Source organism: Daucus carota, chromosome 7 (genome assembly GCF_001625215.2).
Source record: "Daucus carota subsp. sativus chromosome 7, DH1 v3.0, whole genome shotgun sequence".
Taxonomy (NCBI): domain Eukaryota; kingdom Viridiplantae; phylum Streptophyta; class Magnoliopsida; order Apiales; family Apiaceae; genus Daucus; species Daucus carota.
In genome coordinates, this window is record NC_030387.2 from 1,161,959 (window position 1) to 1,293,451 (window position 131,493).

At 34.2% G+C, this 131,493-nt stretch overlaps 16 protein-coding genes and 1 long non-coding RNA gene across 41 annotated transcripts; 8 read left to right on the forward strand and 9 right to left on the reverse strand.

Moving 5' to 3' along the window:
• The first annotated feature begins 4,602 nt into the window (after positions 1-4,602).
• Positions 4,603-8,022, forward strand: LOC108196544 (uncharacterized). 2 transcript variants are annotated; one of them, XM_017363866.2, is made up of 6 exons: positions 4,603-4,883; positions 4,988-5,084; positions 6,624-6,763; positions 6,838-7,200; positions 7,283-7,345; positions 7,506-8,022. In XM_017363866.2, the coding sequence occupies exons 1-6, from the start codon at positions 4,779-4,781 to the stop codon at positions 7,740-7,742; spliced, it is 1,005 nt and encodes a 334-aa protein (XP_017219355.1). In that variant the 5' UTR covers positions 4,603-4,778; the 3' UTR covers positions 7,743-8,022. The 2 variants fall into 2 exon arrangements, with proteins under 2 accessions (XP_017219355.1, XP_063937441.1); XM_064081371.1 differs by lacking the exons at positions 4,603-4,883; positions 4,988-5,084 and adding an exon at positions 6,070-6,445.
• Positions 8,023-8,458: 436 nt separating this feature from the next.
• LOC108196543 (protein TRIGALACTOSYLDIACYLGLYCEROL 4, chloroplastic) lies at positions 8,459-12,173 on the reverse strand. Its single transcript, XM_017363864.2, has 5 exons — positions 11,724-12,173; positions 11,032-11,278; positions 10,231-10,585; positions 9,420-9,757; positions 8,459-8,839 (listed from the first exon to the last, which is right to left on the reverse strand). The coding sequence occupies exons 1-5, from the start codon at positions 11,999-12,001 to the stop codon at positions 8,642-8,644; spliced, it is 1,416 nt and encodes a 471-aa protein (XP_017219353.1). The 5' UTR covers positions 12,002-12,173; the 3' UTR covers positions 8,459-8,641.
• A 1,515-nt stretch (positions 12,174-13,688) lies between these two features.
• Positions 13,689-20,922, reverse strand: LOC108194036 (uncharacterized). The gene is made up of 17 exons (XM_017360927.2): positions 20,616-20,922; positions 20,379-20,476; positions 19,048-19,167; positions 18,680-18,769; positions 18,464-18,579; positions 18,040-18,139; positions 17,490-17,561; positions 17,343-17,390; positions 17,196-17,273; positions 16,958-17,077; positions 16,443-16,548; positions 15,763-15,926; positions 15,279-15,413; positions 15,005-15,135; positions 14,777-14,839; positions 14,593-14,671; positions 13,689-13,941 (listed from the first exon to the last, which is right to left on the reverse strand). The coding sequence occupies exons 1-17, from the start codon at positions 20,779-20,781 to the stop codon at positions 13,852-13,854; spliced, it is 1,776 nt and encodes a 591-aa protein (XP_017216416.1). The 5' UTR covers positions 20,782-20,922; the 3' UTR covers positions 13,689-13,851.
• A 150-nt stretch (positions 20,923-21,072) lies between these two features.
• Positions 21,073-27,855, reverse strand: LOC108196581 (uncharacterized). 3 transcript variants are annotated; one of them, XM_064081178.1, is made up of 17 exons: positions 27,393-27,854; positions 27,095-27,192; positions 26,588-26,707; positions 26,152-26,241; positions 25,943-26,058; positions 25,557-25,656; positions 24,937-25,008; positions 24,793-24,840; positions 24,647-24,724; positions 24,409-24,528; positions 23,877-23,982; positions 23,170-23,333; positions 22,876-23,010; positions 22,581-22,711; positions 22,351-22,413; positions 22,166-22,244; positions 21,073-21,514 (listed from the first exon to the last, which is right to left on the reverse strand). In XM_064081178.1, the coding sequence occupies exons 1-17, from the start codon at positions 27,655-27,657 to the stop codon at positions 21,458-21,460; spliced, it is 1,842 nt and encodes a 613-aa protein (XP_063937248.1). In that variant the 5' UTR covers positions 27,658-27,854; the 3' UTR covers positions 21,073-21,457. The 3 variants fall into 3 exon arrangements, with proteins under 3 accessions (XP_063937248.1, XP_063937250.1, XP_063937249.1); XM_064081180.1 differs by lacking the exon at positions 21,073-21,514 and adding an exon at positions 21,553-21,885 and having other exon boundaries at positions 27,393-27,855; XM_064081179.1 differs by lacking the exon at positions 21,073-21,514 and adding an exon at positions 21,553-21,891 and having other exon boundaries at positions 27,393-27,855.
• Positions 27,856-34,339: 6,484 nt separating this feature from the next.
• LOC108194257 (uncharacterized) lies at positions 34,340-52,700 on the forward strand. 13 transcript variants are annotated; one of them, XM_064081716.1, is made up of 12 exons: positions 34,340-34,613; positions 34,705-34,785; positions 34,859-34,948; positions 35,038-35,127; positions 35,217-35,306; positions 35,408-35,485; positions 35,623-35,775; positions 35,848-35,939; positions 36,839-36,925; positions 49,177-49,254; positions 49,375-49,494; positions 51,223-52,700. In XM_064081716.1, the coding sequence occupies exons 1-12, from the start codon at positions 34,466-34,468 to the stop codon at positions 51,241-51,243; spliced, it is 1,128 nt and encodes a 375-aa protein (XP_063937786.1). In that variant the 5' UTR covers positions 34,340-34,465; the 3' UTR covers positions 51,244-52,700. The 13 variants fall into 13 exon arrangements, with proteins under 13 accessions (XP_063937786.1, XP_063937778.1, XP_063937782.1 ...); XM_064081708.1 differs by lacking the exon at positions 51,223-52,700 and having other exon boundaries at positions 49,375-49,735; XM_064081712.1 differs by lacking the exon at positions 51,223-52,700 and having other exon boundaries at positions 35,229-35,306; positions 49,375-49,735.
• Positions 52,407-55,903, forward strand: LOC108194386 (F-box protein At4g22280-like). 2 transcript variants are annotated; one of them, XM_064081707.1, is made up of 5 exons: positions 52,407-52,555; positions 52,641-52,700; positions 53,140-54,078; positions 54,260-54,406; positions 55,332-55,903. In XM_064081707.1, exons 2-5 carry the CDS (start codon positions 52,656-52,658, stop codon positions 55,644-55,646), a joined length of 1,446 nt encoding a protein of 481 aa, XP_063937777.1. In that variant the 5' UTR covers positions 52,407-52,555; positions 52,641-52,655; the 3' UTR covers positions 55,647-55,903. The 2 variants fall into 2 exon arrangements, with proteins under 2 accessions (XP_063937777.1, XP_017216825.2); XM_017361336.2 differs by having other exon boundaries at positions 52,410-52,700.
• Positions 55,904-56,413: 510 nt separating this feature from the next.
• LOC135147837 (uncharacterized) lies at positions 56,414-58,046 on the reverse strand. Its single transcript, XR_010285722.1, has 2 exons — positions 57,905-58,046; positions 56,414-56,774 (listed from the first exon to the last, which is right to left on the reverse strand). It is a non-coding gene; the product is annotated as an uncharacterized LOC135147837 (long non-coding RNA).
• A 596-nt stretch (positions 58,047-58,642) lies between these two features.
• On the forward strand, positions 58,643-61,439 carry LOC108195853 (uncharacterized). Of its 4 annotated transcripts, none has more exons than XR_010285721.1 (3): positions 58,643-58,730; positions 60,446-60,583; positions 61,031-61,439. XR_010285721.1 is itself a non-coding variant. In XM_017362848.2 (3 exons), the coding sequence occupies exons 1-3, from the start codon at positions 59,543-59,545 to the stop codon at positions 61,346-61,348; spliced, it is 465 nt and encodes a 154-aa protein (XP_017218337.1). In that variant the 5' UTR covers positions 59,198-59,542; the 3' UTR covers positions 61,349-61,439. The 4 variants fall into 4 exon arrangements, 1 of the variants encoding a protein (XP_017218337.1); XR_010285719.1 differs by lacking the exon at positions 58,643-58,730 and adding an exon at positions 59,113-59,525 and having other exon boundaries at positions 59,612-60,583; XR_010285720.1 differs by lacking the exon at positions 58,643-58,730 and adding an exon at positions 59,113-59,525.
• A 1,413-nt stretch (positions 61,440-62,852) lies between these two features.
• LOC108195852 (INCREASED PETAL GROWTH ANISOTROPY 1-like protein 1) lies at positions 62,853-66,515 on the forward strand. 4 transcript variants are annotated; one of them, XM_017362843.2, is made up of 9 exons: positions 62,853-63,058; positions 63,476-63,561; positions 63,708-64,377; positions 64,555-64,968; positions 65,052-65,183; positions 65,267-65,448; positions 65,535-65,646; positions 65,756-65,899; positions 66,123-66,515. In XM_017362843.2, exons 3-9 carry the CDS (start codon positions 63,769-63,771, stop codon positions 66,234-66,236), a joined length of 1,707 nt encoding a protein of 568 aa, XP_017218332.1. In that variant the 5' UTR covers positions 62,853-63,058; positions 63,476-63,561; positions 63,708-63,768; the 3' UTR covers positions 66,237-66,515. The 4 variants fall into 4 exon arrangements, with proteins under 4 accessions (XP_017218332.1, XP_017218335.1, XP_017218331.1 ...); XM_017362846.2 differs by lacking the exon at positions 62,853-63,058 and having other exon boundaries at positions 63,121-63,561; positions 64,558-64,968; XM_017362842.2 differs by lacking the exon at positions 62,853-63,058 and having other exon boundaries at positions 63,122-63,561.
• A 785-nt stretch (positions 66,516-67,300) lies between these two features.
• On the reverse strand, positions 67,301-69,994 carry LOC108195855 (1,4-dihydroxy-2-naphthoyl-CoA thioesterase 1-like). The gene is made up of 3 exons (XM_017362851.2): positions 68,671-69,994; positions 68,408-68,599; positions 67,301-67,564 (listed from the first exon to the last, which is right to left on the reverse strand). Exons 1-3 carry the CDS (start codon positions 68,800-68,802, stop codon positions 67,409-67,411), a joined length of 480 nt encoding a protein of 159 aa, XP_017218340.1. The 5' UTR covers positions 68,803-69,994; the 3' UTR covers positions 67,301-67,408.
• A 126-nt stretch (positions 69,995-70,120) lies between these two features.
• On the reverse strand, positions 70,121-71,996 carry LOC108195854 (1,4-dihydroxy-2-naphthoyl-CoA thioesterase 1-like). The gene is made up of 3 exons (XM_017362850.2): positions 71,667-71,996; positions 71,404-71,595; positions 70,121-70,480 (listed from the first exon to the last, which is right to left on the reverse strand). The coding sequence occupies exons 1-3, from the start codon at positions 71,796-71,798 to the stop codon at positions 70,325-70,327; spliced, it is 480 nt and encodes a 159-aa protein (XP_017218339.1). The 5' UTR covers positions 71,799-71,996; the 3' UTR covers positions 70,121-70,324.
• Positions 71,997-75,023: 3,027 nt separating this feature from the next.
• On the forward strand, positions 75,024-79,996 carry LOC108196869 (protein MOS2). 2 transcript variants are annotated; one of them, XM_017364344.2, is made up of 2 exons: positions 75,024-76,578; positions 79,628-79,996. In XM_017364344.2, the coding sequence occupies exon 1, from the start codon at positions 75,116-75,118 to the stop codon at positions 76,514-76,516; it is 1,401 nt and encodes a 466-aa protein (XP_017219833.1). In that variant the 5' UTR covers positions 75,024-75,115; the 3' UTR covers positions 76,517-76,578; positions 79,628-79,996. The 2 variants fall into 2 exon arrangements, with proteins under 2 accessions (XP_017219833.1, XP_017219834.1); XM_017364345.2 differs by lacking the exon at positions 79,628-79,996 and adding an exon at positions 78,756-79,225.
• A 24,013-nt stretch (positions 79,997-104,009) lies between these two features.
• On the forward strand, positions 104,010-106,367 carry LOC108194387 (protein NRT1/ PTR FAMILY 4.4). The gene is made up of 6 exons (XM_017361337.2): positions 104,010-104,137; positions 104,252-104,336; positions 104,409-104,626; positions 104,705-105,136; positions 105,197-105,309; positions 105,385-106,367. The coding sequence occupies exons 1-6, from the start codon at positions 104,108-104,110 to the stop codon at positions 106,247-106,249; spliced, it is 1,743 nt and encodes a 580-aa protein (XP_017216826.1). The 5' UTR covers positions 104,010-104,107; the 3' UTR covers positions 106,250-106,367.
• A 2,860-nt stretch (positions 106,368-109,227) lies between these two features.
• LOC108196041 (phenolic glucoside malonyltransferase 1-like) lies at positions 109,228-111,071 on the forward strand. The gene is made up of 2 exons (XM_017363112.2): positions 109,228-110,015; positions 110,246-111,071. Exons 1-2 carry the CDS (start codon positions 109,287-109,289, stop codon positions 110,912-110,914), a joined length of 1,398 nt encoding a protein of 465 aa, XP_017218601.1. The 5' UTR covers positions 109,228-109,286; the 3' UTR covers positions 110,915-111,071.
• A 300-nt stretch (positions 111,072-111,371) lies between these two features.
• On the reverse strand, positions 111,372-113,878 carry LOC135147642 (protein NRT1/ PTR FAMILY 4.5-like). Its single transcript, XM_064080810.1, has 6 exons — positions 113,720-113,878; positions 113,542-113,638; positions 113,234-113,451; positions 112,723-113,136; positions 112,496-112,608; positions 111,372-112,418 (listed from the first exon to the last, which is right to left on the reverse strand). The coding sequence occupies exons 1-6, from the start codon at positions 113,747-113,749 to the stop codon at positions 111,524-111,526; spliced, it is 1,767 nt and encodes a 588-aa protein (XP_063936880.1). The 5' UTR covers positions 113,750-113,878; the 3' UTR covers positions 111,372-111,523.
• Positions 113,879-115,619: 1,741 nt separating this feature from the next.
• Positions 115,620-124,565, reverse strand: LOC108196040 (uncharacterized). 2 transcript variants are annotated; one of them, XM_017363111.2, is made up of 11 exons: positions 124,405-124,565; positions 123,187-123,495; positions 122,080-122,307; positions 121,225-121,464; positions 120,593-120,778; positions 119,901-120,116; positions 119,238-119,453; positions 118,138-118,353; positions 117,468-117,683; positions 116,777-117,100; positions 115,620-116,158 (listed from the first exon to the last, which is right to left on the reverse strand). In XM_017363111.2, exons 1-11 carry the CDS (start codon positions 124,465-124,467, stop codon positions 115,745-115,747), a joined length of 2,628 nt encoding a protein of 875 aa, XP_017218600.2. In that variant the 5' UTR covers positions 124,468-124,565; the 3' UTR covers positions 115,620-115,744. The 2 variants fall into 2 exon arrangements, with proteins under 2 accessions (XP_017218600.2, XP_063936879.1); XM_064080809.1 differs by lacking the exon at positions 119,901-120,116.
• A 937-nt stretch (positions 124,566-125,502) lies between these two features.
• Positions 125,503-127,742, reverse strand: LOC108194019 (rhomboid-like protein 14, mitochondrial). Its single transcript, XM_017360907.2, has 2 exons — positions 127,405-127,742; positions 125,503-126,477 (listed from the first exon to the last, which is right to left on the reverse strand). The coding sequence occupies exons 1-2, from the start codon at positions 127,615-127,617 to the stop codon at positions 125,686-125,688; spliced, it is 1,005 nt and encodes a 334-aa protein (XP_017216396.1). The 5' UTR covers positions 127,618-127,742; the 3' UTR covers positions 125,503-125,685.
• Between the last annotated feature and the right edge of the window lie 3,751 nt (positions 127,743-131,493).

Consider the following 131,493-nt stretch of genomic DNA (forward strand, 5'->3'; position numbering starts at 1 on the left):
CAATGTTGGGATGAATATACATTGACCTTACGATGTTCTGCAATTGTTCACTACCGTTTATCACGCCTGAACCAATAAAGAATTAACAATTTAGAGTTCCTTAGGGTGTTCTCTACGAGATTCATAAAATATGGTGAAACAATGAGATCAAAAGCAAGAACGAAATCTTGGATCACCGGCAAATTCAACCATATGCGTGTTCACATAAGGAGTTGATGACCCCTCTATCAATACATTGCTAAACAAAACCATAAAGTTCACTTTGAACTGATTATCAGCAGCTTTGTTTTGAATAATAAAGTTGCAAAGTTCGGTAGCAGTGACTTGATAACATTGTTTTGCCGGCCCGAAGATTTGTGTCCAAGCTTTTTTAACACAGACATTGTTAACAAAGTTGACATCTACATGCCCTCGAGGTAAACCCATGATTTCATGTACATCTTCCTCACCTATCTCAAAGTTTTTTTCATTAATCCTTAAAACTGAAGGATTTGGTTCAAAAGATGATAACAAAAATTCAGAGAGCTTCATGGGGTACTCGTTAAGTTCGAAACTTAATATAGAATCAAATCCAGTTGAAGAAATCCATGATTTTTGATCATCAGACAGGGATGACAGCACCCGAACAAGCATACTAGGTTTGATCCTAACAATCGGCTTGTCGTGGCTGAGTAAAAAACATCAAGAACAGAAAATTATTGGTGTTCTAAGACATATCGTCAAAAAAAAATAACAATTATATACTAGTTGAATCTGAAAAAAGTTTAAGAAGAACAACTAACCTTGAGATATTAACTTCAGGATTAATTGACGTCGACCTTATTGTGTTCTGCAACTGTTCGATTCCGTTCTGATGCCTGAACCAGAAAAAGAATCTAGAATTAGAGTTCTTTATAGTGTTCTTAAAATTATGTATATGATTCTGATTCTGTATAATTTTCAGCGCTTCTGTTCTTGATTCTGATTTATATATGTATCATGTATTAAGTCTTACAAAAGCTTCCAAAAATTATGAAATCCTTGATTGAAGCTCCAAATCAGTAGCTTCTTGACGTTACCTTATAAGGGGTGTATACAGATCGTATAATTCCATATTGCATAACCGTATAAATCTTCTTTTTCCCAGTGTGCCCCTGTATTGGTTGAAAGGATACTGATGGAATCAACGGCTCTTGTTGCGTCTCTTTCGTCTCTTGATAAGCTGCGTCTCCACGGAACTTGACCCTATATATATATATATATATATATATATATATATATATATATATATATATATATATATATATATATATATATATTAATATCGGTTTTTCTATGGTGTGCCCAAGGGCACACACTAAACACTAAATTTTATGAGTTTGGTGCATTCTTATTGGTCATGTAATCATAAATATGGATGGCCCCCCTGCATTTACACCAAACTCCACCAATCAAAATCCACTAAACCCATCAAATTTAGTGCTTAATGTGTGCCCTTGGGCACACACTAGAAAGACCCTATTAATATATATTAATATTTTTAATTTAATTATTTAATTTAACACCGATCTCTCAAATTGCTGAGCCTTTCGGGTTTTAGAGGGCTTGGAGAAGTGCCTTCAACTAATTAAGTTAAAGTCACAAGTAGATTACCATAACTACACGTCTCAATTAGAGATATAAACGGACCAAGATTGTTAAATTTTTTTAGAAAGAACCAAGATGTTTATGACAGTATATGCGAATCTTAAAAAAATAAACGTTTATAAAATGTGATTAGTGAGTGGTTTAAGCAATAAGCAGTTAATGCTGATAAGCAAATCGTTGACATAAAACTGCTCAAGAAAGTGATGGAGTATACATCAGCTGGCTTGATCCTCACTGCAATCTGAGGGGTGACTTTGTTGGTTTCATCTAAAAGTCGGTTCTATTTTGGAATAGTTTATGGGTCCGTTTGGGTGAACTTAAAATAAGTGCTTCTTGTTTAAAATAAATAAGTGGAGCAGAAGTTAGAAGTAAAATAAGATTTATAAGTGATTAAAGTGTTTGGGAAATAAGTAGAAACCCTGAAACAAAATCTAGCATTCCTAGCTTTTTATAAGTACTTCTTGACTTATTACACAAACGGTACGAGCAAGTGCTCATAACTTATAATCCAGAAGCTGAACTTATAACTCCTAAACAAACACACACTATCTCTAAATTTAAATTATGTTTGTTCAATAAAATCTACTTCCTAATCGAAGGTTGGGAAAACTTACTTAAAAAAGCACAAGATCCGCGTAAGGGAGAAAGGGGAGAGAGAAAAAAAAAAAAATTTGCACAAAGACTACGGTAGACGCCAAAACAATGTTATCTAAAAATGACACAAATTCGTTAATTAATGGTAATGATAAAGTCGTCATGAATGATCAAAAGCCACCAAATATGACACTCAATCAAAAAACACATAAAATTAAATATTTTTTCTTGACAGAGCATATAATTAAACAGTTGATACACAATGATATTATTATAATAACAATATATAATTTTATGAATTAAGTCAATTTATTTTTCCAACTGAATCAGTAACAAATCTATCCACAAACAAAATTTTATATTTGAATTTTCTTAAACAAATCCTTGGAATAGATTTTAAATCAAATTAAAATTAGTGAAATATTAATTATCAAAAATTTGTTTATGAAGTACGAATATAACTCACACTTTTTTAAACTCCCTTCACATGATTCACAAGCCTATTTCATTTACATTTTATCGAAATATCTTAAACATACAATTTTTTTTTTAGTCTTAAGACTTAAATCAATCTGTTTTAATAATAATTGTTATTAAATTTATTTTTTCCAAAAGTAAAATTATATTTTATCAAACAACAAATATAAACTAACTCTTCACTATTTATTTAAAAATTAAATAATATAAAATTTTAATAAAAATTAAAATTCTATTTTGATAATAATTCCATAAACCACCTAAGCAGCTAAGCTTATACTCCCTCCTCAATTTATAAGTCTCTTTTGCTTTTCCAAAAGTCAAATTGATTAATTTTTTATCAATTATTAAAAATTATTTATTTGTTGTTTTAGAAAATAAAAAATTACATATTAAAATAGATTTGATTTATCTTTTGATGATATTTTTTTTAAATTTTTAATTATTTAATATCTATAAATTTCAATCAAAATATAATTTAATTAGTCAAAAGTAAAAGAAACTTATATATTAAGACGGAAGAAGTATTATTTGGAAGCATTGACCGGAGAGCAAAGGCCACATGCTTGAATAAATTGATGGGCATACGCAATAATTTTCATGTCTAATCATTCAAATTATTGGGACTGAATTTTACCTCCAGACTCAAGCTTCTTCCAACATCTACCAATGAAGTTGTTCATATTAATGATATTGGTCCACATAAATTTGTCTTCCAATTCCAGGTCATTTTCACATCCATCACTACATTGATAATTACACATTTTTGTATGCAATATGCATAGTCACTGCTACAATATTCTTACTTGTCCATGAAAAAAGGGATATACTTGCTTGCGTCGAACTCTAAATCAAGGAGTTAATGATGAAGATAATTTTTTTTTTTTTTTGCCGGAATGATGAAGATAATTTAATTATCTTGGACCATACTTAAAAATCTAACTATCTATAAGATATTATATTTATATAAAACTTATTATTTATGATATAAATATAACATAAAAAATTAGTAAAAAAGCATGCCAAACAGATAAAAAGCATGCCGCATGCCCAGTTTAACATGCCCATACTCTTGTGACATGAACCGGGTGGTAATTTCGGGTAATGAGTCGTATTCGTGTCAGCAATCAGGTCGATTTCGATTCAAGCTAAAATCACTTAAAATTAAATAAAACTGAAAATTGAATTTATTAGAAATGAAATTCTAATTTCGGGTCCATTTCGTGTCAATCAGAAGATTTTCAATTCACTTTCGGGTTTTGTCTCAGTAAATCGGGTTGTGGGTTCGGATCGTGTCTGATATTGCCACCCCTTTATTGAACCTTAGTCTGTATTGAACTGTACCAAATTAACCACCAATCTTGAAAATAATAAATGACCGAAGTTATGGGCCTATGATGTTATTGGGCCTGCTCTACTGATGCTTTGCCTAAAATCAATGTTCATGCTTAACCGTATATAGATGATCCACATTATATATACTAGCCTTTAACCCGTGCTTCGCACGGGCGAATATAGAATTCGTATTTTATTAATTATAATTTAAATTTTAACATCATCTTATTAGTATTTTAGTATTAATGAATTAGATTTTAACCAGATTATATTTACCAACTGATTACATTTTTTGGACGACTATGAATTATATCAATATCGGTTTATTATAATATAGTGTATAAATAATATATACATTATATTTAAAAGAATAATGGTGGAGTTTTTTTATCTTGTATTACATCACAAGTGTTTGTAATTTGAACGGTATAAAACTCTTTAATATTATAAGAGTAAGAGAAGTCTACATGTCACCCACTTGTAGTTATAAAAAAGAGGACTGAACCAAAATTTGTACGACTACAAATTAAACCTATGTTGCCTTATTATATTATAGTATATAGTATAGTATAGATGTTGGAAGGAGCAAACTGGCCTGTCTACTCCGATGCAACGAAAGAAAATAGAATCAAATTTATATTTTAACTTATAAATTTTTAAAGAAGTTTAAAATGAAAAATGACTTAAAAGCACTAAAAAGACAGTAACAGTGCAGTTGCGTAGTTGCATCGGATAAAGGAGGAGATATGGTAGTTTGTACGGCGGCGTCGGCGGTGGTTCCTCCGCTGACATCTCCCCTGAATAATAATAGCAACCCATCATCACTCCCTAACAATCTCACCTTCCAATCCGTAAGTCTCCTGCTTCACTTACTTATTTCCATTTCTTTCTGTCTTGCTTATAAGTATATATAAATATATAATATACAATTGGCTGGCTGCTTCATTATTATCAGAGCTCAGAAGATGAAAATGGGGGAAAACAACAACTGGGGGGTGGCTCTTCTTTCAAGTGGCGCTTGCTTATTGCTTATGATGGCACTCGCTTTTCGGGTTCGATTCTTCTCTATAACCTTGATTTTACTCATTTTTTACTTTGTTTATTTGATTTTTCACTTCAAATGCTGTTTTCTTGATTCATTTGACAACCCTCGAGTAGTTTGTTTTGCGGGATTTACGAGTTTCATTTCATTCTGTCCAAGTGAACGCAGAGTGAGAGAGTATTAGTACTTCACTCTTTTGGTTTTAGTCATGGAAATGGACTGAATGTGATGATATTTACCGCCTATTAAGATAGGTTTGGCATTAAATGTGGTGTGAAATTAGATTGGATCAATCTGTGGTATATTTGTTATTGGTCTTTGATGATTGTAAATGAGATGAATTTAAATTTGTTAGCATTGTTAGAGATTATGAAACCAGGTGAATCCGTCTTTTGATTCACTATGATTCTATGAAGCATTGCAGTAAACGAGCGAATGATGCATTTTTTATCAAGGGGTGGAGCATTACACGGGTTATACTTATCTTTGGAATATGTGGTTCTAAAATGGTGATAGGTTGGTTGGGTTATTCTATATTGGTTGCAGAAGAGCGGGGTTTTGAATATTAGGCATGAGATAAGTCTGCAGTCTGCACCCTACAAGCTAGTTTCTGGGGTTAAAGTAGGCATAGCCGCTAACAGTAGTATCAGAGCCTAGGTTGCAACAATCTCAACGCGGCTCCCAGCTCAATGGCTCCTACAACGGTTTTCAGGGATCACATGAGTCCAGTCACATTGTAAGGGGAGTTCTTGGGAGGCTTGTGTTTGAATAGGAGATTTTTGGCATGGTGAGAGGAGTGATTGGCAGGTATCGAACCTGTGTGTCAATGAAATATTTTGGGTTTTTTACACATTGGTTGTGAAAAGTGCAAGGGAAGCTCTCATTCTAAAACCTAGTTTTTGGGGCTGACCCATTTAGATAGATCCAATAGCAACCTACAAGGTTACAATCAAAATTGTAGTATGTTTTTTTGCTGGTTTGCTAAATGTGCAAAATTGTCAATGGGCAGGCAACAACATTGTGCCATCCTTGTTGTCTATTTTTATTTTTCCTGCTTAGTAGGCATTATATTACTATATTGGTGTGATGCAAGATATATATGTAGTTGCAGAATTTAATGATTAAGAAAGAAGACATAATATGGAGTGAATTGATGAATACTCAACAAATTTGTGTCTAGCAATTCTCTGCGGAGATGGGTTTTATCCCCTGTGTCTAACCTTGCCCTCCATCAACACAGGTAACATATTGGGAGGTGATGGGGATGGGGTGGGTACTTGTGTGAAAAATGGATGCAATGTTTTTTAGACTGTTTTAAATGCGATCCTACTTTCAGCTATCCTGCCAAGGGTGGTAGCCATATTAGAAGAGGTGCCTTATGTCTATTTTCTTTTTGTGTTAACTAGAAGTGCCTTTCTGTTTTAGTACTACTATAAAAAAAATACCATGATTAGCCATTGTACCATTAAATCAAATTGTTATGCTAGACCGCCTTTCATATTCTGGGATTGTATTGTTGTTTTTCATTGTTGCAGCCTTTTTTCTTTAGGTTGGCAGTATCAGAAGTCACCCCCAACGATACAATGCCTTATCGAGCAAGCCTTAACCCAAGTTACAAAATTAGAAAGGAAGGATCTATGTTTAGTCGGTGCAAGTAGGACTGATGCGGGAGTTCATGCTTGGGGTCAGGTGTGACTTCTTCTTGTTCACTGAACAACCATATGTTTACAATAAATATGTATTAAAGTAATTTCAGATTTTAGGTGGCACACTTTTATACACCTTTCAACTATGATAGCCTGGAAAGTGCTCATGCAGCAATGAATGGTCTTCTTCCTCCTGATGTCCGAGTTAGAGAATTTAGCGCCGCGTTGCCTGAATTTCATGCTCGGTTTTCAGTAAGGAGCAAGATTTATACCTACAAGATATATAATGATGCAACGATGGACCCATTTCAGCGGCATTATGCTTATCATAGTACTTATAAGCTTAACACAGCTGCCATAAAGAAAGCTGCACAGTTTTTTGTTGGGGAGCACAACTTCTCCGCTTTTGTGAATACATCACGCACTAGTTATTCACCAAATCCTGTGAAGAATATTCTCCGCTTTGATGTAATTGAAATGGTAACCATCTAGGGTTATACTTCTTCCTTGCTTTTGAATATGTATGTATATGCTGTTTACAATTTTGGTATATGTTGTTTAGGGACCTCTTTTGCAGCTTGAAGTTGAAGGCTCTGGTTTCCTTTACAGACAAGTTCGGAACATGGTATACAATCACCTTCTCTTTCAGCCATTTCACATTTGTACATTATTGTCCAATGTACTCTATAGCACTGCCTTAAAACTACTACGCTGTTTTTCACTAAAGCCAGCATTGACAAAGCCTAGGAATGTCTGTAACATTTTGCTATATTTTCCTATCCCAGGTTGCTCTGTTGCTTCAGATAGGACGGGAAGGAATTCCACCTGATATTGTTCCCAAGATTTTGGCTTCTTGTGATCGCAGAGAGCTTGCAAAGTATGCCCTGGCTGCTCCACCTCAAGGTCTCTGCCTTGTAAACATTAAATACAATGAAAAACATTTACAGCTTCCAGCAGGCTGTCCGCCTTCTAGTTTTGGTAGACATCATACTATAAGAAAATGTAAGTTGCCATGCTTTTGAAAAATCAGTCTGCAGCTGAACACAAAGTAGGTAAAATTCACCGGAATCATCGTGTACTTAGCTGTGCTAATTAAGGTAGATATCATGAATTTGGATATATGGAGCCGTGCAGCGCTTTTGACTCTTATGAGTTGATTGTGTTTGATCTTCTAAGAAACATTTATTTTGGTTAGCATTGGGATAGAACTCGGCAATGACAAGATTTTGAGAAAAGAAAGGCGTTGTGGATTGTTTCTGGAAAGTATAAAATTACGGAGCAATTATATTCTTGCATTTTAAACTTGTGTCGAAACGGATTGCCTGTTAGCAGTGCAAGCAATTCGCAGTACCTCATCAAACATGTCTTATCTGGGGAGGGTCATCGATAAGTGTAAGCTTCGCAGCAGAGTTCAAAGGTCGGAAATGTGTTCAGTTTGTTAAACAATTCGCGAACAAAGTAGCTCATTATCTACTGAGACAACGTTGTTATGACTTATGTTGCTAAACGTAGTTAACAAGTGAACGACATGTTATATTGCTAAACGTAGTTAGCAAGTGAACGACATGTTATATTGCTAAACGTATTTGGCGAGTGAACGACATGTCACATTTGTTATATTGCTGATCTTAATTTGGCAAGTGAATGTCTCAACAACAATGGTGATAATTTATTGTAATAAAGAAATGTTTTCACTATCATCTTGACCACTTCCTCCATTTTAATTGAATTCTTATAAAAAAAAAATTCAGAATTTTTTTTATAAGAATTGCCTACTTAAATTAAATACAGGCATTTCCCTCATAGCATAATAGCCCCAAGGATACCGATCTTTTAATTGCATTATGAACTTGCAAAGATATCTATTTCAACATAACAAAATTGAACTAGACAAGAGAAGGGTAAGGAACTACATATTGGTTTATTTCTCAAAAAAGCGAAGCTCTATCATAAATTCTTTCTGTTTCGGAGAATACCAAGCTGTAGCCTTTGCAGAACCAAGAACTTGCAATGCATATTCAGCAGCAAATACAGGGTCCTTCACACTCACAGGCCACTCCCTATTTTTCAGATCAATAGATACTCCTGAATCCACTCTAAAACTGATAGGGCCAGCAATCTGAACGAGCATAAAAAAAATATTATATTTGGTCCTCTAAAAAGATATCCAATAACATAAAGTACTTCAGAATAGGATGAACGGATATTAAAAAAAAAAAAAGAACTAATACATCAAAATGGACAAGGAAATTGGGATAATGAGAAAATCGTGGAGCCACTACATGAGGAGCTCGAATCTTAAATTTTAAAAAAAATCATGATGTTCCTCTTCAGGAAAAATGAACACCAAATTTAAACTAAAACATGTAGTGCTGTAATATTCTTGAATCTTAATGTGCCATGGAGAAGCCCGAGACTTTGAAAGTACAAAAACTAAAACTTTGTGCACTACTACAGTTCTGTAAGAGAAACTCCTAAAGAAGCATGTACGTTCACGTTCTCCCTTGACATAGAAGCAAAACGCATAAATATTAAAGTTAAACCGGAAAAATGATATAATTCATTGTTTAAAGAAATATTCAGAATAATATAGACATAAACAGATAGAAGTGAAGCAATAGTTATGTATTTTCACAAAACTATCTCATAGCAACTTTAGTTCATTTCAGTTAGCTTAGTTTCAGCATCACAAAAGATACCTGCTGCTGAAAAGAAAGAGTTGCACTTGGGCATATTGCCTGAATTGCATCCATATTTGGAGTTTGAGAACTGTAAAGATTATTTGCCAAATGAGATGCTCCTGAAATAAACTTTGAAGCAGAAGGAAAATCCATCCGGGCATAAAACCGAGTAAGATCTAGGAACAGCCTTTGAAAGTTTCCATGCTGCGCAGAAAGTGACACTGATGCAAATGCATCAGCTGAAATAGAAGAATTTGTTCCTCTTGCATGGAGGTTAAACTGCTTGAAATCCAGAGGGACATTTTTAACTTCTGCTTCTGCTAAATTATCTCCTAGAGAGGCACTAACAACAGCACCTACAAAAATATTGACATGAGTTGAGCAATAAATTTTGGTGTATAAAAAACCGATTGTACATTTAGTGCCTAGTGGCAAAATATGAATTATTACTTTGTCAATAGCTTATGTGATCTAGAGATTCTCCAAGAGAAACTTCGTAACCAGTGTTATCACATTCAAGGCTAGCTCTTTTCACCAACATACATACATAAATACATATAGGCCAAGTTCCACGTCTTTATACTTCACCCTATTATGCATTTATGCTTGGACAAGAGTAGATTGTTCTTAAATCTCTCAACTGTCTCAGTTAAGGGGATAGAATATGTGACTTGAACATTGTACCTTAACTTTGATTTAGTTTGAGTTGTTTCACATTTAGCTAGATAAAACTCCCATGCCCTGTGCAATTTTAGTTCCTAAAAAGCTTAAATTGACCATGGACTCTGGCAATTATAAGAATACGACGTCATTCTTGTCTATTTCTTACCAAGGATCCCTGATACTGAGATATGAGGGTTAGACAAAAATGCATCATATGGCTGGACCAACTTTATTTTTGGTGCTTTACTTCTCCATAGGTCAACATTTGTCTTGTAGGAGAGAGCACTTTTCGCATGCAAACCAGGCAGTATATTAGCAGCAACGTCGCTGTTTGGCTGACCTTCAAATATCTTCGGGTCCCCTACGTTTTGATTGATGCATAAATGGTAACTTGGACCAGCATCAGAAGCAACTGATGCCAAGTCAAGTGCCATTGTCAAAGGTACGTCCCAGTAAGTGCCACGGTGGTCAACAAAGAGTCCCGGGGAAGCTGCCTCCAGAGTAAGATTGTGGTTTGCAAACTGCAACCAACATTTGATGCTCATTAGGTATCATTTAGAAACAACAAAAGATAACCCATATTTCCAAACACAAAACTGTGTTTCTAAAGACTGAGGATAATGTTAACAGAAGACAACACCATACAGACAAATGGGTAAAGAAAGAAGAAGTGCTTGATTGATTATCAATATTCATATTAAAAAAAAATGATATTTTGAAATATACACAGCCAAGGAACAAAAACAACAAAATAAGAGAATCCAAACTTACATAAGAGAAATTCTTTTTAAGCTACCGGTTTCACGAGTTGCAATTTGGGCAAGACATCTCAAAGTTATAATAGATTTTCAAGAGAACATATAACAAAATCAATGTGTGCCAGCCTCTACTAAATACAAACAGGGCAGATATCCTGTACTCGACACAAGCAAAAAACTGAAATGGTCTTAAGGTCAAAAGCACTTGCCTTATGATGAAGAACTGCTTTCTTTCGAGGGATCTTGTGTTGTGCATTTGTCTCTACTCTAACCTGAAGGGTATCATCAGGTGACAACAAAATCTCTGAACACATATCAAGGGTATATAAAGATTTATCCTCAAGGCGATTTCGCATAGTATCCAGCAGTGAGAATTCATCGGATTGGTTTAATAGATCATCTTTAACAGAGGTCACAAACTTTTTCACATTAAACTGACCAAGCAATGTCGCAAACCTTCAAATCACAAAACAAGTAAATACCAACTCATATAACACAGTTAAAACTCGCTAGACACAATTACATAGAAAAGACTAATCAAACCAGCAACAACAAAACACTACCAAAATACCTAACTTACTAACAAATAGCACCCCCCCAATTAACATATCGACATGATTACAAGATACACAGAAAAATCGGAAACAGAATGAAACAAAGCATTCAACCTCGATATGATCAGAAACAAATCTTTATTCATAATTCCATTCCTTTATGCTCACACATTCATTTTTATCGATTTCAAATATATTTCATAACCCCCTCAAAAAATTCAAGACCCGCAACCTACATTCAAAAAATTTGAGTTCATACACTTAATTTTCTTCAAAACTATCATAAATACAAAATTGCATAAATTCAACATAATTACAAAAAATAAGTAAAAGATAGATAAAGTTACCAATTTTCACCAAATGGGAAAGCAAAGACACGCTGGAGAAACAGGCCACCACCGGAGCCGCCGCCGACGGCGCCGGAAAAAGAAGGAACAAAGGGCATATACATAAACTTCTGAAAAAAATCAACCTGTTTGGGCCTAGAGAGCCTGGAGCCTCTGGACAGGCCCAAAGGGATAGTTGGGTGACCAGGAACCGGCCGGGCAAGCCCATCAATAGTCACCGGAGTTGACATATCCACGTCCCAGAAGCCACCGTCCATGGCCCATCTCAGCTTGTTCATTTTTGAGCTCTTTTAGTTTGTATGTATAGGTTGTAAGTTGTGTGTATAGGTTTGTTTTAGAAGAAGACAAGGAGCATTTTAGTACGATGATTCTGCCGATTAACTGTAGTTGGAACTTGGAAGTAAGCCAACTCGATCCTGTTTATCTCTGCACTTAACAACAATACTGTGTGTGTTATTTATGTACATATACTTTGAGATAAATGTATATTTATTTTTGATTTTGTATTTTTTTAATTCTTTTTTGTGTTGTGTATGTTTTAAAAATAATATTTATTAAAATATGAGACAAAAGGTTCTGAATTTTACAATTCGAGCTGAAGTGTCCTAAATATCACATATTGAAATTACGATTTTAGTCTTTTAGATATCACGTCAGAACATTACACATTTGTAACCTAATGATTTGTACTCGTAAAATACTGCACGTAGCGTTCAAATTTTAGATGAGTTTTAGTTTTTTGGACTTTCAAAACTAGATTAAATAGCGTTGCTCTAACGTTAAGATTTGTAGGATTTGTATGTGTTTTGTAATGAGTTTCGGCTTAACATGATAGTAAACGCTACACGAGATTAGGGTTTAGTTTGGGTTTTAAAATGATGGTAAACGCTAGCATTTTTGTTTTTTGAAAAAAAAATTATAAAAGCTAAATAATGTAGTACGATACAGTGTTATAAATTAATATTTGGACTATATTTTTTAGATATGATTATTGGTACATTATTACTTGAATTTGTAATAAAGAGCGTCAACACTCCTCAGAATTGAGAGAAGAGGCCCCTCGTACCACAATTTTTATAAGTAATGTCCACACCAGAATTATGATAAATGACCAAAAAGATCATTATATGTCATTATTTTAAGATTGTTTTTTTATGATGTGTCATAAGCACAAAATGAGCACAAAATATGATAAATCTTCCTTATTTTGATTGACTTACACTCTCTAATAATGATATATTTACAACAACCATGATTTATGCTCCCTGGCATTCGAGGGCGGTTCAGATAATCGGATTATCGATGACAATGAGATGAAAAGTATGTGAGTCATAATTTCAAAGAATCGGAAGGGAATGATTTACCAGAGACCGATGTTCTCATTCCAAACAAATATATTTCCATATCCATTATTGGCATTTGGTAACTATATAGCAATTTCGTAAAAAACATGAATCGGACCTAATCGATTAAGTTGCTGGACAAAGATTAATTGGAGATTAATTGGTTATTAATTGGATTAATCAGGAATAAATCGAAAATTTAATCAGTTCGGTGAGCTACGGAAGATTGATTAATCAGTGATTAATCCCGATTAATCACCGACTTTTAGAACAGAGCTATATAGCACTCACACTCATGATCATGGTTATTACAAAAATGGGAATCAAAACCGAAACAATAGCATATGGTAACTATATATAGCAACGACACTCATGAGTCACGACACTCATATTAAAGGTGTGTTTGGTTTATTGATAGTAATCAGGATTAGTAATAAAGGGTTTGGTAACAAGGGTTCATAGGCTCCAATTCCAAACAGTCATTTATTTTTGGTTATTACATGGATGTAGATTCTTAATCTGTTACCATTTATAGGTTAACTAACTGTAGGAGACTTAAATTAGCTAAGACAATTGTAAGCAACCTTGTCTATAGCTCTGACAACATTTGTGCCATACGATAAAAGCGAAACCAATGTCTCATGCACCTATCTCATTCTGGTCCGGTAACATGTATAAACGAAACCAATGTCTAATAAAAGATACGATACATGTTCATAGATTATGCAGAGACTGTGGACTGCAGAGTCTTTTCTCAACAATCTCGACATGCACAATGGCTCTTGTTATCCTTGCCGATAATTAGAGTAACGAAGCTGTGATTGGTTGTTCTCTGGCACAGGGTGGTAAAATGAGTAGGAATCATGAGCAAGTGACTGCGTTAGAAACAACAAAAATGCGTCAGCTTAATGGCATATAGCCTAGTGCAAGAATTACAACAGAAACTAAACAACTATAAAACCTAATTAGAAGAAGAGAAGAGACTAGATCGCTGTAAGCCATATCAGGGTCAAGTTTAGAAAAGGTTTTTGACTTTAGCTATTCATAAAAACCGGATTTCAACTGAAAATCGTGAACACCTTTGTTTGGGACAAAACATTTATTTTGGGACAGCCTGACCATAAAAGGCTCTCTTCTTTTTCCATGTGAATCGCTTCAGTATTGACTCACACGACTCCTATACTCGGATGGATCAAGTCTATTTCACTATCTGTCAATGCTTTACACATTATTTGTTCTTCTCTGCTATTCAATATGGTTTTATTAACATTATTAGTAACCGCCATTTTCCGACAACCCGGTCAGTCCTCATCCCCAAGGAAAATGTCTATTATACTCCTTCTTTCTTCTATTTTCTTTTTACTCTAATCAGATGGTTCATTTTGTGAAGTCCTATATTTGAAATAAATTTATTGAATAACCAGCTCTATTCAAGGCTACAAACACACTCGCGGGGGTAGGGGGCCAACAAGCCAGAACTAATCAGACAAAACAAACAACAAAACTGAACAAATGTGATTGCATACCTTCTCCTGCAGAAGGAAATTCATATAAGGTGTATAATGGAGGAAATTTGAAACCCTTGATGTATATAAGTCGGCATACCTGCAGGATAAATTACCAATTTCCAAATGGATTTATACATGAACTTGCAAGCTTAAGATTCTTAACTACAAGACCTTGAACTACATATAATATATATGATCGTACTTTTCTATCTGTCGCGCCAGAAGGCTTTTGTCATATAGTCTAGCGCGCAAGAGATAACCCCACCTAAAATAGTTCAGAAAAATCAACATAGGTCTTCAGATGTTAAAGAGGACACTGACCAAATTGACTTGCCTGCCTACTGTACGTGTCGCATAATAGTTTACATTCTTAAATCAACAAAAAGATGCATAAAAGGTTACACCATAATTAATGTTCTCTAACACTAACCTTCTGTTAAAGTGCTCTCCATCTCTTTCCAGCAGTGGAGCAATTTTTGCATCCAGTCTCTGCATCACCACTAGTAGCCTCTGTATGCTTTCGTTGAGTTTGTGGTCCTCCATATGAGCGGCAGCAGGGCTCTATTTGGAAAACCCCATGGAACAAATAAACATAAGGTGAACAGAAGCATACTTATATCAGGTAAATCCATAGACGGCCTAAGCCGCTAAAGAAAATTCATCATATTTCAAATATGACTAGAAAGGGGAACAAAATAGATCACCTGGGCAGGACATCCTGTGCTTCTCCGTTGAAGAGCTAGGCGAACCTGATTAAATAGTTCCTCTACAACCTCCTTCTGATTTATAAGCCCTCTCAGCATAGTCCGCTGTTCTCGACCATGAATTAAAGAGTTGTACTGCAATATCATTTATATTCATCAGATTCACCAAGAAGATAACAAGACATGGACTCGCAAACCTTTAAAAATTTCCAAATGACAGTAAATCGCGGTTGTGATGCACTGTGATTTATCATGATGAGCACTGAGCAGATACTGACGGAGAGAGAGAATTAAAAAAAACAAGTTTAGAAAAGAGCAAGTAAAATCAGTACTAGTAATAAACAAAGATCATTTCTTCTGGTCCTACTTCAACTTCACAGTAAGAGTAATATCTTAATAGTCCTTATCCCATCAATCCTTTTTCTCTTTCCCAATAATTTTAATGACAACATTGTTAAAAACTGAAAACCATTAAATAGATAACCTCTTCTTCGAATTCTCGGCATATCAGTGCTGTTCGCCAGCGCGAGTGAACTTTGGATGGGCATACATCTTTATACATATGGTCACCGACATACAATATTTTGTCCCCGCGAATATTAAATTCTTTTTCAATTAATTGAGCACTTCCCCCTGAGTACAATCCCCCTGGACAAGAAAAACCAAAAAGTAAGTTAAGTCAAATACATTAACAGTTCAGACAAATTGACGATCTGCTTATGTATCTTAAAGATATATACCAGATAAGTATATAAGTTATTAGAAGCAACAAAACTAGAGTACATAAATTATAGCTTTAGTGATCATTCGTACAAACACAAGCTGAGATTAATACCTTACAGTTCACACGACATACATATATACTATATATTAGGAATTGGGACAATAAAAGTTAAAGAGATCAACCTCTAGAACCATATACCAGATGTCTAGATATGAAGGAAATTGTTTTGAAGAGACTATGCAAACTGTTTAACTAAATTTCTTATTCATAATAGAAACACTTTAAAGTTACCTGTACTTCTTTCAGAGTGTCACAAAATTTTCAGATAGAGTGGATTTCTTTTGAGAACACATGAAAGTCATATTAAAGCAGTTAACTAAATGCGATTGTGTTTTCATGGAAAAAACATTTGATTATTATGGAAAAGGAAGTAGCACAACCTCGCCAAAGCTTACGCCACTGTCTCATTAGACCCTCTTCTGTCATCACTTCATACATAGGGTGTGATATTTGGAAGAACTCTGGCTTTCTTGCTGATACTATTACCTACACAAGAATAAAAGAGCTCATATTAAGTTAGGTACACAAGTATTTCTTTGATAAATAGGAGTATAAATTAAAATTCCAATAATGAAACTTTCTACTATCCTCATAGCCAGATTACTACATGACAAAGCTTTAGAACTAAGGGAGTGCTTGGTTCATGGTTAATGAGCCTGGTTAACGAGAATCGGAACCTTTATCCATTGTTGGTGTTTGGATTAGCAATTTAGTTGCTTGGAACGGGAACCTCATTCCTCTTAGATGGGTTAATCATTACCTAACTACACCTTGGGATTTCATATCATTCTCATTCCCATTCCGACCAACGATCCAAATCCCCCTAAGTTTACAAAGAAATTCTGTAGGATGACATAAACTATAACATTACACGATCCACGATCTCAATACTAACCATGTCAAACAGATCTCGCCATTCCATATCAGTAGGAAGAAATCTATCAAATGCGTGCTGCATCATCTCGTCTGTGTAAAGATAATCCGAGTTGGTGATAAGCAGGAGCGTCTTCCCAGCCTGATAGAACAAAAACACGTGCTTTCATTATTTATTGTATGTAGCAATTTACCAATAAGAATTATAATTGCTTGTTTAAGGGTTAAGTGCTGAATATTAGAGGAAAACAGCTGTATACCTCCTTCTGATCTAAAAGTGCTAGAGGCAGCTCTGGATCAGGCTCAACAAAAAGTTCAGGCTTCGACATTATCTCACTCTACATAAATAAAAGAGGTTAGTTCATGTTTCATGAAGGCAATATCAGATCTCAAACACTGACCGTTACCTTAAGTCGTCCATCCCCATGGACCTTGAGAATAGCCTTACCAACAGCCTGAAATTTTACATGTTAGCAACACAATTGCATATATTTGTAGTTTGAAACTAAAAAAGCAAAAGGGAATGAAAGGAGCAGGCCGCCATCATTCATTGCCTTGTAAAGTGATTTATAATTAAGTGGTCCGAGATCTGGTGACATAACTCCTTCATCCAATCTGTCCACCATCTGAAAGTATTTGTGCAGGCACATTAAAGCAGAGAAATTAAATAAGTGTTCATACAAGGGGCAACTGTAAAGGCCAGAAGATCAACTAGAAAGCAACTGGTTGATAGCTGTGATATAATAAAACACTAAACAAAAGATATGTTTTGTCAACATATCAGCTGCAACTGCCTCGTGTAATGATCCTCTCGAAAGATTACAAGTTGCAAGAACTCACCTAACACTAAGGAAGAACTCCAGACTGCCAATAGAGCAATCTGAGTGCTTTAATCTAAATGCACTTGGAAATTAGCAACAACATTCAAAATAACTAAATAAGACCATGGAACTATTCATTATAAAAACATGGACATGAACCCTGCTTAATTGCAATTTGAGATGCAAGGTTGCATGCAAAAACCAGGTTAACAGTTAAAACCTCTCAACTTGTCAAAACAAATAAAATACACTTCACAGTGGCTTATAGTAAGAGAAGACATACCTGCATATAAGCCACTGCCTCTGGAATGGAGAATAGAGTATTAAGAAATTTCCATTGACTCTCCTTACGCAACTCGACTATCTCCTTTCCATACATCATACTTTCATGCAAAAAAGTTAACAGGCACTATCGTAAAATTGAGCACATATCTAAGCTATTAATATAAAAATGCATGGATATTAAGGTGCCAATTAAGCTTAAATTTATGACCATACTCATGCCCATAGAGAAATAATAGTTCATACTATAACTAACTATATAAGTGGTTTAAATATTGGTCACTGTAAAAGACAGGGCATAACAATTACCTGCAGGACCGCCAATGCATATGTAAATATGTCGCATTTAGCGGCATTTCAATGAATTATATATTCTCAAAATGATTATCATTTGTACAAAATAAGATATTAAAATAAAGTCACACCTCACAGCTTGAGTTGGGAGCATATGTGTGCCATGCATAGCTCTATTCACACATCCAAATTGGTCTGCTTTTACTAAGTTCCCTCGCTCTTTGTCAATGGCAAGACCTCTAATAACCTAGCAGAATAACAAAGCAGGACAGTATTACCTAGTGAAGGATTAATTAAAAGCTGCTTATAAACATTTCAACTCAATGCACACTGACAAAAAAACTTACCAAGTCTGGATCAAAAGCAAGTCCATCAACAGGATATCCCATGTCTTTAAGATTTTCCATACAATAATAATAACAGCATCTTCCCCAGGCCTACACGATTATAATTGGATTATCTAGATGGTGAGTAACAGAGTAAGTAACCAACAAAATTTCTTGCAGCAAGAGAAACCACATGAAGTGTATAGTAAAAATTGACCAGTTCTAATACTTCAGTAAAAAGCATTACCAATTCTACAACTCTAGCATCAAGTACTGCAGTTGAATCAACTAACTAAGAAAAAGGAGATAAAACTATCTTGGATGCATGAATAAAGGAGAAGCAAATGTGTTAAATTCGCAATAGAGAAAAGTAGTAGAATTATGATTACCATCACATTGTAATGGATTAATGTAGAATCCATGTCATATCCAATGCAAGTAATTGACTGCAAGTTCAATGGATGGCTACAATATATGCTGCGTGAAGAATATGTTTTGGACAATATATCCTGCACAAAAATAATGACATAAGAGTGGGAATTAGAGATATTTAACTGCTTACACAACATGACACAAAAAGAGACATAAGGAGCTGTGCATAGTAATAATATACAGATGGTGTGTATCTTAAGGATGTGCTATTAAATCTTGAAAGTTGCACAATTTAACAAGTTAATTGCTATATGTTATCACATTCAGTTGGGAACTGGCACTATACCAAGCAGCGCAAATGTTTTTAAGAAATAAAGGTGTCCTTTTTGTACATACAGTATACAATAACTGTGAAGGGCTGAAAGCATGTCAAAAGTTGTTATCAACTTAGAGACAATTCCCGAAAACCAAATTAAATTAAATAGGCAATAGGAGTGAACAGGGGTAGACCGACACATTCAAAGTTCCCTGGGCTAGAGTTTCTAGGACCTAGACAATGAAAGTGTGATTTTGCGGAGTAGGTATACACCGCAGCTAGCTCAAGTACATTAAGAAATTTGATAAAGATATTGCCCATAAATTGAGTATGTCATCATATTAATATTTTTCATGATCATAATAAGATAATTTTTGTTTAGTTTTGAAAAGTGAATTAAAATTTCAGTAATGAAGACAACAATTTATCAAGACTTAACCATATAATCTTAAAAGATAATAAAAATATCAAAGAAATATTTCAATAATTTTTGGAATATTATTAGCTAAATATATATTACAAGCTCTCAAAGTTTTTAAAACTAATCATAAAATATAATGATCACTAATGCAGATTTCACTTTTTCATCTAGAAAATATAGTTAAAAACTAATACTTATAAAAGTATAATAATGAGAATAAATCAGAGCAAAAAAAGATGAGAATATGTACAAGTATATACAACACTTGTATTTGTGTTAACTTGTATTTACTGCATCGCTAATACAATACTAAAAAGAGAGTGCATTTAAAAACAATATCAGCAATAATAAATGGAAGGGTTAAGGTTCAACTTAATCCATTTTATTATATTGCAGTATGTTTGTATGTTTTCCGCAATTGAGAACAGATTGAAACACTGGGCTAGATAATAAACTGACTGGGCTAGCTGTGAAATGAATTAACACAATACTAGTGTTTCTAGATAAACCAGTGAAGCGACTCGGGCTGAACCCTTCACAGCCCAGCCCTAGGTCCGCCCATGGCAGTGAATATAGATATCAGACACAATTAAGGAAAACAAGAGGTGCACCGGAATTCCAAAGTTCCGGAGCAAGTCCTCGGCCTTCTTAGTTTCAATCCTAGCAATTTCCTCAATGGGACCATGTAATGGTGACTGTTCATTGATTCCTGCATTACAATCAAAACCAAATATACAAAATCCTAATTACAATTAGAAGGACTGACTAAACATACATATACAACTAAAATCATCATCTTTGGGAGCTAAAAGATTAAAAAAGCTAAAACTTTATTGACAAAAGAGTACCCTTGTTGAGATTTAAGTTCCCTTCCATGCTTTCACCATGATAATCAACATCAGGATTACTGGAAGAATTGATTGAGAAAAGCTCCCCTCCCCCTCCTCTGGCACGTTGAGAGTGTGTAACAGGGGGTTTACTATTGTCGATGGCAGCGAGAAAGGAAGAAGCCATGAAACTCAAAACACAATTGTTTTTTTCCAAGTTTGTCCGTAATGTTTATAACTCGATACGTACATATACTTCCGATGAAGTTTTTCTTTTGTTATTTTAAAATCAAAAATACAAGATTCTATAAATCAATATAATAAAGAAGCACCAAATCAGAAAATAAAACATTCCATAAATAAATATTGTGCTTTTATAGATTGTACAAAATTTAATATTTCAAAAAAGCACATTTAATCTATAAATAAAATGTAAAGACAAACATTCTCCCCCTTGGATCAAAGTAAATGGTAAATGTGTAGAAATTGACAATTTTCACATTAAGTTTAAATTTACCACATTGGGTTAAACAATCGTAAGCAACCTTGTTCATAACTTACAAAATTTGTGCCGCATAACAACAGTGAGACAAATTTTGTAGCAAATTTAGATGCCAAAATATAGCATCATGCACCCATCTCATTCTAGTCATGTTACATGTATAAATGAAACCAATCTTAATAAAAGATGCATTTTCATATATTATACAGTGTCTGTGGACTGCAGATCTCTTCTTCAACAATCTCAACATGTACAATGGACCTCGTTATCATCCCCGGTAAAGAAGTTTAAAGGGTCAGGCACAATGACGACCTTAACCAATAAGGCATACAATCAGCTTTTGGGTTAGTAGCTGCTGCTGTTATTGGTTGCTCTCTGGCACGGGGTGGTAAAATGAGTAGGAATCATGAGCAAGTGTCTGTTTGAAACAACAAAACATTTCAGTTCAACGACAATAAGCCTCATATAGCCTAGTCATAGAAAACTAATACAAAATGAAGAGCAGATGCGAACTTAGAAGAATAGAACACGCTGGATCCCTTTAAGGCATGTGACAACAGCACGTCTCATGGATATTAAGGTCAAATTTTGAAAAGGTTTTTCTACTAAACTTTGACTAATAGAAGTCGGACTTTAACCACTCCTGAAAGTTGGTCTAACACCCTTGCTGGCGACAAAACCTTCACTTTTTTATACAGCCTGGCCAGAAAAAGCTCTTCTTTCTCTTACACAATTTCGATAATGATACTCAGATAGAGTCAGTTACTTCACTCTGCCATCAGTTCACACCTACAGCTTAATATAATTGGAATATCATTGTTCTGCTCTGCTGATCAATATTGACTCAATTACATAATCAGTAACTACTCAATCCCCAGCACCTTAAGGAGATGTCAATTTCAGCCTTTTCTTCTTCTATTTACTGTTTACTTGTATCATATTATTTAACTAGTCAAGTACTCCGACAGACCAATCATTATATAAGTTTGAGTAACCAGCTATATTATAGGCTACAAACGATAGAAACAAGAAAAAAGAAGCAACAAGCCAGACAAATGAGATCGCATACCTGCTCCTGTGAACGGAAATACATAAAAGGTGTATAATGGAGGAAATTTGAAACCCTGGAAGTATATATGTCAGCATACCTGCAGGATAAATTGCCAATTTAAAAGCAGATATTTACAGATTTTGCAAACTTAAAATTCTTAATTTACAGACCTTGAACTACATATGCAAATAATATGATCTTACTTTTCTATTTGTCTCATCAGATGACTCTTATCCCACAGTCCAGCACGCGAGAGATAACCCCACCTAAATGATTGTTTAGAAAAATCAACTCAGGTCCTAATATATCAAAAAATACTGGCAGAATTGACTTGCGTCCCTATTGTACATACCCCAGACTACTTAACTTATAATCTTGAATCAACAAAAAAGACATACACGGTTCACTATAATCAAAGCTCTCTAACACTAACCTTCTGTTAAAGTGTTCTCCGTCTCTTTCTAGCAATGGAGCAATTTTTGCGTCCAGTCTCTGCATCACCACTAGTAGCCTCTGAATGCTTTCTGTAAGTTCTTTGTCCTCCATATGTGTTGCAGCGAGGGTCTGGTTGAAATAAAAAGAATGATTAATTAATTGTAAGGTCAACAGAATCATACTCAATTTCAAGCCCACGCATCCAGAGACGGCCAAGGCCAACATAAAAAAATAAATAAAAAATCATCATATTACAAATATATGAAACTAAAAAGGGGCATTAGATAAATTACCTGGGCAGGACGTCCCGTGGTTCTCCGCTGAAGAGCCAGGCGAAGTTGATTAAATAGATCCCCTACAACTTCTTTCTGATTTAAAAGCTCTATCAGCATCGTCCGTTGATCTCGACTATGAATTAAGGCATTATACTGCAATACTAATTATTTCATTAGATATTTACAAATAATTAACAAGACATGGAGTCGCCAATCTGTTTTAATTACCAAACGACAATAAATCACGATTTTCAAGCACAGAACCAAGGAATATAATTAGGATTACTTAAAAGCAACACCAAGTAATATAACCTCTTCTTCCAGTTCTCGGCATATCAGTGCTGTTCGCCAGCGGAGGTGGACTTTAGATTGGCTTACATCTGTATATATATGGTCACCAACATACAATATCTCGTCCCCGTGAATATTTAGAGATTTTTCGACCATCTGAGCACTTCCCCCCGAGTACAACCCCCCTAGTGAAGAAAAAACAAAAAGAAAGTTAAGTCAATTAACTGACAGTTCACTTCAGATAAATTTGATAATCTGGTTGTGTATCTTAATATTACAAAATAATATATATGCTATTAGAAGAAACAGAACTGAAATACATAAATTATAACTATAGTGATCATACATACCGACACAAACCAAGGTTAATACATCATTATTTATAGTATATATATAGATAGATACATGCATAATGAATTTTGATGGAAAAAAGATAAAAAGATCGACATCTACAAACATAAACTAGATACGAAGGAAATTGCTTTAAAGAGACTACGAAAGCTGCTTAACTAACAATGTCGGTCATATAACAGAAACTACGGTCTATATCTACCTATACTTTTTTAAGAGACAATTATGAAACTTTTAAATAGAAAGATTTTCTTTTCAAAACAAGTGATCATCAAAACAAAGAAATACTAACTAATGGAATCAGACAAAAAGAACTTCTCCTGGCTGTTACCATTAGAAAAACATTTCACGATAACATATAAAGTTAGTAGCATAACCTTGACGAGCCTTAAAACAAGGTCGCATAAGACCCTCGTCTGTCACCACTTCATATAAAGGATGTGACATTTGGAAGAACTCTGGCTTCCTTGATGATACAATAACCTACACAAGAACATAAGAGTTCATACTGAGTTAAATACACAAGTGTCTCTTCAATATTTTTAAATCTAGTATACGGGCAAATGATTTCCATAGCACCAAATGGAGGATAACCATGAAGATGCATATACTTGTTTAGTAGCAAATAACTTAAATCCATAAAAATCACATAGAAGCATAAAAAGAGCTTGTGTGCTTTCTAATTTATTTAAGTGCCACATTACAATTTGTCAAGCAATGCAGTATAGATAGGAGTATAAATTGTAATTTCTAGTAAGAAGAGGCTTCATTGTATAAAGATATAAGAATTATAATCTGGCTACCATTGACATTTCTAGATTACAACATAACAAAGCTTAGAAATATGGTTACAAGGAAATTATGCAACAGAATAAAAAGTAGAACATACAACAGGATCTCAATACCAACCATGTCAAATAGATCTCTCCAACCCATGTCATTAGGAAGAAATCTATTGAATGAGTGCTGCATCATCTTGTCGGTGTAATGATAATCCGAGTTGGTAATAAGCAAGAGCGTCTTACCAGCCTATTAGAACAAAAATTGTATGTTCTTAAAATGATTTCATCATATTTTACAAAAGAATAAATCTAATTTATTTTTTCAAATGTCATGTGCTTAAACTCGACGGAATAGAGCTGTATACCTCCTTTTGATCTAAAAGTGCCAGAGGCAGCTCAGGATCAGGTTCAACAAAAAGTTCAGGCTTCGACATTATCTCACTCTATAAATGCAAAGGGTTAGTTCATGTTCTTTGTAGGGAACACCGAAAACCAAATGCTGATAGTTTACCTTGAGTCGTCCTTCCACATGAGCCCTGAAAAGAGCCTTACCAACGGCCTGAAATTTTAGATGTTAGTAACACTTTTGCATATAATTATAAGTTTGGTGGGGGGGGGGGGGGGGGGGGGGGGTTGGGGGTTCATCATTCATTGCCTTGTAAAGTGCTTTGTAATCAAGTGGTCCAAGATCTGGTGACATAATTCCTTCATCCAATCTATCCACCATCTGAAAGTAAATTGCACAAGTAGGCACATTGAAGCAGAGAAATCAGCTAACTGTTGATACAATATAAATGTTCCAACATCAGAAACTTAAAATCATATATACATATATACATATATATATATATGTGTGTGTGTAGGAGCTCTTATTTTATGCACAAAATCTCAAAAAGCCTTATGAAGTAGTTGTTCAAGCCAAGATAAAAAAGACATTGTAAAGCCCAGAAGAACGATCACTGAGCAACCCAAAGATGAAAGTAAATATTCACCTAAGAAAGATCACAAGTTGAAAGACCTTACTGACCACTTGAAAGAACTCCACAGTACAAAAAGAGCAATTACATTGTAAATGCGATTGGATATCAGCAATAACAGGCAAAATAAGACCATGAATTATTCTTAATAAAATCAGGAACATGAAGAAACCCAACTCGATTTCATCTAAGGATACAAGGTTGATTGCAAAACCCAAGTTAACTGTTGGAACATCTCAACCTCTTAAAACAAAGAAGATATACTTTTATACAGTGGAAGACAGTGGGGGAAACTTACCTGCATATAAGCCACTGCTTCTGAAACAGAGAATAGAGTATTGAGAAATTCCCATCTACTCTCCTTACGCAGATCTACAAGCTCCCTCCCATACAACTCACTTCCATGCATAAAAGTTAAAACGCACTATAGTAAAAATAGATTAAATTTAAGCTATCTATAACAATTGCATGAATAGTAAGGTGCCAATTCTGCTTTAATTGACACCCGTACCCATGCAAAGACAAAAACAGTAGCTCATACTAACACTAATCACGAAAGACAACCCACAACCAAACAATTTTTTATGCCAATGTATATAAATCATTTGGCAGCACTCTTTGAATGCCGACAGGTTCGAATTGTTTATCATTTATTCAAAGAAAATCTGAAAAAACCAACCACACCTCACAGCTTGAGTCGATAGCATTTGTGTGCCATGCATAGCTCTCTTCACATATCCAAATCGATCAGCTTTTACTAAATTCCCTCGCTCTTTGTCAATGACAAGTCCTCTGATTACCTAGCAAATTATAAAACAGGAACGTATTACCCTGTGAATAATTATTATAAACGTGTACTCTAAGCACGTGTAAGTTGTAACTATAGAACTCACCAGATCTGGATCAAAAGCAAGTCCATCAACAGGATATCCCATGCCTTTTAGGTTTTCCATGCAATAATCATAAGCCCGTCCTTCCCAGGCCTACATTATTATAATCATATAATTTATATGTTCAGTAGTTGAGGCGGAATCTTTCTTGCAGCAAAAAAAAGCACATGAAGTAAATAGTAAATAACGATCGGTTTAGTACTTCACAAAAGTAGGTACTTGTCAGCATTTCCAAATATACAATGTTGACATCAAGTAATGCCGTTCAAATATTTAACTAATGCAAGAAAAAATAAAATTCTAAGAGAACACATGAAAATATTTATCGCTAAATAACATTATAAGCATGCCGTACAAGCTATCTTGAAGGAGTGGAACAATAGAAGGAGAACCAAACATATTATATTAACAATACAGGGAAGCAATAAAACTATGTTACCATCACATTGTAGTGGATTAAAGTATAATCCATGTCATATCCAATGCAACTAATTGACCGGAAGTTCAATGTACGGCTACAAAATATGCCACGTGGAGAATATCTTGTGGATAAAGGATCCTGCACATAAATAATATAAGAGTGGGAATTTGGAAATAATTTGGTAACATAACATAAGACACATAAAGAGACATATTGGGCTGGAAGTAAAAACATACAAAAGGTATGTATCCTAAAAATATGCTACTCATCTAGAAAGTTGAGCAATTAAAGAAGATAATTTCAATCCTTTATATATGCAGTTGGGAGTTGGCAGTACACCAAGCATTTCAAATCTTTTTAAGCATGCAAGAGTTTCTATCATATGTACAGTATACAAATTGTGAAAGCCTAAAAACATCTCAAAAATTGTTATCAACTCAGAGGAAATTTTCGAAAACCAAGTAAAATCCAATTTAATGACTATAGTTATCTACAACAAATTAGAAAATCAAACAAGAGCTGCACCGGAATCCCCAAGTTCCGAAGCAACCTCTCAGCCTCCACAGCTTCAACCCTAGCAATCTCCTCAATAGGACCTTGCAATGATGCCTGACCATTGATTCCTACATTACAACCAAAACCCAAAATTCAAAATCTCAAACACAAACAGTGTATATGACTAAACGCTCAAATACAACCAAAAAAATAACAAAAATCAAATCTCTATGAGCTAAAAGCTAGAATAAAAATAAAAATCAAATCTTTATGAGCTCAAAGCTACAAAGATTAAAAAAGATTCAAACTTTATGGAAAAGAGAAGTACCCATGTTGAGATTTAAGTCCCCTTTGGTGCTTTCACCAAGATAATCAACATCAGAAGTGTTGGAAGAAGTGACTGAGAAAAGCTCCCCTCCTCCTCCTCCTCCTTGTTGTGTGGTGGTGCATTTACAGAGTTTACTATAATTATTGGCAGCAGGGGAGCAAGAAAACATGAAATTCAAATCAGAATTGTTGGTTTTCTTGGGAAAAATAAGTGGGTTTTTCATGTAATGAGTGGAGAAGCTGCTGCTGCTAATACCCAGAGCCATTTTTTTGAATTGCTACAGCTTCTGGTTACACTATCTGAGTGTAAAACACAGAGAAGACCAAGAAGAAAGAGTTGAGAAAAGGGGGGGCCTGGGCTGGGTTGAATTATTTGAGTTTGTAATTTGTTATTTATTTCTGCACCTCTGCTTTCTGCAAAACCCTGCGTGCTTTTGCTCACAAATTGACAGGACGAAACCCCAGATGATTCCTCTTTTTATTTTTAGTTTTATTTTTATTTTTGCGAAATATCCTGTTTTAGAATCTCGTATTCTCCTCGTGTAAAATACATTTTCGGTTGTCGTTTTCGGCAATAAATATGATTTTTCTAATTTCCATGTTTCGGTTTGGCTCATACTTATCTACTTGCTCCCTCCATCCCTTTTGTATACGTTTGTTTTCTACTGTTCGATACACACTTTAAAACTCTTATAAAATATAGTTTTATAACTTATTTTTTAAATTTTTCTTTTTATAAAAATATGAATGTTATATTTTTATAAAAAAAAAAAAATTGCAGAACTATATTTTATTGAAGTATTAAAAGTCATGTCGTGTCTCCGGAACCGAGGGAGTGTGAATGTTGTGAGAGAAAGCAACTTAGAGAGAGAAAACTCTAACATTATGTATTACTGAAAGTGTTTGTATAAAAATTGTGTAAAACTGTACAAGCTCAACTTGTTTATATAGACCACAAGTTAAGGCCGGAAAATCAGTTACTACAACTAGGGATGGGCATCGGGCCCCTTCGGGTCGGGGATCGCTATACCCGGCCCCGATCCCCGAATTCAAACTCAATCCCCATCCCCGGCCCGATCCCCATCGGGGATTATTTTTCGATCCCCATCCCCGGCCCGATCGGGATTCGGGGATACCCGCGGTGATTCGGGGATTTTTAATTTAAGCTAAAATTACTATTTAAATTCTTAAATTCATAATTACGATTAGTTTCTAATATGTCTAATTAATACCTAATCATTTTAATAAACAGATCTTCAATGATTTAATTATGACTTTTTTAGTTTTAAGACTTATATTAATAGAAATAAATATTAAAATTTATTTCAATAAATTTAATTATATTAAAGAGGGATATAAACATGTTGATATATGATTATAAACATGTGAAAATTCATGATTGAAGTTGACCTAAAGAGGTATATAAACATGTTAATAAATGATCATAATATATATATGTATATATTTATATTATATATATAATATATAATATATAATATAATAATCGGGTCGACAATCGGGGGAAATCGGGTCGGGGTTCGGGGATCGGGTCGGGGGAATGTGAAAAACCGTACCCGACCCGATCCCCGATTTTTTTTCAAAGTCATCCCCGATCCCCGGCCCGTACCCGAAAAAATCCCCGAATCCCCGCACTATTCGGTGTGGGGATCGGGTCGGGATCGGGCGGGTCGGGATCAATGCCCATCGTCTACAACTAGCTATCTGGTTAAGCTACTAATTTATGCTGATTAAACAAAACTATCTATTAATAACTTAACCTTCAAGTTATACTCCCAACACCCCCCTCAAGTTGGAGGGTGAAGAATTCACTCCCAATTTAGACAGAAGAGTATGATGTTGTAAACCTGTGAGAGATCAAATCTGGAGTTGGTGAGAAAGTTGAGTTTGCCAACCAACTTTCTGTATTGTATTGTCCAGGATCTGTTAAAGAAACTCCTTCTCCATGCAGCAGTTTAGCATTAAGATCTAAGAGCAAGTCCAACACTATGCTAAGAGGTTCTCTAAAAATATTATAAAATAATATGTCTAGTGATTTAGCACAAGATTTAGCACATGAGCTCCAATAGTACTCCCTATATCCATTCCCTATTATTATAATAATATTAATAAAGAGGGAAAGAGGAAAAAAGAGAGAGAGAAATGATGTGGAGAAGAGAGGGAAATGAATATTTTAATGATAAAAATAGTTTAGAAGTGGCTAGCATATTCTAAAAATAGGGAAGGGGAGGCTTGTGCTAGTGATTTAGTACATCACTAGCATAGTGTTGGAGTGCAATTTTATCCCATATTCCCTATTTTTGGATTTAAGACTTGATTTAGCACACCTATTGGACTTGCTCTAAAGAAGCAACAACTGGTGTTGAAAATCAGGAGAATCAAACTCTTCCGATAGCTCTTGAGTAAATTTCTTTTGTGATAAAATGATACCATCAGGTACATGTGTGAATTCCGGACCCAAGAAGTCGTGTAATTTGCCCAGATTCTTGATCTTAAATGTTGAATCAAGAAATTGTTTAACATTCGTAATTTCAGATGTATCATTCCCAACTACCAGAATATCATCAACATATACTGTTACGAAGATGACAGAAGTACCATTCTTCTTGTAGAACAAAGAGCAGTCATTCTTAGAGATAGCATAACCTCTGGACAAAAGAGAAGAATGTAATTTGGAATGCCACTGCCTGAAGACTTGTCTTAGGCCATGCAAAGATTTCAACAATTTACAAACTAAGTGAGGATTTGAGAGAGTAAGACCAGGAGGAGGTTTCATATATACATCATCATGTAAATCACCATGTAGAAATGCATTATTGACATCAAGTTGAGACATATGTCATCCCTTTTTAACAGCTATAACAACTAAAGTACGGATGGTTGTCATTTTAACCACATGTGAAAAGGTTTCATTGAAGTCAATGCCATGCTTTTGAGTGAAACCCTTGACAACTAACCTAGTTTTATAGCGTTCAATAGAACCATCAGCATGTTGTTTGACTTTAAAAACCCACTTACAAGAAATTGTTTTTTTATTATAAGGAAGAGGAACCAATTCCCATGTTTTGTTAGCCTCTAATGCTGAAAATTCAGCTATTGCTTGTCTCCATTATGAAAATTAGATAGCTTCTTCATAAGAAACAAAGAGAACTAGGGGCAAAACGAGCCAATAAAAGGCTGTGAAATGACAAGCTTACCCTTATTTAATAAAGAATAACAAAAATACCATTACTTTTTCATAAATGCTAAAAATTGATTAACTTTTGTTGTTGTGTAGGATTGAACCTACAAACCCTTGATATATTTAATGGCTGTAACCACTGAGCTACACATCGCTATAATTTTATTTTCAAAATCTTAATAGGTAAATAAGAGACTCTTGCAATACACTTTTTATTTTTCATTATAACTTTTAAATAATATAATGCTGATTAATATTACATATATCCTAATTCTATGTATTAAAAGATGACTACGGAAAAAAGAGTCAATAAAATGACTGCAAAGTCATCGTTATACTCTCATTTAACAAAACAAATAACAAATATATCATAATTTTATTATTAATATTAAGATAGATAACATGTTGTTGATTATTTTACAATGGACATCGACTCTCATCATTTTTTTATTTTTCATTATAATTTTTAAATAATATAATCTGGTTTATATTATATATAAAACATAAATCTTCTTAAACAAATGAACATCTTCCATCTTATCGTACTTTTGTTTGTTCTTATAATCTTTTAATAATATATATTAATTTATATTATAATGTAGCATATAACCAATGGATGTAAACGACTCAAATCCAATTTTTAATTATCGAGTCGAGTTTGGTATGCATCTTATTAACCTTTTTTGTTTCTCGAATTCAAATTTATCATAAAGTGAGTCAAGTTCGAATCACTTGCAGAAAAACTCGAATAATTTCAATATTATTAATTTTTGAGTTTATTGAAAATTTTACTTCAACATCATAATTGCTAAATACACTTCAATTTTACTTATTACAGTTTGGAGTGATTACTGATGAAGCGATGATTACTAATATAGCCTTGAGGTTAGTTGTGGGCGTCATTACGATGACAGTAAGCTAATGTCCTGAAACTTGCTACATTAATTCTCTTTTTGACGGGAACTTTACTTGGATAATCGAGAACATAAAGTTCATAAAATAATTTTGTCAAAGTAAAATTGACTTAGTTGCTATTTTTTCTAATTAATTATGTTTTTTACATTTAATTGATTTTTTCTAGACAAAAGAAATCTTTCTATTTTTTTTATTTTTTTCTCAAATATTTTCAGATAGAGTTTAATTTGTTATTCCAAATATTTAAATATTATTTATCTATAACTCCATAAGAAAATATTAGTACATGCATGATTTAAAAAGAATAAATTTATTGACATTAGTTCAAGTATATAAATTTTTATATTTAATAAATATAAAAATAAAAGTGTAAAATAAAATTACGAAAGGCAATTGAACTACACTAATTGTTTTCATCATACAATTTTTTTGTTATTGTTTAAAGAGAAATTATTAAAATACATATATTTCAAAATAGAATATTAGAAATAAGTTTTAAAAATTAATTAATTTTTTATAAGGTCTAGTTACTCGTAAATAAAGTATATTTTTTTTGAAAAAATTATTTTCAAGCATAAATATTTATAAAAATATTTGGTGAGATTTAAAAAATATTTTGATAAATGAACACACATGCGCAACCTTCGGTATCTTGAGAAATGGTTCTAGATGTCACGAGGAGAGTCTTTCTTTCTACACGATATTGGGTTTATACGTGCTATCCATTTTCTCCAACTATGATATTTAAGACATTATTTACTCAAATTATTTCAACATCTCGTATCTTTTATCATCATGAAGAATAATATGAAAAATAGCATAAGTCACCAAAAATAATAAAATGACGTAATAATATATATTATTTTAGTTATTGAAGTATGTCATAATTAAAAGATATTTTTTGATATTATAATAACATTTGATGTGGAAGAACAATAATTTTGGAAATTTATTTAATTTGATATCACCTGAAAATAAAATAATGGAAGAGTTAAAATATAAAACATAGTAGCTCATATAATCAAATATGGAGTAGTTGTAATTAGGCCTGTCAATGGAGCGGAACTCCGACCCGATCCGATCCGATACGGGACCTTCTTAGCGGATATGGATTCATAAAAAAAAATCCGATCCGATAAAAAAATCCGATAATAAATGGAGCGGATATGGATTTAGGGTGATCCGATCCGTTAATGATCCGATCCGGTAGTGTGTGTGTGTGTGTATATATATATATATATATATATATATATATATATATGCTCATGATCAAATAGAAACCATTCTTAAAATAAAAACTAGAAACCAGTTTCCCTACCACTATTTATAACTACGGGTATCACTAATTTATACTGCACTAATCACTGTTTTTATATATAGTATATAAACAACGATTTTTATTATCAAAATTGAGAAAATCTACTTATCTAAACTATTGATAATCGATTATAGATGATCAATTTCATCCTTAGGAAGGTTCTTGGCGGTGGGAAGCCGCAAGAGAAGTTGTATGATGATGGTAAGTAGTCGTTAGTTTTGTAAGTTATGATGGAAATTGTATGTGACTATTGGTGATGATAGACAATGGTGGCAAGTCATAGAAACGTCTGGTAATGCTGGTAAGAGGTTCATTATTATGATTTGGATGAAGATGATGGTCATATACGTTGCATATATGTGTATATATATTTTTATATTCGCGAGATATGCTATATATAAATTAGTGATTTGTTATGTACAAATTAGTGATTTCTGTAGTTAAAATTGTGATAAAAAACTGTCCAGAGCTGGTTTCTCTCTCTCTCTCTCTCTCTCTCTCTCTCTCTCTCTCTATATATATATATATATATATATATATATATATATATATATATATATATTACAATATATATTATAATTATTAATTGTAGTAGTTATTTTAATTACGGATTTTTTAGGGTGTGACAATAGGTAAACTAATAACTATTTTGTATTCAAGTGTTGAATTTTATTGGTTCTTATCTCATTAATAATGATGGCCCTCTACATGAAAAAAATTTGTACCGCAGTTAGTACTAGTATCCCAGAAATTCTACCATTTTGTGTATTTTACTCACTCGATTTGTGATTTTTCTTACAAAATGAAAATGCGAAAATGTATCAAGCTACTTGTATCATGATGTCTCATTTAATCTTGTCCTTCATGAACTCGAAGAATCACCGACAACAATTTTTTTAAAATACTTTTAAATCTAAGTGAAAAAGAATTAGAAAAAGTTAAATGGATCCGGATATCCAATCCGTGATCCGCGATCCTAATGGATCCGGATATAGATCGGCCTGTAAAAAATTTGGTCCCGATCCGATCCGATCCGAATCCGATAAAATAAATGAATATGGATATGGATTTAGGCTGATCCGATCCGAACCCGATCCATTGACAGGCCTAGTTGTAATTATTACTCCCTCCGTTTCAAAATACATGTCCACTTTGGAAAAAAATATTTGTTTCAAAATACTTGTCCATTTCAACTTTTAATGTAAATTTATATTTCCAAAATCAACTCTCCTTCACACATTACTAATTTATATTTCCAAGATCAACCCTACACCACATATTATATTCAATTAATGACTTAATGCATATTTTTTTCTCACAATCCACTTTTCTTGAACTATGTGATCTTTTTTAAAGTGTACATGTAATTTGAAATGGAGTAATTTTTTTTAAAAAATCCGATTGTACCGTGTATCGACGTGTAAATTAGTGCAATCGACCTCAATTTAAGTAATCGTGAGAATTATGTATAATCAATGCTGTGATTTAAGTCCTCATTTAATTGAGTTGAAGGTAAATTCAGCAAACTGCACACAACTGAATTTCATCAATATAATATTAGCAAATCACTCTCTCGTCTCTCTCTCTCACACACACACACACTCTCTCTCGTCTCTCTCTCACACACACACTCTCTCCGACGATGATGACGCCTCAAAAGGAAAAAGAAAAAAACCCTCACACACACTCTCCGACAATGGAATGTTCTTTAAAAGAGAAAGAAAAGAAGGCTCGCACACACTCTCCGAAGATGGAATGTCTTGAAAAAGAAGAAGAAATGGCGGCATCAGGTATGCATTATACTCTTCTTGTAACCCTTTTTTATGCATTTATTTCTGCCTGTTGTGATTGTGTCTGTTTTGGGAATTAATTGGTGTGAAGTAATGTTAGGTAATGTTGCAGAAAATCCGGTCAAGAAGCCAGTGAAAAAAGAAAAGAAGCCGTACACACTCTCTCCCCCAGGTATGATTTGTATTATTCTTGTATCCCAATTTTATCATTTACTCCTATAATTGTCTGTAATTGGTGTGTAAAGTAATGTTTGCAGAAAAGCAAGTCAAGAAGATGGAATCTTCTTTAAAAGAAGAAGAAAAGCCTCACACACACTCTCCCCCGGCGGCATCAGGTATGCTTATGAATTGTATTATTGTTGGAACCCTTTTTTATTCATTTACTCTTATAATTGTCTGTAATTGGTGTCTGAGGTAATGTTAGGTGATCTTGCAGGAAAGCCAGTCAAGAAGATGGAATCTTCTTTAAAAGAAGAAGAAAAGCCTCACACACACTCTCCCCCGGCGGCATCAGGTATGCTTATAAATTGTATTATTGTTGTAACCCTTTTTTATTCATTTACTCTTATAATTGTCTGTAATTGGTGTCTGAGGTAATGTTAGGTGATCTTGCAGGAAAGCCAGTCAAGAAGATGGAATCTTCTTTAAAAGAAGAAGAAAAGCCTCACACACACTCTCCCCCGGCGGCATCAGGTATGCTTATCAATTGTATTATTGTTGTAACCCTTTTTTATTCATTTACTCTTATAATTGTCTGTAATTGGTGTCTGAGGTAATGTTACGTGATCTCGCAGGAAAGCCAGTCAAGAAGATGGAATCTTCTTTAAAAGAAGAAGAAAAGCCTCACACACACTCTCCCCCAGCGGCAACAGGTATGATTATGAATTGTATTATTGTTGTAACCCTTTTTTATGCATTGAATTGTATTATTGTTGTAACCCTTTTTTATGCATTTACTCCTATAATTGTCTGGAATTGGTGTGTGAGGTAATGTTAAGTGATCTTGCAGGAAAGCCAGTCAAGAAGCCTCCAGTCAAAGAGAGACTTATCGGCTGTTTTTCTGATGAAAACTTTGAAATCGGAGAGGGAATTGAAAAATTCATGCCCTCACCAGGAACAGGCCACACGTTTGTCAAGAAGCGTGCGTCCTTGTCCTCCTCAGGTAACATTACAGCCTTATTCTTTAATTATAATCAGTCATTCTGTGCTATAGGTCTCACTTTAGTCTTTACAGGGTGCAGGAAGTCTCTGTGGGACATTGTGAAGGGACAGCTTCGTGACAAGAGGGACAAAGAACAGAGGTGCTGTGTAATATCTACTGATCAGGTTGTCGACGAGTGGTTGTAGTCATGTCTATTGTCTTTTATTTTGCGCTGTGCTTTGTGATTCTTGAGTTTTTCTTATTTTTGTTGAGTTTTAGTTATGCAGAGTTTTGAGTTGGATTTATTTAGAGTTTTTTGGTTCCTAGTTAGTCAGTCGAGTGTTGTGGATGCACTGTGCTTTTGTGATTTATGAGTGTTCCCTATTTTCATTGAGTTTTAATTATGCAGAGTTTTGAGTTGGATTTGTTTAGAGTTTATTTGTTTCCTAGTTAGTCAGTCTTTGTTGTTCTTTGGGGTTTAGTTTTTTTCTTCGGTTGTAATGTTATTTGCATGTTGATTTATGTAATCGAGTGAGTTCTGAGTTGCGCAAGCACAGAGTAGCTGAGTTTGCTGTTCTGTGTTTGTTGAGTCATTGTCGTTAATCGAGTTGTGGTTTTCGTGGTTCTCATTGATGTCGAGTCGCCTGTAGAGTTCTGAGTTGTCGGTTTCTGTTTGACATTTGTTTGTTGAAAATTGTATGCCTGCGTTTTTGCTGTTGCATCATGATATGTTTAACCGAGTCGACGAGTTGGGTTGTAGTCGTGTCCATTGTCTTTTCTTCTGCCCTGTGCTTTGTGATTCTTGAGTTTTTCTTATTTTCGTTGAGTTTCAGTTATGCAGAGTTTTGAGTTGGATTTGTTTAGAGTTTTTTTGTTTCCTAGTTAGTCAGTCGTGTGTTGTGAATGCACCCACCTAGTAGCAACCATTTGTTTGTTATTAATTAGAATTATTAACCAAGTTTAAAGTAATTTAGGGAGAATTAATTAGCTTAATTGAATTTGGCGCAACTGGCATTTGTTACTGCAATATTATTACTATTTACTACAATAGTGTATTTATTTAAAAATTGTATCAATATGGCAGGCTAAGCAGGCTAAGGAGGAAAAGCGTCCTTCAACAGACTGGTTCTCCAAGTACGAGAAGCCAGCCACCCGTGACTTAAATTCGAAGGTATCTTCCATGTCGTTTAGTCACCCGTCTGTATATACTATTATGTGTGCCTGTGTTTTTGCTGTTGGGTCATGATTTGTTTAACTGATTCGACGAGTTGGGTTGTAGTCGTGTCCATTGTCTTTTATTCTGCGCTGTGCTTTGTGATTCTTAAGTGTTTCTTATTTTTGTTGAGTTCAATTATGCAGAGTTTTGAGTTGGATTTGTTTAGAGTTATATTGTTTCCTAGTTAGTCAGTCGAGTGATGTGAATGCACTGTACTTTGGTAATTCTTGAGTGTTTCTTATTTCATTGAGTTTTACTTATGCAGAGTTTTGAGTTGGATTTGTTTAGAGTTTATTTGTTTCCTAGTTACTTATGTCATGTGCTAAAACTCGACGGAATACAGCTGTATACCTTCTTTTGATCCAAAAATGCCATAGGCAGCTCAGGATCAGGTTCAACAAGAAGTTCAGGCTTCGACATTATCTCCCTCTATAAATGCAGAGGGTTAGTTCTTAGTTCATGTTCTTTGTAGGGAACACCGAAAACCAAATGCTGACATTACCTTGAGTCGTCCTTCCACATGAGCCCTGAAGAGAGCCTTATCAACGGCTTGAAATTTTTGGTGTTAGTAACACTTTAGCATATAATCATAAGTTTGGGGGGGGGGGGGACTCAAGTTGTCCAAGATCTGGTGACATAATTCCTTCATCCAATCTATCCACCATCTGAAAGTAAATTGCACAAGTAGCCACATTGAAGCGGAGAAATCAGCTAACTGATGATACAATATAAATGTTCCAACATCAAAAACTTAAAATCATATATACATATACACATATATATATATATAGGAGCTCTTCCTTTATGCACAAAATCCCTTGAAGCCTTATAAAGTAGTTGTTCAAGCCAAGATAAAAAAAACATTGTAAAGCCCAGAAGAACGATCACTGAGCAACCCAGAGATGAAAGTAAAAAAAACAAAACTGCTGAAAACAAAATCATTTGGGTCAAGCTATCCGCTGAATAATTTTCCAGGATATGGTATTAAAGCTAATTGGATCATGAAATATCCTCCCAAGAAATATCAGAAGTTGCAAGACCTTACTGAACACTTGGAAGAACTCCACAATACAAAAAGAGCAATCTGAGTCTTACATTGTAAATGCAATTGGATATTAGCAATAACAGGCAAAATAAGACCATGAATTATTCTTAATAAAATCAGGAACATGAAGAGACCCAGCTCGGTTTGATCTTAGGATACAAGGTTGATTGCAAAACCCAAGTTAACTGTTGGAACATCTCGACCTCTTAAAACAAAGAAGATATACTTTTATACAGCGGTATACAGTGAGGGGAAACATACCTGCATATAAGCCAATGCTTCTGAAACAGAGAATAGAGTATAGAGAAATTCCCATCTACTCCTTACGCAGATCTACAAGCTCCCTCCCATACAACTCACTTCCATGCTAAAATTTAAAACGCACTATAGTAAACACAGCTTTATGGGATGCCATATTGGGATGCCAAATTGGGACCATATTGGGACCACAAATGAAATCGATACCCTACTTTATGGGATGCCAACTTTTGGCACCACATTTGACACCCCATGCCCACTCATTTGGCACCCCAATGGCATCACTTAAGTCCAATGGAGTGCTAAGTGCTAACAAGGGTGCCAAACCCGTCATGCCACATGGCGTTGGCCCTCCATTGGAGTTGCTCTAAGAGGTAATGGCCGATGGGGCAATACAGGCTTAGACTGATGACAGGCAGTGATGTATCCTGTGTTTTGGACGTACACATCTTGCAGGTAAGGATAGACAAAGCTTGTGTAACAAATATTAAAAGTCTGCATTTTTAACAGCTAGAACTCTGAGGTAGCTGCTTACTAAAGTAATATGAAGGATAGTTTCAAGACCATGACTAAAAATGATCGACAGCATAGGCTTATTAAACTTCGCATACATGAAACCCTAGTAACAAAGCTAAGCAGTTACTATTACTAGTGTATACTTTTCTAGTTGAAACCCTGTTATCATCTAGGCAATGAAAAGACTTCTCAAGTCCTATAAACTACGAGTAGAGATGGACAGGTGGCACATTTAGTAGGAAAACAAAGGCACAAAAACACATGTAGCATTTAACTGCAGAATTTTTGAATTACATTAGACATACCAATAGTACAAAGTACACTTTAAAATAAAGACAAGGCCTTCAGTGTTTCGATAAAACATGACTCGGCAAACTATCACGAACGCATACTTTGACGAACTCGGGATCACTTGCATCTCTCATTGAACAATTTCATTAATTAGCCTACGACCATTGTATCCTCCCGTCGTCATCTTCTCTTGGATGGTACCTTATTTCGGCAAAAGATCAGGAGGTGCAACCCACAGGGAACAATGTGAAGTATAATCTAGACCATCCCAGTTTCTAAGTCCGGATGAATAAGATATCAACAGTTGACCATTCTCAAAAGAATAAACATAGCAGGTGTTATCTTTTAGGTAGTATATCTTGTTGGTTGATACTCGATAATAATCTATGGTATCCACATAAACAGAAAATCCGTCAAGGAACAAAGAACGATCACCTAAGTCTTTTAGAGGAACCCATAGTTTTTGTGACCAATCATAGCTTGAAAGAAAATGTTTGCGAACTTTGATGTCATAATACATAAGCATGAGCTCCCCATCTAAGCCGAAGAATCTGTAAATGCCCGCATAATACATTGGAGTTAAAAAGGAGTGAACTTTTAATTCCTTGGAAGCAATGTCATAGGATGCAAGTCGTTGATCGTAACAGAGAAAATAGAAAACTCCTCGAATGAACACAACATTTTTCTCGCCCGGCTCCAAAGCCTCTTCAAATTGAAAATCAGTACTAGTCCATTGTGTATCACCGTGGCGAAAAATCCCAATGGACCAATGGCGCCGATCATCGGAAACATGGAGAGCTAAAAACACACAATCTGGAGAAGCAGGGCAGGTGGAAACAGCTTCTAAAACTCTAAAACAAGATTGGGCAGGGGGATGGTTAAACTGAGGGAGTCTAGTGGCCTTATTGGTTAAAATACAGACCAATAAAAAATGTGTGCAAGTACTATCAATAGAAAACCAAGACAAAAGCAAATACCCATCAAGATAATTATTTGATCTCATTAGTTGCATACGAGATAAATCAAAAAACTTATTCAATTGAATACATCCGGAAATAATTGGTTGCTCTTCATCAATATTGTTGGGTTCATACAAATCATATGAGACCTTCTTAAGATCTGGGTATCGAGAAAGAAATAACAACCAAGGTAAAACATCACCAGCTCTTTTTTGATGCTCAGCTGCTAGCCAACTCTTGCAAACACTGCTGAATCGAACATGGTCTCCCCAGTAAAGCTTCTTTTTTATCTCTCCCAACAAATCCAAATCAAGATCTGCCCATGATTTCAATTTTTTTGAACATTGCTTCATCTCAATACATTTCCCAGTCTTCTTCTTCTCCTCTTTATCTTTTTTCGTGCACCTCTTCATTCTTCTTGCCGGTTACCACAAGGATTTTTTGATCTTTTCTGGAGGATGTGCCTGTGTGCGTTTATATATAGCCTTTATTTTAGGGTATTGCTAAATACACTACGTTTTTACTTCGTGCAGTTTACTGAATTTACCTTTAACTCCTTTGAATGAATTAAATGAGGACTTAAATCGCAGCATTGATTTATGATTATACATAACTAGTTGAGAATCCGCGCGTTGCGGCGGCCTATAAAAATTACATTAATTATTCAAAATTAATATTTATAGAATAAAATCAATTTGTGGCGACTTATAAAAATTATATTAATGATTCAAAATTAATATTTATAAAATAAAATAAATTTTATATATTATAAACATCTCGATGCAATACCAATATTAATTTTTAAAATTGCAAAATTGGACTATAATTCATATGTGAAAAAATGATAATAAGTTTCTACATGTAATTAACGATTTAAAGCACGACGAATCTTAATTTTAATTGTGTTTTTCTTTTTGAAAAGTTTTGTTCTTGACTAACATTGTCATTAACTTTTCCAAACACTACTTCTTAGACATATGCACCACTACCTGCATATAAAAAGCATACGACTATACTGACTGATGACATCAATAAAACAGATCGTAAGCTTGCAAACAACAACAAATACGTCCGACGACCAAAACAAATATTATAAAAGAATCACCAACAAACATATATCATTGTAATTAGGGGTGTGCATTCGGTTAACCGAAACCGGAATTTATTTCGGTTAACCGAAACTGAAATTCTATGAAACCGCGGTTAAAAAACCGGATAACCGAAAATTGAAAATTTGGCTACCGAAAACCGAACCGAAATATAAATTTCGATTAACCGAACCGAAATTATTTTGGTTATTCGGTTCGGTTTTCGGTTAACCGAACCGAATGCACACCCTTAACTGTGATATTGAGAGACAGTGTAGGTTGTGTTTAGATGATCCAAAACCCTACTACCTATAAGGGTATTTATAGGTGGCGAGAAACTTGTGCGCTACTCTTTTCCATAATCAAATAATCTGAAATAGAATCAGATTAAAAAACTTGCAAGCTACTATATTCCATAAATAATCTGAAATAAAATCAGACTAATACTTTCAATTTATTATATTCCATAAATAATCTGAAACAGAATCAGATTAATTTATGCCAAGATATATACCATATCAATGAATCTGAAACAATTTTTTTTTATATCTTTCACCCAAAAATTCCGGAAAATTAGAAAAATAGAACGGACCTATCTAAAAGGCGCCACCTACACGCCCCTCGCTTCTCCTTTATATAAGTATATTGATTCTCACTGTTTGAGGTCGATTGCACTAATTTTAACAAGCGGTTTTTTTAAAAAAAATTAACAATTACTACTGCTCCTTATTTGATTATTATGTTTTATATTTTAACTCTTCCTTTATTTTATTTTCAGGTGATATCTAATTAAATAAATTTATAAAAATTATTATTCTTCCAAATCAAATGTTATTATAATATCGAAAATTATCTTTTGATTATGACATACTTCAATAACTGAAATAATATATATTATTATGTTATTTTATTATTTTTAGTGACTTATGCTATTTTTCATATTCTTATAATTTCATGATGATAAAAGATACGAGATTGGTCCGAACATAATTTGAGTAAATAATGCTCAAATGTCATATTTGGAAAAAATGGATAGCACGTATAAACCCAACATCGTGTAGTACTACTATAAAGTAACGTTTGAAAACCTCTCCTCGTGACATCTAGAACCATTTCTCAATATAACGAAAGTTGTGCATGTGTGTTCATTTATCAAATATATTTTCTAAATTTCACCCGATATTTTTATAAATATTAGAAATTGAATTTTTTTTAAAAAATAGATTTCATTTACGAGTAACTAGACTTTATAAAAAAATTAATTAATTTTTAAAACTTATTTCTAATATTCTATTTTTAAATACATGTATTTTAATAATTTCTCTTTAAACACTAACAAAAAAAATGTATGATGAAAACAATTAGTGTATTTCAATTGCCTTTCATAATTTTATTTTACATTTTTATTTTTATTTTTATTAAATATAAAAATTTATATACTTGAACTAATGTCAATAAATTTATTCTTTTTAAATCATGCATGTACTAATATTTTATTATAAAGTTATAGATAAATAATATTTATGAAACTACATCTTTTAGAAGCCGTAAAATGCGTGTCAAACTCTTATGACACAAGGTAAACGATCTTGGGTACATAAAAAGTACTATATATAAAGATATATAAATATATCAAATCATCAAAATATTACAAATTACCACTATATTTTAATAATATTACAAATAATTGATATAATGCTAATAATCAAAACCGAACCTAATTTTAGTGGTAAAAAATTATCCAAACCTGACATCAATAAGTAAAATAATAAAATTTATAGTTATTTGGTAAATTTCTAAATACACAATAAGTTAAATGACAAAAAAAATCTTTTTTCCCTGCATGTCCTTGGCGAAAAATTTAATTGACATGTGGATAGGAAATATGAATAATATGTCCAATAGATCATTCGTTCTCATGATATTGGATATGTTTGATCGATTTCGGTAGATGTGCGGGACATATATTTCAAATTATCTGTTATCATATTAAAATAATATATTTTATTTAAAATAATTTGAAATAATAATAACAGATAGATAAATTTTTAGATCATAGTCAATCATATCAGATCACAATATTTGTGACAAATTTTATATAATGTTTTATATGTCTAATTTAGTCAACAATTTTTAACCAAAATCGTAGAAAATATTACACGTGAGAGGGAAGACGATGTAGCTTTCCGGTATAGTTAATACAGATTTTAAAAGATTTTTCCAGATTGCATAATTTTTAATATATGGGTAGGAAAAATAAAAAAAAATTTAAAAATCTTATTTTTATAAAATAAAATTTTGAAAATTATATTTTTGCAAAAGAAAAGTATTTGTAAAAATTCCCGTTAAATACACCGAATCAAATTAGAACTAGAATACGTAATATATCGAATCAGATTTGAACTAAAACTGAAATCCTTTTCAAATCTGATTCGGTATATTACGATCGAAATACCGAATCAGATTAGATCTCGGAATAAAATAAGGGTATTGCTAAATACACTACGTTTTTACTTCGTGCAGTTTACTGAATTTACCTTTAACTCCTTTGAATGAATTAAATGAGGACTTAAATCGCAGCATTGATTTATGATTATACATAATTCTCACTGTTTGAGGTCGATTGCACTAATTTTAACAAGCGGTTTTTTTTTAAAAAATTAACAATTACTACTGCTCCTTATTTGATTATTATGTTTTATATTTTAACTCTTCCTTTATTTTATTTTCAGGTGATATCTAATTAAATAAATTTATAAAAATTATTATTCTTCCAAATCAAATGTTATTATAATATCGAAAATTATCTTTTAATTATGACATACTTCAATAACTGAAATAATATATATTATTATGTTATTTTATTATTTTTAGTGACTTATGCTATTTTTCATATTCTTATAATTTCATGATGATAAAAGATACGAGATTGGTCCGAACATAATTTGAGTAAATAATGCTTAAATATCATATTTGGAAAAAATGGATAGCACGTATAAACCCAACATCGTGTAGTACTACTATAAAGTAACGTTTGAAAACCTCTCCTCGTGACATCTAGAACCATTTCTCAATATAACGAAAGTTGTGCATGTGTGTTCATTTATCAAATATATTTTCTAAATTTCACCCGATATTTTTATAAATATTAGAAATTGAATTTTTTTAAAAAAATAGATTTCATTTACGAGTAACTAGACCTTATAAAAAAATTAATTAATTTTTAAAACTTATTTCTAATATTCTATTTTTAAATACATGTATTTTAATAATTTCTCTTTAAACACTAACAAAAAAAATGTATGATGAAAACAATTAGTGTATTTCAATTGCCTTTCATAATTTTATTTTACATTTTTATTTTTATTTTTATTAAATATAAAAATTTATATACTTGAACTAATGTTAATAAATTTATTCTTTTTAAATCATGCATGTACTAATATTTTATTATAAAGTTATAGATAAATAATATTTATGAAACTACATCTTTTAGAAGCCGTAAAATGCGTGTCAAACTCTTATGACACAAGGTAAACGATCTTGGGTACATAAAAAGTACTATATATAAAGATATATAAATATATCAAATCATCAAAATATTACAAATTACCACTATATTTTAATAATATTACAAATAATTGATATAATGCTAATAATCAAAACCGAACCTAATTTTAGTGGCAAAAAATTATCCAAACCTGACATCAATGAGTAAAATAATAAAATTTATAGTTATTTGGTAAATTTCTAAATACACAATAAATTAAATGACAAAAAAATCTTTTTTCCCTGCATGTCCTTGGCGAAAAATTGAATTGACATGTGGATAGGAAATATGAATAATATGTCCAATAGATCATTCGTTCTCATAATATTGGATATGTTTCATCGATTTCGGTAGATGTGCGGGACATATATTTCAAATTATCTGTTATCATATTAAAATAATATATTTTATTTAAAATAATTTGAAATAATAATAACAGATAGATAAATTTTTAGATCATAGTCAATCATATCAGATCACAATATTTGTGACAAATTTTATATAATATTTTATATGTCTAATTTAGTCAACAATTTTTAACCAAAATCGTAGAAAACATTACACGTGAGAGGGAAGACGATGTAGCTTTCCGGTATAGTTAATACAGATTTTAAAAGATTTTTCCAGATTGCATAATTTTTAATATATGGGTAGGAAAAATAAAAAAAAATTAAAAATCTTATTTTTATAAAATAAAATTTTGAAAACTATATTTTTGCAAAAGAAAAGTATTTGTAAAAATTCCCGTTAAATACACCGAATCAAATTAGAACTAGAATACGTAATATACCGAATCAGATTTGAACTAAAACTGAAATCCTTTTCAAATCTGATTCGGTATATTACGATCGAAATACCGAATCAGATTAGATCTCGGAATAAAATAAAGGCTATATATAAACGCACACAGGCACATCCTCTAGAAAAGATCAAAAAATCCTTGTGGTAACGGGCAAGAAGAATGAAGAGGTGCACGAAAAAAGATAAAGAGGAGAAGAAGAAGACTGGGAAATGTATTGAGATGAAGCAATGTTCAAAAAAATTGAAATCATGGGCAGATCTTGATTTGGATTTGTTGGGAGAGATAAAAAAGAAGCTTTACTGGGGAGACCATGTTCGATTCAGCAGTGTTTGCAAGAGTTGGCTAGCAGCTGAGCATCAAAAAAGAGCTGGTGATGTTTTACCTTGGTTGTTATTTCTTTCTCGATACCCAGATCTTAAGAAGGTCTCATATGATTTGTATGAACCCAACAATATTGATGAAGAGCAACCAATTATTTCCGGAGGTATTCAATTGAATAAGTTTTTTGATTTATCTCGTATGCAACTAATGAGATCAACTAATTATCTTGATGGGTATTTGCTTTTGTCTTGGTTTTCTATTGATAGTACTTGCACACATTTTTTATTGGTCTGTATTTTAACTAATAAGGCCACTAGACTCCCTCAGTTTAACCATCCCCCTGCCCAATCTTGTTTTAGAGTTTTAGAAGCTGTGTCCACCTGCCCTGCTTCTCCAGATTGTGTGTTTTTAGCTCTCCATGTTTCCGATAATCGGCGCCATTGGTCCATTGGGATTTTTCGCCACGGTGATACACAATGGACTAGTACTGATTTTCAATTTGAAGAGGCTTTGGAGCCGGGCGAGAAAAATGTTGTGTTCATTCGAGGAGTTTTCTATTTTCTCTGTTACCATCAACGACTTGCATCCTATGACATTGCTTCCAAGGAATTAAAAGTTCACTCCTTTTTGACTCCAATGTATTATGCGGGCATTTACAGATTCTTCGACTTAGATGGGGAGCTCATGCTTATGTATTATGACATCAAAGTTCGCAAACATTTTCTTTCAAGCTATGATTGGTCACAAAAACTATGGGTTCCTCTAAAAGACTTAGGTGATCGTTCTTTGTTCCTTGACGGATTTTCTGTTTATGTGGATACCATAGATTATTATCGAGTATCAACCAACAAGATATACTACCTAAAAGATAACACCTGTTATGTTTATTCTTTTGAGAATGGTCAACTGTTGATATCTTATTCATCCGGACTTAGAAACTGGGATGGTCTAGATTATACTTCACATTGTTCCCTGTGGGTTGCACCTCCTGATCTTTTGCCGAAATAAGGTACCATCCAAGAGAAGATGACGACGGGAGGATACAATGGTCGTAGGCTAATTAATGAAATTGTTCAATGAGAGATGCAAGTGATCCCGAGTTCGTCAAAGTATGCGTTCGTGATAGTTTGCTGAGTCATGTTTTATCGAAACACTGAAGGCCTTGTCTTTATTTTAAAGTGTACTTTGTACTATTGGTATGTCTCATGTAATTCAAAAATTCTGCAGTTAAATGCTACATGTGTTTTTGTGCCTTTGTTTTCCTACTAAATGTGCCACCTGTCCATCTCTACTCGTAGTTTATAGGACTTGAGAAGTCTTTTCATTGCCTAGATGATAACAGGGTTTCAACTAGAAAAGTATACACTAGTAATAGTAACTGCTTAGCTTTGTTACTAGGGTTTCATGTATGCGAAGTTTAATAAGCCTATGCTGTCGATCATTTTTAGTCATGGTCTTGAAACTATCCTTCATATTACTTTAGTAAGCAGCTACCTCAGAGTTCTAGCTGTTAAAAATGCAGACTTTTAATATTTGTTACACAAGCTTTGTCTATCCTTACCTGCAAGATGTGTACGTCCAAAACACATTAGGATTCATTACTGCCTGTTATCAGTCTAAGCCTGTATTGCCCCATCGGCCATTACCTCTTAGAGCAACTCCAATGGAGGGTGCCAACGCCATGTGGCATGACGTGGTTTGGCACCCTTGTTAGCACTTAGCACTCCATTGGACTTGAGTGATGCCGTTGGGGTGCCAAATGAGTGGGCATGGGGTGTCAAATGTGGTGCCAAAAGTTGGCATCCCATAAAGTAGGGTATCGATTTCATTTGTGGTCCCAATTTGGTCCCAATTTGGCATCCCAATATGGCATCCCATAAAGCTGTGTTTACTATAGTGCGTTTTAAATTTTAGCATGGAAGTGAGTTGTATGGGAGGGAGCTTGTAGATCTGCGTAAGGAGTAGATGGGAATTTCTCTATACTCTATTCTCTGTTTCAGAAGCATTGGCTTATATGCAGGTATGTTTCCCCTCACTGTATACCGCTGTATAAAAGTATATCTTCTTTGTTTTAAGAGGTCGAGATGTTCCAACAGTTAACTTGGGTTTTGCAATCAACCTTGTATCCTAAGATCAAACCGAGCTGGGTCTCTTCATGTTCCTAATTTTATTAAGAATAATTCATGGTCTTATTTTGCCTGTTATTGCTAATATCCAATTGCATTTACAATGTAAGACTCAGATTGCTCTTTTTGTATTGTGGAGTTCTTCCAAGTGTTCAGTAAGGTCTTGCAACTTCTGATATTTCTTAGGAGGATATTTCATGATCCAATTAGCTTTAATACCATATCCTGGAAAATTATTCAGCGGATAGCTTGGCCCAAATGATTTTGTTTTCAGCAGTTTTGTTCTTTTTACTTTCATCTCTGGGTTGCTCAGTGATCGTTCTTCTGGGCTTTACAATGTTTTTTTTATCTTGGCTTGAACAACTACTTCATAAGGCTTCAAGAGATTTTGTGCATAAAGGAAGAGCTCCTATATATATATATATATATATATATATATATATATATATATATATATGAGTAAAGTTCTATGGAGACCACTTTTTTTGGAGACCGTGGAGACCGTTTATGTTTTGCAAGTAAAATATGCATAAAAATATTGAAAAACTCATAATTTTGCAAATCATATTGTATAAAGATCATTATATCATTTAAAATCTTTAATATCATATATGTTCTGCATGTAGAATATTATATAATATTTTATCCTGCAGAACATTTGTTCAATTTGCAGAACATTTGTTCAATTTGCAGAACATACACATTCTACTTATTAAACATAGATGTTCATCAATAATTTTAATGAATTGGTGATATTTCTTCACAAAATAATGTATTCTGCAGTATTTTGTAATATTTTTATGCAATATTTTACTTGCAGAACATAAACGGTCTCCACGGTCTTCAAAAAAAGTGGTCTCCATAGAACTTTACTCATATATATATATATGTATATGTATTATGATTTTAAGTTTTTGATGTTGGAACATTTATATTGTATCATCAGTTAGCTGATTTCTCCGCTTCAATGTGGCTACTTGTGCAATTTACTTTCAGATGGTCGATAGATTGGATGAAGGAATTATGTCACCAGATCTTGGACAACTTGAGTCCCCACCCCCCCCCCCCCCCCCCCCCCCCCCAAACTTATGATTATATGCTAAAGTGTTACTAACACCAAAAATTTCAAGCCGTTGATAAGGCTCTCTTCAGGGCTCATGTGGAAGGACGACTCAAGGTAATGTCAGCATTTGGTTTTCGGTGTTCCCTACAAAGAACATGAACTAAGAACTAACCCTCTGCATTTATAGAGGGAGATAATGTCGAAGCCTGAACTTCTTGTTGAACCTGATTTTGAGCTGCCTTTGGCATTTTTGGATCAAAAGAAGGTATACAGCTGTATTCCGTCGAGTTTTAGCACATGACATTCAAAAAATAAATTAGATTTATTCTTTTTTAAAGTATGATGAAGACATCATTTTAAGAACACACAATTTTTGTTCTAATAGGCTGTTAAGACGCTCCTGCTTATTACCAACTCGGATTATCATTACACCGACAAGATGATGCAGCACTCATTCAATAGATTTCTTCCTAATGATATGGGTGGGAGAGATCTATTTGACATGGTTGGTATTAAGATCCTGTTGTATGTTCTACTATTTATTCTGTTGCATAATTTCCCTGTAACCTTATTTTTAAGCTCTGTTATGTTGTAATCTGGAAGTGTCGATGGTAGCCAGATTATTATTCTTATATCTTCATACAATGAAGCCTCTTACTAGAAATTACAATTATACTGCATTGCTTGACAAATTGTAATGTGGCACTTAAAAAAATTAGAAAACAGACAAGCTCTTTTTATGCTTCTATGTGATTTTTATGAATTTAGGTTATTTGTTAAACAAGTATATGCTTCTTCATGGTTATCCTCCATTTGGTGCTATGGAAATCATTTGCCCGTATACTAAATTTAAGAGTATTGAAGAGACACTTGTGTATTTAACTTAGTATGAACTCTTATGTTCTTGTGTACGTTATTGTATCATCAAGGAAGCCAGAGTTCTTCCAAATGTCACACCCTTCATATGAAGTGGTGACAGACGATGGTCTTATGCGACCTTGTTTTAAGGCTCGTCAAGGTTAGACCATCTCCAACCCATAACACCAAAATGGTGTAATTTTAACACCATTTTGATGTGAAAATTATACCATTTCAAAATTTCACTCCAAACCATCAACACCATATCCTAACCAAAAAAGAATCTTTTTACATATAAAATGGAATATTCTTCACTTTTTAAATTATTTATATCAATATTTATCAATATCATTACTTAACATAAAATTTTAACAAGTTAACTAAACAAGGATCTCAAATAATTATATATATATATATCAACCAATTCAAGAGAACAACTTAATTATTTAATTTTTTATACAAGAATATAAATTTATTAAAATTTTGGAATAAATAAAAAATGTGAATTAAATAGTAAAGAAGAAAATTTATAATGATTATGATTGAAAAATAAAAAACATAAGATAAAATAAGTGTAATGAGACATAAAAAGAATAAATTTGTTTTGTCTCATCAGTACGAAGTTATAGTAGGCATTTTTAAAAACTCCAAATCTGGTGTAAAAATTACACCAAATGAACACTTGACACCAAATTTGGTGTCAACCAATTCATTTAGTGTAATTTTAACACCATTTTGATGTTGCATTAGAGTAACTTTTACACTAAAAGTGATACCATTCTGTGTTTTGGTGTTGGGTTGGAGTTGCTCTTATGCTACCAGCTTTATATGTTATCGTGAAATGTTTTTCTAATGGCAACAGCCAAGAGCAGTTCTTTTTGTCTGATTCCATTAGTTAGTACTGTGTTTTGATGATCACTTGTGTTGAAAAGAAAATCTTTCTATTTAAAATTTCATAATTGTCTCTTAAAAAAGTATAGATAGATATAGACTGTAGTTTCTATAATATGACCGACATGGTTAGTTAAGCAGCTTTTGTAGTCTCTTCAAAGCAATTCCCTTCGTATCTAGTATATGTTTGTAGAGGTCGATCTCTTTATCTGTTTTCCGTCAAAATTCATTATGCATGTATATATTTATAGAATTGGGCTGCTTGGAGTACAAGATTATTGGAGTATTTGGAAACCTAATCTTACACCACTAAATCATAATAAAATAAATGGAAGATGTGATAGACAGGTGGAAGTGTTTTTTAAAACTAAAAACTGCCATTCGTATACATGTTGTACAGGACAATATTGTGCTTAAGATCAGTTACTATCCCATGTTTTCCTCTCATCCAAATTACAGTTACAAGTCATTTACTGTCCTGCAGTTTCTCTACGAAATCAATTAAAACCCCTTCAAAATTAGATTGGAGCAATTATCGAGGACGACACTGCGGTGTGGACATCGGGTGACTGGTTCCTCTTGGAGTATTATACTCTTACAAGGTCTGCAGTGAAGAACAATGTGTGTAAGAATGTCTCCAACTAAAGCTGCAGTTGCATTACAATGAAATGGCATCGTCGTTTTGAATGTAAAATCTAGACAACTAGCTTACATTACAGTATAAAGAACAAATAAATAGAAAACACACGAAGAATTGAATTCATATAAAAAGTTCGGTCTATTCGGTTCAGAACTGAATGTTTTTTTCAAAGAAACGGACCGAACCGAAATTTAATTCGGTCCGGACCGAAGAACCGAACAGACCGAAATTATGAAAAAATTGGAACCGAACCGGACTGAATTTATACGGTTTGGTTCGGTTTTTCAGTTCCGGTTCAGTTTTGCTCATCCCTAGGTGTATCCAACAGGATTTTCACAAATACTTCTTTTTGCAAAAATACAATTTTTCAAAATTTTATTTTATAAAAATAAGACTTTTCAATTTTTTATTTTTCTTATCCCTATATTAGAAATTATGCAATCCAGAAAAATATTTTAAAATCTGTATTAACTATACCGTAAAGCTACATCGTTTTTCCTCTCACGTGTAATAGTTCTACGTGAATATCTTCAATGTTTTTGGTTAAATTTTTTTGACTAAATTGAACATATAAAAATCAGATAAAATTTGTCACAAATATTGTTATGATTGACTATAATCAAAAAATATCTATTATTACTATTTCAATTTATTATAAATAAAATATATTATTTTAATAGGATAATAGATGATTTGAAATCTTATCACATATATGCTAAGATCGATCAAATATATCCGATATAACGAAAAAGAATGATCTATTAGACACATTATTCATATTTCTTATCCATGTGTCAATTATTTTTTTTGCCAATAGACTATGTAACCGTTTGGGTTAACTTAAAGAAGTAATTTCTTACTTAAATTAAAAAAAATAAAATAAAAATGAAAAAATGAGAAATAAATAAGTTAATAAAGTTTACTATTCTTAACTTCTCGCGAGTGCTTTTAATTTTTGAAAGAACGGGTCAAAAGCTCTTCCCAAACAGGCCCTATATATTACGAAGAGGAGTTCTATGCTGTGCTGTGGGCAGAGAACCTTATTCTATGACATTGGGTATCACAAAACAAAACACACTTAAAAACTATAAAGACATAGAGATAGTTTAATGTATACACATAATTATGATCTGGGGTGCTGAAGGTTTGATCAATTGATCCACAGAAAGTTTTGACGGTACGTTTCTTGATCTGTGTTTGATTATCTCATTAATCTTGTCTAGTTTGATCTGTGTTTTGCCCCTGTTGTTTTCTTGATTTAGGATTACAAGAATTTGATGTTATGCAAGATGGGTCAGCAGCAGAAATCTCTCAAATTAATGGTAGCTATCATCTCCTTAAAATTCATGTTAAGTAGTTTATGATTTTTAATTGCCAGGATTATAATACTCTCTCCGTTTCAAATTAGATGTCCACTTTAAAAAAATCACACAATTTAAGAAAAGTGGATGTTCACAAATTAATTGCATTAAATGAACAAAATATATGGAGTGGGATTGATCTAGGAAATATAAATAAGAGATATGTGGAGTAGAATTGACTTTGGAAATATACATTTGCATTGAAAGTTGATGTGGACAAGTAATTCGAAACAAAATTTTTTCTTAAAAGTGGACATGTAAATTGAAACGGAGGGAGTATTTTTTTAAACATGTTTATTCATCTAACGGCCGGAAAATCATAAATTGCTTAACATGTCCCCAGCAAATGGTTCGAGCATGTGTGTATGAGATGTTGTTATGTTTCTTTGTTGAATGACAGAAAAACAATGATGTTATTTCGGAACTCCCTGATGACATTGTTTCCCAGTTTATATCATTGTTGTCGTTTAAGGAGGCAGTGAGGACTAGTATTGTGTCGAAAAGTTGGATGTTGATATGGACTACGCACAAGGACATTGTTTGTGATGTTTCGAATATACTTGAGTCCTTGTCAGAGGAGTCTAGAGATGTGTATTTTCTTGTGAGGCAGGATCATAGGGATAAGTTTGTGGAGCGGGTTGATCACATTATGCAGCGGCGTTGCAAGGGTCCGAAGATGAATTCTATTGTTATTAGCTTTCCTCTTTCGAATGAACATGAATCTCATATTACTAATTGGATTAGTAGAGCGGTTATGATGGGAGTTGAGAAAATCAGTCTTGATTTAACGGGAGGTTTTGGTTTTGTCACTTCAGATGTACCAAGGGCATACTCATTTCCTTTAGCCGTTCTTATTTCTCCTGGAAAAGCATGTTCCGTTAAGCATTTACAGTTGGCATCGTGTAGTCTTGACTCTCTTTCTATTTCAAATAGTCTTGCTTCTCTTGTCACATTGGAATTGCAAAACGTAAATCTCACTGATCAACAGTTGGATATTATGCTATGCAATTGTTCGTTTCTCGAGAAATTGGTTTTGAAGAGTTGCACTGAATTGGTCAATTTTAAGCTAACGAATAGAAGCTCTAGGTTGAGATTCTTGTCAATTAAAAGCTGTTGCAGATTGAATTATTTTGAACTTGATGCGGAGAATCTTGAGATATTTGAATACACCGGTCAAATTGATCGTTTTATGTTCAAGCATGTACCGAAATTGGCTGAAGTGTATTTTTGTTTTTGTGGATCTAGCCGAGTAGAAAGTGCGATTTATGCACTGTCCCAACTTGCTAATGATATACCTCAACTGAAGATTCTGAATATGGTTTGGATACGTGTGAATTTGGTAAGTGAAATTGCATGTAAAAAAAATTGTTCTTCAACTTGAGAGATTGTAGTTAAATTGCTCAGAATAAACTTGAATACATGACCTTCTCATGGTGGGAAGGGAAATGAAGATCAGTTTTTGCTGCTAGGCTTTTAAACTGAATCAATTATTCATTACATACATTTTGTATTTGTTGCAGGCATTTCAGTTGCCAGAAGGAGTGCCTACGTTCATCAACATTAAGCATTTGGTACTCACTGTCTTTCCATTCCTTGATGAAGACAAGCTCGGGTGGATAACCTTCATATTGAAGGCCGCTCCTTTCTTGAAGAACCTACAATTAAATGTGAGTTAAAACTTAAATGTTAAATATCTCCCATTAATAATTACATTGTATAAAAACTAATAACAGCAGGACTATCCCCAATTTCCCGTTAAACTTAAACTCCTAACTGTGTAACTTAAGAGGGGATGCAGCTGAAGGAGAGAAGTTTACATGGGGCTGGGGCAGGTGGATTCTATTTACTTGTTTTTTTTCTTAATCTTTTCTAGCATGCAAATACATTGATATTCTTCATTTAGGGTCGAAATTTACAGCCATCTTTTATTGGCTAACGATCATATATATTGAGGTAAATACAGTGAGGTATAAGATAAAGTTGGTATGATTTTACTTAGAGCAAGTCCAATGCTTAGCTATAATTGGTTGTATAGCTATAATATAGAACTAATTATGCAAAATCATCACTCCAATGCATAGTATACTTTATCCTATAAATAAATGCATAAGGATAGCTGGTCCTATATTTGGACTAAAGATAGCTATAGCCTTCCTTGCCACATTGTCCAACCAACTAAAGTTTAGGGAGTTTGGTGAAAAGTTAGTAAGATTTGAATGTAGTTGGGCCTATTTTAGAACTATGCATTGGAGCACTAGTTGTATTTTTAGACCAAAAACTACTTTTTGGTCCAAAAATATAGGAATGGCTATAGCCATTTTAACTTTAGCATTAGACTTGCTCTTACACATTGCAATAATTAACAGGAAATTATGAAACTAAAAACTTAATTAGATTAATATCCTCGCTGCTTCTTATATGTTATGCTAGCCGTAAGCATGATAGTACAAATTGATCTCTCTGTGGTTGGACTTCTTTATCAGATATAAAGAGTTCATACTCAAGTTAACGATTGTAATATTTTCGTAACTTGTTTTCCTATGGGGTCGGATGATATGGTGTTAATCTAACGTTGCTTCTACTCTCTTTCAGCAATTCATCTCAAGCTTCACCAGACAGTCAGAGGTGCATGATAGACAGCTACCTGAAGTCACTCATATGAATCTTAGAGAAATAGAGATAAATGGTTATCAGGGTAACTATCATGAAAAGGAGCTCTTAAAGTATTTGGTTAATAGTGCAGTTAAGCTTGATCTCCTTGTGATTAGTCCACAAGTGAAGGTATACAAGGGCTTAAACGATTGGTGTTATGAAGATTTGAATTTGCCTGGCGACAAGTTGAGCTTGGAAAAGATTGAAGAACTCCATTCAATGGTTCCCAAGGCAATCCGTGTAAGGATAATATAAATTTTTAATATGTCTTTATGTATGCGCTTTCAGTGGCAGATATAGACTGTCACCAGCTAGCATATCAGCCATGGTGGCTGGTTAGCCTAGTATATAAAGAGACCAGTCTTGGTTGTATTAACATTAGCGTTACACAACATTTTTGTAAATTAGGTAAGATATTTTTGTCCCGGCATTCACTTGGTCGTTGTGATTACTTTTTCCCTGTGTAAATATTGGATTTGAAAATTAATGCAGAACATCGTGCTTCTCATCTTTATCGTGTTTTACTCTGAAGTACTAAGTTCCGGTATCCAATCATGTATAAGATGAAGGTAAAGATTAAAGTTTTACTTCTAGGGTGTGGAGCTTTGGTCATTTTGGAGTCTGGAATGATATAGAAAAGGTACATATATGTTCTGTGGAGAATGGAGAGCTGGAACATGTGTAACTGTGTATATCATCAGATTATACTGCAAAACAGTTTAAACCACATAAAACTAAAAGGCAGCTGCTCCAAAAACTTACGCGTGCCAGTAATATTCATCTGACAAAAAAAAAACGAGGTAATTTTCCATTTGACTCGACCAACAAAAAAAAGTGTTTAGGAGGATGTAATTTTCCATCCGACTCAACCAACGGGGAAAAAAGCGTTTAGGAGGAGGTAACTTTCCATCCAACGAGAAAAAAAAAGGAGAAAAAACGTTTACGATGAGATCTTGTTGCAATGTTATAGCTACCTAACTAAAATATAAGCTTTCCTCAAGCGAGATTTTGCACAAGCTACCTAGTGAATGTAATGACTATTTCATATTTAAAAAAGCACGGTTCATCTAACCATCTTTGTAATATTCAAAAAAACACATTACAAGTCTGTCAAAAAAAATAAAAATCACAGTACACACACTTGCCAAAATAACGCGGGTGTTTTTTTTTTTTTTTTTTTTTGTCACAAGATACTTTCTCGTATAACGAATTGTATCAGAATACAAAAGCTGCTGCTAGGAGTTCCTTTCGTTCAATAAAGTTTACCATCTAACCCTCGGACATGCAAAGATGACCGGGGACGCTTAGACAATAAAACTTTAATGTTCGATAAGAAAACACCCCTAAGAGGTCCAACTTTCCTTCTTTCTTCCCTCGAGTATCCTGAAAAATACCAACAAAATAAAAGAACACAATAAGTTCATAAAAATAATCGAATTATCTAAAAACGACAAAGGAAAAAGTCAACAAACTCAATATTAGAAAAATATATGAATATAATATAATTTTTAAAGAATCGAAAGTAAAATAAAACTTAAGTAAAACAACACATTAAAAAATCTAAACCAAAGAGATAATTAGATCTCTTTGGTTAGATACCTAAACAAAAAATACAAAATAAAATATAATATAAATTTCATCAGAAAATAGCTAAATGTTATCTCAATCAATATTTAAAATATAAAAAATAAAAAAATTGAAAATTGAAAAACATAGCTAAGATATATCTACTCAAATATAAGACAAAATCTTGTCAAGAAAATAAAATATGAATCTTATCAGAATATAACTAACTGATATCTCAATAGGTATTTAATATAAAAATAAGAAGAAATGATTTAAAATTGAAAAACAAACGTATCACGATTTTAGCTAATTATTATCAACATAATGTAAATTTGGTATACACCAATTAACCAATCAACCATTAATGGCGTAATAATACCTCATTAAGGCACAACAAAGCCATCCTTTATGGCCCCATGAATAATTAAATTCAGGTACAATAATCAACAATAAAGACTATCAATTAATTTTGTAATGAAGACACAAAAATTCAAATTATAGCACATAGAAAAAAGTCAAATTTCAAATATAAACGAAGTTAAAAAATGTCAACTTAGCATTCAAAAATGACTAAAATTAAGATCTCTGATTACTCCTATATCCTAAATTACAAAGCTAAATGTATAATCAATCAATAAACCTAGTAAATTAAATTACATTACTCGCACTAATTAAGTCATCACCTCCACCACCACCACCGTCCAAGAACCGCAAACAATCACCATGGATAGTACGAAACAATTAAGAATCGAAAAAGAAGAAACAAAACATATAAGATATAACTGACCATATAATATAAGATTAATAAAAACATATCCAATCTCCTCAAATTCAAACAATCTATACAAAAATAGATTTAAGCACGCAATTATACCTAATCGGGAAAAAAATATGAATCACATCACAATAATATATATAATCATATGATCATAATTATGTGGTTTTACGTTATGAAAAGATCACACATGTTTTTCTTTTTCCTTGAATCGCATCAGAGTGGCATGATTCTTTGCTTTATAATTTTCGAACAAGAGCCATCCCAGCACCGATTCAAGATGATGGCAATTGGAAGGTGCCAGAAGCCGTGTCCTCGCTGGCCAACAAACTGATTGATACAGTACACAATCGGTGCCCAGCTCCCGAACTAAGTACTCGACAACCAGATCTTGTGCACAAACAGAAGTTGCTAATGCTCAAGATTTGAGATCAAGAATAAACGAACCACCGAGAAACCCTTAAAACATAAAAAGAACTAATCTTTAACGCGGGTGTTTGGCAAACTAAGCTCATGGCTTATTTGGAAGAGAAGTAACTTCAACTTATTTATGAACCGCTTGGCAAGGCAAGAGAAGTGCTTAAAATGAGACTTAAAAACCTTCTAATAAAAGCTAAGAAACCTAGCTTTTTTTGGGTTTTGAGCTTATTATAACAAAATAAGCCACAGGTATCCAAACACTTTTAATAATTTATAGGTTCAAACCAACTTTTCACTTATAATTCAATTCTTTATTTTAAGCAATAAGTCACTTATTTTGAGCCTAGCCAAACGGCTCCGATATAAAAATTCTCAAACAATACACAGACTGCGTGTGAGAGAGAGAGTGATGATCTTGTATGCCTAAGTCAACCGAAGACTTGACCAGAGTGGGAGAGGGGGAGAGAAGGCTTGGCCAGAGTGGGAGAGGGAGAGAGAGAGATAGATAGAGAGAGAGGGAGAGAGGGGGGAGAGAGAGAGAGAGATTGTAATCAAAATCTTGAAGCTTTGAAGAGGAGGTACACTTTTCTAACTCAATGTTGAATCTATGTTTATGTGAATGTGTGTATTCAGTCAACACATATTAATTCAAGTTCTATTATCTAACCCCGCCAAGATTTATGTTTCAGATGCTTCTTGTTTACTCATATATTATTATATGCCCCTGTTCTTATCCCTTGAATTAGGATTAAAACAAGGGGTTTTATATCAAACAGGCCACCCATTACGTCAAAATGTCTCACTTGACCCACCCATCTCATCGGGGACTCGTTTAAGCCACTATAAATCAAATATATATCATTTTACCCACATCACTATTCATACCACTTTACTTAATCAATTATCAAAAATCAATCTTTTGCTTTTTTACTGTAAAACCACTTCGAGTACTTTCACAATTGTCTCTACTATTTATCAAAATAATTTGAGAATTTTTAAAGCAACATAGCTAGAGTGATCAATTAAATATATATTTATAACTATATATTTTTTTAAATACATAGCTATGTTTTTTTAGAAATTTCCAGATTATTTTGATAAATACTAGAGACAATTATGAAAGTACTCGAAGTGGTTTTGTAGTAAAAAAATAAACAGTTGATTTTTGATAAATGATTAAGTAAGGAGATATAAATAGTGATGTGGGTAAAATGATATATATTTGATTTATAGTGGGTTAAACGAGTCTCCGATGAGATGGGTGGGTCAAATGAGATATTTTGACGCAACGGGTAGCCAGTTTGATATAAAGCCCTTAAAACAAGTTTATGTTACAGAAGATGAGTCAGCAGCAGAAAGCTCTCAAATTAGTGGTACCAACTTGCCTTAAATGAAATTGGTATTTTTTTTTTTCTTTTTTAAAGTATTAGCTTTGATTTTGTATTGTTGAATACAGAAGAAGAATGATGTAATTTCGGAACTTCCCGATGAAATCATCTCCCAGTTAATATCGTTATTGCCATTCAGAGAGGCAGTGAGGACTAGTATTTTGTCGAAAAGTTGGATATCGAGATGGACTACACACACAGACATTGTCTGTGATGCTACGAATATACTTGGGTTCTCGGCTAGTGAATTTGGAGGTCTGGATAATCTTGGATTACAATATCACAGGAATTTATTTGTTGAGCATGTGGATAGTGTGATGCAGAAGCGTAGCAAAGGACCAAAAATTAATTCAACTGTTATCAACTTTGCTCTATACCAAGAACACGAAACTCACATTACTAGCTGGATTACTGCTGCTATTATGATGGGGGTTACTTTATGTGGTGTATCACTTTTTTCATCTCGGGGGGTTTTGTCATATGCTCTATGCTCCATCTTCCTTTAGTTAAGGTTTTGAGGGGGGCTGAATCTTAGACCATGACCCTTTTCATGGGGAAGAGGATGGGCTGATAGGGTGGACGGTTAGTCTTTGCCACTAGGCTCTATCCCTGATTCCAGGGACAGAGCTAGGATTTGAGTCTAGCGGGGGCAATAAAAAATTCTGTTCACAAAACAACTTTGTTATCACAAGTTGGATTTGAACTTGTGCCTTCACTAGGAAGGTCCAGCTCCACAACCATGGGGGCAAAACAACTTTTCTAGTTAACGATGTATGAGATATATGCATATATTATGGAGGTCAGTGGGGGAAAGTACCTCCACTGCTCCCATGCTGCCTCCGTCCCTGCCTGATTCATGTATACGTATATTTTGCTACTATAACATAGTTTTTTTTTTGTCGCAGCTGCCAGAAGGAGTTACTTCATTAATCAACATAAAGCATTTGGTACTCACTGTTTTACCATTCCAGGATAAAGACATGCTTAGTTGGCTTACCTATATCTTAAAAGCTGCCCCTTTGCTGACCAACCTCCAATTAAATGTGAGTTGAATGTTATATCTCCTAGTAATAACAACATTGTTCTAAAACCAAGTACTGGACTATATCAGTTAAAACTTAAAATCACAGCCAAGAAACTTAGGAGGGGAAGTGCTTGGAGAAGAGAAAAGTTTCCGAGTAGGGAATTGCTTTTGTCTTTTGAATCTTTATTAGCATGCAGTTACATTAACATCCTTAAATTCGAGGTGAAATGAGTGTGATAACTAATTGACTTTTGTGATATGTTATGCTAGAAGGAAGCACGATAGTAGAAAGTGATCTGTTTGTGATTAGAAATTCTCGGATATAAAAAGTTCACTACTAACTTAATAGTTGTGAACGTACCATATCTATCTTCTTGTTATTGTAATACCAGGAAGGCTAATATTCGTCTTCTTACAGGATGATATGATATATTCTAATGTAACCTTGCTTCTACTCGATTTTCAGCAATTCCACTCAAGGTTAAGCAGAAGATCAGAGCCGGATGATATACTACTACCTGAAGTCACTCATGTGAATCTTACAAAATTAGAGATAAATGGATATCAGGGCGAGGAGCATGAGAAAGTGCTCTTAAAGTATTTGGTTGATTCTGCAGTTAAGCTTGATCTCCTCGTGATCAGTCCACGAATGAAGTTGTACAGCGGCTTAAATGATTGGCGTTATATAAATTCAAATACTTCTGACAACAGAGTGAGCTTGGAACAGCTTCAAGAACTCCATTCAATAGTTCCCAAGGCCGTTCGGGTAAAATACTGCGATTGATGCATTTATCTTTGTGCTTGATGTTTTCAGTTACATGTGTAAAGAGTAACCAGCATTTCAGGCATGTTAACCCCCTTTATATACAGAACAATCCTAGTTATAAGCGGGAAAAAATCGCTGGTAGTAAGTTGTAACATTCGTGTCAGAGTGACTCGGACTGTACAGTGAATACATAGTAGTAGTACATTGCACTTAAAGAAGGTAGATTAACTGTGAAGATTAGTGCAAAGTAGGTCAAGTCTTCACTAATGAGGACAAATCTCAATGCAAGCACGATAATGGCATGAAAAGACAGGACTAAGAGTAGTAAAATTAACGATACATAATGTCAATATTTTGCATAAATTCACACAATTACATAATTATACAAGGGTACGGGTCCATGACATTCATGTGTTAATAATATATATTCAACGGAGAAAAATTGCTGGATAGTTTAACTCTAAATTTTTTATGTATATACCGGGGAGTTACAGTATCATTCAACCAAAAAATGCCTTATCTTAGAATTTCAAATGCATGCTGGTATCATTCATATGTTATGCACCGGCCGTGAGTCACGGTATCATTCAACGAAAAATCTATTCTATCTTAGAATTTCAAATGTGTGCTGGTATCATTCATATGTTCTGCACCGACCCGTCATTGTATAATTACATATACATAGCTAGTGTATGCTTTTGTTTGTTATATATAGGGATGCAAGAAGTGTTGAGTTTATAAGTGATGCAAAGTTGCAACTAACCAAAGCAAAGAGCACACATATTCCTTAGGAGTGAAAAAACGTGCTAGTGCAAGCTTTCTTCATCTATCCAGATGTGGACTTGATAAATCATCTTTCGGCTAATCTAACGATTTTGTAATTATGCATATTTCACGTTCAATTACTTGAAACTACGAAGATATGGCTGAAACTAGGAGGAGGCTGATCTAGGCCGAAACTTCAATTTTATCACAAAAAAAAAAAATATTTTTCTCTTTAAATTTCCGTTCATGATTTTTTTAAGCATTAGCAATTTTATTCATACGAGCCATTTTAATTTCTGGTTCCGTCACAGAAAGTTAATAATAGTACAATAAATGGATGTTGTACTTTGATATCACAATTTCAAGTAAATAATGTTTTAAATATCGAATCCAAAAAACATGATCTCATATTTTACTTTATAGCGATATATTGTATAACATTTATATATATTTTTTTAAAACGTTACACGAACACCTTAACACGATATGATTCAGCGTCTTAGAGTGATATTGAGCATCATATTTTCAAAACGTAATATTCAGAATATATTAACACTAATTATCCGGGACTTTTTCTCACGGTGAATCTTGTAGACCAACCATAGTGCTGGTGTTTGGTCATCATTTTCCAAATCATTGTCCCCGACCCACCAAGAATACACAGCAAAACAAACCTTAACAAAGAGAGCTGACCTGCCCATATAAATCCAATATATATTACAAAATTCCCATAAAAAAAAAATATCCCCCCATCTCAACTTGCATATCCATGTCACACATCTCTGTGAAGATCTGTACCTGTACTTTATAAGCGTGGAGGAATAAACCACTTGTATTTAAAGCACACCCTTCTCAATCACTCCATTAAATTATTCCGACATAAATCCCGAGTGAGCCAGAATCGAACTCAGAACCCGAAATCCCGAAAAGTCTTTGCCACCTTTCTTCCGCTAAGACCCAAAGGTACTTTCTTCCCACCCCCCTCATCCAAGGGTCTTCCACATGCATTCTTTGTTTCTACTACCTTTTCTCAAAAAACATACCTCATGTCTTGACATGGTCCCAGCACCTACTCCTTAATAAACTTCTTCTCATTTTATGCAAAAATCACCCAACTTTCATTTGCACCAAAGTCATAACAAAAGTCTTTGTTTTCAAACAATTCATTCATTGCAAGGTTAGCTGATGTGCATGTGCCCTTATGCAGCAGGGAAAATGTTTACCAGATCATACACATTTACACATACATAAATTAATCAAGAGCCTAGGGGACAGAACCACACTTAAGATCCAAGAGATTTTATTTTAAAGTATTAAAGAACATTAGTGCTTCTACTTTAATGGGGTCTGATTAGCTTTGTTATTATTGTCATCTGTCAGTTCTGTCCTTTGCAGTTTGGCCTGATTTGTTCTGGTCTGCTCTCAGTGCTTACATTAATACAAGACTGCAAGGCTTTCTTCTTCTAGTGAGTTCTTAGTGTCATTACTCTTCTTGTTTTGGATTAATTATGGGTAATTATTAATCAGTATAGTACCATGATTAGTACAATCCCAGTTCCTTTATTTCATTAAATTGTGCTTTATTTACATTCTGACATGTGCAATTTAACAGAAAGGTTGAAACTTTGGCAATTCTGAAACAAGGGTCAGGAGAATTTCAAGAAGAGAGAGCTATGATGAAGCATAATTCAGCAATGAAGAATGAAGAAGAGACTTTGAGTGTTTCAATCTCCACACCCCCACCAAGGTTTAGAGTTTCTGGTTCATCTAAGTCCAAGAATTTGCAGAAGACTGAGGTTTTGAATGGCGGGGTTTCGGTATCTTGTTCACCTCAATCAAGAAGAGCTAATTCAGTGCCTCCTAGAGATGCTGTTCAGAATGGTAGTAGTAGCCAAAAGATGATTAGGAGGTCAATTTTGAATAACAGGCCTAAATCTGGAGAAGGGTGTGTTTCTGGGTCTCAAGGTGGTAGAGAATTTGAAGAGATTAAGGTTGTGCATAGGTCTGTCAGCCGAGGTGTTGTTGAGTCGTATGCTCGACCTAACAAAAACACGAAAAAGAGGAGTGATATAGATATGGTAGATGTGAAGAAGGTACTTGAGGAAAAGCTTGACCAAAAGGAGATTTTGATTAGGGAGTTGCAGTCTGAGGTATTGGAATTGAAGGCAGAGTTAGGTAGATCACAGAGCTTGAATGCTGAGCTTCAATCACGAAACAAGAAGCTCTCCGATGACCTTGCTTTAGCTGAAGCTAAGAATACTGACCTAACTACTACCAAGGAGGTAAGAATGCAGTCCTCATTCCTGTAAAATTGTCATTTCTTGTTGGTTCTTATGAAAATTCTGTTTTTTTTTTATCTGACATGACAAAAAATTATCATAGAAGCAAATCCTGCATAAATCTATGTAGGTGTCTTGAGACTGATCTATGTTGTTCAATTGTTTTGTATCTTCTTGAAGAAGGATTTGGTTGCAGAAATTCCCAGTTCCAAATTCAAGGACATTCAGAAACTAATTGCCAACAAGCTGGAAAGTTCGATGGCTAAAAAGGATAGTGTCATTGAAACGAGTACTAAAATCGCCCCAACAGCTGCAACAAGAAGTCCAGGGGCTGGCATTGCAAATGTACAACCAAAATTTTATGATTGCCCTTCTAACCTGCCACCGCCACCTCCTCCACCCCTGCCACCACGGCGAGCTGCTAAAGCAGCTTCCCCCAGAAAGGCTTCTCCAGTCGTAGAAATGTTCCAGGCCTTGACAACAAAAAAGGGTAAAAACCCTTCAGTGGGTGGAAATTACAGTAAACAGATTGCTAGTAGTGCACATAACAGCATTGTTGGAGAAATACAAAATCGTTCAGCACATCTGTTAGCTGTAAGAATCTGATTATGTTAATCATATGAGAGGCCTTAGATTTTTTACTCTGTGTGTTTATTGTAAACCGACTATCATTGCAGATAAAATCAGACATCGAAACCAGAGGAGAGTTTATAGAAAGCCTCATCCAGAAAGTCCTGGCTGCTGCCTATCAAGACATCGAAGATGTTCTTCAGTTTGTGGATTGGCTTGACAACGAACTCTCATCACTGGTAATTTTTCATTCAGGGTTGATTAATCTCCGCGTATAAATGTTATTATTTTGGTAATATTCTTGCACTTTTGCAATACACAGGCTGATGAGCGAGCAGTACTGAGGCATTTCCAGTGGCCTGAGAAGAAAGCCGATGCCATGAGAGAAGCTGCAATTGAGTATCGGAGTCTTAAACTGTTAGAAACCGAAGTTTATTCCTACAAGGATGATACAACTGTTCCATGTGGAACTGCCTTGAAGAAGATGGCCGGCTTACTAGATAAGTACGTACAGTTTTTCACCTATTCTGCTTTCATCTATCGCGGAGTAGGAAGCAATAATTAGCTTCTTGTTACGTCTCATGGTGTAGGTCAGAGCGGAGCATACAGAGACTAATCAAACTGCGTAACTCAGTCATGGCAACTTACAAGAACCACAAGATACCAACTGACTGGATGCTGGACTCCGGGACTGTTGCCAAGGTTGGTTTTTAAGAGTCACTGGTAACCATGTTTTCTGCAGAATTGAAAGACTAACATCTTGCTATGGTTTCTTACACTTGACTTTGGCTTATTATGAATGATATCTCAGATAAAGCAGGCTTCAAGAATGCTTGCGAAGATGTATATGAAGCGGGTCATCTTAGAGCTAGAGTCCTTTCGATACTCAGAAAGAGAATCAACACAAGAAGCATTTCTGCTTCAGGGTGTGCATTTCGCATATAGGGCTCACCAGGTATACGTTTTGCAACATCTTAAGTTTTAGGAGATCCGCTAAACTTAACAGTCTTCCTCGTATTCGTTTCCCTACAAAACTTGAAATTTTCAAGAAACAGCACATGAAGAGACCTACTTGCTATTCCCTAACAGCAGATAATCTGTTGATCACATGTTTTTAATTTTGCTAACCGAGATCATTGGAATGAGGATCATGATACCCATGCATTGTATACCTGCAGTTCTCAGGAGGTCTAGATTCAGAAACCCTGTGTGCCTTCGAAGAGATCAGGCAGCGCGTTCCAGGGCATCTGCAGAGTTCTCGAGAAATCTTTTCTGCAATACCATTGTCATAAAGGGAAGGTGATAAATCCTTGTAAATGCAAATAATGCACCCTGTCATTAGTATCACTGCATTTCCCTTTGCCATGATCAGAAGATTGTGAAAGAGCTTGCAGACAGAGATCAACCATATGGAAAATGAAAAGATAGACCAATGTTGCAATAAATATTACATTATTATCCTTCTTTTTCATATGAATAACAATAAAATTTTGATATAGACTGTCAATGTAATATAATCTAAATGCTGTAATAGTTCTTCCATATTAACTTTAGTTCTCATATGACTAAAACATCAAGTCACCAAACTCACTTTTATGGTAATCTATTGATAAGGTTAGAATTACTATATCTAGAAGGCATTTAGTTTCTGAATTCTGGTCTTCTGCAATTTAATTATATGTTTTTCTTTTTCTTTCTTTTTTTTTAAACCTGCATCAAACTGGATGGAAAATGCACAAAGGCTAATTCATCACTAAAAGTTTCAGTTGGGTCACCGACCTAAAAAAGCTTACAATCGCATTATAGAATTGTACTTAATTTTCAATCACAAAAAAAGTGATAGAATTGTACAATCGCATTATAGATATGTTATATTAAAGTGTACAAAAAAAATTAGCTGATGACCTATTTGAAAGTGATACAAAATCAAGTGATGAATTTGTCGTTGAACTTATACAAAAGTTGCTATTTGACTGAAAGCTTGAAAGCTTTTCTGGACCGTTGATTCTACCAAAATTTCAATATAGTACAGTCATGAATGAGCTTTTTTACCCTATGGAAAATTTGTGACCACAAGGCACTAGTGAGCTTGCATTTGCAGGCCTAAGATTTAAGCTTATATGAGCACCATAATTTTCTTAGACAAATCACAGAATTTAACATATTCACATAGTTATTCTCTTTTCACTCAAACTTTAACCTATCTTACAAATATTCGACGAAATTAGAGCCAATGGATAACGCAGCATCATAAATGGTCAGATTCGGGTTTTATTGCCTATATGCTCTATAATCTTGCTCAGCAAATTGTCTAACAGTTTAGAGATACAAGTATACAACCAAATATATCGGCCAAGAATTAAACAGATGTATATTATTGAAAAGAGACATATACACTTGGTATAAACTACATCATATGGTGGAGAGACTCGTAAATGCATAAATCTACGTTTGGTGGAGAGACTTAAAGTTTTGCATACTTGAGTATAGTTTTAGCAACATCTTTGGCATGCTCTGGCACAGGCAAGTTCGTTACAAGAGTAACACGTGATATTGCTACGAACGACTTGCTCTCAGAGGCCGAGGGATCATCCAACTTCCAGAGTTTCACCTCCCATACCTGCTCAACAATCACTGACTTTATAGAACCGAAGCAAAACGTACATAGGGAACAATTTGCAAACAAATGGTAAGTGTAGTAAACTTCAGTACTGAAGATGAGTTATCCAGCTGATCGGTTGCTCATTCTCAAAATCTTAATCATATTATTCATTCATTGAAAGACATGGCTTATCAGTTCTAATTTTGCTTCACATTCAAGCGTTCAACGATTATGAAAGGTTTACGGGTACATGTGAATCAAAACCTAAGTCTATAGTTCAAGTGGTCATAGAAAGCAGAATCGGAAGTAAACATTCAATTTTCAGTAGAATGTAAAGGAAGAAGTTTGGACTACTGCGTTTAGCTAAGCGGATCCAAAAGTAATTTCTAGCAGTCAATCGCTGGGCAGGGATTATAAATTCATAATTGAAGAGGAGAATTAATGGTATAATGTGCTTAGTTTCAGTTATTTCTGCCTCATTCTAATTTCTTACTCATAATTCCAAGCTTCCAAAAAATGCCTCATTACTTGATTTCACAAAATTTGGGTGTTTACTCCATGCCTAGACAGCTAGACTGCTTTTTTGGAACATTGTAGCTACCTACTAAATTAGCTAAACAAACCACCTATTCATTTCTACAAAATCAGTACATGAATTCTCACTTAATCCAAGAATCACACTGCAGAAGTAATGTTCTAAAAGCCATCAATCACCGACTATTTGATGTTCCGTAGATCGCCGAACTGATGAAATCTCCAATTAATCCTTGTTATGTGTCTATATCAATTAAGTCCAAATTCCCGCATTTTACAACACTTGCCTGAACAAATAAATAATTACAAATAAATAAATAGTACTACCTGAATTGTTCTGCCGACGGAAACAGGGGTGGCCTCAGCAAAGACAAGCTCCCCAAGATCAGCCCGCCGGAGATGGTTGATACTCAGATGAATTCCAGCCACCCTTTGGAGCCCAGATGCCAAGTGGGCCCCAATACTTGCCAATGATTCTGATATCAACGCTGACACCCCGCCATGTAACACCTTAAACGGCTGTCACAAAATACATCAAAACATTAAAAACTCCAAAATCACAAAAAAAAAAAAAAAAAAAATATCGGCACCTGGCAACATTTGGGGGTCACCGGCATCCGGCCAGTGACTTTTTCCGGCGACAATTCGTCAATCTCGAAGCCGATGGTGTGAAGGGGTGCATCCAATTCTTGTGTTTTGTTTGTTGAGGAAGTCAACTCCATGGTCTTGGTGAGCTGTGTTGAGTTCTTGTTTTCGACAAAGGTGGCTTTGGAGGAGACAACAACTCAACTATCCAATGTTAAATTTCATGACACGAAACAGATACAAGTATTAACACTCCTATTCTAGGACACTGTCAGACTTACCAATACGGCACTTGTGTATTAGCACTTTAAGCATGACAATATTATACGCATAGCAGTCACCTCGTCTATCCTAACATCTTAAGATTTTAGGAGATCCGCTAAACTTAACAGTCTTCGTCATATTCGTTTCCCTACAAAACTTGAAATTATCAAGAAACAGCACATGAACAGACCTACTTGCTGTTCCCTAACAGCAGATAATCTGTTGATCACATGTTTCTAATTTTGCTGACTGAGATCGTTGGAACGAGGATCATGATACTCATGCATTGTATATCTGCAGTTCTCAGGAGGTCTAGATTCAGAAACCCTGTGTGCTTTCGAAGAGATCAGGCAGCGCGTTCCAGGGCATTTGCAAAGTTCTCGAGACATCTTTTCTGCAATACCATTGTCATAAAGTGATGGCAATAAATCCTTGTAAATCCAAATAATGCACCCTCTCATACCCAGTATCACTCCCCTTTGCCATGATCAGAAGATTGTGAAAGGGCTTGCAGACAGGGATCAACCATATGGAAGATGAAATGATAGACCAATGTTGCAATAAATATTACATTGTTACCCTTCTTGTTCATATGAATAACAATAATTTTTTGATATGGACTGTCAATGTAATATAATCTAAATGCTGTAATAGTTCTTCTAACTTTAGTTGTCAGATGACTGAAACATCAAGTCACCAAACTTTGGATCGTGAGCGGAATCGGGAATGAAAATGAAGAGTAAATGAGGGGTATCCAACGGGAGTAATGATTTACCCTCCAAGTGGGACTGAAGTTCTCATTCCACGTCACAAAATTACTAATCTAAATTACTAATCTGAACACCAATACATGGGGTTGAGCTTCCGATTTCCGTTAACCGGACTCATTAACCACAAACCAAGCACCTCCTATAACTAGAAGGCATTTAGTTTCTGAATTCTGTCTTCTACGATTTTATTATATTCTTTCTTTTTTAACCTGGATCACACTGGATGGAAAATTAGAGACCACGAGGCACTAGTGAGCTTGCATCTGCAGGCCTAAGATTAAAGCTTATGTTGAACAATATAATTTTCTCAGACAAATCACAGAAATTTACATATTCACATACTTATTCCTTTCCTCCGCTCAGATTTAACCTGTCTTACAAATATTCGACAAAATTAGAGCGAATGGATAACACAGCATCATAAATGGTCAGGTTCGGATTTTATTGCCTATATGCTCTATAATCTTGCTCAGCATATTGTCTAACAGTTTAGAGGTACAACCAAATATATTGGCCAAGAATTAAACTGATGTATATTATTGAACAGATACATATACACTTGGTATAAACTACATCATATGGTGGAGGGACTCATAATTTTGCAATGAATAAATCTACTTTAGCCTCATAATTTTGCATACTTGACTATAGTTTTGGCAGCATCTTTGGAATGCTCTGGCACTGGCAAGTTTGTTATAAGGGTAACACGTGATATCGCTACGAACGACTTGCTCTCAGAATCCGAGGGATCATTCAACTTCCAGAGTTTTACCTCCCATACCTGCTCAACAATCATTGACTTTATGGAACAAAAGCAAAACATACATAGGGAACAATTTGCAAAGAAATGGCAAACAAAAGCAAAATGTACATAGGAAACAATTTGCAAACAAATGCCAAGTGTAGCTGATGATTAATTATCCAGCTGATCGGTCGCTCATTCTCAAAATCTTAATCATATTATTCACATTGAAAGACGTGGCTTATCGGTTCTAATTTTACTTCACATTCAAAGGTTCAACAGATTATGAAAGGTTTGCGGGTACACATGAATCAAAACTTAAGTCTACAGTTCAAGTGGTCATAGAAAGCACAATGGGAATTAAACATTCAATTTTCAGTTGATTAGAAAAGGAAGAAGTTTGGACTACAATGTTTAGCTAAGCGGGTCCAAAGTAATTTATAGCAGTCAATCGCTGGACAGGGATCAAAATTGAAGCGGAGAATTAATGGTATAGTTTTAATATAAGAATAAAATCTGCTTAGTTTCAGTTATTTCCGCCTCATTCATAATTCCAAGTTCCAACCTTCCAAAAAATTCCTCATTACTTGATTTCACAAAATTTGGGTGTTTAGCCCATTCCTGGACAGCTAGACTGTTTTTTTTCGATCATTGTAGCTACCTACTACAGTAAATTAGCTATACGCCTATACCAACCACTTATTTCCATTTCTACAAACTCAGTACATGAATTCTCACTTAATCCAAGAATCACACCGCAGAACATTGTTCTAAAAGTAGGTGAAAAGTCACCATTAATCACCGATTAATCCATGTTCCATAACCCAACAAACTAATTAAATCTCCAATTATTCAATATATTATCCGATTATCTCCGAATAATCCTTATTTTTGTGTCTTCCTCCACTTAGTCCGATTTCCGCTTTTTCCAACACCAGGCAGAACAAATAAATAAAGAGTACCTGAATTGTTTTGCCGACGGAAACAGGGGTGGCCTCAGCAAAGACGAGCTCCCCGAGATCAGCCCGCCGGAGATGGTTGATACTCAGATGAATTCCGGCCACCCTTTTGAGCCCAGACGCCAAGTGGGCCCCCATACTTGCCAATGATTCCGATATCAACGCTGACACCCCTCCATGTAACACCTTAAACGGCTGTTACAAAATATATTAAAACTCGAAAATCACAAAAAAAAATAAATTAATAATAATAAAATTCTCAGCACCTGGCAACATTTGGGGGTGACCGGCAGCCGGCCGGTGACTTTTTCCGGCGACAATTCGTCAATCTCGAAGCCGATGGTGTAAAGGGGTGCATCCAATTCTTGTGTTTTGTTTGTTGACGAAGTCAACTCCATGGTCTTGGTGAGTTCTGTTGAGTTTTTGTTTTCAACAAAGGTGGCTTTGGAGGAGACAACAACTCAAACTATCCAATGTTAAATTTTAGGACACGAAACAGATACAAGTACTAACACACACCCATACTCTTGGACACTGGTACACTTGCAAATACGGCACTTGTGTTTGTGTATTTGGTAGTCAATTCGGACAGATTGTTTATACAGTGCGCCGATCATCAGAAGTATATTTATAAAAAAACTAGTTGAGAAGCCGCGCGTTGCGGCGGCCTATAAAAATTATATTAATGATTCAATATTAATATTTATAGAATAAAATATTTTTTGGCTATCTATAAAAAGTATATTAATGTTTCAAAGTTAATATTTGTACGATAAAATAAATTTATATTATAAAAATCTTGATATAATACCAATACTAATATATAAAATTGCAAAATTGGACTATAACTCATGGTGAAAAAATGAAAAAAAATTTATACACGTAATTAACAATTTAAAGCATGACGAATCTTAATTATTTTTTTTGAAAAGTAATCATGTTCTTGCATTGTCACCTTCCTCCAATTTTTTTGATTGATTGTGCACAAAAACATCTAACTTAAATCTGTGAGATAGCGGTCTATAACTACCCTATTAAAAGTTGCTTGAACAGAGCAAATAGATAATGCATGAATAATTTTTTCATGTATACAAAGTAAATCATATAAAAATTAACGACAACAAACATGTCTGATGAACAAAACATATATTATAAAAGAATAACCAACAAACATACATCACTAATAGTTTATTTTGTTGATATCACCATCAATATCATGTCAAGACTATATTCTTTTCCGTGTTTGGATTTGTGGACTCCGATATAACGGTCTATAACTACCTTTGTTTGCAACAATCTTTGTTTTTTTTAATATTGTATAAACAGTCTTCACTTATCGTTGCAGAAGAATCGAGCAAGAGAAAGATAATTCTAATTTTTGATATTTTTTATCCAAAAATTTCAGAAAATTAGAAAAATAGAACGGAGCGATATGAGAGGCGCCACCTACACGCCCTCTCGCTTCTCCTTTAAAAATCGAGATCGAGTAAGAGAACTATCACCAGAAAGAGGTAGTTTGTGGTATTGAGAGAGGAGGTTGTGTTTAGATGATCCAAAACCCTACGATGTATTTATAGGTGCAGAGAGACTTGTTTGCTACTCTTTCCCATAAGTAAATAATCTGAACAAAATCAGAATAAAATTTTCAAGTTATTGTATTCCATAAATAATCTATATTTCCCATAATTAAATAATCCGAAACAAAATCAGATTAAAACTTTCAAGCTACTATATTCCATAAATAATTTGAAACAAAATCAGATTCCGAAACTTGCTTCTAATATACCCGAAACTAAAAAAGGTAGTTCTAATTTTTGATATTTTTCATCCAAAAATTTCAGAAAATTAGAAAAATAGAACGGAGCGATGTGAGAGGCGCCACCTAGACGCCCCTCGCTTCTCCTTTATATAAGTATATTGATTTCATCCAAAAATTTCAGAAAATTAGAAAAATAGAACGGAGCGATGTGAGAGGCGCCACCTAGACGCCCCTCGCTTCTCCTTTATATAAGTATATTGATTGAGAGCGGTAGTTTTTGTTTCGGAAATTTTACTTCTTTTCAAACAATCAGAGCATCTCCAATGTTGTTGTCTATAATCGTTGGTCAAATTGGATTTGTAAAACATTATAAAATTTGTTGAATCTGAAAGACATTATAATTCGATTTTTTGGCTATATTAGTTGGTAATAATTTAAAAAAAAATATGTCACTGATATTTAGATTGTTATAAATCGAATACACCAGTTTCATATGACAATAAATGATGTGTAATTTTCTTACAGATTTCTTGAGTGGAGTATCATTATTTTGAAGACGTTGATATAATTATTTTTGATAAGCCAACTAAATTTTTAACTAAGAGCATCTCACGATCTTAATTTATTTCTCATTTCTAATCAACTTTTTTTCTTTAAATGAAAAGATTTTTTTTAAAGTTTACCTAAAGAGTCTCGTTCATATATTTAATTTAAAATGTAAACAAAGAAATTGAGTAGTTGAGGGATTGAGTAGTAGCTGACGGAAAAAATTGGGATGATATGTTTTTATTTCTCGACTGGCAGCCACATATTTATCCACCTCCGATGCTCATATCATGTACCCACGTATGTTATACTTGTACGTGAAGTATTTACCTATCATTTAGAAGTGTAGTTGAAAATCATTATATTATTTACTAACGGGGTGTATTCGATTGGAATTTTAATATATTGTTGTCTATGAATTTTAATGGATTGTATGTAATTTTGATTATGTGCGGATTCTTGATAAAATGTCGATTGAGATTTTAATGTATTGTTGTCTATGAATTTTAATGGATTGTATTTAAATTATAACCAACCAATATAGTCAATACCGTTGAAGTACAATGTTTTACAGATTCAGCAAATTTTACAAAATGTCTTACAGGTTCAATTTAGCCAGCGATTATAACCAACGCCGTTGGAGATATTCAATTATATAATATCATTTTCCTTTGAATAAAGCTACTCCTCCAAAACATTATATCCTCTATATTTTTTATCAATAAAAATATATCCTCCTATCAAAAAAGGAAAAACCAAACCATATATAAATGATGTAGTTCGGTTTTTAGAATTCGATTTCAGTTTTAAATGGTGTGGTTTTGATCTCAAAATCAAATATGTACAAGAACTGCTAAATGTCAGTATACCTTTGCTAGACATGGGTCTTGTTAACTTGTTGCCATCGAGAGTATGCTCAGGAATAAGTAACAGAATTTTGCTTATTTAATTTTTAGAGCCATATCACAGAACTACCAACCTATTATAACACCACTGTAGATTCTAATAAAAATCAAATTATGCTGTTGAACTGAGCAGGAAAGCAAATCAACAAATGGGATCCTAGGCTGCTCGACAAGAAAATAATTCTAGAAATTAATTAATTTATTCTAACAGAGAATAGGTATAATGGTAATTAAATTAAAATATTATTATATATATATATATATATATAATGAATTTTACTTGGTTCGGTTCCTTTTATATTCGATTTAAAAAAAATCAAAATAAAACCATAATCATATTATTTGGTTCGGTTTTTATTCGGTTCGGTTACTAATTAATCCCGTTTTTAGTGATGCGGTTTTCTTCGATTTTTTATGATTTCGGTTTGGGTCGTTTTTTTCTCTTCCCGGCATAACCATCAAGGCAGCTTTTACACACAGACGCGTGTAGCACCTAGCAATCACCATGAAAGGATTCTCGTTTTCTCTTGGATCCAAGAACCCGTCTTCTTCATCCAACAAGAGAACAATTCCTAGACCCAATACACACACTGATGAAACCAAGGAATTAATCACTGAATTCGATTCTTCAAAACCCCTTTTGAGTTCCCAATCCAAAACCCTAATTATCCCACCTCAACCCAATTCATGGCGACCCACCAAGAAATTGAAGAATCTCGATGCCCCAATTGAATCTGCAGGTGATTCTAAGGGTGCCCTTGAGTTTGAAACTGCTGTTGACCCGGGTCAGGCCCAACCCGGATCCGAGCCCGAGGTTTCTTATGGGTTGAATTTGAGGAAGAGTGGGAATGGTGATGTGGGGTCTGTTGAAAATAGTGAGTTTGTGAGTATTGATAGGGTGATGGTGAAGAATTTGAAGGAGGATTTGGAGAAGTTGCCTGATGATATGGGGTTTGATGAGTTCGATGGGTGTCCTGTTGAGGGGTTTGCGGCGGCTGTGTTGAAGGGGTATGGGTGGACTCAAGGGAGGGGAATTGGGAGGAATACTAAGGAGGATGTTAAGGTTGTTGAATACGAAAGACGGGTTGGGAAAGAGGGGTTTGGTTTTGTTGCTGATGCTCCGGTGATGAGTAGTAATGGTAAGGATACAGAGAAGAGGAATGAGAGGAAGAGTGGGGGGCTTGTTGGGAAGGATGTGAGAATTGTGAGGGGGAGGGAAATGGGGTTGACAGGGAGGGTTTTGGAAGTGTCGGGTGGTGGTGATTATGCTGTTTTGAGTGTTGTGGAGAATGGGAGTGAAGTTGAGGTGAGAGTGAGGGGCAGTGATGTTGCGGAGTTGGGCTCGGTTGAAGAAGAGAGGTGTTTGAGGAAGTTGAGGGAGCTGAAAATTGGGGAGGAGAAGAAGGATAGGAAGATCAGGCGTAGTGATGATAGGGAGAAGAAAGTTGGAATCAAGATTGAGGAGAGAAGGAGAGATGATAAGAAGAGGAGAGGTGATGAGAGGGAGGAGAAACCGGTAAGGAAAGAGAAAGAAAAAGTTCGGTGGTTAACGAGTAATATTAAAGTTAGGGTTATTAGTAAGAAGTTGAAAGGCGGGAAGTTGTATTTGAAAAAAGGGAAAGTCGTGGATGTGGTTGGACCTTCAACATGTGATATCTCTATGGATGATAGTAGGGAGTTGATTCAAGGTGTTGATCAGGAGTTGCTTGAAACCGCCCTTCCACGGACTGGAGGTCCTATTCTTGTTTTGTATGGAAAGTATAAGGGTGTTTATGGAAGCCTTTTACAAAAAGATACGGAGAAGGAAACTGCTCTTGTTGAAGATGCTGATACTCGTAAGCCGCTTCATGTTCTCCTTGAGCAAATTGCAGAGTATACTGGAGACCCGAGTGAAATTGGATACTGATCTTTTTCTGTTGAACTTAACGGTGGAAAATGTGTGATGTTCACCTTAAATTCACGGAAAAGGTACATTGAGTTACACATCAATGCTTTGTTAAAAGTATGCAGTATTCGGATTTTCAGTATATAAAATGACTTATATTTACCAATATTCGAGCTTTGCAAAGTACTTGAAATGTCAGTTATCTTCGTTGTTGATATACTTGCCTTCAGTTTGTATGCCTAAATTTTTGATTGATTCTTTTGCTTTATTATATCTGTTTCTATTAATGAAGGTATATAGTCGATTAAAGCTACAAGTGTCTATATCGTTTACCTATTTGATCATTGTCGAGTATAGTGTAACTCCTGCTGTAATTGTATGAGTTTGGAGTTCAACTTATTGTGGTAGTGTAAAGCATGCGGAATGTTACTTTTTATTTCACTAAGAGACAATTTTTTTATTTAGATAGGTAGTTAAATCATATGCCCTTTGAGTAATGTGTTAATTAAGTTTTCAGTATTCGAAAATATTATTTGGCAAGTGAATTATGTTACTTGGACTCTTCATTTGCCTCGTAGTACCCGAGTTGGACACTTGATACTCGGACATGGACACTTGGACTAAGAAACTTGTTTTAGGCCATAACGTGTTCATTTTTCAAAATATTACTGAGTCAGATACATGGACACATATCCATGTCGGATACTTCTAGCCGAGTCCAAGTAACATAGATTTGGGAGGACGCTAATTTTCTTTAATCCTGTGTTATATGTGTCTGTTTCACACTCGTGTTGGGTGTCTTTCTTATGGAGCTTTGCTATCAGGATTCTTTAGTATTGTGGTCGTACATTCATAGCCATGTAACACTTGTGTGGGAATGTTTTTTTGATTTGTAGCTCTCAATTTTCAAGCAACAAGTATCTTTCCGAACTAAAAAAATAGGAATCATGTAGTGATAAAGCTAGATCATTTCTTAATTGGTTGGTGATGGTCCACTTCTGTCAGGATGGATTTATATTGTAGCAATTTGAAGATATGGTTAGGTTGAGCATGTAGTCCAAGTTATCTTCTCGGGAACCTAGTTAAGGTCCTAACATATTTATAACAGATAATCTGTACTTCTGTGCTGGGGCGGAGGTACAGAGTAGCCAGCCTATGCCATCGCGTACCCTCATTTTTCAAGTTGATCTATTAAAAATTTTAGTACCCCTGACTAGTGTATTGTACTATTATTGTGATTTATCTTGTATTATCAATTTGTTTAAATAGTGAGCTGTGTGATGGTGCATACAGGCATACAGCATACCTTTTGACAGAGGGTTATCTTGCTTTTATTTGTTGTAAAACTGTGGCCCCTTAATTTGTAGCTTGCCCGGCTCGAACTCGTTTAACTAGGCTCGACTCGGCTCATTTAGTTAAATGAGCCGAGCGCGCAAAGGTTCCGGCTCGTTTAATTAAACGAGCCGACTCGTGAAATTAAACGATCCGAGTTCGGGTAGAGATTTAAGCTCGATTAAGTGTAACATTAAACGAGCCGCTCGCCCAACTCGCTAAAACCGGCTCGTTTAGCTAAACGAGCCGGCTCGACTCGACTCGTGAAATTAAACGAGTCGAGTTCGGGCAGGGATTTAGGCTCGATTAGTTAAACGAGCCGGCTCGGCTCGGCTCGATTAACTTCGGCTCGAAACTCGGCTCGCTCGGCCCGAATTACACCCCTACGCCAAACACACCCTACTTACATTTCTTTTCTATACATGTATTTGTATGTATAATATGTGCATTATCATTCATCTTATCATTTGTTTGTCACATATATTCTTTGTTGTCGGTGTTTGATTTAATAATATGTTACATCAGACTTGTATTATTGATTATCTAATATTAAATTTATTTAATAAAGAATGATAAATTGAAAAAAAAAAAAAGAGAAAAACCACTGAACCTGAAATTTGGTTCAGGAGATATGACTTCGGCTCACCCTGAACCAAATTTCTGGCTCCGCCATTGCTTCTGTGAATGGGAAATGTGTCAAAGTGCTCAGCGGGAACACTTATATAATTTGTGTTTCTAACACTAGCTTGTGCAATGGATTATATTTTTTCATTTTGGTTGGACATAAGTGATTATTTCCTAGCTTTGCAATCATAGATTTTATTTTGATAGGATATGCAATATAGAATAATTTATTAGGTGTGTCTGTAAAAAGAGGTTAATAAATAGACACAGGAATGAGGAGTTAATGTTGCAAATTTCTCACCAGGCTATGGGCATCAATGATCTGCTTAAAAGCTAGTGGCTGGAAACTTAAAAAGTTGTTGCTGAATGCTTTAGACAGAATGCAGCCAATGCACAAATATTTGGAACAATGGGACATTTATATACATACTGTTTACTACACTCAAATTTAGTTATGCTTGTTGCAGCGCAGAGGGTAGGTGCCTAATTTGTGTTTCTCAATGCCGGGCTAAATAATATGTTGATGGTTGATGACCCACGAATCCATGATGGGGCACATGAGTCTGGCTATAATGTTTTCTGAAAACATAGGACTTTTAACAATATGTATAACTAATATTATGCTCTTCCAGTTTTATGTTCCTTCAGAAGACCCTTCCCGACTCTGCCTGTCAAAAGAGTTCATGGACAACTTGTTCTGAGGACAAAGTACTTCTCACATTAAACTGTTAAAAGCTTGGATGTTCTTTTATATTTTAGTGAACTGTTATGTGATGGCAAATTGGCAATTTTTGGAGGAAGTAATTTAGTTTCATACAGATTTCTTTTGACCTATACCCAGCATTTAAGGTGGAAGCACCTGTTACTACTATTAATGCAAATCCAGGAAGCCTACAAATTTCTGGATTGTGATACCCTTGGATGGTGTACTTTGACTATGCAGTTGAAATCAGTTTGTAGGTTGATAGAGTTTATTGGTCTAATGATTATACAAATAGAATATATCTAGACTTGCTTCTACCTTCTCGTCCAAAAATTGTATGGATCTGTCAATAGATTATGATCTGTGATTTTTTAAGTATGGACAGTGTGCTGTGGATTATATGGATGCTAGGTCGGAAGTTATGGATTTTCAATAGTTGTCATAATTACAATGAGACTAGTGTTTTTTTCCAGGTATAGGCGATGAGTCCTTGGCTGCTGTTGGTATTTCCAGATCGGTCAGAATCAAGCAGATATAGTGTGACGTGAGGATTAGAAATGGATATTACTACAAGAATGTGGAGTGGACTGGCTCTCCGGCTGATGTGTGGAGCAGGTGGTTTGATTTACTGTAAAAGATGACTGATTATTAAGCTAGAGTTCCTGGAGCAGACACCATCAGAGATGGGGATGCTGCAAGGTAAATGCATATAACAGTGATGAATGATATTAATTTAAGGGAGATGGGGTCTTACAAGTGATTGTTAATAACTTTATGTGAATGCATCAAGGTGTTTTGTCTTTCAGCTAAAATTAATGAATAACAATTACTTGCGAGGGAAATTGGGGAATCCAGACCCTTATTTTAAATGTGTTAGAAGTTGCTAAGAATAAAAAAATATTAAGTTTTTTCCCCGGTCAGTTCATAAGTATATTTAAGTTGACGGGTAAATGGTGTTATAAACTACCCTCAAATTAAATTACAATAACTTAAATACTCCCTCCGTCCCATTTTATGTGACCTCATTTCCTTTTTGGGACGTCCCAAAAAGAATGAACTTATCATACTTACTATTTTTGAACACTACTTTTCACTATTACACCCACTACCTCTCTATTTTATACTCTTTTTTATTAAACAAACACTATTACACCCACTATTTTCCTCCACTATCTATTAAAATATTGATAAGTCCCACCACTTTACCCACTTTTCAACTAAACTTACTCTCTTTCACTACTTTTTTTCTTAATCTCCGTGAAAGTCAAACAAGTTCACTTAATATGAGACGGAGGGAGTAAGTTATTCAGTAATTTAAATACCTTGTAAGAAAATTACTTGCAAGTAAATCCCAAGCAACCTCTTAATCAATACCATCTTAATTTTACCATCTTCTTAAGTTAACCTGTTTATATGTAATATACATTTGGAGTTGATGTATTTGGCGACACTTTAGAATGAATGAACAACAAATCTCGATTCTTTGGTGAAAAGGTGTATTACATGACTTCTTATCCTGCACAGGATTTTCCTAGGAACCCGCCGACTAGTTACATAGTCAATACAGTTAGGTAAATCGGACTAACTGAGTGATAAGACCCAATGGGCGGAACTTCCCTGTGATACGCACGGCAAATCTCGATTCTTCCGGCTTATTTCCCTCGTTTCCTTTACTCTGCATCTCTATTGTCATGATTATAATGCAATTGTTTGTTTCACAAGTACATATAAAGTTTTGTCCGTAAAAGTTATTCATCAAGCTGTAAAGGACAACTAGATATATTTAGTCTAACCTGTTAGTGTGTTGGATTTTATTTTCCCCACTTTATCAACATAAACCAAGACTAGTTCTGAAAAACATCAATTTAACTTATTAATCGTCTGTCCCCCTTTTTTATATTCAGTGATTTATCTCCCTGATACCTTGTAATGAAATTACTTGCAAGTAAATCCCAAACAACCTCTTATCAGTGTCCTTCTAATGAAATTCTTTTACTTTATGTTTGGGAACATGAATTTCATTTCAAATTTTGGATCTCAAATGACATGATTTAAGGTGTCATTTCAAATTGTCAGTTCCATACTAGTATTTGAATGTCTTGAATTTCAAATAAAATTTAAATCCAATTTTTCCTAGTGTACATGTCATTTGATCAAATCCTGGAAATCCTAAACACCCTGTAAATTTCAACCCTTCACAGCCTGAGCTTTGCACTTTTCTGGCCTAGAAGTGCCATTTTATGCCCAACAATGAACAAAACAAACTCTACTTCCCCGGGTCAGAATTATAGACGCAGTTACCGGTTCCTCAAAAATCTTGTATGCGCAGATGACTATCTTTCCAGTAAAAAGGTGAACCGAAAAAGAACTGCATATTTGAACAATTTTACCATCCTCTTAGTGGGTGTTTGGTAGCCACTTTTAAGCAGGGCTTCTCGGTTTATAAGTAGAGGCACTTATTCATATCGTTTGTGTAAAACGTCAAGAAGCACTTATAAAAAGCTAGGAATGCTAGCTTTTGTTTCAGGGCTTTTACTTATTTCCCAAACACTTTAATCACTCAAGTCTTATCTTGCTTCTAACTTCTACCCCACCTATTTATTTTAACCAAGAAGCACTTATTTTAAGCTCACCTAAACGATCACCATTTCACCTGTCTATACTCTGTAATATACATTTGGAGTTGATATATTTGGCGACACTTTAGAATGAATGAACAACAAATCTTGATTCTTCCAGCTTATTTCACTCGTTTCCTTTACTCTGCATCTCCATGGTCATGATTAGAATGCAATTATTTCATCAATCTGGTTTCACAAGTACATATAAAGTTTTGTCCGTAAAAGTTACTCCCTCCGTCCCAGTGAATTGTATACAGTTTCCTTTTTGGGACGTCTCATCAATTGTATACATTCCAAAAGTAGTAAACTTTTATAATATAAAATATCATTACACCAACTACTTTCCTCCACTATCTCTATTTTATAATAATATAAACACTATTACACCCACTACCTTCCTCCACTATCTCAAATCTATTACTCCCTCCGTTCCAAAATGTTAGTCTTGTTTGTCATTTTCACACATATTAAGGTATTTTGAATGTGTATGTTTTTCTTTTTATTTTTAGTGCTATTTAATGATTGTGACCTTGAAAGCTAGCTAACTGCATTTAATAAGATTAAAAACTGCATGAGACTTTCACCAGATAGGTGTATCCACTACATCTAGTCAATTTTGGAAAGATAAATTCAAAGTTAAGTCTTGAAAAAATGTATTGAAAAAAGAGTAGGACACATATTATGGAATATTTTTTTTTGGCAAACAAGACTAACATTTTGGAACGGAGGGAGTATTAAATATTAATGGGTCCCACCACTCTACCCACTTTTCATCTAACTTTACTCATTTCTTACACAATTTATTGGTCTCCGTGTCCCAGCCATTTGTATACAAATGACTGGGACGGAGGGAGTATTCATAAAAGCTGTAAAGGACAGAACTAGATATAATTAGGCTTAAACACCCTTTAACCCTCCAAGTTGACACCAATATGCACATGAACCCCTCAAGTACCATTTTGTACGGTTCAGCCCCTCAAGTACGAGGAATGTAAGTGTTAGCCCCATGGGTGGAGAGTGACTCCCACTCGAAGCCGGGCGACAGTATTTTCTACATTTACAGTAAAGGCATTAGAGCATCTCCAAGAGCCTCCTTGTTGGCTCTTAAATATAATATAAAAAATGTGGCTCTTAGCAATTTAGAACAAAGTTAAGAGTGTAAACTCCAACAATACTCTCTACATCTCTTCTCTATTTCATATTTCATTCATATATTGGGCTCCACTACAATAAAAGAGAGTGAAAGATGGAGGTGAATTGGAAGGAAAGATTTTTTTATTGTAAAAAAATAAGTTAGGAGCCATGTGGTGGCTCTTAACTTTGAGGAGAGAGGAGAGAGAAACAAGAGGCTCTTAAGATTTAAGAGCCACTTAAGAGTCTCTTGGAGCAACATTTTTTCTCTCCATCCTCAAATCTCAAGTTAGGAGCCTAAATGAAGAGTAAGATGCTCTTAGGGATAGAGACGAGTAATGATTTCAAACTGGGAGCGACGATACTTGATGGTATACTATGTTTGACTTAGTCAAACCTCGTGTCCAAATTTGAACACTAAAAAACGTGGAGTCCTGCACTAGTGCTCGGTACTGCATGCGCACAATTTATAATTTCCGAAAATAATTTTTTTATGTTTAGGTTTGCATTTTGTCATTGTGTAGATTAATATCTTATTTAAATCATTGAATGTGTTTTTATTTTATTTTATTCTATTGTGAATATACTAGTGACTTACTTTGAAATAAAATCATTGAATGTGTTTTTATTTTAATGTAATGTTAATATATATATATTTCTTAATTTTGTAAAATAAAAACAAAAAAAAATCAAACACAAAGTTCAAATAATATGCAGCTTTACTAATAATATAATAATATATTTATAAGAAATGACTGAGCAACACAGCTTCTCAGGTCATCTTCCATGGACAAAATTCAAAAGCTGTTCATTTTATTAAGGTGGTGTTTGACAACCGGTTATAAGCGTGACTTCTTGATTTATAAATTATAATCATTTATTTGTACTGTTTGTGTAAAAATTCGAGAAACACTTAAAAGAAGTTAGAATTACTGGTTATAAGCGTGAATTTTTTGTTTTTATTTTGAAAAATTCAGAAGTATATTTTAAAAGTGCAATAAAGTAAAATAAAAGCATCAATCTTGATCTTTAAGAGAATCAATTGGCATTCCATTTATAAATTAATTTTTTTAAAAATTAATCATTATCATTTAATAAATTATAAAGTCTGAATATAACGCATTTAATAATTTTATTTTAAAGTAAACATGTTTATTTTTTAATTATGAAAATCTCTTTTATCAAAAAAATACATTTTCTTCTAGAACAATCTTTTACTTAAAAATTTATATTATATCATTTTAATTAAATAAAAAATATTTAAAATCACATAACACGAATTATGAGTTAATATTATTTAAGAAGGAATGAATAAAAAATAAAGCTGCACCACCAAGCACCAGATGTTATGTACAAAAGAGGAAAAGAGCAGTGGTAGTTGTTTCCGAGCCGAATACTCTCGCCAACTTCGAGTGAAATGCACTTTCTACCCACTGGGGCTAACACTTACATTCCTCGTACTTGAGGGGCTGAACCGTACAAAATGGTACTTGAGGGGTTCATGTGCATATTGGTGTCAACTTGGAGGGTTAAAGGGTGTTTAAGCCTTTTAGTCTAGCACTCTAGCCTGGTATTGTGTTGGATTTTTAAAATCCAACTGCTTATATATTTTTATGAAAATAATTTATCAAATTACATATTTTTATATTGGTCTAATATATTAATATTTAATTAATCATTCTAATTGATTCCCGATCGTCGGAATTCCTAGACGATTAAAATATTTAAAAATATACAAAATTAAAACTAAAATATGAGCGAGTATTGGAACAATGCCTAATTTAAGTCATAGTTTTAGAGCTGCATTCAACAAATTATATAGACCTGCAATATTTATATATAACTTTACTGAATTTTGTTGATATGCCTACCAGCAATTGACTCCCTTTTTAGATATTTATTCCATTAGCAAGAAAAAAAAACGGAATAAACTAAATAAAGAAATGAAAAAGATGAGACACAGCTTAGCTTGTTCTTTGCCAAACAGCTTGCATGCATTTTATTTGCTATTTAATCGATAGGGAAAATAAAGTGGCTAATGGTTCATCCCCGTACAGCGTACGCCTCAGCCTAGAAAAGTTGAAAAATTGATCCTTGCCTAATTTTAATATCTATGGCTGGCTAGCTTGAACACAAAACAGCTAGCAATTAGTATACGATTGTTCTTCTAAATGTCTTTTTAGAATGATTCTTCCTGGTTGGTACGCTTGAAAACATATACAGTATGATTTTTGTTTTGCTGTATGATACGGGAAAATCAAGTACAAGTCACTCGTCACGTATTATAATCGATTTTTCTAACGTGAGAACACAGTAAGCACCAATTCATGACAATAGCTTGTTTTTATTAGTGTGAAGATATCACTAACATTTATTATTCATCTAACAATCAAAAATTATCATTCTCATGAAAATTATTAACTATTGTGAGCTTTTGGACACACGCACCATAAAAAATAAATTAATAATTATTTAATTATTTAAAGGTGACCCTAGAGAGACATCCAACCCTTATATATCATTCTAATATTTTTATTTCAATAACAGATGTTTGCCATAAAATCTCAATTAAAATTTCCGAATGTTAGTTTTTGGAAAGTACTGTACATACTTGATACCGTTGGCCCGAAAGTTAGAAAGTTTGATTATTTTTATCTATTGCATCTTCTCTTTGCTTTACTTACTGTAGTAAGATAAGAGTAGATTATTGTCTTGGGATTCCCAATAATTTGCTTAGCTTAGAAGTTTTTCACCATGGCCATTGTTTAGTTTCTGTTAAGCACCTTCACCAAAAGTTACTATACCACTAGCAGTTCAATACTCTTTCATATCAGCTACTCCCTCCGTCCCAGTCAATAGTATACATTGGGGGACGGGGGCGTGGCACGGACTTTAATGCTTCAATATAGTATAGTTCTGTAAATTATTTTTAAGATTTTCTTTTTTTTATAAAAGTATAACATTTATATTTTTATACAAAAAAAGAAAATCTTAAAAATAAGTTATGGAACTATGTTTTATAAGAGCCTTAAAAAACGTGTCGAGCAGTGAAAAAGAAACGTATACAATTGACTGCGACAGAGGGAGTACTAGTTTGAGGTTTGAGCCAAGCTGCTGGTCAGTGTTCTGGGTGAGTTTAAAAAAGTGACTTATTATTTATAATTTGAGTGATAAAATTAATTTTTATTAAAAAATTTAGTAAAAAGTAAGTTGTTCGAAAAAGTATATTCTATCAGTTTCTGATTTAATCTTAACTTATACTACCTCCGTCCTTTTTTACTTGTCACTTTGACTTTTTGCACGTAATTTAAGGTGATTAAAAAACATACTTCTGCTTGTTATTATCAAAATTTTCTTTTTCTAAATTAAAATTTATAGTTTATATTTTTATTCATAAAAAGAAAATTTTAGAAACAATGAGCGGATTATGTTTTTTAATCTCTTTAATTTACGTGCAAAAAGTCAGAATGACAAGTAAATATAAATCCCGACAAAGAAACTCTAAATGAAGTTCCCAATAAAAGAAAAAAAAAAGTGCTTCTGAAAAGTGGAAGGCAGCTGCATATGTGCTTTCTTATTAATTATATAAAAAAATAAACTCTCAGCTTTATTAGCTTGACCATTTACTTCCAACCTAAGCTTCACAATGTGCAAACATGCATTTAGTATTAGTATATAAACATGCACTCACCTCTACATTTTTCATGCAATTACTCAACACACTCTATTCTCAACACCCAAAATTTCTTTCAACTCTATGGGGAGATCACAGAGGAAAACAAGTTCTTTGTTGTCTATGTTGAGTGCTTGTTGTTCAGGTGGAAGTGAATATGAGAGCTGGGATGATGGCTACACAAGAAGGGCTTGTGCTAGTGATGAAGATAGAGGGAGATGGATTGGTGACCGTCGCATTGATAGCAAGGCCTCTGCTTTCATTGCGCGGTTTCACCAATCCCGTCTCGAGCTCTGACAAGTGATTGTTGACAACAAATGTTCGTTTCTGACTAGCTAGTTTTAGCTTATTTTCGTCTTACTCAGTTATGTGCATTGCTATGTAATGTTTCTTCATGTTCTTCATTTTTAGTCTTGTATTTTAATTTGCATCAAGTCCGGTAGGTTCATGGATTAATTCAATAAAGATGTAAAGTTTCAATTACTCGTTCTTCTAATTCTACGTAATTATACTTTTTAATTTTGTTATTCTTCAGCTTAAATTCATATTTATTAAATTGCAACGCATTAAGCGCTTCGTCAAGACGACCAAGATGAACGTTTAGATAATGCATGCAAAATTTTCTTTTACGATCTTTGAAAAACAAGAACAACATTTTCAAAATTCGTCGAGACACTCAAATTTCTAAGATCGCCCTGCCATCAAGTCCGATTGATCACAAAAATATTTATAAAATTTAACTTTACTCATTCCAACTAAATTTTTGTTTACACTTCACAGTTGTGTTCTACTCAGAACGGACTTAGATTTATTTTTTTGGAACACCAATTAAAATTTCAGAATACATAGGTATATTTTCAAAGTTTCAAAATTAGTTTTATAATTTTCAAAAAAGATAAGAATTGGAAATATAGAAGGTTAAAAGCCCTTTCTCACAAGCCCAAACGAAGATGCAAAGTAAGCCAATTTAATGGACTGGATGAGAGCATTCTCCTATCAAGCCCAAAATGCCTAAGACAGAGCATATTACCTTAACTTTGGCAACTCATTTTTAATTGGGTAAAAGGGTCCTAAATTCTATCCACACTTCTTCATTTCATGTGGACTGATTTTAAGATGTCCTATTACAAAAACTTCTGAGATATTACTAGTTATTAGTTTATAATTTAGAATAAATTAATATTTTAGAATTATTATTTTAGTTTTCATGTAATATAAATAATGTATACAAAATTTGTTATTGTTATTTAATGCTCAAGACTCTAAAGACAATACAGTAGAATGCATTATGATATTATATTTTATTGCTTATTAAATAGATTTATTAATTTTTTTATTGTATATCATTATAAATATTGTCTATAAAATTTTAGTATATTCAATCAATTGAACATGTGATTATATATTACATATTGTATTACTTATTATATTATATTGTGTATAATTGTGCCACTATTTTAGTATATTGTGTATAGCTTGTAGAGTTGTATTTGACAAACTTTCGCAACAAAAATATCTTTTTCAATGCCTTTCTTTTGTAATTTTTTTACAGAGCGATCAGCTTTTATCCATAAAATAAATTTATGAGTCAAACATTTACTCATTTACATGTCTGGCCTGCTGAATTGTCAGCCCAAACCACTGAAAAGCTATTCGTACATTTTCTTTTGTTCAGTCTCACGATTCTCGGTAGTTACCGACTTAGGCTAGTCTACGTATTCCCTCCTTCCCCTTTGTTGTATACAAAAACAAAACGACACACTTTAATGCTTTTTTAAACTATAATTATATAATTTATTTTGAGAAAAAATAAATTATAAATATAAATTTAACTATAAAACTTTTATTTAGAAATGTAAATCTTAAAAATTAATTATGAAATCATATTTATAGAAGTTTTAAAGTGCGTGTCAAATAGTATACGTACAGAATTCAAAAGGACGGAGGGGATAATTTTTTGTATTGTGCAATATTATGAAGGTGTTTGAATTATGAAGAATAAGGATTAGAATGAGAATCGAGAATAGAAATTAAGATAATGAAAATAAGAGGTACAAAAGATGGGTACTTTAGCAGATTGTGTTTCTCACTTTATGTAATGTGATTAACCTTATTGGCTTATATTTTCAGAGATATACATACGAAAAATAAAATCATGTTTTCAAAACAAAATTCGTGATCCATTCTCGATTTAAAATTTTCACTCGTGATAAACCAACCAAACATACTCAGTATATCCCGCTTAGAGCAGGGTCTGAGATACTCTTAAAGTAGAGAAACTGTTTCTGTGAAGACCCCCGACTTAGTACACAATAAATAATACAGTGTGTGTTATAATAAGAATATAATACCTTAGTTCATGACCTTCTTCACATGGGACTTATCCAAACAGTTTTGATTGGCGCGAATGCATCTGGTAATGACTGAGCTGAACCCTTCTCTTAAAATATAACACCATATCCTCATAATCTCTGTGAGCCACGAGACCTAATCTCAACTACTCTAATACGCCGTTTCCAATCATTTTTATCTAATGTCATATCACACGTGAGATTTAAGACTCTAAGGTCCAAACTTAATTGATCAGCCCATGTTCGACGAGGCCGACTCCTCTTTCTCTTGAGTCTTGCCCCGAACCGATATGTGTTGTACTGCTGAGTTACATTTACGCCGAACATGTTCATACCAACGTAAACGTCTCTTCCTTATCTTCTTCTCAGAGATACAACACTCGTGATCTTATTTTAAAAATCGTGTAACTGTTTATAGATAGATTAAAACAAGCACCGTAAAATGAAAATGAAACAAACATATTAAAAAAAAAACTGTCCTTCTCGTTTATAAACAGAAGCCACTGTTGCTGTTACGAGGCGGAGAAACCTCTCACATCCATTATTCATAAATAAATTTAAATATATAAAGAAATTAGGTGAATTAACTTAAAAGGTGCTTTACCATTAAAGATGTGTTGCAGAGCACCACCGAAAAGTTAAACGAGTACTCCCTCCGTCCCAGTCATTTGTATACAAATGGCTGGGACACGGAGACCAATAAATTGTGTAAGAAATGAGTAAAGTTGGATGAAAAGTGGGTAGAGTGATGGGACCCATTAATATTTAATAATAGATTTGAGATAGTGGAGGAAAGTAGTGGGTGTAATAGTGTTTATATTATTATAGAATAGAGATAGTGGAGGAAAGTAGTTGGTGTAATGATATTTTATATTATAAAAGTTTACTACTTTTGGAATGTATATAATTGATGGGACGTCCCAAAAAGGAAACTGTATACAATTCACTGAGACGGAGAGAGTAAGTAACATTAAAAGTTGAGTTGCAGTCTGCGACTTGCAGTATCAATTATTGAGCAGGTGAACAAGGTAACAGCAGCTCGATAATGTTCCCGATAATGGATTATAAACTTCGACGAAATTATTGAAAAAAATTAAAATTTGTGATATTTTCATTGCAAGATAAAAAAAATTTCTATGTTTGTCAAGGAACCAGTTACTCTAAAACGTCCAGGTGTTAGAGAATGACCCTTTTCAGGATCTTATATTCTAACATTCCCCCTCACTCGAGAGCCCATTTATGGGTCGAAGAGTGGATCACGGGCACTCATCTTTGGAGCATTAATTTGCCATTCATGCCACTATAAATTGTGAGAATATTGGGGTGGCAGGGATCGAACCCGTTCCAGGATCTTATATTCTAACATTCCCCTCACTCGAGAGCCCATTTATGGGTCGAAGAGTGGATCACGGGCACTCATCTTTGGAGCATTAATTTGCCATTCATGCCACTATAAATTGTGAGAATATTGGGGTGGCAGGGATCGAACCCATTCCAGGATCTTATATTCTAACATTCCCCTCACTCGAGAGCCCATTTATGGGTCGAAGAGTGGATCACGGACGCTAACCTGGCTCTGATACCATGTCAAGGAACCAGTTACTCTAAAACCTCAAGGTGTTAGAGAATGGCCCTTTACAGGATCTTATATTCTAACAGTGTTTTTATTAAAAATCAAGAATTTATATCATTTATCGAAAAATTTCGTTAAAATAATATCTCTTCTGTTCAAAAATAAGTGTCGTTTTGACTTTGTGCACGTAATTTGAGATGCAAATAAAATATACTTCTATGTATTTTTTTTAAATTATCTTTGTCTGATTAAAAATTTAACATTTATATTTTTATTCAGAATAGAAAAATTTTTAAAATAATAAGTGAAAGCATGATTTTTTACACTTCAACTTAGATGTAAAAAGTTAAAACGACACTTATTTTTTGAGACGGAGCGAGTATATTGTATTAGTTGTAGGACCGGACTCATACCACTGTATATATAAGTATGTCGTGGACTCGTGGCCGGTTCGGAAAGGTTAAAATATCTATAAAAAATATCTGCTATTTCTGTGGTCAATATTGTCTGCCAAAAAAGCCGGTGGAAGTAAATTTGTCATAATCACTGCTGCCCGAATATGTCACACACATTTTCATTTTTATTTTATATAATCATAATGTCTCTGGCTGATATTTTTGAAACAAATTTCAAAAATTATCTCTCTTCTCAATTTTTATCTGATAAACAAATATCCGGCCTAACATTTTTGGCTACAGATATTAATTATTTTATTGTTTTAATTGGTTGGGCTTGTTTTCAAGGTAAAAATGTAAATATGACTAGAAAGGAGTTTTTATTTATTTAAAAGAAAAATCAGATATTAACATGATTAGGAAAGGAGTTTGTACAGAAAATAATTAATAATCGGATATAATCGAGGAATAAATCTTATAGTAATTAATTTAAATGGTTAGTCAAAACAATTTTTTATGGTGGATTTCTTTAATTTAACTTAACTTGGAGAAAAAAGTGAATTTCTTTTAATTATACATTTCACAGAAATTATTTTGGTAAATGAAAGCTCTGAAATGGCAAGAAAGAAGCAACCAAATCTAAGAAAACTGAAAACCGATTGAAATAAAAAATCTCACCGTGATATATGGTATGTATATCACAGGGATTCAATTCAAAGATGACAAGAACAAGCAGCATAAAATTTACAAAGGATCCTCTCTCCTTGACCATCTAGCCATGTATCTCTTCAACTCCCCTTTGTTTGATTAGCTTGATCACCCTCTTGACCAAACACAAGAGACCATGATTCTTGACTAACTAGAGCTAGCTAAACTAAGCCTAAGACAGCAACAAGAAGAGGCAGAGGTTCTTGATTCTGTCATGTAATCACAAACTCATCTACCTCTCTTAAGTTTTTGTCCTTAAAAACATGTAAGAATTTAAGAAGAAACATTGCACATTCTTTGGTTGGACTTGTCCAAAATGGACCACATCACTTGGACATCTTCATAGGGGCATGCCATCACTTCCCCTTGAAGCTGAAGATCCATCATCCTCTTGTCCTCATGCCCTGCAATTTTAGTACAAGATTAGTTATTATACTCTACTTTCGAGCGGAATATAATATAATGAAAATATTTAGTTTATCTAGGCTGAAGTCCTGACTGAGTCGAAAAAATATCGAAAAATTTACCTTGGTGGTGGAGGTGAGACTTGTGAGTTGATCTAGTGGAGCTTCCATTGGGATTGAAAAGAGTTCTTGCTTTTCTGAATGGAGTGGTGATGGTTTTCACCCAAGAAGTGTTTGAAGAAGATGATGAAGAAGCCATTCTTTTTCTCTTTTTTTGTGTGAATATTGAATATTGATAGAGCTCAAGTCCTTGTCCTCCTCAAATGACTGACCCAAAAGATGTTACATATCAGCTCTATATATACACATACAATAATAAGAAAAGATTTTTATAACAAGGAGGTGTCATGTGTGTGGGACCAGATCAAGCAAGATCCGTGAGATGAGCTTTCTTTTCAAATTTTATTTGGTCGCCTCTCGTTTTCAATCAATTTCAATCGATTTTCATATTAATTGTGGTAAAATTGCATAAATAAATTTGGTTCTAGAAATTAATAGGTTTTGTAGTTTGTATATATATTACGAAGTCAATGAACGTTATTACACGACTTTGCGACTGGGGTGAATTAATATAAAAACAATTATTTAATAATATATTATTATAGTAAAGCTTTTTAAATTAAATAATAATCTTTAGAATCACTTTATTTTTTTGGATGTCCGAAAAAGAACGAACCTTCCATTTGCAACATCTTTTAAATATTATCGCAACCACACATTTATAAATTACACTCATTCAATTAATATTCACAAACTCTCTTTACCTGATTAAAAACGAGTCAGGCATTCTTTTTAAAAATATAATAAAATCTAAAAAATTTCTTTTTAAAAATAAATAAAATCTTAAAGTTAATAATATTGTTTTAGTCATAAAAGGTCTCGATCTCAGATAATGATCTAATCTGCATCAATAAATAAAACTAACTGATATCCATGTATAAAATCATCTAGTAGAGTAATAATTATCGTTAATCGATTAATTTTTTGCCAGGTTCGAAAATATCATTTTAGAGAAGTTCTACTTTCTATATATAAAAAATCCTGTAATGTGATAATCAATCTGGGAGGGCTTTACCGTAATATGGAATACGTTGAATTAAAAGAAGAGGGTTAATAATGGAAAAAAGTAAGTAGTCGGTCACGCTTTAAATTGAAGGGTAGTTTAGGCTACCGACTGCGGCCGTACCTGCACATGCAACACGTGAACGCTGATTACGTTTCTTATTATTACTCTAATATACGACTACGTTTCTTCCAAATACACCTACCTTAGCCTCCCCAATTCTTCTCTGCTTCTAACTTCGTATTCACAAACACGTTGGTATATGGTCATATTGATGCCCATTTGACATTACTCTATGGGTAATAATAGTTTTATTTCAAGAAATAATCACCATTCAGAGATCAGGACTAGAGCTGTAACTCGAGTCGGACGGCTCGCGAGTTCGTCCGGCTCGAACTCGTTTAAGTGGGCTCGGCTCGACTCGACTCGTTAAACGATCTGAGTTCGGGCAAAGGTTTTGGCTCGTTTAATTAAACGAGCCGGCTCGTTCAGCTCATGAAATTATACGAGCTGGCTCGCTCGACTCGTTAAAACCGGCTCGTTTAGCTAAACGAGCCGGCTCGACTCGACTCGTGAAATTAACCGAGTCGAGTTCGGGCAAAAATTTAGACTCGATTAGTTAAACGAGCCGGCTCGACCCGACTCAATTAAACTTGACTCGAATTAGGCTCGGTTCGAAACTCGTCCGGCTCGACTCGAATTACAACCATAATCAGGATGGGTTCAAATATCGATTTCAAATTCGAGAATCGAGAACGTGATAGTACTACTCGGCGCTGAAATAATACCACAACATCCTAAATTTTATTCTCATTCTCAAAAAAATAACAACAATAAAATCAACTAGTGATAACTTATATAACGAACTTCAAATGTTTTGGAATCTTTTAATTTTGATATCTAGTTAGGTTAAACTCCCGTTACGTATGTAAACTATATGATTAAAGAACCTAAACATGCGAGGGAAATTTTCCATATTTTGGTAGACTATTATTCATTTATTCCCGTATAACGCACTTGTACAATTCACAAAAGTAAGATACAGCGGGGACGGTTTTTCCGTTAAGAGCTGACTTTTAGAAGAGGCAAGAGCATGTGCAAGTGCACATGCATTTCTTGTTATCAAAAATATCTCCAACTAGAAGACATGCTCTCCACCATCTCCGGTTCAATATCTGGTCCTATTCATCTCTTTCAGTTACTCACTTATAACAACCTTGCCCATGTACGTGGCAAGACACAATTAAACATGGTAGCCTGTCCCTTCAAGGAAAAAAATTGGACGGTTCCGATTCGAACTCGAAATTTTTTGTTAATCTAAAAAATTAGGTTTGTCCATAAATACTTATCAGTTCAAGGATATAAAGTAATATATTTTCTTCATCATGATACGAAGGGATAGAGAAAACGACTAGTTGATGTTCGAGTTCGAGTTCGAGTACCGAACATTACGACCCTGAAATAACTATGTCAGATTCTTAGGAAAAGCACGAATGACCTTTAGCAAAAAAAATTTGTATCCGAAACCTATACAGGTAAATAGGTAGAGAATATCCAAAAATACTAAATAATTCCTCTAAGAATCTCGATAAAATAGTCCCGTCATTACGGAAGAAAGAATCCCTCCTCACGAAAATAATCTAATTTAGGCTCTTTTTCTTATATATCTTGGATGTAAGAAGAGCATTTGTTAATTACAAGTGAGCATATTGGAATCCCACTATACTCACACGCTAGTGAATTAATCATCAACTTACTAATTACATACATTATTTATTGCAGCAATGGTGCTTCCCCTTTCTTTTATTCTCATCCAAATTCACTGCACCTCTGTTAATGTAAAAATAGATAAATTAATTATTTATATAATATCTGACACTCCACCGTTACTGTCGTGCTCCAAAATAATTTAATACGACTTTATAAAAAGATTGACTAACTGATGTGAACGGATTATATTAAATTACAGACATGATTATGATTGCCGATTGGTCCGTTTTTGCTTCACATGAGGGCAGACTGTATTTCAAGTTACAATTTTAAATGCTTTATGGCCGGTTTTCTTTGTTTTCGAGTCTCCTATTATTTAATTATCTCGTAAATCTTAGCTAATTATTGTACTTTAAATTTCAGCTTCGTTGTTTAAACCTAGGATTCACTTGTGGGTGAACGGGAATTTTATTCGTAAGATAATGCTAACACCAGAATCTTGTAAGAAAAGATACTATGATATAGGGCCGACTTTGTTATGAATTCACTCGAGCTTATTTATAAATTTTGAAATCGACTCGTATAACTAACTTGTCAGTCTAATTGGAATAAAATTTAATTTTGAATTATTCTGCACATGGGTATATTTTAAAAGTCGAAAAATATAACCACGACTTTTCTGAGATAAAATGTACACTAGCTAGTTTTGTAGAGTAATAATTTTTAGAATCAAGTACTAAAATCAAACTATCTAGAGAGTGATGGACTAAGAATTTGTTGTGAAAAACTGTTGTGCTATTTGGAAAAAATGTTAGAAAGTTACAGTAATCTTATTTTGATATTTCCTGTCCTCCTGAATTGTTAACGCTTCAATAATATATAATTACATAATTTATTTTTAAAAGTTTTTTCTGAATCAAAAATTGATATCTAAAATTTTTATACATAAAAAAGAATTTAGAAATTAAGTTATAAAATTATACTTTTTAGAAGCACTAAATGTCTGTCGAAAAATGAAAAAAACATATAAAAATGAATGAGAAGAACACAGTCGTATGTGTATATTTTGAGTTATAGTTATAATAATAATATTTTACATAAGATTTAATCATATAATCTGTGAAAACATATATTTTAAGGGATTACCAACGAAATTCGACACGAAATCAGTTGCCCCTAAACTCGAGATTTTTCTTTGGTAAACCCAAAGTGGCAAAATTAGGTCTAAATCTAACAATACATAGAGAAACACCTGCCTAGCCAGCACCACTTTGTAAGTGTAGCTAAAATACGGAGAGATCCTTCCGTGGATTCCACCTATTGCATCCACAAAAAACCAAATTAATATAAATTTTAAAATGATACTCCCTCCGTCCCCGTCATTTGTATACAAATGGCTGGGACACGGAGACCAAGAAAACTGGGTAAAAAATGAGTAAAGTTGGATGAAAAGTGGAGATAGTGGTGGGATCCATTTATATTTAATAATAAATTTGAGATAGTGGAGGAAAGTAGTGGGTGTAATAGTGTTTATATTATTATAGAATGGAGATAGGGGAAGAAAGTAGTTGGTGTAATGATGTTTTATATTATAAAAGTTTACTATTTTTGGAATGTATACAATTGATGGGACGTCTCAAAAAGGAAACTGTATACAATTCATTGGGACGGAGGGAGTACTAATTAGATTACCATACAGAAGAAAATTCCTAGTTAGATACAAGAATGATTGATTATAGTACGTTTCATAGCCACAAAACATGACTATGGACTGCCCTACGTAGGTGCCTCGGTGTCCATTATTTAGTGTGACTATATGTCCAACTATAAAAGGTATGGGGACGTTCTGGTCTGTACTGTAAAAGTCACCTTCACTTAAAGATATTTATTTATAGTTCGGTTTTTCCGGTTAAAGTAGAAGGATTTTTTTTTTTATCGAAATGTATTTTTAAATTGAAATGAATCTATTTTTGATCTCATATCGACATTTCCTTGTCTTTAGTTATAAATCACGTAAAAGTTTAATAAACTGATAATCAAATAGTAATAGAAGTCATTTATCAGGTGAGAACATACCCATGATAATAGTATATGTATTTACTTAATGATATTATAAGATTCTTATATATATATATATAAAAAATTTAAGATTTAATAGTTTAATTTTTTTTCGGTTAGACATATACTACTAATAATATTAATGACCCAAATTGTGTAATAATATTTAACTTAAAGTTCATTTGATCCATTAACGGGAAATCTTGTAGCACTAAGATGTTTGATCTGGGCATTATATATTGTATATAAGTGGGTGGGGGTGTACGCTCGTAGATATCATAATCAGGTTAGTATATATTTTCAGCGAAATATATATTTTATTTTATCAACCTATATTCAGTTGATATAGGCAGATAAAATAAAGTTCGGCGAAATGTTTATATATATTTTTTAGCACAAAAGTAAGTTGATGTGATTTTGTCTATCATTTGATTTTATAAAATTCGATCTAATTATACATGATCATATTTGTTTACAAATGAAATAATTACAAATTGAAAATATAATAAATTACCCTTTTTGTGATTTTCCTAATTTTTTCAGTTAGATTGTGTTATATAATCAAGTGGTGTTCCCATCGTAGTAGATGATGAAGTTACAAAGAATTTGCTTGATATTGTTAAGAAAAATTGTGCCAGGCAAATTCTTATATTTCTTGTTTGCAGTTGTGTTTTAACCAACACTAAAAACAAATTCAATATATAAAAATCTTTCAGGTGAATAATCGTATATTAAATTTTTATAAAGTTTTTCAAAAAAATGTGTGAAGTCGTGATGATATAGGAGTTAAATAAATTATAAGGGGTTGAATATCACCAATTAATAATAATTATGTCATTTTATAAAAAATTATCTCCTTTCTAAAATCTTTATGAAGAGTATAAACAGTTATAATATGCGAAAGTAAAGGAAAAATAGTATACATCTATAATATTACTTTAAAAATGATAACATGGAGTAATTAAAAATAACAATAATGTATTTAGTTGAAACATATCATCGGTGGTATATTAATAACCATATATAATAATAATATATATTTTATATATATGTTGCATGTGTTATTTTTAGAAAATCGGTTTTTTGGTTAGAAATATGAAAAAGATAGGTGTTTGTCCGATGCTCTATTTTTTTAGTTAAAAAATATAAAAAAGCTAATAATTTTAGTTCAAAAAAGATAATTGATTATTTAAGTATGCCCATAATTCGGCTGAGTACCGACCAATCAAAATTTTAATGTGCACACTCTAATAGTATAGTACAAATATTGGACAACTGAAAAATGGAGGGAAATGAACTCAAACATTTGAAAATTTGTCAAACTCACCAATATTTGTTAAATCTATATTAATTACTACAGTTAGTGTTCTAAAAATTTTCGATTTAATCGATTAATCCCCTACAAGGTGGACGACCGATTCGATTTGTTAAATCCGATTAATCCTTATAAATTTTTCACAATCAAACAGTGTTGTAAAAAACGGGAATCGGACTTAATCGGTGAAGTTACGGAACAAGGATTAATCGGGGATTAATTGAATTGATCGGGGATTAATCTGATTGATCAGTGATTAATCGAAGATTTAATCAGTTCGGCGAGCTACGGAACAGGGATTAATCGTGATTAATCACCGACTTTTAGAACAGAGCAATCAAAGTATATATAATAAATTATTAAAAATGAACACTATATTACTTTGAATATGAACAATTATAGAATTTATGATATAGTAACTATATTTGTTATAATAACAAATATAATAATAACTAAATGTTAAAAATAATTTTTTAATATTAAAATACAACCGATTTTCATTCGGATTAATCCTTCCGATTAATCAATGATTTTCGATTAATCCTGAATCGGTAGCTCAACCGATTTGGTCTGATTCCCGAATTCTGTAACACTCGCTACCGTTCTTTTATTTATTTAGTTACTAAACAGAAAAATAGCTAAATTATATATCCAGAGATTTGGTGGCGGACAGTTCATGCATGCAGCTAGCTGCCTTTGGAACTTGGAAGCTCAATTCCTTGGAACCCAGTAACCATTCTAGGAAGTGTGACCATTCTTTTAAAACTTTAACAGCCAAGGACCAGATCGAACACCTGTGATCTAAATGGCAGCCGGAAGTTTCAACATTCTAGTATTGTGTGTACTTCCTTGAGAAACCGGTTATATCTGCATCTGCTCTTGTTGTTCTTGTTTGAAGCCTATATGCAAAATTAGTTCTACTCGAAGATGTAATGTAGTATGGCTGTGATGCTTATAAGTTAATCTTTTGCTAATATTTGCATGCATTAACGAAGGTTTTAAGCTTGAACATCGGCAGACACAAGTTTTATTCAAATATAGTCATTGATATAGTGACACACCATAGAAATCAGCTATAGTTGCAAGAGTGAGAAGATGAGCACCCTCGTGTCCCTGGTAAGGACTAATTCCGTCCTCTCCAACCACATTTTTTAGTCACTTCCAGCAAATAACATAGTGTCTCTTTGTGTCCATATGGGTATCTACTGACCAAAAGCCTTGCAGCTTGCGTATTCCCTACCATATATAGCAGCATAGTGCAGCACATTCAGCAGCAATATTTCTGGATCTTTGTCCATAATCAGCTAGCTCTACTAATTCTTCTACAAATTTGTGAGAATTATTTGTTCTGTTTTTGCCGCCATTGACATTAGTAAGTACAGTGATGTGCTAGTGCTACCTAGTGGTGGCCATACGGGTGTCCCGTGACGAGACGAGACGAGTCGGAGGCGAGACGAGTTGATGAATGGTGTACTCGTGGACGTCTCGTGTAAGGGTAGCGAGACGAGACGATACGAGACGAGTCGGAGGATATTAAACTCGTGTCCAACTCGCGAGTTTGGCGAGTTGGACGAGTTATGTATATTTTTTACTTTGCAGTTTGTTTTGGATTAGTTGGCGAGCTGGACGTTGAACTCGTCACGTTCAACTCGTGGACCAACTCTGTCTCTGACCTCATGATACAGTCTCTGCCCGGCCCGCACATAAAATTGTACAGAGATGCTGCAGACCTGCAGTATATTTTTGTCGTTTTCATGCTACTCCGCGGTAACTTGTCAAAATTAATTTATTGATGGCATCAAGATTCAAGGCATCAATAAATTGCATGAGATGAAAAGGAAAGAAAATCACAGAGATGACATGCTGATGTATATCCATTTTTTGACTTGTTTTTACATTAATTTATTATGTAATAAAAAAAAGAGGACGGTACCTCTATTTATTTTATTAATTAAAAAAAATTACAACTGATTTGAGAGGACTCCTCTCTAAAAAACGGAACAAACCGCATTTACATTAAAAAAATAAAAATAAAAAATTACATTTAAATTGAAATATAAAAATTACATTTAAATTACATGTAAACACAAAACTAATTTTTTATTCTTCTTCTTGTTCTTGTTCTTGAATCGCCGACGTGCCCGATTCCGATGAAGTGTCCATTGTCATCCAAACATCGTCTTCTCCTTCCGAGTCATCTTCTTTCCTTCCGTGTTGTCTTTTTGCGGCTTGATCCCAATCTTTTTTACAAACTAATATTTTTACGACATCCGGAGATAGACTTGATCTTTTTTCGTCCAATACTCTTCTTCCCGCACTAAAAGCGGACTCCGATGCAATTGTAGAAGCGGGAACTACTAAAATGTCTCTCGCAATTTTAGCTAAAACCGGAAATTGATTCTCATGATTCTTCCACCACGTTAATATCGAAAAATCCTCATCTAACTCATAATTATAAGAAAAAAACTCACGAACCATGTTAGTTGAACAAGATTGTGTAGATGTGGTAGATGTAGTTGAAATTCTCACCTTTTGTTTTTTTGTTAATATACCACTAATTGTACTATTAAACCTACTAGTACCAGTAGGCTTAGGTTGTACAACATTTGGAGTTTTGGGAGTATATATATCTATAAGACGGTATAATAAATTTAAACAATTCCTTACATAAAGAGTATAATCATATTGAACACCTAAAACTTCGTAATAATGTTCTAACATATTTTCCAAACCTTCCATTCTAACACCGGGATCAAGAAGACATGCAACACCATAAATATAAGGGAACTCCGAAAAATATTCAATCCACTTAACTTTCATGTCAAAAATAATATTTTCAAAATGACGATTTTTTTCATAATCACGTAAAGTAGTAACAATACTAACACATTCAATAATAACATGATGCACATTTGGTTCATAAACATAAGAAAAAACATTAGTAGCATGTGCATAACATTCAAGTATATCACGTACGCTAGTTGCTAGCTCCCACTGCGTTTCAGTAATCAATCCATCTTCATTTTGGTTTCTCGGGTCGGAATTATACAACTCAGTGATAACTACCTTATATTTAATTGCCTCTTTTAGTAATTTATAAGTCGAACTCCATCTCGTTGGACAATCAATAGCCCACTTCTTCGGCCTTAACCCGTTTTCTCTACACAATTTTTTATATTTAGATCTTGTGGAGTGTGCTAAACGTAAATACTTAACTATTTTTCTAATGGGTTCCAACAATAAAGTTATTTGTTCAATTCCTTTTTGGGCCGATAAATTAATAATATGTGCACAACATCTAACATGCAAAAAAACGCCATCTATTATAGTGGGAATATCATTCCTAATATAGTCCATAGCTTTATTGTTCGAAGAGGCATTATCTAAGGATATCGTAAACACCTTGTGAAGCAAATTAAATTCATTTATTGTTTCTAAAATTCTTTGCTTAATGTTGTAACCGGTGTGTCTCCCATCCATAACATCAAATGCAATTATTCGTTTTTGAAAATAATAATCAGAACCAATTTGAGTTTGTTGCGATGTACCTCCACGTGCCGCTCCACTTTCGTGATTTTCTTTCGTTATTCCGTGATGTTTTTTCAAATGACGATCAAGTCCACCCGTACCAGCCCCCTTAGGATGCATCAAAGGTGATGGATTTTTGCCCTTTTCGATGCAAAGTAAACAAAAAAGTCTATAATGACTCGGATCTTCCGGTATTTTTTCTCGGGAAAAATAGTTCCATACATATGATGAGAGCGAACCCGAAGCATTGCCTACAAAAATAAAACATATATCAATTAATATCGGATATAAAATTAGTAAAACATTTAAAAAGCAAAATTAAATAAATTTTAAAAACTAACCGGGTTCCAGAGTATTGGGTCGAGGGGGTCGCATCGAAGTAGCTTGGGTGGATCCTTGTGATGATCGTGTGCCTGTGCCTTCAGCCATTTGTAAAACAAAGCTTGTAGGATAATTAAATAAAACTTGACAAAATATTGTAACTCGCCGGAAAATTTTAAGCACGCCGGATGTGAGTGACGGAGAAATTCGAGAGAGTAAGAGAATGAGAGAGAGTAAAAGAATGGGGATAGAAGTTCAGAGCTGGTGTGATAGGCATGGAGGTCCGTTGCATATTTATAGGAACTGATTAAGAGCCGTTGCTCGGAAGTCGGAGCCTTGGAGCCGTTGCTTGCTGCAGCCTTGCAGCCTGCAGGTTCAGTCGTTGGGAAGAACTAGCCGTTGGGAAGAACAGTTGCTAGCTAGCCGTTGCAAAGATGAAGGAGTGGTCGCTATCTCTGCAGTGAACTGTGTTGCTGCAGAGTGCAGAGTTGCTGCAGAGTGCGCGTGCAGACAGATGACCCGTGACGGGCGAGACGTCCGAGACGAGTCGTCGACGTGCGAGACGGCCGAGACGAGTTGGCGCGAGTCATGCGTGCGTGCCGATACGTACGAGCCGAGACGAGGCGTCCACGTTTTCTCAAACCCAGGCTCGTGATCGTCTCGTATAGATTAACGAGATGAGGCGAGTTTTAACTCGTCTCGCGGCGTACCGGTATTCAACGAGTTAAAAGGCGAGCCGAGACGAGTCGATCCGTTTGAACTCGTTCGTTTGGCCACCTCTACACTGCTACCCTCAGTATTAACTACTACACTAACGAATCTTGAAACCGGAGGTACAAACTTTGCTAGACTCAGAAAGTGAGGTGCACAAACACATCCTGCATTTTACTTGTTTTTAAAACTTTCCGATGGCCAAGGACTAGGACCCAATGATAAAATAGAACACTGAGAAGCATGCATAATTTAGGGCCAAGAATAATAATTAACTTATTTAATAATTTTATATACAAGTTCTTATATAAAATATATATTATACCAGTGTTATAATAAGGAGAAAAACATTGAGAAAATATTGATTCAATTATTTTATAATAAATAGAAGGACATGATAATCAATTAAATGTTAAATTTATAATTTAGTTAAATAAATCGGTGTACAAGTACAAAATTCACTTTTGGGATAAAGCAAGCTTGTTCCAACTTCGCAGATAGTTGTTGACATGTTGTGGAAGAGAGATGTTAGTTCCCATATTCAAGTAAGAAGAACTTATACTATATTTCAATCACGGACTTCTTCATCTTATATCCAAGAGGGAAATGTACTTGAACATTTGGAAAATCGTCAAACTCGCCAAAAATTGTTAAACCTATATATATTAATTACTACAGTTCTTTTATTTATTTACTTACTAAATAGAAAATAGCTAAAATATCTAGAGATTTGGTAGCGGACAGTTCATGCATGCAGCCTTTGGAAGCTCAATATTCCTTTAATCCCAGTAACCATTCTAGGAAGGTTGACAATTCTTCTAAAACTTTAACAGCCAAGGACCAGAACACCTGTGATCTCAATGGCAGCCGGAAGTTAGAACAAAATTTTAAAACTCAATCGTCGGATGACTAGTAAGTTGATGGTTTTAAAACGTCCCTAGCCATCGATTGCCACGGACGAGGACCCAATGATAAAATAGAACATTGAGAAGCATGCATAATTGGAATCATTTGATTAAGAAGTGTGCATTGAAGACTTTGGTAACAATCTTGAATAACACAGTTTCAACTAGCATCCTATAAAATGAGCTCAATTTTGATTCAAATTACTATTCATATTTGAATCCGAATATTTTTGCAGTATAATACATTTTACCTTTGTTCCTTTGTTCTTGTTGGATTTTGCTGTGTTTGATTCATCGCCATGCATGGCCGGTCAATTGGTGGACGGTCTTTTACACATCTTGATTCTTCAGTCACTACTATTATACTTGAGAGGGCGGCAGACTTGATATATATGTCTGTAAATTAGTAATACCACGATATTAGGCATGGAGCTCCTAACTAATAGTCCTGAAGTGGTATAATTTTTTTTCCCCAGGTTTCAGCTAATTTTTGCATGTTAGAATGATCTGTGATGCTTTTATGTACGCATTTCCAGCAAACTGAATTCTTGATTTGTTGTGTTTAATTAGGGAGAGACTAATAAAAGAGGTGATGTTTACCAGCCCATGAAGAAACCTAAAGAAGGGGGATTCAGAGCTACCCTTTTCATCTATGGTAAGTTAACATATTGCACAATGCACTAACATTATATGAAGCTCTGTTGCTAATTTATTGCGAATGGGACAGGACTGATGGTGCTGGATAGTGTTGGCTTTATCGCTAACATTGCAGGCCTAGTTCTGTATTTCATGAATGTCATGCACTTTAGTATATCTGGCTCTGCAAACACCCTTACCAACTATTTGGGGACTGTTTTCTTGCTGACATTAGTTGGAGGGCTAATCTCCGACTCCTACATGAGCCGCCTCAATACTTGCCTAATGTTTGGAGGAATCGAGTTACTGGTATCTCAAGTACCCTGATCCTTGATGGTTTTATTCATTTGAATTATATGAACCTGAACATATCTAATTTTTTTTCAGGGATATCTGTTGCTGATTATGCAGGCTCATTATCCTAAGCTGCAACCTGAAGCCTGTGGGAAGTATAGCTGCGTGAATGGTACTAAAGCTCTGCTCTTTTACGCTTCCATATGTTTTGCTGGGCTGGGAGGCGGTGGAATGAGAGGCTCAGCACCTGCTTTGGGTGCTGACCAGTTTGATCCAAAGGAAAGCAAACATATAGCCAGCTTCTTCAATTGGTTTGTGTTTAGTGTAACTGTTGGAGCTGCTCTTGGAGTTACTTTTGTCGTGTGGGTGAGCACAAACAAGGGTTGGGACAAAGGCTTCATCATCTGCATGGTTTGTTCATTCATAGGCTTTTGTTTACTTGCACTTGGAAAACCTTACTATCGTGCCCGAGTGCCTGGAGAAAGTGTCTTACTAAGAGTTCTACAGATAATTTATCTGCCAACCGTTTTACCATATATTCCTAAAATATAAGAAATCAGTAATTCTCCTACTGACAAACTGCAGGTTCTGATAGTGGCAATCAAGAATATAAAGTTAGAGTTGCCACAAAATTCGCGGGACTTATATGAAGTAGATGACGTTGGAAGAGAACGCATCAGGCATAGCTACCAATTCAGGTAGATTTTTTTCCTAGGCTTGAATTGGTTCTGTTTGCTGTCATCAACCTGTTTTAACATGATAATTTGTTACAGGGTACTAGATAAAGCAGCTATACTTCCCGAAGGAACTACACCAAAGAAATGGAAAGTATGCACATTGACTCAAGTTGAAGAAGTTAAAATCTTAACAAGAATGATGCCAGTTCTTCTCAGCACCACTCTCATGAACACATGTCTTGCTCAGTTACAGACATTCTCCATCCAACAAGGTGCTTTAATGAACGCAAAACTCGGGAGCTTTAATGTCCCACCTTCCTCAATTCCCATCATACCAATCTTATTCATGTCCATCCTCTTACCACTGTATGAAATCTTACTAGTCCCCATTCTGAGGAAACTCACAGGTCATCCAAATGGAATCACTCACCTGCAGAGAGTCGGGGTTGGCCTAATTCTCTCCGCGATCTCCATGACACTAGCAGGTTTCATAGAGCTGAAGAGAAAGAATGCATTTGTAGACCACAATACCCGCATTAGCCTCTTCTGGCTATCATTTCATTTCGCGGTATTTGGGATTGCAGACATGTTTACATTGGTAGGCCTAATGGAATTCTTCTACAGCGAAGCTCCTCCTCGAATGAGATCACTCTCTACTTCACTCTCATTCTTCTCATTGTCATTAGGCTACTACTTGAGCTCAGTTTTTGTTGAGATAATCAATTCTGTAACCGGCAAACTCAGCTCAAACAACATGGGCTGGTTAGAAGATGTGGACATGAACAAGAATCATCTCGAAAGATTTTACTGGTTCTTGGCAATTGTCAGCGTGCTGAACTTTGGGAATTATATCTTCTGGGCTAACTGGTACAAGTACAAGAAAGATGTTCCAGTTGATATAAGAAAGCTGATTGATCAATCTTTTTGTGATGCGAGTTCAAGTCTTACACCCAGAAGCTAGGATGTGATAACACAAATTAATCAATAATCTGGGTATATTAAATTTTTCGGGACGGGAAAGTTTGGTTTTTGTATCCGTAACAATAAGATGGTTATCCCGGAATATAAAAAATGTATATCCGGGTATATTAAATTTTTCGGGTCCGAACAATAAGATAGTTTATTTGGGAATATAGAAAATATATATTCTTTGATCTCGAGAAAAGATTAACTAAAGATTCTTGAATCAAGTTATTTTCCGACAAATAAGTCGGAATTTCCCTATTCTAGTTTGTTGTTCGTAACCGACCAGTTTTGTTATCAAAAAAAGTATGAGTTTTCTTAATATCATCGAGTGTGTGTCTGTAGTAAAATTGAGTTCCGGAATTTGATATTCTCTCAAGTTTTAACGGAATATGTATTTGTTGAATGTTTCATTAGAAGCATCAAAGCAAGTTCAAGGGAATGATTTATCGGTTAATAGCTTATGTGACAAATATTAAGCTATTATTAGAAAATAAAGCAAGCACTCCAACCGACAACTTTTATTAGAGACCGTTTGGAAGCATACATTTCATTTGAAATGATAGATTTCAAATAACAGGACTTGAGTTGTCATTTTAAATTTTCAAATTTATACTAATATTTGAATGTGTGGATTTCAAATGAAATCTAAATCCAAATTCTCAAACAGGTTATTTAATCAAATTCAGAATTTCAAATGAAATCCACATTCCTAAACAGACCATTAACTAAAATTATAAGTATATTCTCAAAAAAAACTAAAATTATAAGTATTATTTTCTCATATTCTAAATTCGTTGATCTCCATACCATTATCTGTGATTTATCATGTCAGCTCCACATCAATTCCCGTCAAATTAAAATGAAATGCGATGCCAAATTATCGGATCATATGTCAGACTGCCAAATCATCAGATCCACTAATATACCAGACACGAAGATTCTCCCTGTTCAATAGGTGAAATGGGTTTTTGCACAATTTCTTGCACTTTGTGAATGAACGAAATTTCCTCACGGAAACCTTTTGCTTCGACAAAAGCATAATGCAGACTGTAGTAGTTAATTTTTTGTTTATAATAATACTTTTCTTTCATCATTTTTAGAAATTTTAAAATGTGATGATTTGAAATACAATAAAAAAAGAGAAAAGTTTAAAGAATCGAATGCATGCATTTCCACTTTTGAATTGTTTAAGCAGGGGCACTAATCAATACTCCTGAATTTAATGGAGAATCATTTTATTTTAGGTGAAACTTTTACAGTAGTCAACTTAAGTACGCTGCTTATTCTATTACCGCTACAAGTTAGACATGGCTGGTTTTGGTATACTCATGACAAATATAATATAATATTAATATCTATTTAAGTTTTACTATTATCTTATTTAAACACTAATTTAAGTCTCTTTAATTTTTATCATTATTTTTACCATTATTTAAATATAATATAATATTAATATCTCTTTAATTTTTACCATTATTTAAGTCATATTTAAGTCTAACTACTTAAAAAAAACAATTTTTCAGTTGTAGTAGTCTAATTTTGTTTATGATATCATGTTATTTTAAAAATTTTCAGTCAAAAAAAAAAAAATATATTTTAAAATTTTGTTTTGTCATTTGGAAGGGCCTCATTCTTAAAGTCAGCACAAGGTCTCAAAAAAGTTACAAACGGCCCTGAAGTTAGAGCATCTCTGGCGAGGGGTTATCAAAATAGTTACCAATATTGTCAAATCATTATATGTATTAATAGTTAATTTCACTAAAAATTTTATCAACTAGATAATATTCTACTCCAATAATTAGTAACTTTTGAAAATTGTCTATGTGATCTGATCTCCTCAATTAAATAACAAATGATTCATTAACTAAAAAAATATTAATAATATAATTTTTTTACCCTTATAAATATATTTTAACTCTTAGGAAAAGTTGTTTAAGTTTTGACAATTTTGATAAGCAACCTATTGATTTTAAAAATATAATTTTATATTAAAAATTGAAGTGGACAATCAAATTGAAACAAATTTTATTTTCAAAAATGTATATGTAAATCGGAACACTAATAATTCTCGGGGCGAGCCAGAGTCGAACCCGGATGTCCCGGGACAACAGAGGATAAGCCCATCACTGGGCTATCCAATCGTGCTCAATTAATGATTTGTTTAATTCTATTCTTTAACAATATATCTAATGAAAAGCTTGTCTCATTTCAGATTTTTCATCATCCGGCACGTTTGCTACGTTTTTAGAGCATGTTTGCTACGTTTTTTAAGCAAGTTCTTCTTTTTAGATTCAAAAATATATATATGAAAAAATAGTTCTTAACAGGCTCTTAATTTTTTTTTAAAAAAAAAGAAGATCTAGGTACTTTTACTTATTATCATTAAATATAATATTCACTTTCCTCCAAATATATTCAATTATTAATCCAGATAAAATTTTATTAAATAATAATAAAAATATAAAGAGTAGTTTTAAAATATACTCCCTTGTCCTCTTATATAGGTCCATTTTGACTTTTGACAGGTCAAATTTACTATACTTTGACTGAAATTTATATGTACCAAATAATTGAAAAAAATAATAAAAATTATATCATTAGAAATTATGTTTAGTCTATTTTTAAAATGTAACTTTCAGATTTTAAAAATAATGAATAGATAATCTGTAATGTTTAGTAAAAAATTGATCAACTTTAACTACTTGAAAAACAAAGTGAAAATGTAGAAAGGACGGAGGAGTATCAAATACAGGGGTCGTTTGGATTAACTTAAAAAAAATCACTTCCAAGTAAATAAGTTTTTTTTTTTTGAAATCAGTAAATAAGTTAATAAAGCAGAAATTTTGATACAGAAGCTAGCATTTTCAGTTTCGTAAAAGTGCTTTTACTTATTTAGACAAACAGGTGAACGAAATTCTCGTAAACAAACACCACCATAGTCTTTTACCATTAAGCACAAATTGGAGATGTCACTTACATTTGGCCATGTTCTCGACCAGTTTCTTTGATTATATTATAGCAATATTGCAGAAATGGCACATGCACCAGGCAACAACAACAACATGGTGGACATTCTTGAGCACTGCCGTATTTCACCACCGTCTGATCTCTGCACCACCACAAAAATTTTACCCCTCACATTCTTCGACATCTTTTGGCTCAACTGGCCCTCTCTCAGCCGCGTCTACTTCTACGATTTCCCCTGTTCTGCAACCGAATTCACACAAAAAATCGTCCCGAATCTTAAAAAATCTCTAGCCTCAACTCTCCAACACTACTACCCTTTCTGCGGCAATCTCATAATTCCCACAAGTCTTTCCACCAATACCAGCCCCGCGATTCGTTACTCAGACGGAGACTCTGTCTCGGTAACTGTAGCGGAGTTGAGGAGTGTTGTCTCCGAAGGGTTTAAGTATCTCTCTGGTAATGAGGCTGTGGAAGTTGATGAGTTGATGTGTCTTGTTCCTGAGCTTCCACAAGGCAGGGGAGATGAAAATGAGAAGGTATCTCCGGTTTTATCGATTCAAGTGACGTTGTTTGCGGATCAAGGATTCAGCATTGGATTCAGAAACTCGCATGTTGTGGCTGATGGGAAGAGTCTGTATAATTTTATCAGGACTTGGGCTGTTATTAATGCGAAGCAGCTCAGTCGCGATTGGGATTATGAAAATTTGGATAGTCTGCCGGTTTATGACAGGAGTGTGATCGGTGATCCGAAGGGCATGGCCTCGATTTTCTTGAGGGAAATTTTGCGCCAGCAGGTGAAGAACTGTTTGGTCAATCTAAAAACAGTTTTTCTCAACAATAATTTTTAGTTCAAAAACTGCTTTTAGGAAAAACAGGTTCTCAAATGCTTTTGTTTGACAAAAAACTACTTTTCAATTTTTGCTGAAAAGTCAAAATATATAAGTATCAAAAAAATACCAAACAGCTGCCTGATTTCTATAACATCATTTTTTTACCTGCACTTTTTCTGACTGATTTTTAACAGGACTCTCAAACAGATGCTAAAGCTCCTTCTGATGTGCACAAGGATGATATGGTTCAAGCCACGCTTGTGATGGATCATTTGCAGATTCAAGGACTCAAGAATTTGGTGTCGACCCAAGTACCACATGCTTCGACTTTTGTGGTGGTGTGTGCCTATGTATGGGCTTGCATGGCAAAGATGCGCGCTGCTGAAGGTCAGGAGGTTGAGGTGGATGAGCATTTTGTTTTTGCTGTGGACGCTAGGGCACGTCTGGATCCGCCAATTGCTGCAAATTATTTTGGAAACGCGATTTTGCCTTGTTGGTCTACTCTCAAAACCATCGAATTAGCAGGAGAACAAGGCTTTCGGATTGCAGTGAAGAAAATCAGAGAGGGTCTTGATGAAAAGATGAAGAACGAGGAAGGAGTGCTGAAAGGGTACGATACGATTTTTGATCAGATTAAAGCGGCGAAAGGGCAGCCAAAGTTTGGGGTGGCTGGATCGCCAAAGTTTGATTATTATAGCACTGATTTTGGTTGGGGCAAGCCAAAGAAGTATAAAGTTGTATCAGAGAAATTTTCACTTACTGGATCAAGGGATTCTGAGGGTGCTCTGGAACTCGGATTTTGCTTGTCGAAAGATGAAATGGATGCTTTCACTACCATCTTCACCGAAGGGCTGATCAAGTAAGAGACAGAGAGTATACACATTCGACTTTATATCTTTGTAATAAGGTTCATGGTGCTTGGCCTTATACTAAAATGAAGTGTATGCTTGTATTCTACTTGTTTTTATAAGAATCCTTGATCTTTAAGCGCCTCTGCTAACCCTGCGCTTGCTGCCACAATCCTTGCTTTGCTTGCTGCTGCTGCAGCACTCGTTTTGTTCTTTATATGTGCTGCTGACTACTAAGTATCTGATCATGAGCACGATCGCATAGCCCAAGTGGTGGGTTTATACTTTGTTGTCCCGGAACACCCGGGTTTGACTTTGGCTCATCTCGAGAAGTATTAGTAATACAGATACTTATTTGTAAGACGTATAAGCCTAAATTGTCAAAAAAAGTTTCCGATCATGAGCTGGGCTGATCTGTGATTTCGAGGATAGAAAAGATTCATAATGGCCTCTTAGTTAAGATTCTTCTCCAGAGATCAAAAAAATATACATTTTCTATATTCCCAGATAAACTACCTTATTGTTACAGACACAAAAACCAGCTTTTCCCAGCCTACTAGTATGCTGCATTTTTATTACCTATCTGGAAAAAGCCTGGTAATTATAATATACAGGGATTACTGATTAAATTTTGTTACTAGGAGGGATCAAATCATCTATTTTGGCTGTAAAACGCATACTCGCGTCTGAGAAAGATTGATCCATCAGCTTTTGTCTGTCAACTGGAACATCTTTCTTGTACTTGTACCAGTTAGCCCAGAAGATATAATTCCCAAAGTTGAGCACACTGATAACTGCCAAGAACCAGTAAAATCTTTCGAGATGATTCTTGTTCATGTCCATATCTTCCAACCACCCGACGTTGTTTGAACTAAGTTTACCAGTTACAGAATTGATGATCTCCACAAAAACGGAGCTCAAGTAGTAGCCTATTGACAACGAAAGGAATGAGAAAGAAGTAGAGAGTGATCTCATGCGAGGAGGAGCTTCGCTGTAGAAGAATTCCAGTAGGCCTACCAATGTAAACATGTCTGCTATTCCAAATACTGCAAAATGAAATGATAGCCAGAAGAGGCTAATGCGGGTATTGTGGTCTACAAATGCATTCTTTCTCTTGAGTTCTATGATTCCTGCTAGTGTCATGCAAATCGCGGAGAGAACTAGACCAACCCCGACTCTCTGCAGGTGAGTGATTCCATTTGGATGACCTGTTAGTTTCCTCAGTAAGGGGACCAGTAAAATTTCGTACAGTGGTATGAGAAGGGACATGAAGAATAGCGGTATGATGGGAATTGAGGCAGCTGGGACATTAAAGTTTCCGAGTTTTGTGTTCATCAGGGAACCTTGTTGGATAGAGAATGTTTGTAACTGAGCAAGGCATGTGTTCATGAGAGTAGTGCTGAGCAGAATTGGCATCATTCTTGTTAGGATTTTAACTTCTTCGACTTGAGTCACTGTGCACACTTTCCATTTCTTTGGAGTAGTTCCTTCGGGAAGTATAGCTGCTTTATCTAGTACCCTGTAACAAATTAACATGTTAAAACAGACTGATGACACCAAACAAAATCAATTCAAGCCTAGGAAAACAAAATCTACCTGAACTGGTAGCTGTGCCTGATGCGTTCTCTTCCCATGTCATCTATTTCATACAAGTCCCGTGAATTTTGTGGTAACTCCACCTTTAAATTCTTGATTGTCACTACCAGAACCTGTAACAAACATTATAGAGTCTCAGTAGGAGAATCACTTATCTATGTGAGATTGTCGCGTACTGAGTATTTAAGTATATATTTAAATTTAAAAAGGATTGACAGATAGTCGACCTCTAAGACTCTTAGTAAGACACTTTCTCCAGGAACACGGGCACGATAATAAGGCTTCCCTACTGCAACTGAACAGAAACCTATGAATGAACAAACCATGCTTATGATGAAGCCATTGTCCCAACCCTTATTCGTGCTTACCCACACAACAACTGTGACCCCAATAGAAGCTCCAACAGTTATACTGAACAGAAACCAGTTGAAGAAGCTGGCTATTTCTTTGGTTTGCTTTGGATCAAACTGGTCAGCACCCAGAGCAGGTGCTGACCCTCTAAGTCCACCGCCTCCCAGCGCAGCAAAACATATGGAAGCGTAAAATAGCAGAGCTTTAGTACCATCCACGCAGCTGTACTTCCCACAGACTTCAGGTTGCAGCTCAGGATAATGAGACTGAATAATCAGCAACAAATATCCCTGGAAAAAAAATAAAAATTTCCAAAAAAAGTTAGATATGTTCTGATTCATATAATTCTAGTTAACAAAATCAGCAAGGATGAAAGCATTCAAATACCAGCAACTCGATCCCTCCAAACAGTAGGCAAGTGTTGAGGCGGCTCATGTACGAGTCGGAGATTAGCCCTCCAACTAATGTGAGCAAGAAAGCAGTGCCCAGATAGTTGGTAAGGGTGTTTGCAGAGCCAGATATACTAAAGTGCATCACATTCATGAAATACAGCACTAGGCTTGCCATGTTAGCAACAAAGCCTATATTATCCAACAGCATCAGTCCTGCAAAACACATATCAGCAATAGACCTTTATAACCATAACTTATAAGTTATAACTTACTGTGCATGGTACAATCTGTTAATTTTCTTACCAAAGACAAAAAGGGTGGCTCTGAATCCTCCTTCCCTCGGCCTCTGGATGGGCTGGTAAACAAATTGCCTATCGCCCCTATCATCAGCCTCACCACCCTAAACATGACAATGCAACAAGTCAGTTTGCTAGCAAAACGCGTTAAATTAGCTCTAAACTGGATAGAATGTACTTCTTACCACTTCAGGATTTTCAGTCACAAACTCCATCCTTAATCTCTGCACTGACAGATTTCAGAGAATACTTATCGCGGCAGAGGATGGATTAGCTGGTATCACCCATGCATATGCTCGGATATATATATGTTGAAGAAACCTTGTAGTTGGTAGGAGACTAAAGCAGCACAGAATCTTCTGCCGCCCTCTTAAGTTAAACACAGCAAATCCAAGTATCCAACAAGAAGAAAGCAACAAAGGTACAGTGTAATATACAGTACAAAGATTCAGAGTCAATTATGAATAGTAGTGTAGAGCAAGATTGTAGTTGAAACTGTGTCATTCAAGATTGTCTGTAATAAGGTAAAACCTTCTTAATCAAAAGATGCCGATCATGAAAGCTTCTCATTGTCCTATTTTATCAGTTGATATGGAAGCTTGGTGGAGAATTTCTGCTTCCGCGTGTCGGGAGGGATTTTTGGTGATGCAATGCAATAGTGACTACTTAAATTAAGCAAGTTCTAGTATTTTTATATTAGAACCACCAACTTTTTAAGCGAAGCCGACAATTTGATACGAATTTTGTGTTAGGGTGGTGGATTTCAAATAGGCGAGAAAATGACAAATTCCAACAATATTTGAATAAATTCCAGATCCAATTAAAAGTATGTATGAGGTATATACAAAATATATACTCCCTCCGTTCCATTTTATGTGAGCTCGTTAAGTGGGTAAAGTGGTGTCATTTAATGTGAGCTGGTTAAGTGGGTAAAGTGGAGCAAAATAATGGATGTAATAATATTTATTTAATAAAAAGAGAGTATAAAATAAAGAAGTAGTGGGAGTAATAGTGAAAAGTAGTGTTCAAAAATAGTATGGGAATGTTTGGTTAAAGGAAGTGACTTCTGTTTTTCTTGACCCGTCTCTGTAAATAAGTAGAACTTTTAAGAAGCTGAGAATGCTAGCTTATCTCTCAGAACTTCTGCTTCTTTTCCAAACATTTTATTAACTCATTTACTTCTCACTTATAATCAACTTCTTTATTTTAAGCAAGAAGCCACTTCTTTTAAGTTTGCCCAAACGACCCTTAAGTATAGTAGGTTCATTATGTTTGGAACGTCCCAAAAAGGAATAAGGATCATATAATTATAATTGACATAAAATTTTATAATTATATATATAAAGTTTAATTATTTTTATTTATATATTTATTTATATTGTGTACTTGTATAGTGTTCATGTACTTGATAGGGAAACACAAATCCAACATGAAATCAAAGTCTCATATTGGTGTTGGTATAGTTTTTAGTGTATCTGAATATACAAAACACAAAAGTGACACAAACATACAGAACACAAAAACACAAAAGTGACACAAACATACAGAACACAAAAGTACAACACAAACTAATTTGCCAAAGTCTAGTGTATATTAAGATCGAATTTTCTATGGTGTGCCCATGAGCACACAATAGTCATTAACTTCCACAAGAATACTAACTTTTGATTGGTGGATAGATAATAAATGTTAATGCCCTCCCTACATTTACATCAAGTCCACCAATCAAATGAAACCATTTTCATGAGAGTTGGTGATTATTGTGTGCCCTTGGGCACACATTAGAAAGACCGTATTAAGATACTCAACACTGAGACAAGAAGAAAAAGACCAAATTTATGTTTCTTTCAAGTGATAGTGATCAAGGTTGACTGGCCTAGTTCTGCCTGCAGATGCTAGGGTGCCAAGAGGTTGTTAAAAACCTGCTCAAGGCCAAAAACATAAATATATGCAATGTGTGTGGAATCTCAGGCAAGTCTATATCTCAAATTGGTTCACCATTGTATCTGTGTTTTAACTCTGTATCCTTTTTGTTTTTCTGGGGACATTGATGGTATAATACTGTTGCACAAACAAATAACATCATAACCAAAAGACTGCAGTTCTCTAATTATAATGTATATAATTAAAAGTCTGACTGTCCTTAATTATGCTTATCAAATGTAAAAATAATAGCACTTAAGTTATTGCAACCCAAGGCCAAGGGTGGCTCAATTAGCGGTACTGCTGGTCTCAGGGACTGGAAATTTCAATGGGACTGGAAGTTCAACAAGAAGTCCAGCTGTCGTAGGACGAGGTATGCATCCCAACTGTTTATAATATTTTATTGCTGTTTCGGTTTTAATCTTCAGATCTTTCGTTATGTCTTTGGCATTAGACTTATAACCATCGACAAAAAGTGATAGCACCAACACATAGTTGACGAGTAATTCCCTTTTCGCAGGTGGAAGAGCTTCAGAACTTGATTCACTGAACATGGCTTGGAACTTTTCTTCTATTATACTTGGAAATTTGTGATCCTTCACAAACTTGTTGTAACAGCCCGATAAATGCTTGTCTTTGTACTTGATGAGATGCGTAATGTACTGAAGAACACTAGCCACTGTCCTTTTCTCGTGCTCATCCTGCAATTAAAGCACAGAGTTTAAAAAGATTAAAATCACTCCACAATCCGTCATTTATATGTAATTCCATTATCTGGAGTAATTATCTAAAAGGATTATCCTAATCATTAATTCTTGAAGAAAAAAATTAGTTGCCCAGGCTAGGACCCAAGTGAGAGTCGAACAATCAGATTCTCAAGGATTAGATATAGAATCTGACACAGGTTAAGGAACCCAGCATGTGAATGTGACAAAAAATTTAGAATACTTTGACATTTTCAAAAAAAAGAAGTGTCTATTACCAATGACTTTGCCATTACACATGATATTCCTAAAATCACAACACAATCCAGAGAACAATATTGAAGAAAATCCACCAAAGGTCTTGCCCCTAATATATAAGTTGACAGTTTTAGATTGTAAATCTGGGTTTGAACAATTATATAGTAGAGTGTAAAGTGTTGGGTTGTAGTGTAAAGATCAGACTCATTTCTCACATCCAGACCTGTGCCGTCTCCGACAGAAGTATGCTGAAAATTTGAAAAGTTTGGGAACAGAAAGAAAATGAGAAGAACTCGACAAACAATATTTTCTCTAGAACTGCTCATCATGTCAACAATAGCCAGACAACATACATACCTGTATCTTTTCCAGCTTGTGTACTCTGTTGCGTACAAAACTTGGGTACGCTTCAGGGCTCAATTTTGCTCCTCGAGGAATATTGAGTAAATCGCCAAGGCAGTCCCACTCCTCTTTTTCAATAATTTTTTCAAGTGGATAAGCCTTATCAGGTGTAGAGGCGGACATATCATAAAATGGGATATTAGGAGCATTCATGTTTTCAGCAGCTTTGTGAGCCACAATATTAACCTTGACCTCCTCAGGAATAGAGTCAATAGACTTCTCCAAATCCTTCTTTGATACAGGATCTCGATTTTTACGCAAAGATTCAAGTTTAATATTCTGCAATCCATTACGAAGCATACTATTACCCGAGTTTTCATGATAAAAGAAAAAATCAATTTAAAACATCAAATGAGATTACGACGCGAAGGGCAAACATGTCTTTTGTCTAATAAATTCTCCTCACCCAATTCAAACTGGAAAAGAACCTTTAGCAAAGAACCACTTCACATTACAGTATGAAAGAAAAACAGTAATATGGTTAGAAGTACTTTATTAAGCTCAAGATTCCATAAGTAACAGGGTCTGTGTATGATGCTTGGTTGTCGCAAATAGCAACCATGATGCTGACTAAAGAGTAGTAAGAAAATAAAAGCACTCACTAATTCATTGGCGAATAAAATTAGTTACAAAATGATTCACATACCTCGCACTCAGGCAGTTCTTGAACTAGAGATTCCTTAACTGGATCGAAACGGTCTGGACCGAATCCAACAATCGAGGAAGTGTTGGCGGAGTGTTCAGGATATGTCTGAATCTCAGTATCTGTGGTCTTTTTCTTTGGTTTCAAAACAGAACTGTTGTCATTCTCACAACTTAAAATTTTAGGATCAGATCCAGAATCTGACACGGGCTGGGGGACCTGCAAGCATGCAAGTGTAATTCAAAAATCTTATATATTCTTTTTTTTTTCTTAAAAAAACATCTGCCTGCTAACAATAGATTTGCAATTATCATATACGATTCATCACACAGATTTAAAAGAACAATATATAAGCAAGTCTGCAGAAGGTATTGCTTCTAACATATAAGCTGCTAGAGTTTTAGATGCTATAGGGTTTGGACTACTTCAGTAAGAAGTTTTCAGTTGCACCATGAAAGATCAGATATATAGTTCTTGATGCAGGACAAGGGCAGAAAGGGGGTAAACAGAGGAGTTAATACCTACCTGACATCGACACCTGGGCTCAAAATTTAAAGCTAATTTCGAACACTGAATATATAAGAATAAAAACAAACCCACTACAAACTCATCACAAAGTATCTTTATTTCTATAAAATTATATTACAAAATTCAAAACAAAGGACATATATACCTCGCACTCAGGCAATTCTTGAACTACAGATTCCTCAACTGGATCGAAAATGCCTCGACCGAATGCAACAACCGGGGAAGTGGTGGCAGATTGTTCAATATTTGTTTGAATCTTGTTATCTGTGGTCTTTTGGTTTGGTTTCAAAACAGTACTGTCGTCATTCTCACATTTCGAAATTCTAGGATCACATCCAGAAGTTGACACTGGCTGGGGGACCTGCAAGCACGGAAGTGTGATTCAAAAATCTGACATACTCTCATCTTGTCTTAAAAAAAGATCTGTCTGTTAACAATAGATTTGCAATTATCCTACAATATTCATCACACAGATTTAAAAGAACAATATACTAGCAAGTCCGCAAAAGCTCCTGCTTCTAACATTTAAGTTGCTAGAGTTTTAGATAGTATATTAGGGTTTGGACTACTTTAGTGTAAGGTGTTTAGTTGAAGCAAATATACAGATAAAGTTCTTGATGCTGGACAAGGGTAGAAAGGGGGTAAAAAGAGGGGTTAATACCTACTTGGCTACCTCACATCTTAGTATCTGTGGTCTTTTTCTTTGGTTTCAAAACAGAACTGTTGTCATTCTCACAACTTAAAATTTTAGGATCAGATCCAGAATTTGACACGGGCTGGGGGACCTGCAAGCATGCAAGTGTAATTCAAAAATCTTACATATTCTTTTTTTTTTTTCCTTAAAAAAACATCTGCCTGCTAACAATAGATTTGCAATTATCATATAGGATTCATCACACAGATTTAAAAGAACAATATATAAGCAAGTCTGCAGAAGGTATTGCTTCTAACATATAAGCTGCTAAAGTTTTAGATGGTATACTAGGGTTTGGACTACTTCAGTAAGAAGTTTTCAGTTGCACCATGAAAGATCAGATATATAGTTCTTGATGCAGGACAAGGGCAGAAAGGGGGTAAGCAGAGGAGTTAATACCTACCTCACATCGACACCTGTGCTCAAAATTTAAAGCTAATTTCGAACACTGAATATATAAGAATAAAAACAAACCCACTACAAACTCATCACAAAGTATCTTTATTTCAATTAAACTATATTACAAAATTCAAAACAAAGAACATATATACCTCGCACTCAGGCAATTCTTGAACTAAAGATTCCTCAACTGGATCAAAAATGCCTCGACCGAATGCAACAACCGGGGAAGCGGTGGCAGATTGTTCAATATTTTTTTGAATCTTGATATCTGTGGTCTTTTGGTTTGGTTTCAAAACAGTACTGTCGTCATTCTCACATTTCGAAATTCTAGGATCACATCCAGAAGTTGACACTGGCTGGGGGACCTGCAAGCATGGAAGTGTGATTTAAAATCTGACATACTCTTATCTTGTCTTAAAAAAAGATCTGTCTGTTAACAATAGATTTGCAATTATCCTACAATATTCATCACACAGATTTAAAAGAACAATATACTAGCAAGTCCGCAAAAGCTCCTGCTTCTAACATTTAAGTTGTTAGAGTTTTAGATAGTATATTAGGGTTTAAACTACCTAGGTAAGGTGTTTAGTTGAAGCAAATATACAGATAAAGTTCTTGATGCTGGACAAGGGTAAAAAGAGGGGTTAATACCTACTTGGCTACCTCACGTCGACACCCGTGCTAAAATTTAAAACTAATTCTCCAACAATGAATATACAGAATATACATTCACCAAGTTTAAATTTCATCACAAAAGTATCTTTATTTCTATAAGATGATATTAAAAAATTCAATATAAAGAACATAAATACCTTGCACTCAGGCAATTCTTGATCTAAAGATTCCGTAACTGGATCGAAACTGGCTGGACCGAATCCGACAATCGGGGAAGTGTTGGCGGATTGTTCAAGACGAGTCTGAATATTGACATCTGTAGTCTTTTTCTTCGGTTTCAGAGCAGTACTGTTGTCATTCTCGCTAATCAAAATTTTAGGATTAGATCCAGAATTTGACATGGGGTGGGGGACCTGCAAGCATGTAAGCGTTATTCTAAAATCTTACATATTCTTATCTTTTCTTTCAAAAACATCTGTCTGTTAAGTGTTAACAATAGATTTGCAATTATCATATAATATTCATCACACAGATTTAAAAGAACAATATGTGAGCAATCCCGCAAAAGGTCTTGCTTCTAACATACAAGTTGCTAGAGTGTTATATCGTATATTAGGGTGTGGACTACTTTAGTGTAAAGAATTCAATTGAAGCGTGAAAAGTCAGATATAGTTCTTGATGAAGGGTAAGGGTTGAGAGAGGGTAGAAAAAGTGGTTAATACCTACCTCACATCAACACCTGTGCTAAAAATTTGAATCTAATTCTCCAACACTGAATATATTGAACATACAATCACCCGGTTTAAAACTCATCACAAAGTATCGTTATTTCTACAAATATATATTACCAAATTCTGAAAAAAAGAAAAAGAAAAAAGAACACAAGTACCTCGCACTCAGGCAAATCTTGAACTAATGATTCCTTTACTGGGTCGATACTAGCTGGACCACATCCAACAACCGTGGAAGTGTTGGCAGATTGTTCAAGAAGTGTCTGCATCTTAATATTTGTGGTGTTATTCTCACAATTCAAAATTTTAGGAATAGATCCAGAATTTGACACGGGCTGGGGGACCTGCAAGCATGAAAGCGTGATTCAAAACTCTTACATATATTTTTATCTTTTATTGCAAAAAAATCTGTCTGCTAACAATAGATTTGCAATTATCAAATTCATTACACAGATTTAAAAGAACTATATATAAGCAACCCCACCAAATGTCTTGCTTCTAACATATAAGTTCCTAGAGTTTCAGATAGTATATTAGGGTCTGGACTCTGGACGCTTTAGTGTAAAGTATACAGTTGCAGCACGAGAGATCAGATACAGTTCTTGATGCAGGTTAAGGGTAGAAAGGGGGTAGAAAGAGGGGTTAATACCTATCTCACATCAAGACCCGGGCTAAAAATATAAAGCTAATTCTCCAACACTAGATATATAGCATACAATCACCCAGTTCAAAACTCATCTGTCTTTATTTCTATAAATTATATTACCAAATTCAGAACAAAGATAAGTACCTCGCAGTCAGGCAAGTCTTGATCTAAAGATTCCTTAACGGGATTAAAACTGGATGGATCGCATCCAACAATCGGGGAAATGTTGGAGGAGTTTTCAAGAAGTGTCTCAATCTTGATATTTGTTGTTTTTTTCTTCTTTTTCTTCATTGTCACCTTCTTCGGTTTCAAAACAGTACTGCCCTCATTCTTAGAGCTGAAAATTCTAGGATTAGATCCAGAATTTGACACCGGTTGGGGGACCTGCAAGCATGCAACTGTGATTCAAAACTCTTTAATATTCTAATCTTCTTACAAAAACGCTGTCTGTTAACAACAATTTGCAATTATCATATAATATTCATCACAGATATTTAAAAGAACAACATATAAGCAAGTCCACCAGAGGTCTTGCTTCTAACGTATAAGTAGCTACAGTTTTAGATAGTACATTGGGATTTGGACTGCTTTAGTGTAAAATGTTCAGTTGCAGCATGAAAGATCAGATACAGTTCTTGATGCAGGATAAGGGTAGAAAGGGGGTAAAAAGAGGGGTTAATACCTATCTCACAGATATTAGGGTTTGGACTGCTTTAGTGTAAAGTGTTCAGCTGCAGCATGAAAGATCAGATTAAGTTCTTGATGCAGGAAGGGTAGAAAGGGGGTAAAAGGAGATGTTAATACTTAATACCTATCACACATCAACACCCATGCTATAAATTTAAAGCTAATTCTCCTCTATTCTATATTCATATAGCAAACATTATGATACAACACTGAATATATGGAATACACAATCACTCAGTTCAAAACTCATCACAAGGTATCCTTATTTCTACAAAACTATATTACCAAATTCAAAACAAGAAACACACATACCTCGCACTCAGGCAGTTCTTGAGCTGAAGATTCCTTAACTGGATCGATACTGGCTGGACCAAGTCCGACAATCGGGGAAGAATCGTCGGATTGTTTGAGAAGTGTCTGAATCTTAATGTTTGAGGCCTTTTTCTTCATCTTTTTCTTCGGTTTTAAACCAGTATTGTCGTCATTCTCACGCTTTAAAATTTTAGGATCAGATCCAGAATTTGACACGGGCTGGGGGACCTGCCAGCATGCAAGGGTTATTCACGAAATCTTACATGTTCTTATCTTTTTTACAAAAACATCTGTCTGTTAAAAATAAATATACAATTATCATATAATATTCATCACATAGATTTATAAGAACAATAAGCAAGTCCAGCAAGGTCATGTCTCACATATTAGTTGCTAGATTTTTAAATAGTATATTAGGGTCTGGATTAATTCAGTGTAAATTGTTCAGTGGCAGCATGAAAGAACAGATACAGTTCTTTATGCAGGACAAGGGTAGAAAAGGGTAAAATACAGGTTAATACCTGTCTCACATCCCCACCCGTGCTAAATATATAAATTCTCCTCTGTTATATATTCACATAGAAAACGTTATGACGCAATCAGGGAAGTTTTGTCGGATTGTCCTATATATGTGATAATGTTCTTTTTTTTCGTCATCTTCTTTGTCTTACTTACATCAGTAATGTTGTCATTCTTTAATCTAGAATTTTAGAATTAGATCCGAAATTTGGCATGGGTTGGGCGACCTGGAAGCATGCAAGTGTGATTTAAGAAAATGATACATATCCTAATTTGTTTTTAGAAAAAATATATCTCTTACCACTAAATTCACTATCATCATATATTATTCATAACACAGATACTAAATACATATGCAACTTGCAAGTCTGCCAACGGTCTTGCTACTAGCATATAAGGAAGGCCTACTAGAGTGAATTGTTCGTTCGCAGCATGAAAGATCGGACTCCATTTTCACATACATGATACACACCGTAATGTATCCTATAAGGGTAGGCTAAAAAATGAAAACTTGAAGAGTTTGGGTGACAGATTCTATTTTATTTGAAGCTACTGGTCATATCTGAACTACATAGATGATGTGCATACCTTGATATTTGCCAAGTTCTGTACCTTGTCACTAACAAGGAGTGGGTCGGTGTCAGCTGTCACTTCCGCTCTTTCAGAAACATTTGGTAAATCATGAAGGTCGTCAGGCCCTCCATTTTCAATTTTCTTTTCAAGTGATTCTGCCTTCTCGGGTGTAGAGGCAGACGTATCATGGAAAGGGATACTACCAGCATTAGTGGATATAGCAGCTTTGAGGGCCTCAACTTTAGCCTTGACCCTCTCAAACAACTTCTCTGTCTCCGTCTTAATTATATGATCTTGTTTTGGCGGCAAACAATGAGGTTTACTCTGCAATATATGAAAAAACAATGTTTTTACCAGCCTTCCCATTGCAAAATCAAAAATCGAAACTGAGATCGATTGAAATAAATAAAATAAAAAACATTACGATGCTCTTAGACTACTTTTCCTCTAAGGATGACCAGCATAAAGTGAGCTTCTAGCACTATAACAGAAAAAAACAGTGAAATAGTTAGTAGTACAGAACTTGATTACGATTCAAAGTTACTAACAAGCTCCGCGTGAAATGCTTCCACAGAGCTTATAACAGTCGCATTCTCAGCTTGTCAGGACTTGGGAGTACTACCAATTTTTTAAGAAAATCAACAAAAAACACGCATCTAGTCATAACAACATATCCAAAGCTAATCCTCCACTATTCTAATTAAACACTAAAACCCCTAGTTCAGGGGTTTAATTATAACTCAAAACTGCATAACTAACAACCTCCGAGCGACACGCTTCCATCTAGCTAATAACCGCCACATTCTCGAGTTTTTAGGAGTAAATGAGTACTACCACCATTTAAGAAAATCAATCAAGGAAACACCCATCTAGTCATAGCCATGTACCCAAAGCTAATCCTCCCCAATTCTAATCACGCACTAAACCCCTAGTTCTATTGCTTAATTACAATTCGAGGCTGCGTAACTAACAAGCTCCCAGCAAAACCCTTCAATCTAGCTAATAACCGCCACATTCTCGACTTCTTGAGAGTAAATGAGTACTACCACTATTCAAGAAAACCAATAAAGAAAACACCAATCTATCTCAAAGCTATAAAGTTACTATCTTGATTAACGATAACGATGTAAAACTCATAAATCACAGTGACCCACTTGCAAAAATCATTAAATTCGCTTGTATGTAATCATTATAGTACGAAAATTGGAAGAAAGAACATATTTTTATGCATACCTCGCCTTGCAGATTGTTTTGATTCTTGTTCTTGGCCTTTTTTCTCTTGTTTTTGGATGCCATTGAAATGGAGAGTGAGGTTGCTTGATTGAGAATTTGAGATAAACCCTAGTTCTCTAGTTCTCAGCTCCACAGTTTTATATATGGGTAATTGGGTATGGTGTAGTAGAGGCCCAAAACTGGAGATATTTTTTTTTTTTTGTCTAAAATCTAAAATTACTGTTCTTAAATTTACTTTTTAACACCCATTTTTAAGTTTTTTTATTATTGTTCTGTTTGAAATATGTCGTTTTATTGTTAATATATATTTTTAAATTATTTAATCATATTGATTAAATTATTTTTAAGATTTTCATTTTTAATAAAAATATATGATTAATATTATAAATTAAAAACAAAATTTTTAAAGATGATGGTGTAACAATGCGGTTAAGAACTTAGAAGTCAATCTATTTATATTTTTATTAGAGGGAGTAAATTTTGAAAAAGTTATCTTGAAACATAATATTAATTATATATTTTTATTTTAAAAATTGTAATTATATGATTAAAGAACTGAGAATTGCGTGATAAAAAGTTAAACGATCAACATTTCAAAATAGAAGGAATATTATAACTTTAATTTAAGGAATAGAAGTTGGGATCGAAATAATTAATTAATCTTTGGATTTAGCATTTATCCTTCCGATTAATTCGCCGAGAAACATATTCATATAAATTCTGTATCCGCCAAGATTAAAAGGAGAAACGACATTTTTAATTTTTCTTGAAACTTGAAATGTTTTTTTTATGAAAATTTCTTTTAAAAGACATTAATTTGTCTAAAACGTACCATAAACTTTGAAATATATGCAACACATTCTCTTCTTGGCATATTTTTATACATGTGATTTTTATTTTTATTTTTGGATTTTTTAAAGTAATGTATTTCCGAAATTCAGAAATATTATAATTCTCTCCGTCCTCGGCAAAGATAAAAATCTCACCACCTTGTAAATAAAAGTAAATAGGAATCATTTATAAGCCATTGCGGCAGTAGAGGTAAACTTGAACTATTTGTACTTCTTCGGTTTCTACTTTCTACAAGTGCTAATGGACTACAATAAAACAGAATCTACATTTGCACCATTGACAAGTTTTAACTGTCACGTTACTTCATTTGACAATTTTTGACAGTCACTGTTGGACTGTAAGCTTGCTATCTTATGATACATAAAGGAATGGATATCTCACATGTATTGGTCTATTGTACTACAAAAATAAAAATCCCATTTATCCTTATCATCTTCCAAATCTTTGAACCCTCCGATTACGTAATTCTTCCAATGAAGGGTGATCTCCCACAGGGGGCTGATCAGTTGACAAACCAGAGGATAACAAGTTATCATCACCAGTCTGACTTGTTCCACACATCTCACACACAGTTAACCAGCCAGAATTATCGTAGGTACATGCAGGGCAACTCCAAGGAGTAGGAGGTGTATTTCTAGTCTGACCCCTGCCCACTGTTCCCCTACCAGAGATTCGACGCCTCTGACTGAAACCTCGCACCATTCTAAAAGGCCAACTCAGGAAACTGGCAAAGCCACCAATTACTGCTCGTAACGGGCGAGGACCCAAGTATGAGGACTTCCAGCGCATGTACAAAATCCCAGCAAGAATCCCACCAAGATGACCAAGGAAGGAGACACCAGGCACAAACATTTGGATAAGAATCAGTTCAACCCATGCTGCAAGACGTGATGGTACCATAATTCCGTAAACATAGCTATAATCATTTGATTGAGAATTGAGGACAACCTTCAAGGCGAAAAGAACACCAGAAAATCCAACAGCATACTCTTGGTAGTAAGGTCGCTCATAATCGAAAAAAACAAGAAGAGCTTTTGCCAGCAATATTGTAATTCCTTGAGACAACCCAAGCAAGGCAGCAACCATAGATGTGAACTCCACGCTCCCCATTGAGTTCTCCAACTGGACTCCCTTCCACAATAGTGACATCATGTTGTAGACGAGATGGGAATCATTTATGTGGTAAAAAGGTGACAAAAGTAAGCGTCTGAGATCCCCGTTCTGCTCAGTCCGAAAAAAATTCAGTACAACATAATGACAATACAGGCACATGATACAAGGGGTGTTCCAGAAAGCTATAGAAACGAAACAACCAAAAACACTCAATATTTTAACTACATCAGTTCAAAAATCAATTTGTACTCCTCCGCAACTAGGATAATATAACGTCAAAGGAAAGCAGCAAGTTCTCCCGAATTTGTAGCAATCACAAACTACCTAGAGAGAAAAGTGTACATCCAAAGACACTCGAAGAATTGCCAATGACTTGAACTAAACATACTCTAAATTTTCCAAAGATATCTGATAATGTGAGAACAATTACGCAATCATGTGTGAAGATGGCCTATATTAACACACATATATTAGCAATTATATGTATTCTACATAAACATGAATCAGACGGCACTCTTATCAAAAGAAAAAGAATCGGCAAGCAGCACTCTTCTCCCATAAAGTAACAACGTATACAGTTTCGACCTCAAATAAGGCTGGCATCTAATGGAAAATTGTACTGTTTCCTTGAGCAATGTAAGCACGTTACAGTAATAGAAATTTATGTACTCGCACAATTGATTTCCCATTCATACGTATCTCATCATTATACTTGTGTAGTAAACTTGTGTAGTAACACAACTGATCTCCGGAGAAGAAAACAAAACTCGCTAATATATTTGCGTAATCACACAGACCTGATCCTCTAATCTATAGGTATAGCTCCAATTAAGTTTCCAATAAATAGTCAAGCTAAACCCTAACTTTCTCAATTAAGCTCAACTTATATTTTCAAAAGCCTAAAACAAACATTTCATCTCAAAACTAATAACTTCGAATAAACTATTTCATCACATTCAATAAAATTCATCAGCGAGGCATAAAATCAATCAACAAGGCATAAAAAATGAATAGAAAATTAAAATTAAAAAATACCTTGAGAATGAGATATGGATTGAACCAGACTTGATCGAGAGTAGGAATGAGATGATTAATGAACTTAGGTCTCAGATATATGAGTGTATTCGCCGCCACAAGCGCCGCCGTCACAGGCGGTTTCCGATCGAGCCGCGAGTACTCGCTGATGGCGTGAAACGCGAGTAACGGTAGCATCCCTCGCGACACTCGCCCGTTCCTTCCTCTCTCCATCTCTGTATTTATTTGTTGTTGCTGTGATTTGTTGAATCGATTTGTGTAATTTTATGTACTTTGCCCAATTGGAGGGAGATATATGTGCTTTGCATTTCTTCGACATCAAGAAAGTTATGTAAAGGTAGGAACATTCTCGAAGAAATCTATACTATCTATACTATACTATAATAAGCCAACATGGGTATAATTTGTAGTCCAAGGTTTTAGTTATATTTTTTGGTTTGGTAGTCTCCTTTTGGCACTAGAAGTCTATAAATGTGGAGTCTATTAGTATTATATTGTTAAACAGTTTCAAATACTAAAAACACTCATAACAATCCATTATCATATAATATTTCATTAAAAATATTATAATGATGTTATAAATAGAATTATAAATATATAATTTTGAATATCTACTTTTAACAAGAGCATTCATATAACTCTTTTTAAATTTAACGTATTCTATCTCAATATAAACACGAACCATTACATAACCCTTTCTAACTCTAATCTTAAATGTTATTGTTGTCAAAAAAATTAAGATTATAAAATTACGTTGAAATTCGATTGATTTACTGAATCTTTCAAAGGTATTACACGATCGGCTATGTTTGGAAAAGATTTTAATTTTCTGATTTTTTTTATTTTTAAATCTACGTGTACTAACTTCGGATTAAATTAAGTTCAATCTATTAATACTAAAATACTGATAAAATGATGTTGAATTTTAAATTATAAATAATAAATTACGAACTATATACCCGCCCGTGCTTCGCACGGGTTAAAGGCTAGTAAATTATAAAATTCCAGAAATGTGAAATCGGTAAAATCATGATTTATCTAAGAACTTTTTCTATATCAGGTATACTCACAAAATAAACCAAACCAAATCAAAAATACTCAAGTAAATCCCGTTTAGAGCAGAGTCGGAGGATGGTAAGATATACGCGGACCATGCCCTACAAATAAAATTGTGTGTGATATAACATTAATATAATACATTAGCCCATGACCTTCTTCATATGAGACTTACCTAAACAGTTATGTTTGTCGATGATGAGTGATAATGATCTGAAACGGAGATATCAAACTGGATAAGAACCGTCCTTGCACACTTTCGTGAATTAACTTGATTCTTTCTTGTGTAATCCATCCATGTCCATTCTTCTTTGTCCATGCTCCCAAAGCAACAATCGTCAATACACTAACCGCCACCAATCTAACAGGGCCTATTTCTTTTCTTCCACCGCCCCATGTAATACCATTGTAGATTATGTTGACAAGAATTCAGACACCCCAACCACAAGAATACGGTTGCCGCGCCAAAACAATTTAAAAAATGCGCGAAACCTTGCCAAAGCCTTTGATAAAACCAACATCCATGATCATTCACTGATACGCACTGGTTTCCGTAAGAGATCATGCTAAATCAAACTAGTGAAATTTGATTTTGATTTAAACCGATTGATAATTATGAAGCGCCGAACCATTTACTTGTTGAGTAAATCTGAAGTAGAAAACATGCATGGCCTTTTATTTCTTTCTCCGAATGTCCACCAAAACAATGCCCTACCAACCCTACCAGCATCCACGGAAGCCAACTCTCTAACTTGGTCAAAAGTCTGTATTTTCCGGGAACGAAAATTCCAGATTGAAGATATGTATCACAAAAATAGTTTCTAAGTTTTGCCACTAGGAAAACTAAATCACCTTTCAAATATTTCAAATTGATATGGCACAGAGCTATGGTATTGCACATAAATCATGTATGAATTTATTAACACGACAAGCTAGTGGACTCGTGAATGTCAATTTCATTCGGGATTATTATAAATCACTCAAAATGGCTAAGAGATGAATGAGATATAAGTATCCAAAATTGGTCTCTTGGAAGTGGAAAATGTTATTTGAAACTCATATCCCACATTGATAAGGATATGGGACTTTCATGTCTTTATATAGTAGAACACACATGTGGTGTTTACTTGTGTATAATGTGTTATGCTCCATCTCCTACGTGCGCAGATTTTATTATAATTCGTTTTGTGATTACAAATATAATTTGGAACCGCCTTGATTATTTAACGCGTTTAATTAATTACGAGGAGTAGCGCACAAGTCTTCCAGAATCTTCCAATATTATAGAGTCATTATCAATATACAGCCGCACATCAAAACCCAACCCTTCCTCCCGTTCTCTATCGGTCGGTGATATTCTCAAACCTGTTCGAGCTCGTTGGAGATGCTGCTTTGCTGCATCGCAATCCGTTTTATCCGGGAAGCTTTCGTTCTACACATACGGCGAGGAGGTGAATACGCTTTAAGTAGACAGTCTCGCACTTGACTCGGATTTTCGTTTATATCCTTCATTTAATCTGTCTCTTTTCGTTTTTATTCTATTACAAACACAAACACATACAGTAAAAACTCTGTAAATTAATAATGTCGGGACCGGAGAAATTTATTAATTTAGAGAGTTATTAATTTATCAATAAATTAATAAATATTAATTTAAAGAATTTTTAACCGATTATACTGTACATGCCAAATAAAAAGACAAATTAGTCTATACCTCTTAGAATTACAATGCAGCAAACCTAAGGACTCAAAATAAATTAGTAACTACTGTGTTCATATGTATTGGAAATTAATAATGACTTTAAGTACTGTACAGTAAATGTAAAAAGAGGAATAAATGTGTTCGGTGTACCGTAATCGTAAGCAAGTTTGACATATATAAATTATATGAATGTGTTAGAGTATTCAAATCATATATGACGGCTTGGCTTCTCATACAATACAAAAATACAACACCTGAGCTATTGAATGCAATATGAAAAGTTAGAGATGAACTTCAAAGAAAAATAGACAACTATTGAATCATATTTTAATAGAGTGTAATATATTTTTCTTCACTTTTTATGAATTATTAATTTATGATTTAATTGGGACCGAAAATTATAAAGGGATCTTCCGAAAAATTATTATCTTATTATTTTATCGAGTTTTTCAATTTTTTACATTGGCCCAAGTCGGGACTGAACAATATTATCATTTTAAAGAGTTTATTAATTTACCGAGTATTAATTTAAAGAGTTTCTACTGTATATTGTTTTGTACATATTGGATAATACAAACATATTATTAATTTATTATTAGGGTTCATTTGGCAATCTGAATTGAATGGTTAATATATATGAATAAATCATCTCTCCTGAATGAATAACATTGTTTGACGATTAAATTCGAAATATCTGAATAAAATATTCGAAATTTGATAAAAAAAAGTTTTACCAAAACAAGATTATACAAATCAGAGAAAAAATATATCACTAGACTTTTTGTAAAATAAAAAATTATTTGAACATAGATAAAAGAATATTACACATATTAAGATGGAAAAGATTTATATAGTTTAAATTCATTAATAATAATTATTATATTATTTTTAGATAAATTTATCATAAAATACAAAATTTGTGTTAAAATTATCACATAATATTTAACAAATTAATAAAAGATGTGCATTTTTTTAAAAGATCTGCCTGAACATTTTGATACACGCTCTGTAGTATGAACAAACATTTGTGCACCACGTAGTATATTTCACAGTGATTTTTTCTAGAATTTTAGAATGATTGACTTAATCATTTATGAATAATTAAGAATATAAAATATATTTATTAAACAATCTTATATATGAATCGCTCAAATGAAATTAATTTAACTATATTAAGCGAAAAACAAATACGTCCTTAATATAACGAGCCATGAAAACAAATGCGTATTAGTATAATAATGAGCGATAATTATATAAATTGTTATCACTCTTCTCATGATTGTAGAATCTGCTAATCGAAACAAATCAATCCATATCATGACTCAAGATTT

Excerpts from the sequence above, each read along its gene's own strand:
- LOC108196544 (XM_017363866.2), top strand. The coding sequence starts at position 4,779 with ATGGTAGTTTGTACGGCGGCGTCGGCGGTGGTTCCTCCGCTGACATCT. Across the intron at positions 5,085-6,623 it reads TGATGGCACTCGCTTTTCGG|GTTGGCAGTATCAGAAGTCA; the intron begins GTTCGATTCTTC and ends TTTTTTCTTTAG. Across the intron at positions 7,346-7,505 it reads ACAGACAAGTTCGGAACATG|GTTGCTCTGTTGCTTCAGAT; the intron begins GTATACAATCAC and ends TTCCTATCCCAG.
- LOC108196543 (XM_017363864.2), bottom strand. The coding sequence starts at position 12,001 with ATGAACAAGCTGAGATGGGCCATGGACGGTGGCTTCTGGGACGTGGAT. Across the intron at positions 11,279-11,723 it reads TTCCCATTTGGTGAAAATTG|GTTTGCGACATTGCTTGGTC; the intron begins GTAACTTTATCT and ends TGTGATTTGAAG. Across the intron at positions 9,758-10,230 it reads CTCAGTATCAGGGATCCTTG|GTGCTGTTGTTAGTGCCTCT; the intron begins GTAAGAAATAGA and ends ATATTTTTGTAG.
- LOC108194036 (XM_017360927.2), bottom strand. The coding sequence starts at position 20,781 with ATGGCTTCTTCCTTTCTCGCTGCCATCGACAATAGTAAACCCCCTGTT. Across the intron at positions 19,168-20,378 it reads TCCGGAACTTTGGAATTCCG|GATATATTGTCCAAAACATA; the intron begins GTGCACCTCTTG and ends ATTTTTGTGCAG. Across the intron at positions 18,580-18,679 it reads TTGCTTTTGATCCAGACTTG|GTTATTAGAGGTCTTGCCAT; the intron begins GTAAGTTTTTTT and ends TTATTCTGCTAG.
- LOC108196581 (XM_064081178.1), bottom strand. The coding sequence starts at position 27,657 with ATGGCTCTGGGTATTAGCAGCAGCAGCTTCTCCACTCATTACATGAAA. Across the intron at positions 26,059-26,151 it reads TTGCTTTTGATCCAGATCTG|GTAATCAGAGGACTTGTCAT; the intron begins GTGAGTTCTATA and ends ATAATTTGCTAG. Across the intron at positions 24,841-24,936 it reads ATTACAAAGCACTTTACAAG|GCCGTTGGTAAGGCTCTTTT; the intron begins GCAATGAATGAT and ends CTAAAATTTCAG.
- LOC108194257 (XM_064081708.1), top strand. The coding sequence starts at position 34,466 with ATGATGACGCCTCAAAAGGAAAAAGAAAAAAACCCTCACACACACTCT. Across the intron at positions 35,486-35,622 it reads CTCTCCCCCAGCGGCAACAG|GAAAGCCAGTCAAGAAGCCT; the intron begins GTATGATTATGA and ends GTGATCTTGCAG. Across the intron at positions 36,926-49,176 it reads CCCGTGACTTAAATTCGAAG|AGGGAGATAATGTCGAAGCC; the intron begins GTATCTTCCATG and ends CTGCATTTATAG.
- LOC108194386 (XM_064081707.1), top strand. The coding sequence starts at position 52,656 with ATGTTATGCAAGATGGGTCAGCAGCAGAAATCTCTCAAATTAATG. Across the intron at positions 52,701-53,139 it reads AGAAATCTCTCAAATTAATG|AAAAACAATGATGTTATTTC; the intron begins GTAGCTATCATC and ends GTTGAATGACAG. Across the intron at positions 54,079-54,259 it reads TTTGGATACGTGTGAATTTG|GCATTTCAGTTGCCAGAAGG; the intron begins GTAAGTGAAATT and ends TATTTGTTGCAG.
- LOC108195853 (XM_017362848.2), top strand. Across the intron at positions 60,584-61,030 it reads TGACCAACCTCCAATTAAAT|CAATTCCACTCAAGGTTAAG; the intron begins GTGAGTTGAATG and ends CTCGATTTTCAG.
- LOC108195852 (XM_017362843.2), top strand. The coding sequence starts at position 63,769 with ATGATGAAGCATAATTCAGCAATGAAGAATGAAGAAGAGACTTTGAGT. Across the intron at positions 65,449-65,534 it reads ATGGCCGGCTTACTAGATAA|GTCAGAGCGGAGCATACAGA; the intron begins GTACGTACAGTT and ends CTCATGGTGTAG. Across the intron at positions 65,900-66,122 it reads TCGCATATAGGGCTCACCAG|TTCTCAGGAGGTCTAGATTC; the intron begins GTATACGTTTTG and ends GTATACCTGCAG.
- LOC108195855 (XM_017362851.2), bottom strand. The coding sequence starts at position 68,802 with ATGGAGTTGACTTCCTCAACAAACAAAACACAAGAATTGGATGCACCC. Across the intron at positions 68,600-68,670 it reads TGACCCCCAAATGTTGCCAG|CCGTTTAAGGTGTTACATGG; the intron begins GTGCCGATATTT and ends ATTTTGTGACAG. Across the intron at positions 67,565-68,407 it reads CCGTCGGCAGAACAATTCAG|GTATGGGAGGTGAAACTCTG; the intron begins GTAGTACTATTT and ends ATTGTTGAGCAG.
- LOC108195854 (XM_017362850.2), bottom strand. The coding sequence starts at position 71,798 with ATGGAGTTGACTTCGTCAACAAACAAAACACAAGAATTGGATGCACCC. Across the intron at positions 71,596-71,666 it reads TCACCCCCAAATGTTGCCAG|CCGTTTAAGGTGTTACATGG; the intron begins GTGCTGAGAATT and ends ATTTTGTAACAG. Across the intron at positions 70,481-71,403 it reads CCGTCGGCAAAACAATTCAG|GTATGGGAGGTAAAACTCTG; the intron begins GTACTCTTTATT and ends ATTGTTGAGCAG.
- LOC108196869 (XM_017364344.2), top strand. The coding sequence starts at position 75,116 with ATGAAAGGATTCTCGTTTTCTCTTGGATCCAAGAACCCGTCTTCTTCA.
- LOC108194387 (XM_017361337.2), top strand. The coding sequence starts at position 104,108 with ATGGAGCTCCTAACTAATAGTCCTGAAGTG. Across the intron at positions 104,337-104,408 it reads AGCTACCCTTTTCATCTATG|GACTGATGGTGCTGGATAGT; the intron begins GTAAGTTAACAT and ends CGAATGGGACAG. Across the intron at positions 105,310-105,384 it reads AGGCATAGCTACCAATTCAG|GGTACTAGATAAAGCAGCTA; the intron begins GTAGATTTTTTT and ends AATTTGTTACAG.
- LOC108196041 (XM_017363112.2), top strand. The coding sequence starts at position 109,287 with ATGGCACATGCACCAGGCAACAACAACAACATGGTGGACATTCTTGAG. Across the intron at positions 110,016-110,245 it reads GGGAAATTTTGCGCCAGCAG|GACTCTCAAACAGATGCTAA; the intron begins GTGAAGAACTGT and ends GATTTTTAACAG.
- LOC135147642 (XM_064080810.1), bottom strand. The coding sequence starts at position 113,749 with ATGGAGTTTGTGACTGAAAATCCTGAAGTG. Across the intron at positions 113,452-113,541 it reads AGCCACCCTTTTTGTCTTTG|GACTGATGCTGTTGGATAAT; the intron begins GTAAGAAAATTA and ends TGTGTTTTGCAG. Across the intron at positions 112,609-112,722 it reads TCTTACTAAGAGTCTTAGAG|GTTCTGGTAGTGACAATCAA; the intron begins GTCGACTATCTG and ends TGTTTGTTACAG.
- LOC108196040 (XM_017363111.2), bottom strand. The coding sequence starts at position 124,467 with ATGGCATCCAAAAACAAGAGAAAAAAGGCCAAGAACAAGAATCAAAAC. Across the intron at positions 121,465-122,079 it reads AAGAACTGCCTGAGTGCGAG|GTCCCCCAACCGGTGTCAAA; the intron begins GTATGTGTGTTT and ends GCATGCTTGCAG. Across the intron at positions 120,117-120,592 it reads AAGATTTGCCTGAGTGCGAG|GTCCCCCACCCCATGTCAAA; the intron begins GTACTTGTGTTC and ends ACATGCTTGCAG.
- LOC108194019 (XM_017360907.2), bottom strand. The coding sequence starts at position 127,617 with ATGGAGAGAGGAAGGAACGGGCGAGTGTCGCGAGGGATGCTACCGTTA. Across the intron at positions 126,478-127,404 it reads ATCCATATCTCATTCTCAAG|AACGGGGATCTCAGACGCTT; the intron begins GTATTTTTTAAT and ends CGGACTGAGCAG.